The sequence below is a fragment of the Stigmatopora argus genome, chromosome 16 (assembly GCF_051989625.1).
Source record: "Stigmatopora argus isolate UIUO_Sarg chromosome 16, RoL_Sarg_1.0, whole genome shotgun sequence".
Taxonomy (NCBI): Eukaryota; Metazoa; Chordata; class Actinopteri; order Syngnathiformes; family Syngnathidae; genus Stigmatopora; species Stigmatopora argus.
In genome coordinates this window covers 7,196,297-7,308,874 of record NC_135402.1, presented here as the reverse complement: position 1 = coordinate 7,308,874, position 112,578 = coordinate 7,196,297, and the positions used below count along the sequence as shown (strand labels likewise).

The following is a 112,578-nucleotide window of genomic DNA, read 5'->3' as shown; positions in this document are numbered from 1 at the left end:
CCCCAGTATCAGCTGCTTTTAGCAGTCCTGGAATGACATCTCAAATCAAGATATTGTAGGAAATAGGTTGTTGAATTCTAAAAGTAAATATTTTCAACAGCGTCGCATGAATCTAGACGTTTCTGAGATTAGTACATTTTATTTGACCATATTCTACTTTGAGATGCACCTTTAGATTTCCTCAGATAATGGCCTTATTCACACTTTTGGTATTTGTCATTTATTCCAACTATCACGCAAATTGTCGCGGCTCTAATACTACCTCTGAAGGCAAAACAATGTCAGGTTGACGTCTGCGTTTGTTCCGTTCATCCAGGCGATTATCGGGTGCCGTTACGATACTGACGCTACCTCCCAAGGTGGAATATTCTCGGACTGACTGTCTTGTCCTCGTCCACCAAAACCAGAAAAAAACATTCAAATCCTGGCTTTTGTAGGCGGTATGGAAGGGGTTGTAAATACAGGCCACTAAAGGCTGTACTACCTCCAAAGGAAGAAAATTGCCAGATTAATTTGGCTCCCTCACCCCCCGTTTCCGTGTCTGTTCCCCTGCATGGTCAACAAGAAAACCATCTTTTATAGGCAGTATAAATACAGCTTTACACATAGGTGGCAAGCTGCCTGTGTTACTACCTCTCAAGGCGGAAAATTGCCAGGTAACCTTTAGCGCCCTTACTTAATGTCACTTCTAATTTCCTGAACATTTTCTTTTAAACACAACTTTTAAAGGTTCAGTCACACATCTGTTGTGCTCTGATACTACCTCCGCAGGACAAAAATTGCCAGGTCGCTTCAGTTTATAATAAATTAATTTAATGAAAAAAGTGCTGGGAGAGAAGGTTAGCCGTTTGAGGGATTGTAAGGTGCTTTTTTTGCGTTACCGCACTGCTACTACCTCGGAATGCAGAATATTGCTGGGTCGCTCGTCTTTACGGATTATAACTTTGTTGTAACGCTCTTGGAACTTTTTTTTTGCTGTTTTGTTGCGTCTTGGATGAAATTTGCTCCGTCGACGTCATGTCCAACTCGTTTAACGTGATTTATTAGATTTCTCTTTGAGTAATTGAACACTTTTGGCCACTATTTGAGGAAATCCTGTCATTCACTGGGAATTATTGTGATTTTTAAATTTTGGGGGCACCTTAAGTTCAAAATTAAGCCAATTGAGGCATTTTGCACACCATACATTATGAGGGGACGATTAAAAGATGACTAAATGGGAAAAAAATGTGGAAATGCTACACTGTGGTAAAGGAGTGTGAAGCTGTGCCTTAGACTGTGATTGCGTGGGTGTCAATGATGCACACTAAGACTATGAGTGAATTAAATATGTTATTTTCTTTTTTTTGTTTTTAAACAAGGAATGACTCATATTGAACCTGGCTGTCCTTTCAAATATGATTTACTGTTTATTTGGACGTACCCAAAGAATCTATATAATGTTGGTTGTGTTAGTTAGTTAGTGGTTAGATACCTAACTCGTTAGCTGCTATTGATGGTGTAAACAGTTTGGGACTCAATCCAGTTTTGGAAGTTCTGAGATGCAAATGTTTTGGCAAAAGCGTAGATTTAATGTCTCAGTGGCCGTGAATGAGTTAACGACTAAGCATTATGAATGCATTGGTTCCTTTGGAATGGTTGATGGAAAAGTGACAAATGACTCAATGTTGTGTTAAGGTAGAAAGGATTCCTATAATTAATCCAAATTTTAACTCCCCCAAAACCATTTGTGTATATTGTCAATTCATATCCAGGCAAGAATGGCCTTTAAACAAAAAAAAAACTTTATATTTCCCTTTTTTTCTGTCATGATAACCTGAAGATGTCGCGGCAAACTTTGTACTGATTGAAAAAAATACTGAGTTTCCTCTTCTAGTGCTTATTATTCATCACTTGCCAATTTGGTCTTCACTCTCACATGGACGTACGGAAAACAAAAGGGCGGAATAAAAAGGCTTGGGGGGGAAGAAAAAAAACATTGATATGCAAAAAAAGGAAGCGCTTGAAACCATCCAAATGCATGACATTCAAAGCTAACCCGATAAAACCTCTCTGACCTTTTATGCACCGTGTATTTACGCTACTTTAAACACAAGACTGTGAAGTGTCGCAGCAGGCTGGCTTTGTTTATTTTCTCGTCACAACACTTTGTTGGGCCTTTTTAGTGAATGTTGTTGGGGTTTTTTTTTGTCGGAGGCGAAATGAGAGCGCGGAGGATATAAAACTTTACGTCGAATAACTCCCCGGCGGTGCATTTGGAACTCAAGCAGACTTTTGAGAGAGAAAAAAAACAGGAAATGCACTAAAATGTTTGAATGTGTTTGTATTTGTCCTTGAACCAGCACTTTAGAGTGATTTCAGGCAGGATTTCCCAAACGTTGGGCTCGAGACGCAAATGCAATTGACGTGCAGTTGATGCGAAATAAATCGTTAAAAGCGCCGGGTTTACGACGAAGGTATCGTTTGACAGATTCCAAGTTTGTCCAAATTGGATTTGATGTGAAGGGATTGGAATGAAGTTATTCTTGACCTTTTTTTCTACTAGTAATTTAATGACTAAGTGAACACAAAGCTACTTCCAGTTAAAGGTTGGGAAATTCAAGGAATCTTTTTCAAGTGTCATTTTGGTGACTGATTGATGGTCGTTTTATGTTCAAGCAAGTTTTTTTTGTGATAGAAATATTAAGAAATTCAGAACCATGTTTGGTCACAAACCCAGGTTGAAAATCTTTTAACCCCTAGATGCCTGAATTTACATTCAATGGCAGCCAATGAGTTTACAATATATACATCAATTAGGAATGCATAAGTAGATCAAAAAATATGGGCCTAATTGGAAATATATAACTAAAAGGAGGATATTTCAAAATGAAAAACATGTTAAAAAAAATGAGAAATTTGGAAAGTTGACATTTAAAATAAAGAAAATCTTTATTTAATAATATGGAAAGAATAAAAGGACATTTTTAGATGTCTTTTTCCCTTTTAAAGTAGAAATTATATTTTATTAAATTTATAAACCCAGCTAAACATATTTTAATTATCAATTTACTATTATGAATCTAGAAAAAAATATTTTCACATTTTTGGCTGTTTTTTTTCAATTTAGTGTGATATTATTTTTTCATTGATACTACTTTATATGTGCGTTTACGTTCCATGCTTGATGTATAATTGTTATATATAAATTCAGGCATTTAGGTTAAGGTTCCCTTTTGAAAAACAAAGTTATTTTTCCTAGTACTGGAGAGATTTCTTTTTTATTTTAAATGATTTTAAAATTCTGCATTCACATGTCCATATTTATGTGATGAGAAATATTCCCTTTTATGAGAAAAATAGAGTAGATACATCCTTATTCTGGCCTCCCGAAAATATCATACCAGATGTCTGTCAAATGTCGCGACATTCTTTAGAATAAACAATTATTTTTTACAACATGTCCCCCGTGGTAGATCAATTTGCATGCAAATAATTTGTGTGCATGGTGTACAAATCACAAAATCCATTTACGATGCAATTTCCTTGACTTTTAACTATTTAAAAACAATTCTTATTCTGATATTGGCTTTAAAACAGATCCCAACTTGAATTCTCCATTTCAAACAACAAATCTGATTCCAAATATGCAATGCCCCCTAAATGGAAATGACCCAACCACAGTCCACGAGCCTTAGTTTGGGGAATCCTGTTTAGATTTAGATTTTTAAAAAAATCAACAAAACAAAGAGTGTCATGGAAAAACAAGAAAATCGCACCTTTTTTAAAGCCATGTGTTCTGAGCGCTGACAATCAGGATGCGTGGATGCACTCTGGGAGGACGCGACGTGACATGAACTGCCGTGCTCTCGCTTTTTTTTGCCGAGTCCTGCTCCTCTTTTACCGATCTTATACTTGAGAGGGATGCAATGATCATAAAGAAAGACTCGATTCCTCGGTGCTTTGGACCAGGCCTCTTAAAAGCTCCATTCGGCTGACCTCAACATGGAGAAGAAAACATTTTAAATCATGGACGTTCATTAGCCAGCTTGGAACTATTTTGAATGGGATGATTTCAAGAATTGCTTTTACATTTTCAAAATGATTCAAAAATGTTTATGCGCCTTCTGACTCCAGCATCGATAATAATATATACGAGATACAAATGCAAGTTGCCATTTTTGATGTTGCATTTAAAAAAAATTAACAGTTCATTCCCATCATGGTGTGTCCCATCACCAATTGTGTAGTCCAAGGTTCCTGATTTCTTCCAATGCAATACAGAAAAAAACTGCTTTATAATAAAAAGGTCCTTACTTCACCACAAATGTGTTATTTTTGTGTCACTTTTTTGTCACTGCTCATTGGCTGCTGTTGACGGTGGTAGATGTCCAATCCATTTTGACTGGGAGGGGTGATGATCAAATTGGAGGGACGTCATTGGCAGGGGAACGTGATTACTCAATGCCAGCCTTCCCACGCCTAATTTATCACATTGGATTAAAATAAATCTATGTAAAAATACTGAAATGCTTCAATTTCTCACAGGTTTTAACCCATGATGATGGGGCACTTTTAGGCGACTAGCTCCGTCTAGTGTTGAAACTGAGTAGTGCATTAGAATTTAGGTTGTATTTAAGCTTCTTGTTCGGGCCATATTCAATTATATTTTCATAATTTGCTGGCCACTGGAGTTTGAATACACTCTTTTGTACTGTGGATAACATAACTAGTCTTCTTTCAAAATAAAAAATCATGATATGTCAAAATATAAATCATTTTCCACGCATCTGATCCTCACAAGGTTCATGGGGAAATCTAAATAAGTTTTGATATTGAATTGCAACATAGAACAGTATAATTTAACATTAATATGCAAGCATGTTTTATTTCTGACATTAAAATAGATATAACTGTATTCTCAACAATCAAAACAAATGTGCAAGCATGCGTGACCAATGAAGCGTGAAGTCGTTACAAGCTGAATAAAAAATAAAGTAAAATGAAAATTTACACTGTGAATATGGAATTTTATGATTCTGGCATCGATTGGCCGTCCTGATGTCTCTGTGACGTAAACGTCGCTCCTGTAAAATCGCGCGGAAGTCAGACTGAGTGTTGAGTTTTTTCTTGTCACGCGACAAAATAAATGCTGCACGCCGTTGTATTTCGTCTTAATAAAAGAGATCGGGGACCGAAAAAGCAAGTTATTCCAGCAGACGCGTCGGATCTGCGTGTTTGAAAATGAGCGACGACAACGACTCCCCTCCCGAGAGGGAGATGAAGGTAAACACTTATCTGTTGTGCCCTCTTGACTCGTTAGCATGAGCTAGCTAATAGTGTGTTTTAGCATTGAAAGGCTCGATTGCACTAAGTCAAATGCTGAAATAACTTAGTTTTGATGTAATGCAATTTGGCAACTCTTGCTTTGGCGTGATTTTTTTTTAAACGATCCCACCATTCAGCTTGTGATGCTAACGCTAAAGGACTTTTGATGCGATCTCCCTACTATTGGTTTGAAAACAAATTAAAAGAACGTTCTAAATTGATTTCTTAAGTATTATTTTTTTATAGTACATGCCGTATTTACGGGTTTGGTTCTTAATAGTTTCGCGCACGAAGTGAGATTTTTTTTTGTTGAAATGTTTTTATTACTTTAATTTAGGACTCATTGGCAACCAATGCAGGTGTTCCCCGCTTACTGACTATAGTTGTTGGCTGGGATAGGCTCGTGCACCCCCGCGATCCTTGTGAGGATAAGCGGAACGGAAAATGATATAGGATAAGGGGTCTCAAAAACGCGGCCAATCGGCCAGCTGGGGACCACCTGACAATATTTTTTCCAATTTGTGGAATAAAAATGAATTTAAAACACGTAAAAAGCCTTGTAGTCATTTTTTTAAATACATAATTAAATATCATCATTGTAAAGAAGGAATGAAGACATTAATTCAAATAATGTTGTTCTGAGTTTAATTTGCTCTGGGAAATAAATTGTTTTTGTTTTGTGACTTCATTGATTTATTGACTCTTAACAATTATCAAGATCAAATCCATCCCAACTGGGAAGGCTGATATTGAGTCACCATTTGTACCTGCCATTGGCTGCAATAGACGTCCAATCTTTTGTAACTGGGATGGGCCAGAGGTGATTGAATGCTAGTAGTGATTACTTGGAATGTTAAATGCTAAGTCAATGTTTACGTAACAAAAAGCCCACTTCTATGTATATTTCTCCCATTATATGCCCCAACTACTGTAATTTAACAATTCACAATGACATTAAACTTAATGGGATAGCAAATAAATTACCATTAGGAGAATACATGCAAAAGTTATCATCTTGTCAAATATCAAAAAGTGTGGAATGCACCAACTCTTTATCTGATATTACATTTTTGTGGCAATTTTTCCCCACCATTGCTCAACATGTGTCCTATCCTTTTGAAATGAAATCGCAAATGATGCTGAAAAAAATTTGCTTTCTAGGACTTTCAGTTCCGTCAGATGAAGAAAGCCAAAGTTTTCCAACCTTCGGGCGAGATGGCACGAGAGCGTACCAGCTTGCTCGCCATCTCCAACAAGTTCGGCCTGACCTTTGCTGGCTTTGGTGAGGCGTTCAAGGTCTACCGCACGCAAGACATCTTTGCCGCTGACAAACAGGATGGCACATCCAACACGATAGGTATGATTTGACACGGGTGCGGTAACACCAGCTGCGTTTACAGCAGCTAATTTTCAGGTTCAGGTCCATTTTTAGATATTTGGAATAACCTGTCAACATGCGTCAGCCGTACTAGGTTGCAAATCATATGACATGTTCTTTTCACATTGGGATGTCTTCCTGCACAATTGATATTGTTGTTGGAAGAAGCGATTAATAAGGATTTCACAAGATAATATGGATAATTTTAGTTGTTTAAGTTGTTTAACCCCTTGATCACATTCCAAATCAAAGCAGTTTTAATGCTTTAGTTTACCCTAAGATACCCGTTATTGCTAATTTGCCTCATACATATGATTATTTCTTTTTAATTTTGTATTATATTTTGTAAATATTGTTTTAATTACACTTCTCAACATGATTTAGCATTTAATTGAAACAAAAAATTGAGTAAAAGATCTTTTTAATTATAAGAAACATTTGCACTGGACAGAAGCAATTACATAGAAGTAAAACTGCCATATTTTCTGGATACAGTCAATGCGCATTGTCAGTTACCACCAGAGGGCAGTAATATTAGAACTCTAGGAGAACTCAACCACAAAGTAGACTGCCAAATTGGGAGTGCCAATATATAATTAGTGTGTAATATTTAGCTATATGTGTTGCTGTACCGTTTGTATTCACATACCAGCTAACAGGTTTATAACTTCATTATGTTTGCTTGTAGTTGATGGAATCGCATCACTGGTGGAAGTAAAGGTGCATTCGACGCTGCACAACTTGGCTCTCAGCAGCGACGAGCTTACTTTGTCGGTATGCGCCGCATCTGAGGAAGCCGCACTTTCCGTCAGGTTCTACGACGTCCGTACCTTTGTCAACGAGGTAATCACCTGCATCGCAAGACTGGATAAAAAATTTTGGAGGCATCTGGGCTTAGTAGTAAAATTTAGAGACAATTTAAGCCAAAAGTGTTCACCTGGTGGCCTGATCTGGCCCAATGCATAATTTTGTGTTGCCCTTTTAAAGTAAATTCACATTAAATGACTTTGACTCTTTTTTGCAAAAATACAATTTGTAGAATTTATGTTCTCCAAAAATTAGAGACTGCTATTTTTTAAAGTATTGGATTTTCTGCACTATAAGGTGCATCTTCAATGAATGGCCTATCTTAAAATTTGTTTCATATATAAAGTGTACCCAATTATAAAACACAGTAGTAGTGGTGGTAGTAGTAGTAGTAGTAGGGGATTGTGTTATACATCAAGTAAAGATAATTTCATACAATGATTGAGCAATATTGTTCCATAAATAATGCGTATCAGATTATTTGAAGCACTGATGGCTTTTGAGAGAAGTATTTTAGTTCTTAGTGTGGAAAATATTGTACTCATTTTTTTCCTGTTTTTAGAATTACATAAAAAAACATTGTGATCTTTTCAGGCGAGACCGCATAAGTTACCTTTTGCCTCATGGCACCCCGGCGTGTCGCCAGAGACTCTCGTTCTGGACCTCAAGTGGAATCCCGTCCAGGTGTCTATGTTGGCTGTGTGCCTGTCCGATGGCCGAATGTCGATCTTGGACGTGGCCGCTGACGCAAAAGTGCAGGCCGAACTTCCCCCGACCAGCGGCGTCACGTGCGGTAAGCCAGGCGTCTCTCAATTTGCCACCATTTATTAATCACTGGTCCTATTTTGTCATTCCCCAGTTTGCTGGAGCCCTAAAGGGAAACAGGTCGCCGTGGGGAAAATGAATGGCACCGTCAGCCAGTATACCCCAGTAAGTCTTTATAGTGATTTGAGGATTGGATTGAATTGGATAACTTTTTTCATCCCGTATTCGGGAAATTTCATTGTGACAGTGAGTAGCAAGAGGGTGAGAATGCAGATACAGGAAAGGCATAGTTATAAGTTAGACAGTACAGTCGCAAAGGCCGCAGAACAACAAAGCAAAAGCACAAAGTACAAAGCAAATCAAAGTAAATGGGATCATTAAGAATCACCAAATCAAATCATTAAGACAGAAAAGCAGCAGAAAAACAAAACGAGCACCACCGGCTGCCACTTGAATGGCACCATCTTGGTTGCGGTAGCAAAAACGGATACAGACTCAAGACGTTGTAAAGTTGGACAAAAACTGGAACCACACACGGGAATTCTTCCACAAGATGGGGAACTTCTGCAGACTGACCGAGGTAGAGAATAGGCAGAGTCACTCTTCCAAGCTTATCTGCACAGTTCCTCAGTAGTCTGGAGCCGAAGACAACAGTAGCAGAGCAGAACCCCTCGACGCCGTTTCCGGCCTGGTAAGCGCTGACAGCTCTTCCATCTTATCCCATGATGGAATGGTTGGTCAGAAGCGTTGCTTCTTCTCCCGGCAGTTTTGTCCAGCTCCGAATTTCCAGCAGTAATTTAGGTGTTGCTCCTTCTGCTGCGTATTGTAACAGTGTAGGCATGGCTGAATGGTTTCAAAAAAGAAGTAGCAGAAAGAAGGCAGGCTAACAGAACAAGGAAAGTTGTAAAAACATTAAAGTAAAAAGTATAAAGTACAAAGTAAAGTAAAAGGGAATGTATTAAGAAATATTAAAATGTAATTTAAAAAAAAGATAGAAGGGCATAAGAGTGTACAGAGCTACCGCCGAGTGAACGGCTTGCTTATTGATGTTCTGGTTGGTTGATTATAGGCACTAGAGGAGAAGAAAGTGATCCCCTGTCCCCACTTTTACACCTCAGATGACCCCGTCAAAGGTAACGTTTTACATAGACACCGGCTTTCATGTATGTCATTTCAAAGGATCACATCATCTTTGTGTTTGCCATAGTTCTGGATGTGTTGTGGTTGAAGACGTTTTCTTTTGCCGTGGTCTACGCCGCGGCTGACGGCTCCCCGGAGACCCCACCTGAGCTTGTCTTGATCACCATACCTGTGAGTTTTGTCTTTTCGGGAGATAGTCTAATCTATTTGAACTAGAAAGGGCTGAAAGGAAGGAAGCTTTTCTTTTGTATTCTCTATGATATATATATGCCCTTTAATAAAAAAATATATAGAGATGTATGCCATGTAAAAAAGATTCTAAATTGTAATCCATTGCTATTTTTTTTATATATGTTTTTTAAAAAATGTTTTTTTTTTCTTTTTAACTATTAAACAATCTTATTGTCAGAAGATAAAATGACCCAGCCCTTTTTTCTGTAACTTTCTTTTCAAATGTGGCCAGGGATATTTATTTTATATTATTTGCAAGTCTTAACTAAATGAAAGTGTTAACAATATTCATCCCTGTGTATATTGGATTTAGTCATTCAGTAAATTCGATTTCAATTAAAATATAGATTGGAGACAAATAGTATTAGGAGATTAAATTCTGATTATTCAAGATGAAATTTCATTTTAAAGTCGCTTATTATATCAAATATTTTAATCAATCTACATTTAGTAAAAAATAACTTGACATGTATTTACCTCTAGGAAAGCTGACCTGATTTTTTTTAAATGGGTCTTAAGCCGCCTTTAAATCGTAAAAAAAATCCTGGCTGTCTGAATGTGTAGCAAAATGGAATGCATTTTATTTTTCAAACAGAAAAAGGATGAAAAGTCAGAAACCAAGTACCTGAACTTCAGTGACACTGTGTACGGCTGCTGTACGGAGCGACAGCACCACTACTTCCTCAGCCACATAGAAGACTGGTGAGACTGATCTGAGCATATCAAAGTACTAAACTGCTTTAATTCTGCTATTTGACAGTGTTGTTGATTTCACACAGGAACCTTGTTCTAGCTGCTTCCGCAGCCTCCATTGAAGTCAGTGTCATCTCCAGACAAGATGAAAAGGTGCTTTGTAATGTTACCAATAGTATTAGGGAATATGGTCTACACATGAGCAGCCATGACAGGTTTCCATTTTTTTTTCTTTTTTTAAGATCTGGGAATTGTGGATGCTGGAGGACGCCAGCAGGGCTGAGCTTCCCGTTTCTGAGACTAATGAAGACACGCTGCCTCTCGGCTTAGCTATCGACTACACCAACCAGCAGGAGATCCGCATCAGTAAGTGCTTTCTGCTACCTGAATGGCTTAGTTAAGATTTTTATGTCCTCTACTGCGTTTTCCATTCACAGTCACATTCACAAACGTGACATGAAATTCTGTCATTACATTATAAGAACAGAACAGAAAGTTCTGACTAACACAAGGACACTCATTTAAAAAAAAAAAAAAAAGCTTCCCAAAGCAATCGACACTTGCCGGCGTTCATATCTTAATTTGTTAAGTATAACTCCTCGCCTGGTATTGACGATGATAGACGTCCTATTCATTGGCTGCTAGGCACCCCAGTTCAAATAAATCAGACATCCACGAGTGGAAAACTAATTTAAATTGTAATTGCTTTTAACTACCGTACACCCAATCATGTAAAGGCCTTGCAAGTGCATCTTATTTTCATGCTGAACACACTCTCGGTAATGAGAACAAGGCAAAATCTATTAAGATTTCTTTGTCGCTGCAGTGCTGGACGGATACCTCGAGAATAATAATCAGCATCTGACTCAATAGACATTCACGTCCAGCACATCTCCCCCTCCCTTTATGAAGAAAACCTGCAATCGGTTGCAGCACTTTTAATACAATAAAAATCCAATGTGCGGCAGGAGAGAGGCATCACATTGAGAGGTTGGTTATATCGTTAAAACTGTCTGTCGAGCTTCAAGAACCAAAACAAAGCGGCCCAAGTGCTTGCAGAATGTTGATGAGGAACCCTTTGACTTGTGCTCACCATTGTGGTTCATTGTAAAGCAGTTTTCTAAGTTAATGTTGCACCGGTGGAATTTTTTAACTGCCGTTATCGATTTTATACAGACATTGCACCGATATTGCACCAAACAATCAACTTTCACTTTTTAGTTGGGATTAGAGTATCACTACAATATTTATCATGGCTTACCCGTAGACTCCTTAAAGGCATTTGTGCCTACTTGGTTTGGGTCACAACTTTGCCAGAAGCACAAGCATCATTTATGTTGCGTTTCTCATTGTTTTAAATTGTTTCCCTCTTCTTTAGGCGACGAAAAGATATTGCCCCCGGCTCCCATTATGCTCATGCTATCCACTGAGGGATTGCTTTGCCCATTTGTGCTGCTAAACTTCAATGCTGGCGTCAAGCAGCTAATTTCACCCTGCGCGACCCTCACAGTGGCAGGCGAGAGACCCCCAAAGCCAGGTAGGAAAGTTAGTGGCTGCTCCTTTTTGTTAAAAAGAACTGAGTTGTATGGCTTGTTATGAATTGAAAAGCATATCATTGTTTGTCGTCTTTAGAATCTTTGGTAACGCCGTCCCCCAAACCCACCGTGGCACTCCCGTCTACCTTCCCAAACGTTGCTGTGACTTCACTGGCCACGTCATCTGCGCCGCCCCCTTTTGGTCTTGGTGCCACTGCCCCCTTGTTGTCATCGTCGGGGTTCAATTTTTCAGTCCCACCCATCGGCAGCAATTCTGCCGCTCCCGCCTTCTCTTTGGGAGGATCAGCACCTTTCGGCTCTGGGGCCTCGGGCTTCTCATTCGCCCCCTCCAAACCTCCCTCCGAAACCCCCTCGGCCACCTCTGCGTTTTCTTTCAGCACCCCCTCGAATAAAGTCCCCGCCCTGACTCCCCAGAACATTGCCACTCCCTCTGCGCCGGCAGTCAAACTCAATTTGAATGACAGGTAAGACCATATTTTTCTGATTGTCGGTCAATCCGTGACTACTCAGAATTTTAGGCAGTGTAAGAAGGGCTGTTTTAACCCTGAAATTCACCCATACTACTCATTGGCTGCCATTGACGGTGCTAGACATCCAATCCAGTTTGACATTTGTTCATTCGCCCCTCCCATGAAAATGGATTATTCGTCTATCGCCTTCAATGGCATTGAAATATAAGCATTCACTGCAAATTCTCCCAGGTTAAATGAATTGGACAACTGTTGTTGTCAATAGCAGGCAAAGGCTTAAGTACTATGAGAAAAAACAAGTTGAGTTTTAGAAGGATTTTTTTCATTATTTTCATGTTATTAATGTAGTTTTCTTCACATTTTATTTATAATATATAATTGTATGTATCCATAAAATATATTCATAATTAAAACTTCCCACACGCTGCAGTATAAAGCACATTTTGGGTGTAATTTTATTTGATTAGAGACCAAGAACAAACATACATGCCAGATGTGACAATAAAATGGAGGGCAATAGGCTAAGTTGATGTCTTAGGTTACAAGCCCAGCCAAACTATGAAAATCTGTGTGACTTTCTAACCTGCAAAATGTGCTTTAGAAATATATTAATTTATTAACAATTGTCAATCCTTTTGTCTTTTCAAGGTTTTCTGCTGTAGAAGCACCAACAGCAACTCCGCCATCTTTCTCCTTTGCCTCATCTATGCCTAAAAGTGTCTCGAACGGTGGCGTATCTGCTGTTGCTGCTGCAGTAGCGACCACCAAGCCAGTCACAGTGTCAAGTAGGAACAAATCTTAACTTTAATTCTGATTTATTCATTTTTTACCTCATTTTTACTTTCATTCCAGCCCCAATACGTTCAATTCAAACCAGCGCACCACAAGCAGTGCTCCAAAAACCATCACCATCACCAGTGCCCCACGGTGTTCAACACCCTCAGGTATTGATAATAGTATGTTAATTTTTTCCCTGTCATTGACGATGACAGACGTCCAATCCATCTTTCCGCTGTGAATTTAAATTAGTTTGGCAATAGTGGACGTCTGTCTCAGTGTATTAATTTACAGTAAAAAGTGTATTGTGCTCACACATCAATATATATAGATATTTATATGGGATTTCCTTGCATCTTATTGCAGGCAGCTGTAGCCGACGTTAAGCCGGTGGAGAAGAAGCCTCAGCCAAAGAAAGAATGTGATCCCATCATGATTGGAATACAGGAGGAGGTAAGCTTAATGAGACATGTGGAACCGAATACATGAGCTCCGCCTAACGTAGGCTTTACATTTTGCCATAGTTAAACATGTGCATTTGTGTTTTGTTGCTCTTGTCAGATTTCGCACTTCCAAAAGGAACTGGATGATTTCAAGGCAAGGAGCGCAATGGCCGACTTTAAGGTTGGAACCAATGAAGACATGAAGGAGCTCAGGAAGGAGTCAGAGGATCTGAATATTTTCACTCTGGAGATTAAGGAAACCACAGAGGTAAGGTTTTTTAGAAATGTGATTTGATTGTTAACAATTGAATATGTAAAAATATGCTCTCGCCAGTCTCTGCACAGCGACATCGGCACACTGAAGACCACCTTATTGGAAGGTTTTGCCGGTGCAGAAGAAGCCAAGTCCCAGAACGAGCTCAGCAGGGATCGAAATTATCGACAATTGCTGTACAAAAGACCTCTTGACCCGCGGAGTGAGGATCAGCTCAAGGTGAAATCATGTCACCATATTTGGACTCATTCATTGGTTAGGGCAACCAACATAGCAGTATATAACAATGGGGAAACCTCAGCACCTTCTAGAGAAAGACAAAAGTTCCAGACCAATTAAAAAAAAGTACTCCACGTAATGCGAATAATACATTTGAAATATTATGACTCAAACGCCATTAACACTTATTTTTATCTGTGAGCAAGTCATACCTATTTTCAAGGACCGATCATAAATAAAGGCCTAAAAGTATATTAATTGATCAGAATTGTACATCTCAAAGGAGACCCGGTTTGCTAACCTGCTTACAGCTTTACTTTAGTCACAGAAAATGTTTCTTTCCCTTTTAGGAGATTCGCCGTCTCTACCAGTACGTCATGGTCGCCGTGGAGGACGTCAATGGTGTTCTGGATGTGGAATGGGAGAAACACTTGGAGAAGAAGAAAAAGAAAAAGTATACCCTGACCCCCTAAGTTCTTTTAACAACTCAGAATTAGCATTAACTGGTGTTGCTCACATGGTGTGGTGACAGGCACATGGTGGTGCCCGGGCGCGAGGGTCTGTACACTACGCTGGCCAATAACCTGTACATCATCAACCAGCAGAAGAATAGGCTGGATCAAATTGTCAGTGATCTCACCTCGCTACACCTTTACAACAAAAAAGACGCTCTCCCAGTCAGCCACAACACAGCGACATCTAAAAGGTATGTCAGGCACAGAAAGAAAGAAAAATCCTCTCCTTTCAAATCAGTTTTTTTTTTTGCATTCTCCCACCTGACACTTTTTCATTGCTATTTTTTTGCTGTGAATTGATATTAATTCATTACAAGTAGACGTCCAATCTATTTGAACTGGCGAATGAAGGAATGCCAATGCTCCCACTTCAAATAGACTGGACATCTATCACCATAATTAGTAGCCAATGAGTAAATACATTTATTTATACAATGTAGCAAAAAGTGTACTGATTGGCCGATCCTGTCATCGCATGTCTTTTTTTTTTAGTATGGAAAACGAGCTTGACAGTTTAAGGGATGCTCTCCTGAAGGCCCGGCTTGACACCGCTTCCCCTAAACCCAAAAGCCCATCACCTGGTACTTGATTACATAACTTTGTGTATATTGCTGAAAATAGAAGAGCATTACCATGATGAACTCCCTTATTTCATTTTCAGTCAAGATATCACCAGTGAAGCAGTCCCAGCTCCGTAACTTCCTCTCTAAAGGTCTCATGCCTCCCGTTCGCTCTACTGCGCCTGGTACTTACTCGCTCTAAAAAAACATGGATAAAACGACCTTATTGGAACGTGTTGGTCTGAATTTTCTTTTCTCTCGCCAAGCCAACCTGTCGCGCTCGGCTTTCCTGTCCCCCAAGTATTACGAAGATCTGGACGACGCCAGCTCCAATTCGTCTCTGTCACAATACATGGAGCCTCACCTGGAAGTGGAGGAGGAGGAAGAGGAGGAGGAACTGCAGCCCGAGCGCTTGCCCATGGTCGCACCTGTCCCGGCCCCTCCTTCGTACCCCAGGCACCCCACCGTGGTGAGGACTCCCTCCATCCAGCCGGGATTTGGAGCCATCCAGAGCACGCCGTTAGGCAAAATGCAGTCGGTGCCAGGCGTGGGCTTTGGTCTGAGTCCAATCGCCAGCCCTGGTAAGTCTCATATCATTGTTCTGAGGCTTAGAAAGAAAATAATCTCGATTGACATTTTAAACCTTTTTAGGGCAAGTGGCTATTTTCGAAAATTAAAAAAGGGTAACCGCATTAACACCTGGCATACACCGTTTGGGTGATGTCGGCCACATTTGAATATCTCATACTACAACTTTATCGATGCATATTACACCTTTCTTATTGTAAAATTCCTACCCTTTTTGTTAAGAATTTTTGTAAATGATCAAACCATAACTATTTTCTTGCTTTTTAAACCTCATTTAATCCTACAATTTTCATTCCGATGCCTCTTTTATGTATTACAATAGTGTTTTATTTCCTTCAAACGTTTATTTTCATTTAATTTCAGTCCCCACCAATAAGATCAACCTAAGTGGCGCTGAAAGCACCGCCCTTGCTACAAAAACGGTCAAGCATGGCGCTCCGCCTACCGAAAGGACTGTACCTGTTCCCATCCCGGCTCAGCAGGCCGCCGCTACCGCGGCCCTCCGCAGGCTTATGGCCAATCAGAAATCAGGTACCATCTATTCAATGAACATTACTCTGACTTACTTTCAAGATGGTACTACGCCCACCCGCTTGAGATCAATTGTTTGTTCTAAATTCTGCTGTAGTCATCCAGATGGCGACAGAGATCAGTCATCCGTTGATTTTGTAATAAAATATATATTTGTGATTGTTATAGCCATCGTCAACACGTCCTTAGGAGACTCCACCTTAAAAAGTGGGCCGCAGGTGGTCAATGTCCAGGACCTAAAGGAGAAAGGGGCTCCTGTGTCAACCCCTGCAATTATAAGGTATTTTTTCTTGTATACAACACAATCAATGTTTGTATTTAAAGTACTGCCCCCCTAACCATATAAACAAGGATGTCCTCATCTCCTATTTTTGCCCTATTCCGCGGCCAAGTCAACTGATTTTTTATAGAGTCCCACTCTGATACCTTGGCAGTGTATTAACTCATGCCTTACCAACCATTGATGACGATAAATGTCATGGAACAGGGAGGGTTGGCAGTGAGTGAACAAGTGTATTGGACATCGACGAGTGACAAACTCATTTAAATGCACTGCAGAAGCAGAAAAAAGCCACATGATTAACATCGTCGGTGGCACTCAATTTTTTTTTGAAATGCAGTCATTTCAGTTGCTTGCACTGCATCAAATAAAAGACCAGATTCTTACATTTTCGTGGTCTTTTGCAGCTCATCAGCAACAGACACATCCACCATGCAGCTTCCGGTTCCTGGTTCTATCACATCCAGTCAACCCAAACAAGTGAGAAAATAGATTAGTATTGTCACCAGTGTGGTTTTCTCAACTGCAGAAGGGAGGCCTTATAAATGTGTGTAGCATAATATTGGCATACAGATTTCTTCTACTAATGTGAAGTTTGGGATTTTTGGAACTTGTTGTATGCAAGTAAAAAAAAAAAAAGATGATGACGATGTTAAGATTTCCAATCCTGGACTTTGATCAGTTTTGTGAAATCGGGTTAGGAATAAGCGAAATTGACAAAATATTAATTTTAAAGGTCAAATCTACATGATTCCTTGATTACGTTTTTATCTGTGTACTTTGGTATTCTACAAAAGATCCCACATATATTTCTTCATTGTCATTGTTAAAACTTTTCATTGCAGAATCAAGGCATTGGTATACAAAAAACATCTTTTGACTCGAGCACTCCACAAGGGACCTTTATGTTTGGTGAGTTCATACTTTGAATTGTCACATTGTTCAAACCTTTTACTTTGTATTTTTTTAGTGCGAGCACGATTAAAATACTCCTATTTTCATTTTTTCCTTGCTCCCGATAGGTCAATCTGCCAAAACTGACAACTCTGGCACACCTTGTAGCGCAGCTGAGTCAAGTATTAGCAAAGGTTTCTCCTTTACATCAACGTAAGTCCACTATGAAATGAAAGTATTATAATTTCCGATTTTATTTGAGATATATACCATAATTAAAAAAAAATCAAATCCCCAACTCTTTTCGGGAACACCTGACTTTTTGGTAATTTAACAAAGGCTTCACATTTTAGGTCATAATATTTGTTATACGTAGAATGATTTTGTAGTACAAATTGCCCTATAAAGGATTAAATAGCTTGAAACATTTTCCATATATATTCCAGGTATTGGAATAAAAAATAAAAAAATCAATTTCTCTAGAATTATTTTCTTCCTAACATTTGCTGCTTCTTTTTGCAGCCCGTCAAACTTCAGTTTTGTATCCGGCACTTCAGCAGCAGGAGTACCACCAGGTAAAGAGCCTCAAAAGTTCATGAGGATACATTATACATTTTTCCCTTTGCAATTTATATAATTCATAATATTTCTCAGCAACATGAAATTGAGCTGTGAACCTTCAAACTGTTGTCAAGTAAAATGTCAATTCTCCATAACGTGACCTCTTAAATATTCTCTGTCTCCAGTAAAAAATGTGAATGAGTTGCCCTTTGGTGGAAATGGTAAGATGATATTTGGTCAGAACGCAGAGGAGCTGCCAAAATCCACCTCGCCAGCCATAACTGCTACTCCAACAGTGGAGGCGTCCATCCCAGTTTCAACTATGGCTTCTGTAAGGCTAGAAGCTCAACCCATTAAACCTACTGGAGGAGAAACTCTTGGCAGTTTCTCCGGCCTTCGTGTGGGTCAAGGAGAAGAAGCCAAAGATTCACCAGCCAAACCTCCCCCTGCCAACAACGCTTTCGGCTTTGGTGGTGCCGGGATGGGCAAAGGAGCGGCACAGTTCAACTTCAGCGGCGATCGAAATTCAGCCGGAGACTCTATCGGAACCGACTTGTCCAAGTCCGGTAGTTTGTTCAAACCTCCCGAAACCACACCCAAGCTGACCTTCTGCATGTCCGTGTCAAACACGCCCGTCTCGGGACTGCCCACCTCTTTTAGCAGTCTACTAGCTGCCCCCGTAGAACCAACGGAAGACCCCAAACCAGTCCCACTACCATCAGAGCCTTCACCTGAAAAGGTTCCTTCTCCAGAACCTCCCGTTGAGGCCATCGCAGCTACAGAGACCCCTAAGCCTTCGCCGGATGCAGCTGCCGTCAAAGACCCAGGTCCTGTTCCAGATGAGTCTGCTTTAGTCCCAACAACAGAGACAATCTCGACAGACACGCCTGCGGATGTCACGTCAGCCGCCCCTATTGTTTCCGTTTCCCAAGTAGCTCCACCCGTGTTCCAAGTGTCCCCTTCGGGGAAGCCCGGGTCCATTTTTGCTCAACCCCTGACCACTGAAAGCAGCGCCCCCGCCGTGACCCCCGTCGTCGATTCGACGGATGCCCCCACAATCACTGCCCCCGAGGCTCCCGCCACAGCAGCTAGCACACCAGCTTTTTCAGTCGCCGCTGGTACCACCACTGTTTTCGGGCAACCCGCTGCGACTCCTCAAGCCTCCGCAGCCTCGTCTACGTTTGGCTCGTCCACCTTCGGCGCTGCAACTGGAGGCGGGTTCGGCAAGTCCGTTTTTGGCCAACCGAGTGCCTTTGGTAGCGCACCAACGGCCAGCAGCTTCTCCTTCGGACAGTCCGCATTCGGAGGAAATGCTAACGCCGCCGCCGCCACCACCGGAGGAGGAGGCGGTCTTTTCGGAGCATCGACACAAAGCGCCAGTTCTTTTTCTTTTGGCGCTAGCACAAATGCCAACACGTCCAGCGGCGCAAGCACTGGACTCTTTGGACAGAGCACTACCTCTGTTTTCGGACAGAGCTCTACATTTGGACAACCTTCCCTGTTTGGAAGTAATACAACTACGTCACCATCGACAGGATTCAGTTTTGGTCAACCATCAGGTAAATTTAGTACCTCGATTCGGGATGTACTAGATCGCAAATCGGGTTAAAAACATTGAATTTTAAAAGCTAATCCATTTTTAACTTCTAAAGGCTAAAATGCTAAATTGTCTGGAGGTAAACATTAAGCCTATTTCCAAAATAAACATTATTTACAGTTTTTTTAAATGGTATTGCCATATTGATTTGTGAATCTCCTTTCTCAAGTAGTGTGAGGCTTATTCATTTTTCGTTTCCCACAGCCTTTGGATCGTCTCCTTCTGGGTTTGGTCAGCAAGCCAACACAGGCAGCGTATTTGGACGGGTATCATCATATTCATTCTCTATGAACAATCACATTTTTTTGAAGCTGCACGGTCAGTTCAATTTTGTTTCAACCACAGCAGCCGTCGGGTGGAGGACTGTTCGGTTCCAGCACCGCCAACGCAGCAAGCTCCGCGGCCGGAAGCCTCTTCAGTGGCCTCGGAGGCAAACCCAGCGACGATGCCGCTAACAAGAATCCATTTGGTCCCACTGCTTCTACTGGAGGATTTGGGCAGCCTGCTCAAACTGGTATGAGGCACTGGCCCTGTCAGATTGTCTTGTGTCACCTTGAAACTTGTATTCATTTGACCTTGTGTTTTCATAGGAACTCCCAGTCTTTTTGGAAATACCGCAGCTAAACCCGTTGGATTTGGACAGAACTCCTTTGGAGAGCAGAAAGCCAGTGGCACTTTCAGTTCTGGTGCCGGATCTGTTGCTGCCCAAGGTTTCGGATCCTTCACAAGTCCAACAAAAACAGGTATTGCAACAAAACTGAGTGTTCTTGTTTGATTCCTGTGTCTTTACACCTTTAGAATACAGTGCCACAACCTAAGGCAAACACATTGCCTTTTGTGACTCTTGGATGGCCTCCCAAGTTTTTTCTAAGCAGTCAAGAAAAAAAATCTCATCACATTTTGTAGCATGATACGCCACGATTGAGTCTCTTTATCATTATTTGATGAAACGTAGTTATTTTTAAAAGATTATTTGCAAATTTACACGACTAATTGTGGCTACATATGTTCATTACCCCCTAGTTCAAATGGATTGGACGCCTATAACAATTTAATGGTAATTTATGGTCATTTTGGCAATAAGTAGTTATGTTGCTTTTCTCACACAGCATAATTAAATGGAAAAATACAGCTAATCTTTGATTGATATTATAATTATTACCATTATGCATTGTAGGTGATTAGCTGAATTCGCAACCTTGATCGAGTACCTCTAGTGAAACTGGAAGTGGAAAGCTCATTGTCTTCCATTCGTTTTATTCATTTCAAGGAGGAAAAACTATTCTGAAAAATTCTGTCTAGTTTTGGCCTGGGATTTATCATCAAAAGTCAACAAGGGCCCTTATCTACTCATCCCACCCATGCATAAGGAGGCTAAGTCTGATGCTGTCGTTGGGCTGCTATTTGATATGACATTGAAGCTGCTCTTGACATGGGCGTATTTGGGTCAGAATGAGTTGTGATATTTTCCAGGCAATCGCTAGTTTGGCAGAAAAAGAAGTACCCGCCAAATTGAACAAGCTAGCTACACTTCTCCTGAAAATGTACAATTTACAGTATTAGGGCATACTTTCTTTCCATGGTTCTACTTAACTAATGAACGAATGTAAAAAGCGTGTTTTCGAGCAGCACCTATGCATTAAATATCTTAGCGCCCTAATAATTCAATTTAAAAAAAATGTTACTTGAGTTCCTATCGTTTAATGTTATATTTTCAAGCACCGTTGTTTGTCTCCTCTGTTCAGGCCAATCCTCTCCCACTACCTCAATTTTCAGCTGGATATTAGCAACCCCTCCCATCCGTTACTCCTAATGCCTGATCACTCTGCCTCGTTCAGCCAATGTAATCCTGTTACATTAGCACAATCAATTATTTACTAGGGCGTGCTGGTATGTGTGCTGTAATTTCAGCACACCCTGTTTGCCCACTGCTATACTCGCACATTGAGGGCTTTGAGATGTCGTCTGCCTAGCCCAAAACTAAATATTCGTATCAACGATTTACTGAGAGCATTACAACAAATAGTCCTTAATTCCCGATAGGCCAAGTGAATATTATAGTAATATAAAAAAAAGAATTTGGGTCATGTTGGTCAATGGAAAGTCCACATGTGGATGCCAAGAGAGGTCACATGAACTTGATTGCTTTTTTCCTGTTTTTCTTGTGGAGGACACTAACTAAAATTGATACTCCTTTGTTATTTGTGAGCGGATCATAGTGCAATTTTTGTAGGTATATTCTTGAGATGTATACGTATTAATCTTCACAGCATGATTTTATGTTTTTTTCTTCTCGAAGCTGATTAATTCTATTAATTGTAGAGTTATTGTTGGCTGTAAGTCTGAGTTGGTCAGTACATAATGAGATGTTTTGGTGGCGAGCCGATGGGTCTTAAATCATTTTGAACTTAGTTTAGTTACTCATCATGATTGTATTTTTTAAATATTTCTTATGTAGCCTTCTTTACTTGATTCTTTACTTTAATTAAAATACCGTGTAATTTAATAAAAACATGTATTAAGATTAAATGAATTATTAAATAATAAATAAAATATAGGGTAATCTTGGGTTTACGTTTCACTCCCTTTTCGATATAAATTGTTTTTTTAGACAAGTATTTTCTTATAATGACTTATTTCAATCATTTCAAAATACAGGTGTATTTGGAAGCGCACCAGTTTTTGGAAGTCCCCCTGCTTTCGGTGCGTCGCCGTCATTCGGGAACAATACGTCTTTTGGCGCCAGTCCTTCCTTCAATAGCGCCATGAATTCCTCCGCCGCAAAGGTCTTTGGCGAGGGAACTGCCGCTTCCAACATGGGTGGATTCGGGTAAGAATGAGTGGTAATGTTTTTAGTTGTTTGGCGTCCTTATTTCTCATCTGAGTTTTATTTATTTATTAATACGGCGCTAAAGGTGAAAATTAAATACACAAACAATTCACAGCTATTTGATGAGAGAAAGTGTAACAAGAAAACCACCAAGCATGACAGGTGCGAGTGCGGTCACATTCTCCGTATATCTTGATCAACTGCGTGCCTGACAGTGTAGCACTATCTCACTTTTCATGGCTACCAGCCCCATTTCTTGATGGAGTAGATTATTCCCCTCCTGATAATCTCACTTTGGGATCACGCTGCCTCCGGATTAAATCATCTCACTTTCTGTCCTACTCTCTGTGGTTTGCATAGTCGCGGATCCGCTTGTTGATGATTTTCTCGACGCGAATCCTGCGGAAGGATTATCTTTTTAAACCGTCATTTCCCAACCCCCATCATACCATCACACGCACCATCTGACGCATTCTGCCGTTGTAAAAAAGATCTAAATGTGTGTCATATATGTGAGTCCACCAAACGGCGGGTTTAATCTGAATTGGGAAGACTTGTCTCTATTTTTTTCCAAACGCCCGATATATATATACGATCGACGGCTAAATATTTACTGCAAGTAGAGTGAGGAATTAATGAGTAGTCTTGTATTTAAGTACTACAGCATTAGACGTTAAATTTGTGTAAACAACAAAATCAGATGAATACAAATGTCTGTCACTCATCCAAATGAATATATATCCCTTGTATAATGAATTCTTTCCTCTCTCTCTCCCTCCCTACTGGCTCAGTTTCGCCTCACCGTCTGCCGGCTCGTCCTTCGGAGCGCTAGCCAATCAGAACGCGGCACCCTCATTCGGGGGTCTTGCCCAACAAAATCCTGGTTTTGGGGCACAGCCCGGTGGATTTGCGGGTTTTGGACAGCAACCACAACCCGGAGGTACCAACATCTCTTGCTTTTGAATCATCATCTTATGAACCAGAATTCTATAGATACTATTAGTCCAATATGGAATCCATGATCGTAGAATACCCCCGATTTTAATGCCAATTTGTTCCTGGTTTATATGTTGATGTGTGTTCTATAATAATGCATTTGTTTTTCTAGGCTTCTCTGGAAACACATTTGGCTCCACAAACCAGTAAGTTTATATGTACGCTCACGTCAGGTTATTGTGAGCTTCAATTGAATGTCCATTAATATTACAATTAACATTAAAATCACACACGAGATTTTGTCCCGGATTCGAACCATGTTGCTGACGTGCTAGCCACTTGTTTTTCCGATGCATCCATACTCTGTATCTGAACCAGGGTCGAACCCTTTGTGTTGTATTGATTTTTAAGGAGTCACGTCCTTCATACTGTACCATGTAGCCAAACCCATTGAGTCATCATAACTATTCCACATTCAATTCATACATTGACCAGCTTGTCTTTCTTCTTCCAGATCGAATTCCCAAACATTTGCCGGATGGAGAAGCTAGTTTGACTGATTCTTCGCATGCCTACGATGCCACTTGTGTTACTGCTTTCAAGCATTTTTGGGGCCGGCAAAGAAACTTGTTAATTTTAACATACATTTCATTGATTAAAAAGTCCCATTTTACCGTTTATTTGGATCTTATTTATGTTTTTTTATGGAATGGAAGGTCGGTTTATTTGCTGCCGTCCTCCCAGTTCAGATAAATTGGATACTACTAGCAACAAAGTAATTTGAATACACAGAATGATAAAAAAAGAGCCACATGATTGGACCAACTTGACACTTTGAATCCAATGAATATTACTGTACAAGATTTTATGGTCCCAGTATATTTTCATTTTTTACATCCGCAGCCTTGTATGATTTTTAATATAAATATTAGGTTTGAAGCCTGACTTGCTTTTTTTCAATACAGAAGTGACTCAAAAATATTTAGAAATGGTTTTGCAGATAGCAGAAGACGACATAATACTCTTCCCACACCATCCAAATGTATAACGGGAGTTCACGAGGGGCGTTGTGGTGAATGTCTGGGTCATTATGTGACCTGGTTTAGCCACCTGCCAAAAAGTCTGCATTCCTTGTCACTTAAAGACCGATGTAAATAGACTGAAGGAATACTGCGTTTGGTAAGTTTTATCTCAAAAGGAGCATAGTCGTATTATCATGTATTCACGTATATTTATGCAATATGACCGAATAGGGGGCAATCTACCTGATCACTGTTTTTTGTTTATTGAAGTTGTTTTCCTTTTTCAGGATGCCTCTAAAGTCTTCATTAATTCATAATCTCCCTTGTCAGCGTGATGGAAAATTCAGGAAAGTCTCACCGACACTTCCGAGGATGACAGCTGTCATTATGGAATTTTGGTAAAAATAGCTTCTGTTCATGGAGCAGCCAAAAGCACCCACTGCTAACCCTATGTGGACCCTCCCAGCGAACCCTCTCCCCAACCTATTCTAGTGAGTTTGTGTTTTTTCTCTCTCCACAAAACAAAAATGTAATCCTGCTCTTTTTCTCTGATACTACCGTCTAAAATGAAAACAATGAATACATATATACACACACATACATACATATACATATATATACACACACATACACACATATTCACACATACATATATACACACATTCACACATACACACACATGCATATATATACGTATATATATACATATATATACACACATATATACACACATATACACACATTCACACATACACATATACACACATATTCACACATACATGTATACACCCGTATTCACACACACGTATACACACACACACGTATACACATACACGTATACACATACATGTATACACACGTATTCACACATACACGTATACACACGTATACACACATACACGTATACACACACATGCATATATACACACACGTACACACACATTCACACACATACATACACACATACACACACATACATACACACATACACATATATATATAAATATAAATATACTATATACTATCTAACAAACAAAATAGAATAGCTCGTCGAGATCAGTCCTGCAGTGACAAATGGGTCCCATTAGAGAGCCACGGTGACATTGGCACCGTTGTGGTATTAATAGTAGTGTCTGGTGCCAAAGATAGTGGAGTGGTGATTATTTAGCATTAATATCAGTGACAGGTGGCCAAGTTGTGAGCTGGGCTAATAAAAGTTAGAATGTGACACTCGGGAACGCCATCAAGATAGCATTGAGTTGGCTGTCCGTGTTCTGTACAGCAAAGCAGGCAGCTATAAACACTGCAAAGTGCGCGTTTTGGCATCTTCAGCATGCAAATCTTGGGGAAACGAATGCCACATGTATGTTTCTGTACTAGAGAAACTAGTTCCTAAACAGAAATCCAGAATGTTGGATTTGTTGTGTTTAGGTACAGTTTTTTTTCTAGTTTGCAAAGCAGCCTATGCTGTTTTTTAAGTAGGGTTACCAATGCTTTTCATGCTAATTAATTCGCATTGGCTTTTTTTGCTGTTTGCTGGGGATTGGAAATTGTTGTTAGGACCGTAGATTGATTTTGGCAATACTTTTGGGGATTTTTTTTTAATTAAGAACTATTAGTGCAGATCTAAAAACACAAACTATTCAATGAATAACTAGTGAAAAATGTCTTATTGGCGAGCTTCAACTAGTAGGTCAGGAAGTAAAAGAGTTGAGAATTTAAAAACAATGATTTATTAATTTGTAATTTTATCTTCAGGTTCCACATGAATAATTTTAGTGAAGCAAGAGGCAGTTTTAGGCATTTGTGTTTCAGTCATGAGTTTACTCCGTCAACAAACCCTCTGCCGCTGGCTAGTACATTTTTGATTTTTTTTTTTTTTAACTCTTAGGGCTGCCATTGACAGTGATAGTCTTTTAGTTCATTTAAACCGAGACTGTTGCTATTTTCCTTTCTTTGTTAGCATTGAGATCCACCATCCTATATCATGCTAGAATATGCTACGTAACCTACATTTGATATGGAAAAAAAAATCCCTCTGCTGTCGAGTTTTTTTTAAATATATATTTCCCTCTTGTCCTCCATGAATGCCCTTTTTCTTTGGCTGCACAAAAAGAATTATAAATAGACCGTCCGACATCTTATCTGGTGCAGTAAGAAGTGTCCTGCATCACGAGTACCACACGTGGCCTCGGGTGGGTGCACCTTATGTTTAAAAAAAATAATAATAATCTGTTAGCATTAAACCATCGTAAAAACGTTAGATTTTAATTAGTTGTGAGATGACTGTGTTTAGGTGTGGAAACATGCTCAATGGGGTTTTTCTAGAGACTGCGTGGTCCTGCCTGATAAACCAAGCCTCTGATAGAAGATAGAATCACCAGAGTGTGTTTTATGACAAGGACATAACCTTCTAGTGAGAGCGCGAGCGATGTCTTGACAGGACCAGATGAACTTATTCTGGCCTAAATACCTCCAGCAGAGGTATTAAGTCACACGCACACGTTCAGGTTTAAGTTACATATAGTCCGCTGGACTACTACGCTAAGAAAGTCATAACCTGGAGCAGCCTAGTGAGGAACTGCACTCGCAACCTAGGCTGCCCCCTCACAACCAACCCAATGTGGATTGCTAGAAATTCTGAAGAAGCTTTTGAGGTGATGAGTTCCTTCACCCAAAGGTTTCATCCGAGATCCAAGATGGCGGCGCGCACGGATGCAGCGGCTCTATGCGCCCCAGTTTGGTGTCGTTCGTTTACCAATTTCGTCATACGCATTGCTGGGTATTATGACAATTAGGCTTTTGTCGAGTCAATGATGATGACAAAGCCTATGTCCGATTATTATTTCATCCCAAGTGAGGTTCAAAATTCTGGAGTCCCCCGCCGGACCTATTTTCTCAACCTCCTTTCAATGGGATGGCCTTTGAGTCGGTGTGAATCTTACCCAGCCAAGCGTGAGCTTGTTACGTAACCATGCTAATATGGCCGCCGGCCTCGCAGGATAAATGGAACGAGCTTGTTAGTTGATTCATAATGGGATCACAAAAGGTGAAAATTGAGTACAAAATTCTTCCAGAAGAAAAATTTAAAAGTTATGGCAGCACTCAGAGTAGACCTCTGCTTGACATGGCAAATTCATGGATATCTGTGACCTTTGACCTCATTACCCTAATGTTTTTAATCTTCTGTTTATTTTTACAAACAACCTCGAAGATTAATCATCTTTGGCTTGTTCTTGTTACCTAGAACATATTTCTAACCTGTTATTATAAATATGATTGTACTTTTACTAGTCATATTTTCATCAGTTGATTTCCAGACATTCTAATAAGTCACATTTTTTATAAAAATTAATAACCTTAGTAGATAATCTATTTGAACTAAGAGGGCAGCTGGGAATGAACTTTCATTTGGGCGCCGTTATAACAATTAAAAAACATTTAGTAAAATGGAAAAATAGTTATATACTTACACAAGATTTCCTTTTTTGTTTTAAAAGAAAAAGCTACATTTTATTCTGTTTAAGTATTATTAGACTTCAAACTGGTACGCATATTTTCACATAGCATCTTTGCATCCAAGAAATAACACAATTAGCACACGGTAAAAAGATACCGAGTCATTTATTTAAAACAGATGTTACAAAAAAACATTTGAAATGTTCTCATACAAACCAACAGGTAAATGTGTATTTTGCTACAATAACATTTTTATACTGGAAGGTTGGACTTAAACTTTAAAAAGGAAAAAAATGGGCTAACAGGGGAAAAAAATGCTGCTTTGTTTTAAGGCTAAAATGGTTCGGACGGAGCGTTGAGCGGCGCCCACGTAAGGCCATGTGGATCGCAACAACTGCAAAACGTGCTTTTAGTCTATGAACAATATACACACACGCGTGCACAAAGTCAAAAATAAATACTCCATATTCCTGAATGACTTCCAGTGAGCCAACTTGAAGGTAGAACGGTTGTGGTTTGTTCACTGGCTCGGCTTCACAGCTGCTTGGGATATTCCAATACTTCCAAAGGTGAGAAATGCTTCCTTTTCATTTCAAACTTGGTCCCGATTATATGTAACAGTCACACGGGCAAAATGGCATCTTTTACAGGTGATGGCCTTCCTTGGTTATTGCTCCAATACTTTTGTTCCAGTGTGGTCGACTACCAATCTGTGATGGAGCTGTCCAAATAAAAGCCACAGGGGAAACAGGTACACTTAAATGCCAAATTAGTCAAGCGGTGTATATAGAATTTATATATAGACACAAACAGCAAAGCGACTCGTACCGATACATAAAAGTCTCTTGTATTAAATCGAAACAAGGCAGGTTTTGTAATATTGGCAAATATTCGATCATTGTCCAAAGAATTGTATCATCTTGAAATTGGTCATTTGTACCCATACAATTAAAATAAATAAATGTTGACTCATTGGCTGCCATTAAAGGTCCAATTCATTTAAAGTGGGAGGTTTGAATTGGACGCCAACTAGTGATAAGTTCATTTGAATTCACAAGTGATTGGTCGCCACATGATTGGACATTTCTACTTTGGACGGGCAATAAAAGCGCTCCTTTTTTCATGGCAGTGTGTGTCACTGGCGGACATTTTAGAAGGGTTGACCAGCAGTTAGAAACTTAAAATCTCAAGGGATGCATAACCCGCAACCTTTGGTCATTTGCTGCCAAATATCCCACTTCAAATGGATTGGACATCTACCAAGGGATAAACTCATAGAAATTCACAGAAGCAAACAGTTAAATGTCATCTTTGTAATGATGACAAGCACTTTTTTTTTATGTAGCGGTGTGCGTACAGGCTGTGATCTTGGATAAGTTGACCAGCGGTTGTAAACTTAAATCTCAAAAACACTGCGCTATATTTGTTCATTAGCTGCCAGACCTCCCACTTCAAATGGATCGGACGTCGATTAGCGAGAAACTCATTGCAGTCCACAGGAGAATGGTTTGCCGCCAACTATCATTTTGGGGTGGACTACTCCATTTTTTTTAAAATATTGCACAGCACAAGCACTTCATTTCTTAGTTGACAACAATGATGTTTTAGTGCCGTATTCATACCGATTTTGTTGTCGAAATTGGCGCAACATTAGTAATAATGGAAGGATTGTATATAGTATGCTTTTGTCATGATTTTGGTGAATTGCACCCTTATATCTGTCAAAATCTGGGCGGAATCACCACCACGGGGTCTCCTTGGCGCGGGCGCCACATGAGCATTTGGGCGTCATTGGCGTTAGGCTTGAGCATGGCGTTGGGTGGGATGCTCTCGTTCTCGCTCTGAATCTGCGGCTGCTCCTGAGCAAAAGGTTCCAGCAGGACGGCCCGCTGACCCAGGGGCTTCTCGGGGTCCACGCGGATGCCCAGGCGCATCCTCCAGCGGACCGTCCGTAAGATCAGGGTCTCGCCCGCGTTCTGGTTGATGGCCACCAACCAGGTGGTGAAGCTCTGGTCGCGGCGGACGGCGGTGAGCTCGGACGCGTTGCCGTCGCCGACCGGCACGCCCCACGTGATGCTGGGTTTGAAGTTGTCGTTCATGCTGACGGTGAACTTGGTGTCTTTACGGGTGGGGCCCACTAGGGTGTATGTCTCGGTGGTGTTTCCGTACCAGGGGTAGTTGACGCCGTCTGAGTCGCTGATGGCACGGATGTTGCCGTTGCGGAGATCGGGGAGCTCCCAACTCGACCTGAGGATGGATAGAACCCATGTTAGATAGATTCTTAATCAGCTGACGTTAAATTGCGAGTTCTAAATTGATTCTATAAATTGGAGTTTTTTTTTAATTCCTATGAATGAATTAATGAATGCCAGATATGTCTATTTTTGGCCAAAAGGACATCTAGCAACCATTTATTTGTTAAATTCTTCAAGAAAGAGTGAGTTTTTCTGAAGTTATGACTGTTTTGGGGGGCTGGCAGCACAAATAGGGAGAGAGAAAAATACTTAAAACAAGTTTTGCACATTATATAATGTACGTCAATATTTCAATTTTTTCACCTTTCATTTGGCAAGTAACTAAATGTTATATTTAAATATGGGCCATGTAGACCACAATACTAACATTTGCCGTCCAAGTGAGATAAGTCCACATATTTTAATATTCCGTATTATTCAATAGAAAAAAAAACTTGATTTTATTTTTGCCCTAGTTTTCACCATGAAAAATTTGAGTGCATTTATATCATTTCTGAAATTATAACAGTGACATGTTTTAATATTATCTCCCCTCCCCCAATACCACATGACTTCCTTCCTGCCTACCATCACATAGACTTATTGCGCCGTGGGGCCTCGATTATCACGTGAGGCGTGATAATTGTTTGTATGTGTGTACAGTGGAGTGTCAGTGCGCATATAAAAAAGATGTCTTGTCAACACCATAGAGAACAATATTGTTAACAATTAATTAATGTAAATAACAAAAATATCACCAAGCATGTAAATACAACTAGAAAATACAGCCTGCACCAAAGCGTACACAAGACATAAACAACTGCTTTTGTTTATTTGTTATTATGAATGAGGAAGTTGCAATTCCGCCAAATACGTCCTGAGGGCATTTAGTCCCAATTCGGTGAAATGAGTGGGGCCAGAACCACAGGATTTTGCCGCTGTCTGCAAATCCCCCATTTACACCTGCCCCAGTAATCCTGCCAAGTGTGGAGGTGGGAATTCAAATGAGTTTGTCACTAGTAGACATCCATTCCATTTGAACTGGCGGGGCTGACTAGAATGAGCATTTGTTCAATGGCAGCCAATGAATTCATGTAAATCTTTACTGCCAGAAAAATTTAAGAGAAAAGAAATGTCTCAACGTGTGCCTCTGGGATAAGATGTTTAAATGGGACAATGTTAAGCAAATTTGCAAATGAAAAACCCTCCTGGGCTTGAACAAAAACAAATGAGATTCCTTAGCAAACACTGCGTTGAGTAGAATGGGAACAGAAAATATACTAGGCCTGGGCGAGTAGATGAATTGCTGAATTGTCTTTGTGTGTGTGGAGATGATTACCTAAATAATTAAAGCTTAAATTTGTTTGCTATAAAGAACATCTTACAACTGGATAATGCAATTTTGGGAGAGATCACATGCAACTACTTTGCTCAATCTTTCATGGTTCAAAGTTGTAGATTTTGGGTCACTTCCTATTAGTGTGGGGACTTTTTGGGGTCTTTCTTATTAACTCTTTGGCTGCCAGTGGGGGTGCTAGATGTCCAATCCCAGTGAATGTCAGTAGCAGTGTTGTAATTGGGGATGACAGCACAAATAGGGGGTCAAAGGTTTTGCGCTTTCCTTGTTTTTCAAATTTAAAAAAAAATGTTTTGCACTTTTTCCCCTCTTGATTTCATTGATTCCTTAATAAACACAATTGAAAAAATATTTACTCTAGCTGTAATTACAAAAAGTCAGCCTGAATTAACTTGAAAAGTCGCATAATGCTAGAATACATTAGCTTTTTTTTTTTTTCCCCCTTGGCGAGAAAAACACGCGTCTCTAATCTTAATGCAAGGCATGAAGATAAGGACAATACTGAGCCCACTTGTCGTCGCCCCACACAGGATGTCACCGCTCGGATAAAATGGTCTCCTAAAGAGAGGTTTCTTCATCTTTTCACTTCCCTTTCTGTAAATTGCGAGTATCATAAATGTAACGTCAACCAATTATTCATTAGCCGTGAACAGTTTTGTCGAGGTGGTCATCACAAAACTAAAGTATTGGTTTTCATTTTCAGATGCTACAATGTTCTAACAAATGGGAGTAGGTCCGTTTTTGTTTGTTTTAACTTGTGCAACTTCACTTATGAGGATGTGAAATTGCACAAGTCAGCTCAAGCCCTTGTTTTTGAGATAAGATCTTCAAAGTAGATTTTGATTGAAACCAATTTTTTTAATTAAAACATTTTTACTGTATTTTTTACAAATCAAAATTGGCATTTCTAATCGCATTTATTTTAATTAAAATTGGTTATTTAGAGATTAAAAGTAGAAATTTAATGTTTACTGCAAAACAAACCCTAACAACTTCGTTATGATTATTGAGGGCCATAAGCAGTGTATTTCTGGTTTCATGACTAATAGAATTTATTATTGATAATATTTAGTCCTATTCATTCATATACCGTATTTTCTCGCATATAAGACGTATTTGTAACTCATTAAATGATGACTGATTAAAGGATATGGCTTATATGCAAGAAAATACTTACAAGACTTGCTATACTCTTTCACCAGTAGATGTTGACAAAGTAACATTTACTATTTGTTGGTTATTTTCAGTTTTGTAGTAAAGAAATCAACCATTTCTGGATGAATTTCTTATGATATTGACCCTAACAATGTGCTTTTGATTCATACAGTATCTCAGAAATACCAAGTGTGATGATTTTTCTTAAGATTTTCCCTTCAAAGTAACACATTTGTACTCCCTATTAAAACCATGTAAATATGGAGGTGAAAATTGTGAATCAAGGGCGGCTTATACGTGAGAAATTGTAAAATTCAACAATTTTAAGGCAATTTTAAGGGGGCTGCTTAGGGTAAATACTTATAATTGAGACCTGGCACCCACCCACATATAAAAAGAACACGTATTTTGGTATAGTGGGTCACACGGGTTGGTTTTTTTTGGGGCAGGTGCAACCCTCCACTAAAATGGTTGAAATGTGTCATGACTGGTGCTCCAACTTACATCCCTTTACTTCCGTAGGTGTTGTAAAACTCCATGTGGTTACAGGCTTGGATCCAGCCCACGGTCCACGTCTCGTTGGCGGCCACCGGAGGCACCAGAACCAGCGCCTGGGCTCGGAAGTGCGGCGTGCGGTAGCGCAGAATGACGTCGGACGACTCGTCGATGCTGGTCGGGCTGCCGTCGATGGACGCGTTCACCTGCAGCACCGACACGCCGTCCCGGAAGCTCTTGGGCTTGCACGCGATGCTCTGCAGGCAGCCCATGGCGCTCGCATCCGGGAGCCACTCGACCACGGTCCACAGCAACACGATCCAAGGGAGCGTCCGCCTCGGGGGGAGACGCATCGGGACGGCGGCCGGATCAAGTCACCGGCAGATGGCTCGGAAAAAGCCTCCACAGTGGAAAGGAACCGGAGACGCTCCTCTTCTTCTTGCTGGTAATTTAAAACAAATGCAAACAAAAAAATGTCCACTGTTTTGGGGCGTTTGCGTGCCTGGGAAAAAAATACAGGTTGGAATTTAAATTCGCTCAATTGAATAGACGATGGGAGGGAATAGAAGGGGGGAAAAAATCTTCAATCCCTTTTAATCCTCTGGTTTGGCTCACTTCATCAAAACGTGAAATGAGAGGGGGGAGGAAAAGTAGAAATCTAAAAAGAAAATAGGAAGCGCGCCTCTCTCGTGTATAATGGTAATATCGGGGAAATAGTTTCTTCTATGTCACATGAAAGAAGCGGCGGCGCGTCCATTAGAGGCATCTCTACTTCTTTTTTAAACAAATGCTGAGAACGTTTCGTCATTTTAAATAGAAAAGTCATTTTAAAAAGTGGCAGTCGAGGTTGAGCAGGAAAGAAAGCCGGGATGAAATGTCCGAGTTTGACAGGTGGACCTGTCTGGTGCTCGCCAACTATAATGCTGGGGCAGTGGTTGGAAGTGGCTTTATATTAAGGCTTGTGACGTCACGTCCGAATGGGTGCGTCGATGCGGGGATGGATGCTGGGAAATGAAGGCGGAAACAAGCTTTCATTCTTAACCCTTTATAGGGAAGTTAATTTCTTTGTATACAGGCCTCAGAAATGTCTCAAATAATAATACAATTGGATAACATTTTTATTATTATAATCAACTGTTAATAAAAACAAAATAGGAATGAATACAGAAATACTTTACACTCTGGTTATGCACCGCAATATAACTAATATTAGTGAATGAAATTGTATTAATAAAAAATTAAAAACAAACATTTTCAAAAATCGCCTTTTTGATTTCAACTTTAAATAAAAATATTATGAGGCTATTTGACTATTATATTAATATTTGCAATTTTACATATTTTTATAAAAAATATAATAGATTATTAAATGTATATTTATTTTTATATTTAAAACATATTTAATTATTCGTTTTCAGTAAAACTCTAATTTGAAAAGCCATGTTTGCTAATAAAAGTAATTTTGAATATCTTTAAGAAAAATAAAACTCCAAAATAAATTAAAAACACCACTTTGTTCTTTTGAAAGAACCTTGAGTGCAAACGAGAAAGTTAAGCACCTTGGAGAACTCCTCTTCTTTGTACCTTTCTTGAGCGTCAAACCGATCTGGAGTCAGTTTGGATCTGCTCTTTGTGCGTTCATTGTTTTGGTCGGGCTCGACTTTTTCCTGCGCCTTTTATGTGCCCATACCCGGAAGTAAACATCGTTACCATGCGGACGCGGTCATTTGCGCTTTTGTCCAAGTGGAAAGTATCGCTCTCGGGTCGGATGACCCCCGCGACTGGCCAACATGGCCACTGCACATTCCGGCAACTCTAAATATATCTGTTAAGGGCACGGGGAGGTAGGGAAACAGTGGAGGATGTGTTATTTTTAGCCATTTTCACAGTTGCGCGTCTGTCGGACAAGAGGTCCAAAACATGCCCGGACCCAGCGTGAGACCCAGGGCTCGGGAGCGGAACAATGTCCTCAACAGACCCGAATTCATGTCGCTCAGTCAGCCTCTGAGAGGCGGCGGACCCCCGGAGAGCCGTGGAGGCGGGGCGGCAGCGGGACCGAGGCGCTCCAGCTCCGTCCGCGGCCAGGCGAGCGAAGAAGCCGGCGATGGCGCGCCCAAGGCGGACGCCGCCAAGCGAGCCGAGCCGGCCCAAGTGCGGCTGCCCGAGGAGGACTGCATCCAGCTCAACCCGTCGTTCAAGGGCATCGCCAAGAGCTCCCTGCTCGCCATCGACATCTGCCTGTCCAAGCGCATGAGCGTGTGCGCACACACCTGGTCGGCGTGGGGGGGCTGGCGCTCCATGGTCAACCTGCTGGCGCTCACCGGCCACGGACTCACCTGGATCGTCGGTACCGTCATCTGCCTCACGCGGAGCCACACGCTGGCCGGACAGGAGGTGCTGGTCAACCTGCTGCTGGGTGAGTGACGTTTTACATTCCTGGTTCTCTTTGGGGTTTAAGTTGAGCCATTTTCAAGGTTGGACGCCAAATAAACGCTACTTTACCCATTTGCTAAGGCCTCCCAGCTCAAATGGATTGGACGTCTACTAGCCCTAAACTTGTTTCAATTCATAGCAAAAGAATTGCTTGTCTAATTACACAGTTTCGAGGGAATGGCAGTTATTTGCTGCCATTCACAGCGATTGACGTCCAATCCGCTTCAACAGGTGTTCGTTCGCTACTAGCTTTTCCACTTAAAATGGATAGTACATACCTGTCAACCTCTGCCGATAACTGCCCTTATAGCCCTTAGGTTTTTTGGGGGTTTGTAAGGGGAATCATAATCATTTATAAGGGCAGTTATCGGCAGAGGTTGACAGGTATCATAGTACATCTATTAGTGATGAACACAGTGAATGCAAGGTTGGCTGCCTAATTACACCACAAAGATTCATAATTTGCTGTCATTGAAAGTTATAGCCGTCCAATAAATTGGAATATTCGTTCGCTGAAAGGTCTCCCACTTCAAATTAACTCTATTAACGTCAAGTGTAGCCAACTAATTAAAGTAGTGGGTGTCTGGCCAAGGTATTATAGCAATTACTTGACATTCAAGTGAGTATGCATTACCACAAAGCCCCAACAATTATATCGTTTGGAGTAACACTAGTAATGCAACATAATTATCATGAAATGAATCCCATTTTTTTTCTCCTGATAGCTGCACATTCACATAGTATCTTTGTGAATTATATGTAAGCCCATTTTTCATTGTTTTTGAACTCAATAGAATCCAGTTTGACTTTTTTTCCCGTGCCAAATGTCCCCATTTCACTCCTACTATAATTATTCACTCAATGGGGACCTGTGTAATTCTCTTTTGTACTTTGTCGGCAAAAACAGATTACTGGGCCAAAAGATTAACAAATCTGCTCAATGGAACAACGGGGCGTTCTGAAATGAAAGCTGGTCAATCTGTGCCTGTATATTGTTTATATTTACTTATTACGAAAGATGCTTCCAATTTAAATTCTAACTACTAATTCCGTTTGGGGAATTGTTTTGTAATTTTGGGGTAGTTGGTATGCACAGTACTTAAAAGAGTAGTTAACAAGGCAGGAAATGTAACTCTTACCGTGTTAAAAGCCAGAGTGGGCACTGTTAATGACACGTTACTCTGTGGTGTGACATATTTAGAAAAGATTTATTTCGGCTCTAATGAGCTCAGGATAAAAATATAATCAGTAATTTAACCCTTGAGAGGGCAAGTGACTTTTTCTGGTCATTAATAAGAATGAAAACTTAACCCCGTGTAGCCCATGTAGACAGACAGCACAGAATGCATTTAAAATGGATTGGCCATCATTTACGCCACTTTTGTAAATGTATTCTATAATAACCTATGCAATAGTCTAAAAATAACAACTAAATAAAACATATTTACATTTATTCCACTTTTCATCATTTAGAATTTTTTTTAAATAAATAAGACCAGCACAGGTCTACAGTCTGTGTACTATTCACACAGTATGTATTTTGCTAATGAGTAAAAGAATATTTAGTTGTGTATTACAATCAAAATGACAGACATCCAATCACAAGGCTTCTTTTCATCCTTCTGCAGTGAATTGAAATAACTCGTCACCCGTAGATGTCCATTCCTTCACATGGCAACCAAGAATTTAAGCAAATAATACATAAAAAATCATACGCCATTGACAAAATATGACTAAACTCTGGTGTGTACTTGTTACAACTACACAGCACACGTAGCTTAGCAGCGTTATCTTGGCGCGCGCACAGCAGATGTTTCTTTTTTTAGGCACGCCCAAAAATATCTCCGTTAGTAACTCTAATGACCTCCACCCCCCGCCCTTATTTTGAAAGTAGCCGGTCAGCTGTCTGTTTGCTAACACACATTTCACACCAAGATTTTGAATTGCCTTCAAATTTAAAGAATGTACATTCACGTGGCATATTCTCATCCGTTCCCCTTGTAGCGCTTATTCTGGACGTGCTCACGGTGGCGGGCGTGCAGCGCCTGGTCAAGCGCAAAGGCCCCTGGGAGATCTCGCCGGGCTTCCTGGACCGCGTGGCCATGGACGCCTACGCCTTCCCGGCAGCGCACGCCAGCCGCGCCGCCATGGTGTCCAAGTTCTTGCTCTCCCACCTGGTTCTGGCCGTGCCCCTTCGCATCCTATTGGTGCTGTGGGCTGTCCTGGTGGGGGTTTCGCGGGTGCTGCTGGGCCGGCACCACCTGACGGACGTGCTGTGCGGATTCGCCCTAGGCCTCTTCCACTTCGGCCTGATGGAGACAGTGTGGCTGTCGTCCAACGCGTGCCAGACTCTCATTTCCATCGGGACCCTCAGTTGGAGCCCCTTCCCCTGACTGTTTCTGCGTTAGGACTTCCAAGTGAGTTCTCCACACAGTTTGAGACAAAAGGCCTTAAATCAACTCGCAATCTTGCTTTCATTTCTACTTGTTTTCAGTCATGTTGCATCGTTTTTAGGTCCTGGTGCCGATACTGTATCAATACCAAGTTTTTTTTAATCATTTAATTACTGCTTTGTCACTTGAATGTAAAATAATTGTCTTTGACAAGTGAATGCAGTCCTTTAAAACTTGAGACATAATTTTCTTAAAGGGCAACATTTGATTTTTTTTTTTTCAATTTGGTATCAAGCATGATATTTGTATTAAGTCAATGCTATCATATCACATTAGCTTAGCTCTTTTACTAGCCTATTTTTTCCCTTTTCCCCTCCTCCTCACAAGGATAACATCTTTATAGATGCTGATGATGGTGCTCATAGAAAAACATTTCAACTATAAGGCAATACCTCAAAAATATGATGAGCACATTTTAACAAAACTTACCAGGAAAAAAAATCATGTAATAATTTTCCTTTTCTTCTTCAGGGGCGACTGTTGAAAACTAAATCTTGAAGAGTCTAGACTACACAGTATTGATGCCTTATTTCATTGTAATGGCCATTACCTGCATTTTAAGGGCTTTCCGATTCCATTGCGTCTGAATCTGTATCTTCAAAAATTGTATCAGTGCAACACTAGTATTCGTCATCAAACATTTTCAGCAATTTGGATTTCTTCCAATCATGATTGTTATTCAGTATATATTTTATGTCCTGTCCCTCAACTTAAGTATTTCTTAGGCAACTTTTGAATTCATGGACTAAAGGCTATAAACTGTTAGTGTCCCAAAATGCATGTTAGCACCAAATGTTCTTTGAAAACAATATTTCTTTTGTCTTTTAGAGCTGTTTTTACCACTTTTGGTAGGGAAAAAAAAATTGTGATGAGAGAGATTGTTTGTTTTTTCCAGAAGAGCTTGATGTGTCTCCGAAATAAACAGTCGGCGAAACGTGTCTACTTTGCACATTTCTATGCAGAATGAGTTTCCTGTGTGGTGACATTTAGATACACTGACAGGAAACCAGCATGATGCAACAATGCCTTCAAGTCAAAAGACACTCACCACTCATCTGTTCAAAAAACACAATCAGGTGCTGTTTTTTTCCCACCCCTAATCAAGGTCTAGTGTAAAGCATGTTTCCCAAATATTTTTGTATGTGTTTTGGATCTTCCAAGACAATACACTCTTGTACTGTTGTGTCTCCAGCGGTGTCCAAGCATGAAGGGGCTCCCAACACTTTCCCTCAGGATGCATTTGGTGATTTTTGGAGCCTAATGTGAGCCAATCACATGGTGGGTTTGAATGAGTATTTTTTTTTGCACAGTGAATTGGTAATGTTTTTTTTCCAAATGAGGTTTTATGGGGATATTTTTTAGAATAAAGTTGCAGTGTTCTATAAAAAAGGTTTCACACAAATAAAGTCATTTTGGATTGTTGAAGATCTTTATTTTCTGGTTAGTTCATATTCTAAAATACTTACTTGATATAGTAAGAATAGGAAGATATGGAACTGTGTCTCCCTCTAGCGGATATGATATGTATACACAGTTCATTCATTCAAAAGATCCCTTCAACATACAAAATACTATATTTTTTGTCAACATTTTTGTGTCAATAATAATAATAATAACAATGATAATAGCTAATACTTGAAAATTCAATTTCTGGGAAAAATTTTAATAGGGATAATTGCTCCCTCTCCCATGAGTCACTTTTTATACATTTTGTAGCATTTTTGGGATACTTGTTAACTCATTGACTACCATTGACGACGCTTGCCGTCCAATTCGTTTTGATTGGAAAGAGCTAATTCTGCGACTTCCTCTTAATTTGGAGGCTTTACTTGTCACTTCCTGTTGGTATTGTGTCATTTTTTCCACACAAAATGATAAGTGGGAATGTTTTTAATATATTTTGCTGGAACCGCATTGTTTTGCGGGGGGCTTTAGTGTGCCTTGATTTCTTGATTGAATTATTCAGTGTTTTCTTCTTTTTTTGCAGGCAGTCGTCACGAGTGCAGCGTGACATAGGCCGCTGACGTCAGGCGAAGAGCCCGACTGGCTAACTCACTCCCTCCCTCCCCTCTCGGCCCTTCATTCGCAGGCGGGGTACGATCCCAGGCTCCCAGCAACAACGTCTCGGCAGTGAATCCACGGAAACCTCGGGCTTCCCGATCGCCATCCATCCTTCCAATCGACGACATTTCTCGGACATTTACGCATTGCCGCTAGACTCACGCACGACCAAACAGTAGGTTTACGCTTGACGGGCCCTGGGCGGCGTACGAACGACGATTTGGACGGCCTGTCTTCCGCTCTGCTTGGGTTTTATTGTCGCTTTGTTCTTTTTGGGCAGCAGCCATTTTTAGTCGTCTCGCACTTAACTTTGGTTTCGGTGCCCACCCCCCCCACGCGGAAATTTCTCCTTAGAAAATGGCACGCAGCGGGGGTCCGACGCGCATCTCCCATGTGAAATCGCCGTGTTTTTGCGGATACAGTAGCAAATGCCCCCGGCCTGTGTGTCCAGGCTAGTGTTGTGAAGCACTCAAAATCCAACAGGATAGTCGTTTCATAAGGGTAATTTCATTCCAAAAATCCCCTTGAATAAACACTAACTCTTGAGTCGAGCGCGTTATTTCATATTTGAACGCGCTTTTATTCTGATAGTTCAAATATGGTCGTTGAAACCTTCCAAGTGCTTGAATGTTTACATTTTCAATTAGCCGCCGAGTTAGCCTAGCCTGTTAGCTTCTTCGCTCGGCGTTCGCTAATCGCCTCTTTTGACTGAGCAAAAACATTAAACGTGAACATTTTGTGGTGTTTGGTGTGAAATTGTGTCACCTTGTTACCTTGCAAATGTGTTATATGACAGTTTATGATGCGCGGCCTGGGCGTCACGCTTGGTTTCCTTTGCAGTTTGACGAAGAACCTTTTTGTGGGGCCTGCTATTTTAGCTGCTTTTAAACACAAGGGCCTCCATTTTACGTTACAGGGCTCCTCCTTTTAAATTTTCCACACTTAATGGCCGATCTAAGGTTAAAAGTTTAAGATGTAAACGTCAATGTGTTGACAGGAGCAGGCTGGCGTCACGTTTGTGTTTATTTGTGACGTCATAATGTTATCACGTCTGCCGCTGCAATTGTATCAAAACCCGCTCCTGGGTTACATTGAAAATTCAAAACTGAGTGTTTTTCTGAGTATAGTCCGTTCTGGCTGAAAAATATCTAGGGAGGCAATATTTTTAGATATTTTCATTTCCTTTGAATAAACTCATTGCTTGCCTTTGACAACGACAAACGTCCAATTCATTAAAACTAGCAAGGTGGGCTCTGAATGCTCATGTTGGCCAATGGATTTTGACGTCCACCGCTGTCAAAATTGTCCCTTTAGTTTCGATCACACTGCAGTCTTAACAGAAATAATGCACAAAGCCACCAAAGCAATGTTTTAAGAAGGGGATCATGTAAGATTAAATGCGTGTTTGTCTTATTATTTGGGTTATTTTGTTTTTGATGTCAGAAATATATCACACCACATAAAACTCATCTCCAGAGAACCTCTGAATTTATCTAGGAGTTGCATACCTTGCTTCATAGCAATAGTTACAACACCTAATTTAAACGACCTTGAAATGTGAAAGACTGTTGCACAATGCCATTTTATGACAAACGTGACATCAGTTGCGCCTCATTTTCAGGAATTGGGTGAAAAATATTTTAATATTAAACCGCTACCAAGCAACAAAATAAATCAATAATATTGTCAAGAGAATAAAAAAAAACCTTTGTTGAGTACTACCAAACATTACAACAAAGCTGGAATTGGAAGTAAACACTAGTCGTGTTTTTCTATGGTTGGAAGCTAACAGGATTCGCGTAAAATATGGAAATATCAGACTAGATGTGTGTTTCTGTTTCCTCCTTAAAACATCAGAATGGAATATGCTTTAAATCAGCTGATTGGACTTGGAGTTTCATGCTCATTTTTTATTCGGGATAAGCCTTATTACAGTATTTATTAAATCAAAGTCGAAAAATGAACAAACCTGATTGGTTCACATTACAAAGAAGAATGTTTCCTTAATAATTAGATAAATTATTAACCACCCCCACTCCCCAAATTCAAATGGGTTTGACACACATTGCTGTCAAGGTGTAGCGGATATTAAGGTTTTATGTCGTCAAAATCTATTTCCGATGTGGGTAAACATTTTGAATTATTCAGATAGAGTGGAATTTCCCCCTACAATTTAGCATTAATATCTGCAAAGCTATGATATATATTTAGTCAAATGTATGTCCCTTAATTTGCATGCATGTACTACATTACAGTAGTTTGCAAAATCTTAACATTTGGAGTATGCCGAATTTGTTCTGGGTGTTTTTGTTCAATACATTTACGTATTTTCTTCTTCTCTGATATAGAACAAGAAAAGCACTGGGAAGAGGCGCAAAGAAAAATTTCCATACTCGATGACATTACATCGCAATGTCCGATCGTTTGGGGCAAATAACCAAGTCCAAGGATGGGAAAAGCAAGTACTCCTCACTCAGCCTGTTTGACAAGTACAAGGGAAAACCAATAGAATCTCACAAAAACTCAGGTATACCTTTTTAAAAAATGGATCTGTTGAATATTCACACTTTAACTCTTGTTTCCAAGCCTCAATAAACCGTTTTACTCCAACGATTCATTTGAAAATGTGCACTATTTTAACACTTATCATGTCACTTGTTTTGAAGTTTGAACGGCGATGCATCTTTTAACCGACTTCCTCTCTCCAACAGTTCCGCGACATGGCTTGCAGAGTCTTGGCAAAGTGGCCGCAGCCCGGCGTATGCCCCCACCCGCTCACCTACCGAGCTTGAAGTCTGAAAACAAAGGAAACGATCCCAACGTGATTATTGTCCCGAAAGACGGAACAGGATGGGCGAACAAGCCGGAACAACCCGATCAAAAGAGGTAAGGGAGACCGACGGTCTTTCTCGGCGTCGTCTGACATAGCTGGTTATTTATTTTTTCTCGTCGTTATAGTTCTGGTGCATCAATACCTCAGCTGCCGGAGTCGCAGCTGCAGCTGGCTTCACAGAAGTCTGTCTCCAATCTTCAGAAGCCTCCACCAGTAGCCAACCAAGAGGTGTGTATGGTTAATCGAGCATCATTCCGTACAACACCTAATACCTTAGATCGTGTCGTAAAATACTTTATTTGTTATGGAAGTCAAACAGACTGTTTGCCTCAAGTATTTAAGCGAATAGAGAAAAAGCTCTGTGTTAAAAAGCAGAGTACAATGAGTTGTTTCCCTTTTAACAATGGAAACTATGTCCTCATTTTTATTTTTTCCTTTGAATTGAATGTGTTCATGCACAGAAATATCTATGAGAGCTGTTGCAAAGCAATATACTTAGTCACAAGTGAGTTAAACGTACTCTACTAAGCAGCCAAATTCAAAGCACCCTCATATTTGGTATAGTGGGCAGTCCCTTCCCTTGTAACCCAAAATGTCATCGCTCTTTCTCTTGTCTTTTCTGCAAATTTGAATTAAATCAGCTAAACCATTATCATGAAATTCCTTTTGTCTTTATCTACTTTGATCTCATGTCAACATTTTATTGCCTTTCATTTTATTATACAAAAATATGCAAGTTTGATAATCCCCGTATTTATTCTGAACCCAAAATCAAACTCATTGACGGCAATATACGTCCAGTCATTTATGACTGGGAGGGTTGACTGCGAATTAAGATTCATTCATTTTCTGCCTAAAGCCTAAGAGAGGGTCATACTGTATATTTCAAAGATCACTGCTTTGGATGACGTTATTTTTCCACTCCGCAGAACATAAACACAGGTGGACCAAAGCAATGGGCCCAGCTAAATGGAAGGGCAGTAGAGCAAGATGGTGAGTCAGCTCAGACTTTGGCGAGAAAAAATGTCTGGTTTATTGATGTGCTTCTTTTTTGTGGCTCCCTTCTAGGTTCAAGGGTCTTAAACCGACTTCAGCCCTTCTCTCACGAGGAATTTCCCACACTGAAGGCCGCTGGAGAACAGGACAAAGTTGGCAAGGAAAGAAGCGGCTACGATCCGTCGTATGGGCCCGGACCAAGCCTCCGCCCACAGAGTATGTCTCGCCATTGTGACAAAAATGGCAAATGACTAGACGATTTATTTCTACGTGTGGTTGAGCGCCGTCCACAAATCTCAAAATTACATTACACAGCATAACAAGAAGTGGGGTGATACCTGCTAAAGCCGTAACCATACGCGGGATCACGATCCTGTCAGGGATTGCTCATGTGCGTTTGTGTTCATGTCAAGATGTGACCAGCTGGAGGGAAGGCGGCGGCAGGAACCTCCAGCCCGCATCCCTGACTCTCGGTCCACCAGTGGAACTCGAGGGCAAACTCGGCGCCGCCCCGGGGGAGACGGGCACCCCTCCCGCCACGTCCCACCCTTCCTCCGTCACCAGCACTGCCTCACCTAGCGCCATCGTGGCGGTCGCCCAGCTGCCGAGCGCCGACCTCAAGGAGCCCTCCCTGCGTCCCGCTCAGCCTCTCCGCAGAACGCCGGTGCCAACGGCCCTGCAGCATCAGCTCCACTACACCTCCAATGCCGTCTACCATGACATGTTGCCAGCTTTTGTACGTGAACGGCAGCAATTGCGATGTTTTTGTTGCTGTTGTTGTTGTTATTTTTTGCATTGAGCGCACCTCGTCCCTGTGTCCACAGATGTGCTCCAAAGAGACTCGTGAATCTTCCGGTACAGACCACGTTCTCGCTACTGTAGCAGCACCACCTCGATTTGACAGCAAACCCATGTTTAGGCAGCTTTGCGCTAAACCCGAACTGGTCAAGTAAGTTCATCTGCTCTGGGAGGTTTTGCTCGCCTTTTTAATCTCAGGCTAATGTGCGTTTTACCCATCAGTGGCGACATTCGAAGAGAGAACCGTTTTGTCCGCACGGCGTCCCGGCTCTCGTCTCAGCCCATTCGTCGGCCCACCGAGAGACCGCAGCGACCCGCCATCATCAACCCCGAGGATCTGAAAGATCTGGATGACCTTGACAAAGACTGTGAGGACGGATGGGCTGGTAAGAATTGCATTAGTTTTTTGGGGATTTATTTTTAAATTATTGGTTGCCATTGATTGCGATAGACATCCAATCCATTCCGGGAAGCCTGAACATGGTCATTAAATCCCAAACACATTTCTTAACATTTTTCCCTCGACTCGTGTCTTATTTCAGGTCTTCACGAAGAAGTTGATTACAGTGAGAAGCTCAAGTTCAGTGATGATGAGGATGAGCACTCAGCCAGTGATAAAAACAAGATGTGGTGAGAAGCCACTCTGCATTGTCTTCCCACTAAACCGAAAATAATACTGCTATTACTATTTTTCCACCCTTTCCGCAATTTCATGCTTGTTTTCAATTTTCCAGGGCTGAGTGGGAAAGGGAGAATCGACGCGACTGCCCATCCTCCCTCAGCTCGGGTGAGGGACATGACGAGAGTTATTCTTATCAACAGCAGGAGCCTTTGAGGAAAGCCAACAGCAGATATCTTTCTGCAGAAAACCAAGTAACTATACACTAAACAAATTTATTACAGTCCTGCCCTTTTCTAGGGATTACTTTTCATAAAACTTGTTGTCGTAGCGGTTTTAGCCTTTTAGCCCTGGATTACGACAATTTGGGTGATTAGGTTCTTACACCTTTTTTGGATTGGATAACTTTATTCATCCCCTATTCGGGAAATTTTATTGTGGCAGTAGCAAGAGGGTGCTTAGACAGAACAACAAAGCAAAAGCACCAAGTACAAAGCAAATCAAAGTAAATGGGATCATTAAGAATCACCAAATCAAGCAATGAATTATATTTTTGGATGCAGTGCGACTAGTTTAGCTAAATTAGCTGCTAACGTACTTTATGGAGCACTGAATCGCTTACAATTTTTACGAGATGTAAACGTCGTCTGATCCATTTAGACTATGAGGGCTGGCAGTGATTATTCTCTGCCAATTCTGCTAGTTAAATTTAAGTAGTTCCCAAAATTAGCAATTAGTTTTAGTTACCCGTTTTCCACTTTGTCTCCCACCCAACAGAAGAATCACATTGAGATTGTAACTGACCCTGAAGACCACCAACGGCAGTCTCAACCTCCAGCCAGGGCAAAGTTTGCGTCGCCCGAACTCTCAGAAGCTGTCGAGAGGGCGCGCAGACGCCGCGAGGAGGAAGAGCGCCGCGCTCGTGAGGAACGGCTGGCGGCCTGCGCAGAGAAGCTCAAAAAGCTGGATGAGAAATTTGGGAAGACGGAAAGGCAAACTTCCAGGACAGAGGTGGGCCACAAAGATGGAGAGGGGAAAGAAGCCCCCTTGTCTCCAAACAGGGATCATAATAAAGAACCCCACGACAACTGCCAGTACAATACAAAAGGTAGCAAACTAGTGACACGTCATTTTAAAGACATGTTGCAAAATCGCTCTTTTCTTGTTCTCCAGACGAGTACTCCTCAGATAACTCGCCTACCCCTGGTTTCCGCGAGGAGCTCAGTTTCCCCGCATATCGCAGCAGCGAGGAAGACAGCCAGGAGCCTTCCTCCCCGTCTGGGGACTACAGCGGACACCCGAGCTCAAAGCCTGTGCCACCTCGTTTTCAGAAACAACACCAGCAATCGGTAAGGTGTCTTTCATGAGCGAATGAACCAAGGTTCTATTGTCTTTTTTTGAGAAGTGGTGGTGGTGGCAGTAGTAGTAGTATTAATTCATTCAACGTGTATTATCGTCAATGGTGCTGAATCTGTGAAAGATAAATGCTGACACATTTGAATTCCGAAAAGACCTGTCATGTTACTGTGTCATATAATTGTATTTTTTTCTCTCACATTGACCACTTGATTTGTTGTGTCCGTTTTACAGGAACAGGCATACAAGATACAGCATTGGCAGCAGCCTGGCCATCAAGGCTCATCTAGCTCAAGCCACACACAACGAGGCTACTATCCACCCCACGTCCTTGGGTTTGATCCCCTCTGGATGATGATGCCCACTTTCATGGATCCCCGCGTCAGCCAAGGAAGATCTCCTGTTGACTACTACCCTGGTCATGTCCACTCTTCTGGTGAGCTCTTGACTCCTGAAAATGGTCTCAATTCTGGTTTTCTTTGTGGATCTTAAAGAGTCCATGTGTTGTTGTTTTTTAAGCAGGAATGATGAAACCTCTGATGCACCAAGATCGTGTGAACAGTCCCAGTTCTGATGAAGGCCACCCCAACCTGCACCAGGATAGAAGGACCCCTTCTGCTGAGCCGTATGGTGTCTGGAGCCAGGATGGCTACCCCTTGCGCAGCTTTACTCCACCCTACCAGCGGCAACATGAAAAGCAGGACAACAGTCAGCTTGATGACAGGTCAGTTATTCCTTCTTCTTACATTCATTTTTCTGTTGTATCGTGATAGAAAGATCTCACAACAGTTCTTTTTGACCTGTGGGAAAATATCACAGTGATGTCCCTGTTGCCTGTTTGTTTTCTGCAGAAGCGATTTAGTTTCTTCCCGGCAGGACGCTTACGAAGACCAGGGCAGCGAGGGTGTGACCCACCCCCAAAATTTCGCCTTCCAGAGTCGGCCCTCGGACCGAGACCACAAAGACCAAAACCTGCTGACGGGCGCTCAAATTCACAACCAGCAACATGCAGATAACAAATACCCTACAAAAGACTCGAGAGACCCCCACGGAAAGGTTAGTGCTGATTCTCAAGATGAGAGCTTTGACGGTTCCAAAAATAATTGGAAACGGGACGGAGGTGTCGCTGCTCAAAGCCAGTGGTCCAATTCCGGTACTCCTGGCAGCCAGCCAATAGAGAGCACCGGGCGCATTTTGACGCGCAGAACTGGACCGATTAAGAAACCGGTTCTCAAGGCTCTGAAAGTGGAAGACAAGGAGAATGAGAAGCCCAAACTAGAGCCTGAAGAAAAGCCGGTCCCATATCGGCTGGAGAAGGAAGTCCTGACCAACGTCTACGACCTAAAGAAGGATAACCAGCCTGTCGGCAATAGGCGTTCCGGGTCGCCCGTGGTGGTGAAACAGCTCGAAGAGAAGCAGCGTCAGTCCCCGGCTCCAACTAATGCGGAGCGGCCACAAGCGCTCGCCCAGAGTGAGAATTCTCCGAGGGAGAGCGTCTGGGACACCAGTAAATTTCAGCTGCCGAGAGATGTTCAGGACAACACGGAGGCTCAGGCCCCACGACGCAACAACTGGATCTTCATTGACGAAGAACAGGCTTTCGGTCCAATCTCGGGATCGGGAAGAGGCCGCGGCAGAGGTTTTAGGGACTTTAATTCTCGAGGGGGAGGCCGCGGAGTTCGAGGCGGAGACAACATCAGAGGGGGTTACAACAACGGCGCCGCTCAGGCTCAGCGTACGGGCAGAGGCCGAGCCCAGCTGAGAGAGCCGAAAGCGGATGAGTTCCAGAGAGGCAAGCCACGAAGACGCAATGTCAGCGAGACGCTCAGCGAAACCTCCGAGTACGAGGAGCTCCCCAAGAGACGGCGACAGAAAGGCTTGGAAAACGGAGAAGGTTACACCGAGGGCGCAGAATCTCGCAAAGTTGACCGGGAGTCTTGGAGATCCAACAAGGTGTACACGGAAGACCAGGCTGCGGCGGATTCCAGAGAAAAAGCCAGAACGAGCAGAAGCTTTGGAGGGCGCGTGCTGCCTCCCAGACTCAACACCGGAAACTATACCAGAGGCTACGGGGGCCCTCGGGAGATGTCCACCTGGCGGGGTCGCGGTCCTCAGTTCGGTAGCAGCGCGGCTTCCATGCAAGAAAACGGTTACGGTCCCAGACCAACGGACACTTCTTTTACACGTAAACCTGCTGAACGCGAAGCTCTTAAGTACCCCGCCAAATTTACCGGCTCCTTCGCGGAAAATGGCTCTGAGGATCGGGAGGGTGAGTACTACTTTGACCCGGACAACCCGGACAGGCAGGCTCTGAGAAGGCGCCGCCCGCCACGTCAAGACAAACCGCCGCGCTTCCGCCGCCTGCAGCAAGAACGCGAGCCGGGTTCCAACCAGTGGACCGGCGACGAACACTTAAACGGGGACTTCGCCAACCCCTGGCCAGGCCGCCCGAAAGGAAGCGGGGAAGACAACTGGCCCGGCGGCCTCTATCCCGGAGGGCGCGGCGGCCAACCTTCCCAGACAGAGGAATGGGAGACGGGATCGGAAAACAGCGACTTTGGTGACTGGAGGGAGAAGCACAGGGAGAGCGGCGGCACACACGCACAGGGACACGTCGACGCTCTTTCGGACTCCTGCGAGGCGGCGTCTGTCGAGAAAAGGGAGCTTTCCAAGCGAAGCTTCTCCAGCCAGAGGCCGCTCATTGAACGCCAGAACAGGAAAGGTGAACCCTCATTGCTGGAGACAAGTAAGATGGCGCGGGCACCTGAAATCCCGCAATCGGCTTCCTTAAGCAGGAGCGACGCTTGGCAGAACGGAGGGGCTTCTTGTAAGAGGTGAGGAACACAATGCCGATATTGTCCTATTCTTTGGATCCCCCATACATTTCTCACCACATTTTACTTTTCCAGCAGGAACCCAGATAAGTCGGGCCCTCTGTACGTTATTGATCCGTCGGAGGAGCGGGAACTTAGTGAGTCTGGAAAAAACACCTTTGACAAAACAGGATCCATTAAACCTGACTTGGTGGATCCTCTTCCTCAATATGAGCTCACTGCCTACCCAAGTGAGTATTTTACACTGAAATGCATGAAAATATGACACCTTCCATTTGGAGTTAATATGTTGCTGTGTTTTAGTTGAGGACGATGCCGTGGGACCCATTCCGACCGCAGATCCTTACCAGGACGCGTTGTCCAAAAAACAAAGACGTCCACAGGATGACGATAGGCGGAGGAAGGATCAAGGAGTTGGCGTAAGTTCAAAATGTCTCATTGCGAAAAAAGGCTGCCGCCCGGGTTTTGAGGAAGCATTTCTTTGCGTAATTCCTGTTTTAGCTTCCGGTGAAGAACAGGTCCATTGCGTCCAAGATACCACCACGCTTTGCCAAGAAGCAGGGGGGCATGAGCCTCGAACAAGCCGATGACACTCTTTCCTCAAGTAATTTGGGAACGGAAATCTGGGAGACAAACAGCTCCGGTAATTTAGTAAATGGATGCAGCAGCATTCTGGATTAACATATTTATTATTTTATCTAATGTGGCTGTTTATTCCCCAGCTCTTTCAGTGAAGTCAGGGGTAGACTCGTGGACTAAACAGGTATCTTATACCGGGAGCGAGCCCAACTCTGAGGTACCGCAAAAAGGCCAGGTTTTTATTCTATGAGCAGTCATTTTAAAAATGCTTACCCTCTCGTCTTGTTCCAGGACTCGGACGCAGGCCTGGAGCAGAGCAAAGAGCAACATAAACCAGGGCCCATCGGAAACGAGCGCTCTCTGAAGCATCGCAAGGGGTCCGAGGCAGTCGACCGCCTGGAAGGCGGCCCCATCACACCAGTCAATGGCGTGGACCTCCACGTGGACGCCGTGCTTCCCGTGCCCCCGATAGAGTTTGGCGTCAGTGCCAAGGATTCGGACTTTAGCCTGCCGCCAGGTTCCGCTCCGATGCCCGTTCCCAACCCTGTCAACAAGCTTCAGGATGCTCTAACTGTTAACGTAAGTGATGGACTCGCATTGTTGGCAATGGAATTCTTCAAGAGGGACTTTGCGGCTGATTCTCCATATCTTCTGGTTTTAGACCATCCCCATGCTCCGCTCCAATCACCTGCAGCCTGGCATTAACCTCAATCCCCTCTCCTATCCAAGCGCTGACCTCACACTTAAGGTTTGGATTCTTTTTTTTGTTTTTTGTTTTGTTTTTTTATTTCCACCAGTAAGTAACACCTATGGAAAGCAGTTATGTACAGTAATACCTTGTTAATCACGGTTAATAGGTTCCAAGACCTGCCGCAATAGGTGAATGACCGCAATGTAGAGACAGTGTTATAATGTTATTCTGGACTAATATTTAACAGACACTGCCTTCTAAAAGATGATTGGATTGGATTGGATAACTTTATTCATCCCGTATTCGGGAAATTTCATTGTGACAGTAGCAAGGGGGTGATCAGACAGAACAACAAAGCAAAAGCACAAAGTACAAAGGCAGATAAAAATTAAAATGCAACATATAGCACTTAAAATTCCACAACTTACCTTACCGGCCACATTAGTACACGTCTAACAAAATGTAAAGAAATGAAATACAAACAGTTACTTCTAGAACATTCATGACAAACAAGTCTGCTGGTATTGAATGTTAACTAATACTAATATCCTAAAGTACTTTTTTCAGCACATTTTTAGCAATGTTTGCAAGCCGGGAAAAACATGACACGCATATGAACTGTTATTTCAATTCCTAACAAATGTAACGTCAATGACAGAAAATTAGTTATGCTAATTCTCACTTTGATTTTGTGGTCTTTGAGTTTACTCGTTCCATGTTGCAGCCGTCCGTCTCATTGTTCTATAGTCTTAAGAATGTTTGCCACGCTTTAGATGGAGTCAGCGCGTAAGGCTTGGGAGAACTCGCAGTCGCTTCCGGAGCAGGGCTCTCCTGGCACGGGAGCCTCGGGGGTGCCCCCTCCGTGCAGCGTGGGCTCATCCAGCGGCGTCAGCTACAGCTCTTTCGGCGGGGTCTCCATGCCCCCCATGCCCGTGGCCTCCGTAGCACCTTCCATTTCCATGCAAGGTGCAGCTTAAAGTCCCTCCAATCTTACCACCGAGCGCACATCTGACGCTAATGCTAAACCTTATTTCATGTTTCTTAAGGTAATCACATTCCTCCGTTGTATTTGGACGGCCATGTCTTTTCCAGCCAGCCTCGCTTGGTTCCCCCCACCATGACTCAGCAGCAGACCTACCAACAAGTATGTGGGTTCGAGCGTCGCCGACTCGTTTTTCATTGTCTCCTAACATCGCATTCACGCGTCCGTTCAGGCGGCGCAGCAGATTCCCATCTCGCTGCACACGTCTCTCCAGGCTCAGTTGGGTCTTCGAGGAGGTCTGCCTGTGTCTCAGTCCCAGGAAATGTTCAACTCAATTCCCCCTTTTAGGTATGAAATGTTGCCTTCTCTAGCCGCCACCTGTTAATGGCGTTGTCCTCATTTGTTGAACTTGGGTTCAGGTCGCAGATGTATATGCACCCCAGCCTGTCGCAGCCTAGCCCCATGGTCCTGTCCGGCGGAACGCCGCTGAAAGGGCCTTACTCGCCTTTCCCCGCCATGCAGCCCTCGGACATGGTCAAGTCCTCATCGGGGTCTCACTATCAGCCCATGAATGGAAGCCAGCAGCTCGTATACGACAGCCAGTTGAACCAGGGACCTAGCATGGGGTCATCGCAGCTGATGGACTCTCAACTCATTCAGGTTTTTTTTTTTTTAAACAATTTTTTTTTGTTGATGCAACTTTCAGTCACAGTTTACGGCAACAATTCCTCGTCGACAGGTGACCATGCCCTTGCCCACTTCTCAGCTGCGCTACGGCTCTGCCCAGCAACACCTCATCCTCCCGCAGTCCATTCAGCTCCAGCAAGGGCAAAATCTGTCGGTGGGAGGGCCCCGTCGGATGATGCCACCTGGTTCGCAACCGCCCGTCATGCCCGGCGGCAGAGAGGTGCGCTCGCTCGTCTCCTAGCGCAGATGGATTGAACTTCTGACGCCGTGTAATTGCGATGCGTGACTGCTAACTTTTGCTTGTTTTCATGCCATCGTCAATCTTTAGGGCTCGCAGTTAGAAATGAAGGGTTTCCAGTTTACTGACAAGCCCAATCATTCAGGGATGCTTGGGGCCTCCTATAGGTGAGTGAGAGTAACTGATCCCGTGAATAATAATAATAATAAAAATGTGGAAGGTAGAAAAAAGGATATTCTTAACTTGGTGTCCTTCAGCAGGCCTGGATCTGCGAGCCCGAGCGGAAAGCCGTCCGGTCCCGGAGGGCCGGTTGGACCCTTGCCCACCCATCATCATTTTACACAACAGGTTTATAACCCTTTTACCGTCAAATTAGCAGTGATTTCAAATTATATTTGGCTGCCACTTTGAATCGACATAGGATCCTAAAAATTGTCCAAATGAGCTTTTTTCCTCCCCTACACATTTAGTTTTTTTAAGAGGAAATGTAAATATTGTGAATATTTATTATCAATAGTAAATATTTTTAAATAGTTATTTAATTGTATGTTTTGAATTATATACACATGGGAAAAAATAAATTTGAGGATTTAATCTTTTTAAAAATAAAAAATAAAATATATATGTTGTTTTAATTATAACAAAATATTATTTTCAACAGTAAATTAAACCACTACTAAAACAATCATTTGTGGCAGTCCTAATGAATTTTTCATGTTTTTTTTTTATATGAGGCTAAATAATGTCTCTTCTTTGGACACATCAGGTCTCACCTGCTCAGGGCTTGGTGATGCACATGCGTCCCCCCACCAGTGGCCCCTACCCCAGCCCCATCCAGAGACCGGTCATGCAGGTCAACAAACCTGTTATCATCCGCTCCCCCCTTTTTCCCAACCCCGGCCGAGACATCTCTCACGCCGGCCCTCCCTTGGCCCCCGAGCCCCCTTTCAAGGGGCCCGAGGATGGCATGAAGGTGAGCCACCCACTGTAAATATAGGTAATTTTTTTCATCTTCTCTTTTTTAATATATATATGTTAGTGGTCGACCAACATACATGAGTTTTAAAGGCCAATGGAATATTTAAAAAAAAAAATATATATATATATAGATATATATATAGATATATATATAGATATATATATATATATATGTAGATATATATGATTATTAAAAAGCCAATATATATATATTTATATATATATTTTGGCTTTTTAATAATCAGCCGGGCTGCTGTTAGTAATCCTTAAATTGAATGTTAAACTCTTGCTGCCATTGATGACGATAGAATTCTAGTCCCAAATTGAAAATGAAAGATTGTAAAAAAAATAATATCAAGAAATACAAAATAATAATAATAATTGAAGATAAAAAAAGTTTATCAATAAATGTCTACATTTTGTATATTTTTCATTAATTCATGAAAAAATCTATTTTAATGTTATGATTCTGTTTTGATGTTATTTTAGGATTTCCTGAGTTTCATTTTTTTTTTTTAAATTATTATTATTTTTTTATATATTATATATTTTGTATTTATTTAGCCCATCAATGGCAATAGACACCCGATACATGGATTCCTTAAGTTGAAAGAGCCTCATGATTGGACGCCCAGCGTCGTCAATGGCATCAATTTCCCTTCCCGCTCTGAAATGTAACTAAATGTAAAATTCACCTTAACAACACGTGTTTTGCATCTGCGACCCGGTTTTTGACTTTTCAGGTGGAAACCCCCCGCATGGTGACTCACTCCGCCTTCTCGTCGGCACAGTGCAAAAGCCTGCGCAAAGCGGTGAACGAGGCACACGCGGGAGGCATAACCGGCAAGCTCCAGGACCCCCTGGCCTCCGCCGGCCACGCCAAAGCGCCGCCGTTGCCACGCACGGGCGCCATCAAACCTCAGTCGGCGAAAGCGGAGGAGGGCAAGGCGTAGCGTAGCCAGTCGCCAATGTTGAGAATCATCCACCCGGCCTGCAAACACGCCAATCTCCTCCCCACACAACCTCTGAGCCTTCCGTCAAAGCACCGTCAGTGTCTCCTGTCGACTCCCCCCCCCCATACCCCACCCTACCACCCACCCCCCTCCGGACACTTCTGACTTCACAACACAATGTAAAACTTCTAGAGAAAGAAAGAGATACTGTATATATAAATATATACATAGATTACAGCCTTTTGAAAAGCAGATCTTCACACAGTCCTCTTTAATTTATTACTTTTTTTTCCCCCTGTAAATGACTGCTCAATGGTTCATTTGTGCGCACCGTTTTTGACAAACTGTTTAACTGCCTGATAATGGACAGTCGTTTGGTGGGCTTTTTTTTTAACTAGTTCAATACAGTTGGGGTGCTTTTTTTCATTTCATTTGATGAGGTTCACACATTAAATATATATTTTTTATCAGGAACAAAACAGCAAACATTTGCATGTCAACGTCGGGTTTAAAACGGTAAAAAGTTTGCTTCACTTTGTCCTTCGCTGGACAAAAAAAAATTCTCCCCTCCCTCAATCAAGTTGCTTCCAAATGAATGTCCTCACAAATCCAACTGACTGCAAATGTTGCAACACTTTTAACCCTTTATTGCCTGAAGTTATTTTAACAAATACACCAAATAAAAATATAGGAAATTTAAGTGAAATATGGAATATACAAAATTTTGGCATAACATTTAAAAAATATATAGAGAAAATAATGCTAAGGAAACATCAATTGTTTCACCCCTTACTCACCCCAAAAATTCAGTTTATTTTGAAGTTTATTTTATTTTTTAAATGTTATTTTAAGATCTTTTTGGCTGTATTTCATCCAGTATAATTTTCTATCATGTGTTTATTCATCATTGTTAATGTCAATGTTAATGTTAACTATAAATTCAGGCATCAAGTGGTTAAAACAGGTGGGCAAAGTGATGTCAGCCACAATAATAAATTAAAACCGCTAAAATAAACAAAACAAAAAAACTCAAGGCCATTTGGTTTCCTCCCAAGTTTCTCGGGTGGTCAATTTAAGTTACCCCATTTTTTTTTTAGCTTCTATGTGGCAAAAGCAATACATGCTGCAATCAGGGTCCAATTATGATCTAATATTTTCTTCACATCTGTTAGAAAAGGGGAGCATTGATTTTTTTTCTGAGCACCATGGACTGGATTTATCATGTTAAAAATAATGTGAATTTTTTTTTACTTTGGCAAAGTCACCCATTCAACATGTCTGCTTTAATTGTACCGTTTTGTGCAATGACACTACAGATTTATCTTGGACTGGTATAAATATATATTTGTGAGTGTGAGTGTGTGTGTGTAAAGGAAATGGTTTCAACCTACAATTCATTTGTGATATCAAGCATTCAAAAGCAAGGGTGGGGAACTGGTGGTCAGGCATGAAATTTGAAATTAATTCCATGTAATAAGAGAAAAACCTGACATTTTATCAAGACAATTTATTAGGAACTGTTTCCCTACCCCTGCTTTAAAGGCGCAGAAGGGACGTTTATGTTCAACTGTCCACTTTATGGAAGCATTATTGCTTGTTTTTTTTTCTGAAAGAAGTACTCAAATGTTGCCCTAACTTTTTTTTGTACTTAAAAACATTTTTTTTCTTCTTAAGACCAGCGCTTTCTACAGAGCTGATCCCAGCGTTCTATTTATCCAACCTGATGTTACCTTTTATCCTTTTCAGATATTTGGTTGTTATTCACCCATGTTTAAGGGGGAAAAAGTTTATTGAAAGAACAGCAAATAAAGCAGTTTTGATTTTTTTGTAGGTTCTGTTAATTGTTTTAAATGTACTATCTTATTAATTACATATTAATTTCTTCATTCTCATACCCTGATGGAAAAAAAGTTTGGGGTTTCAATTTTTTTGAACAAAAAATAACATTTAAATTGTTTAAACAATTATTGTATGAAGCTGCTTTATTATGAGTTACATTTTACTGTAAAAAAAATTGTATCTAAACGTTTCAAGTACTAACCCCGCCTCCTTTTCTGTTACCGTAATACCAGAAAACGCACCATAAATCTGCGTGGGACGCCAGGTGTCAAATTCCCAACATTTTTGCTGGAAAAAAAAGTTTGCGCAGACGGAGACCTTGCTTTGCGACTTAAACGAGACTTCGCAGAGTCGTGGCTTTATTGCAACACAAATAATATTCGGTAAGTGCTCGTTTTTGTATTTATAAACCGAACGAGGTTTGTATTAAAGCTAGCAGCGAGCCAATGAAATGTCGGGAATTAGCATTGCTTTGCAGCACATATTGTTAACTTCTTAACTGTAAAGCGCAAACTACTTTACTCACAAAGTTGTTTTTTGTTTTGTACTGTTGTTGTTCACCAGACATTGATGTCTCGCTTATAACTAATAAACGTAGTTTTTTAACAGCTTTTGGAAGCATAACAGTATATAAGAAGATAATGGTCCCTGCGTAGAGTAGTCTGATTTACTAAGTGCCTATGAATGCCACATGGGAACACCAGCAATTTAGCTAATTTATACGATAATCCTATAAATTAATTTTAAACTGCACTCCTCTCACGAGTAATCACGAATTGGAAATGTTACTTGCACATGTCTAAAACAATTATGTCCAAATGGCCTTAAAAACATATTACATTCGTAATGAGACAGGTTTTATTCTATTTAACATAACTGAATTATATTTTCTTGTTTCTTTTTTTATTAGAATTTTTAATGATTTTTAAAAATTTCATCACAACTTAATGTTTTTTCCTTCCTAAAATAGATCTTTATTTTATTGAGTTATTTTATTTAAAATCATTTATGTAATTTTTATAGCCTGTTACCAAATAGCCAAAACTACACTTGGTAACTGGGGTTATTAATGTAATAAACATTTTTTCCATTTTCTTTATCGGAATCTTGGCAACAATAACAATGATACAATTTATTTCTTTTGATTCCTAACCATGTTTTTTTCTTTTTTAGAACACCAGACCCAAAAATAATACATAATAAATTAAATCCAAAGAGAAAACAATGAAAGCTATGCTTGCAAGTAAATCATATATGGGAGGAAAAATTGCAAAAAAATAATCGCCATTTACACAAAACAATCATTTGTGGCTGTCTTAGTGCAAAAGGCAGCATGGCTAAGATGTCAACCAGAGCCAATGAAGGCCTGATGATGATGCAAGAACTGGACGACCGCCTAAAAGAGCAAATCGACAAACTGGAGCACATCCGCCTGGCCGCCGTTGAGCTTAAAGACGACTTCTCTGCGGTGAGCGAAGCTGACGTTTGACAGCGTAAAAGCACTGTGTAATAAAGTCATATCATTCATTCGCGTGCAGGGTGACGGGGACCTGTCCCGATCGCTCGGCGATCACGTTCAGTGGTTAAACCACTTGTCCGAGCGTGTTGAGAATCTCCAACTGAACACCCGCATTTTTGTCCAGGTGAGATTTCCACCGTTTTAACTCGAGCCACCATTCACGGTTCGTTCATCCATCAGATGAATCCTACGCCTCGGGCGTGGTCCGGTAGGCAGGCCTCCAAACGTTGGGGGCATCTTCACTCGGCTGACGACGCGCAGTCCGAGATTTGCCAGTTACCCGCACGAGCGCGAAGAAACAGCGATGCCGCCTCGGAGATGTCTTGTAACTGGTGACCTCCGAAAGGGAAGCACAGGATATTGACGTATGGATTGATCTTATTGTTTCTCATTTCACATTTCATCCATGATTTTACATTTCTTTCAGCATTGTCGTTGACTCACTTGGAAACACACAGTAACAAGAAATGTAAATCTAAATACACTTTGAATTAAGATATGAATCTGAGATATTTGTTTCCCAAATGTGACCAACTCTTACCACTGCACATTAAAGGGGTTTGACAATATAGCGATATGGTGACATATTATTGTAATATATTTTATTCTAACAGGTTAACATCAATAAATCCTTAAAACCACCAAAATTTTCCACTAGAATGGTAAACTCAGTGGCAAGGTAAAATATTTCAAGCAAGTTAAACATGCAAGATGATGTAAAATAATCCTAAATACTTTTTTTCTGTTAGTAAGCGGGTTTTTTTGTTTGTTTGCTTGTTTATAACCGGTTCACTTCCGAATAATTGATCAAATACTTCTTAACGCATAGTAGATGTTCCACATTCAATATGGCGGACGAGTTGACGGGTCCCTGCCTCTGTCTGTCTGCCTGACGTCCATATCTGTTCTGTCAATAAAGCTTTACGAAGAACGCGTGGTGCTTGATAGTTGGATAAGGTGCGGACGTGGACGCATAACACCCTCAAGAAAGTCAGTCAGTCGACATTTTCCCCGTTCTTTTTAATTTTTATTTTTTACATTTCTTAATATTTACACACAGCGAGGAAAATGGCCGAAAGCGACTGGGACACCGTGACTGTTTTGAGGAAGAAGGGGCCGACGGGTGCTCAGTCCAAGTCCAAGCAGGTATTGCCGTATTTGTACAAGATTAAATGTCATTTTATTTCAAGATAAGTTTCGCCTAGACTTATTAAAATAACGAGAGAACGTCATAACACGAACATGCGTCATGGCGAATTCGTCTGTCGCCTTCTGAGCTATCACGATGCGTGGGACGTGAACTATCAAAACAAAATAATCGTCCAATTCATTGATTAGGAATTATACAAGATGATGAATGTGATTTATTAATAGTTCCCGTCAAACATGAGTAAGTCCGACTTGTTTCTCCGCTTTTGAAGCCAAGAAAAGCACAAGCCCAACATCAACAACTAATATGGCACCAAACGAAGCCTCTATCATTTTCACCCCCTTTATCGTTATTATTTTTAGTTAGTTTGACGTACATTTAATGACTGGATACAAGCTTAACGTTGGACCCAGGTATCGTTTGTGATCTCCCCACCCAAACTAGTAGTTAGCATTAGCCTCATTAGCTTCTGAAGTGCAGCACAGTTCCATTTTGTTCCCAATGGGGCTCAGTACTAACATGATTTTTTTCTTCAAAATTCATCTCATTAACTCAATGGCTGCAATTGACAATGATAAGCGACCTGTCCCTTTTGACTGGGCGTTAGCCATTTCTACAACACAAAATATTGAAAGTAATCTTTTTTGTTGTTGTAGTATTTGCATTTTACAATGCTCACCATAGCATTGATGGATCTTTATTTCTTTCATTCCAAAAAAATTCAATAGAAGTAAAGTGATGGGGGACACTGGCCTGTTGACAGCACCAATAAAGCTCATTGTTATTGTGATCAAAATTACTCATTATTTACAGTTTAGCAGCGCCGTCAATTGCATATGTTACGATATTCTACCACCATACTCGGTGTTGATTTGAGGAAAAATGAAAAACTTCAACCCCTCCAACCAGGCGATCACCACAGCCCAGCGACGCGGCGAGGACGTGGAGACCACCAAGAAATGTAAGTAAAGCCACCCCTCGGCACGTAGCGTGGCGTGGCGCTAACCCGTGGCTGTCGTCTTCGCTCCCAAGGGGCCGCGGGGCAGAACAAGCAACACCTGGTAAGCAAGAACACGGCCAAACTGGACCGCGAGACGGAGGAGCTCCACCACGATAGGGTTTCTTTGGAAGTGGGCAAGGTCATCCAGAAGGGACGGCAGGATAAAGGACTCACGCAGAAAGACCTCGCCACGGTAGGTCCAGACGCCCGTTGACCGCGTCGGACGGAATGATTATCACTCGGGTGTTTGTGTCTTGTCAGAAAATTAACGAGAAGCCGCAAGTGATCGGCGACTACGAGTGCGGGAAGGCCATCCCCAGCAACCAAGTCATGGGCAAGATCGAGAGAGCTATCGGTAACCCGAAAACGGTCGATTGTTGTTTTTCGAGATGAGTCGGCTAATCGGCTACATTGCGGCTTTAAATTGCAGGCATCAGCTCGAGCTAAAAAAATAATGTGCCAACGCCACGTATTGTGTACCTTAGTAGATTTAGTTTAGCCAGATACAAAGGGCGTTTTAAAAGCGAGAACGCTCGTCGCCCTTCCCAAGATGGCTGCCGATTACGATCACCGATGAAGCAGCAGCAAAATAATAAAAAGATGAGAAAAAAATGTTTTTTTTAGCCTTGGAGACTTTTTACTCTGGTGTTATTTAATGTGCTCATTTAGCAATCATATTTTCAATATTTTGTATTTACTTCAAATATGTTAGACAATAATACCAGCCAGATTTGAAAGTTGTACGAAAAATCACATAAGCAGCAGGATGGAGGGCAAACTGGAATTAGCAGGCTAGTAAATTTGTAATAGTTTTCTCTTTAATAGTCGTATCATAGATTAATTTCCTGACCCATGTAGTGATAATTGTTCTATGGCCATATTGCGAAAGAACTATTATCGTTAACCTCGTATCGTAAGGTTCTTATTTTTGACAACAAAACGATGTAACTGAAAATGGACAGTAAGCACTTTTTTTTCCAGGCTTGAAATTGCGCGGTAAGGATATTGGACTGCCCCTCGAGTCCAAATCTAAGACGAAATGAAGACAAAGCCTCGAAGTCGGCCCGCCTGGTTCCCCGCCGGGAGCCCTCGCCCCCTCATCCCTCGCCCCGGGCCGACCAGTCCGGCGTTCCTGCCAAAGGACGCGACCGGACGCGCTGCTTCGCAATCTGCACACGGACAAAACCAGATGTCAATTAACGCGGGAGCTTTCCCATTTGGCCTTTTTTTTGCTTTCGCTCTTGCATGACGATGAGGGCAATGCAAATCTGACGAAAATTTGTCACCATTTTCAGGCAAAAGCTTCACTCGCTTAGCAGGTTTTCTCGGATGTCTTACAATTGTGAAGCTGTTCTCATCTGCTTTGTTTTCATTGGAAATAAACTTGACTATGCACACATGAAGCTCTCTTCTTTGAAATACTGGCTTTTTGGTGATAAATGTTTCTGCTAGTCGTTTTTAAAAAGGTATTACTTTTTTTGCATTCTATATTTAAAAAAACATTGACATCTGTAACGTGAACACTTGTTTCACGTGAGAAGGAAAACGTCATTTTTATTGGGTTTTCAAAATTGAAGACTATTTAAAACATCAAAGCATTAAAATGCTTTTTTTGTTGTTTTATACAAAGTGTAAATCAAAAGTACAATATTATGTTTGAATATTTGCGGGTCCCGTTCTTTTAGTCTGAAAATATCAATGGAATTTCAAACAGGAAGTGAGATGATTATTTTAATTACTTATTATACCATCACCTGCGACACGTTTTGTGTTGGAAATTGCCACCGGAAGTGATGTAAAAAATGCAGTTGTAGAATATTGGATGTTTTTTTCCAAGCAGTTCAATCGTTATTTTTTAATCGGAGAAAGTAGTTAATACGTGAACAAATCAATGATTTTTACGTGTTATGTAGGATAATGCACCAGCACGAACATTACTAATAATTTAAATGTATGATTTATTCACTTAATAGCATTGCAAGACATAAAATACAAAGATTCACAAGGATAAAAAAATAAGAATAATAAATAAAATAAATAAAATAAAATAAAATAAATAAAATAAAATAATAATAATAAAAAAAATTTAAAAATTTAAGTGGAACATGACACATAACACATAACTTCACACCTTCCTCACACAGTCGAGGACACTGTATGCGTTGCCGCGGCACACTGCAAGAGAAATGCGCTGTAACAGCCATTGACACTCGCGTGGCTCGTTTGAAACAGCCACGAGCCGGGAACCTACTTCTAACAGAAACTTCAAAGTGGAGTCCCCACATACACCTGAGGTTTCGAAGGCTATGGGCTGGAACAAGTATCTATCGACAAGCGGTGCATACTTGACGGCCTTCATTGACTCTGCCTTGTTCGCAGCTGAGCACGCTTTTATTGCAGATGAAGCAATTGATGATTGAGAAAAGGTATCAACAACGGTCACATCCCACGTCAAACACTTTCCCATCTTCCATGGAAAGATCGACAAGCCGTCAGGCCTTCGCTCGTCTGCACGCACCAGGCCACTTGGCTCGAGGATTGAAGGAACGCCAGCTTGACATAGTGCGCGTTTAACGATGTCGTTGATGTTGGAGTGACGCGGGAAGCGACCAGCTTGGACACGGCAGGACAAGGGGTGGAGAGCTCGGCTATCTATTGAATGACCACACTTACACGGAATCGGGTCGCAAACTTTGACACCAAGACGATGAGCAATCGAGATGCGAAGCTCATCGGGGGAGAGCTTATTGCCCAAAGTCACACTTGGCAAGGCATTCAGCCAAGTCCCGGAGGGAAACGTCGACGCTGATAATATTCGACTGCGGTCCCACTGATTCGAGGAATCGATCAAATTGCCTTTCATCCTCAGGCAATTGATTTCGTCCCACTCTTTCTGAACTCCGAGATGTATTGGAGTTGAAGAATGACATTCATTCCAGGCATTTAGTGCGCCATCAATGTCAATTGATTTGTGAGGATCAATTTGAGATGAAGACAAAACAGGTCGCACTAACTCAACTGTAGAATAGAATGATGACAGAAAAGAGGGGAGGGACAAGTCAACAAGGGAACGGATACCAATGCCACCGTGACGAATTGGGAGTTTCGACTGATTCCATGCAGACTGTGAAAAGTCAACATTCAGCAACGAGGATAAACAATCTTTTATGACATGGTCGAAACTCTGTAAATAATTCATGTTGCGAAATGTCGGGGAGCTTCTCATCAAGTATTGAAGTTTGGGAATGAAGAGACAATTGCGTAGGATGAACATGGCCTGATGATTGTCAATTTGGCAAAGATTTGAGGTTAAACGCTTCAAGTCATTGAGTCGTGCATCAAGGAACTCTTGCATTGAATCTTTGTGGAGAGGTGCACCTAACAATGACCATTTATTAGTAGGTGCAACAACAATTGAGGGGAAGAGTTCCTGAAAATGACAAATCGTACTCTGACTTTTGTGGGGGGCAAGGTTTGAAAGGTAAACTTCACATTTGGCGTCGTTGATATCAAGGCCAATGCTTCTGAAATTTTCTTTGACCATCGCAGCGTCCGACCAAACCACATCAGGGTCACCACCCAACGTTGCATCATCCAAGTACCACAAGTTGAGCTTGGATGACACTGCTTTTGAGATATGGTCTACAGCTAAGGCAAAGAGAGCCGGTCCAAGGGGATCACCTTGCTGTATACCGGAGCTTGAGGGGATTATGTGGTCATCACAATAGAGGTTGGATGAATATCCGTAGGATTGACTGATGTATGGCAGGAGTGAGGGATCGAAACTCTTGATGGCTTGAAATATTGAGTTGCGATCAAGGCTGTTGAATGCGTTTCGGACATCGATCTTCATGATGATTGTGGGTGAGATCGAATGCTGGATGAATTCACGAACCGCATGTGAGATAATTTCACAACCCCGAGCTACACCCACGCCATACTGCTGGGGTAGGAGTTTGTTTTTCAACGATGACAGACGTGGAAAAATCAGACATTTAGCAATCAAGCGACGTAAAGTGTTTCCAACTGCTATTGGACGGATATCTCCATTGACTTTGGATAGAGGGAATAATTGAGCTCCGAAAAAGAAGTCACGAATGAAGCTTGGAAACTTCCCATTTGCTCCTAACTCGCAAAACTTCACCAAAGATGAAATGAGAGCGATTGCGGAGTCTCCCTGGCGTTTCCCGATGCAATCTTTCAAGTGTTGTGGTCTCAACATATCTGGACCGGCACCGGATCCACTAGGGAAAGACAAAATGGCTTTCGATAGACACTCAGGGGTGAAAGTTAGCTGAGGTGGGTCAACATTGTCTGGGAGAATGATCGGGGAAGGAGCAGGAGGATGTTTTACTTTCAATTTGGTAATGACACTGTCGTCAATCGGAACAAACGTGTTCGATGAACTGAGGGCCCGAACAGCGCCTTTGATGTCGAAATCATTCAATTTGCTGTTGACCACTTTTTGAAGATTAGGACGACGGAAACTCGAAATGATGGATCTGCATTCCAACCTTTTTGTGATACTTGGGAGATCAGATGAAGCAAGAAATTCTGATATGTTTGACTTGATTTTTGAGGCTAAAGAGCTGCCCTTGGCTGTGTCTGAGTCATTTTTGGCGAAATGAAGAACAAATCCGGGGAACACTAGTAGCCGGTACCATGCTGAGCGGCTTTGACTTGAGCAAACTTCTGTTAGCAATGAAGCTAGAGTTGTAGAGAAGAGATGACGAGCTGCGGCTGGAATTCGTTTCACCACAACGGATGACTTACGAAGATTTACCATGTATCTTGAGAATTCATCAGTGGACAGGGAAGATGAGACTACGTTCTTCCCTCCAAATTGGACGTCAACGGTATTACCAGTTATTCCCGTACAAGCTGCACATTCCCAGAAAGGAGTGAGTGAGTCTGCTTGTTTCCTGGTAAGTCCAACACAGCTCAAGTGGTAATCTTTTTTACATAAATTGCAGTTTATAGATCTGAGGCGTTTGCTGTTGCGGGAGCAAAGACCACATGGAGGAATGTATGGTTGACAAGATGAGTGAGATGGATCACAGACATCGCACTGAAAGGCAGTATCATCATCAATGTTCACAATATCCACATCGGAAAAACCGGCACATCTGAAGTGGAGCCACCCGACGCATGAATCGCAAGCAATACCATCATGCACAAGTTCTCCACAAGCCAAGCATGTGTCCGCATCAACTGAGGAGGTCATTTGGCAGTGAGAGTCATTCATATTCTAATTGTCAAAATACAACGGGGTTAGCGAACTGCACCAACTTGGGATGTAGAGCTAGCGGCTAGCTTCGGCGGCTAACCCTTCGTTCGGATGTTCGTAGCGCTTGCTGGAAATGGCGACTCGGTCAACTGTTGATGAAGCTCTTGGCCAGTTGCGCGGAGGGCAGGTACTGTCCGTCGAGGAGGCAAAGCGTCCGGGCCGAGCTGTTTCCGCCACGGTACGAGAGCAGGCTGGAGCCGCTGTGCACGTCGAACACTGACACGTTCCACAGCTGGGAGCCGGCGTCGTACTCGGTGCCCCGAGCGGTGACTTTGTAAACAGTGTAGCCTTTCAGGTTCGACGGCGTCGTGGTGATTTGATCGTCGGGTTGGATAGTAGACGTAGACCTCTTCATCCGACGGACTCGCTGTTGTTGCTAGGTCAGCTGACTGTCACTAGACGACGACTAGCTTTAGCTTTGTAGCCTTGAACTGCTTGCGCCTCTGCTAGCTTAATGACCACTTTGATCTATTCCCGCCATTCGATGCTCAAACTCTCGCCGCCGGCTGTCTGAATGACTTGCGAACATTACCAATATGAATCTCTATTTTTCTACGTCCGATCAAGTGGTGAGAGCCGATTGAATTGGGCAAATCAACGAAGTGGAGTGCGCTGGTGAGTAATCTAAATCAAACATTTTACCGATAAGTGCATTGACCAAGTGGCAAATCAAATGTTTAAAATGCAAATTGTTGACATTGATTTTGGAACCGAAACAACGGTTTAGTTAGTCTACGTTGTTCGCTTGTGCACGTGTAAAAGTAATTATTTAATTAATTAATATTTCCAGATGATAAATTATTCGTTTCATGATCTGTATGAAAGGAGATTTCCATTTTATGCAAATGTTCTTAAACAATACAGAAATCTAAAACTGTTAGAATGTTCTTATATTATATTTTTAAACTGGGTTAACTACAATGAGGAAAAATGGTGCGATTGAAATATGAGCCACAAGGTGGCACTACACTACTCTAAAGTATACCTACAATATTAGTGATGTTAAGCATTTAAAGCCAAACAGTTTGGTTTGCTATGACCCCATTTTTTTTAGTTCTTTAAAAAAAATCATTCTTTATTTCATATTTTTATAGTTATTATTCTAACAAAATTTTTTGTATTATTTAATAGATGTCCAATCCATTTTAGTTGATTATATTTTAGGGTAACGAGGATAGGGGTCACAGAGTTCAGAAGTATATTTGTGTTTATGATAACTCAAAAGGCAAAAAAGGGGTTATTAACAAACTTGCAGGATACATTTATATAATATTATATTTTTGACAATCACAGAGGTCAGAAAAAGGATTTTTGCGATAAGTTGATAACAAATTTCACTCCAAATTTAGGGGTAGGTAAAATGATGACATTTTGGGACCATGATGGCAAAAACATTATACAAAAAATAAGAAAGGAAGATTATTCTATTATTTGTTTTTTTTGTATAATGTGTTTTTGCCACTACCTAAATTCTAAAGAAGGTTTCAAGTGAGAAAATAAATGCAGTTTATTGGTAGACACGACACACACAACTACTTGCTACTTTCTCCAAACCATTTTGTCCTCAGAAACAAAAAAGCAAGGCTGCCATGAACACAAAAACTTCCAGTGATGATAACAAACCACTTCATAAATATTATTTTGAACTCCTGCTCATTTTTTTCTTTCAAAGACTTTCACAATCACCTGTACAAAAACCAAACGGGAGTGTAGTTGTGAAAATCGAGTTGCACAAAACATATTTACAAGCTGTCTTGACACACAAACACAAGAGAAACAAAAGGCACGGCATCATCACGATAAGGAAGAACAAGTCGTTGCATATCATGTCGTCGGGACGGCACAGAACAACACATGATAACGATGCTTTCTTTTTTCCATTTAAAAGACTTGAGCTTGCGTTTTCTAGACAACGGCAGTTCCTCGCGACCTGAGCTCGTCCCCCAAAAACGGCGATAGATTTGCGCTTTAGGAATAGGCAGTGGCTCCTTAGCTGGTAACCGGCCAAATAGCCTATATGGCCCCTTATGGCTATTTAGCCGGTGTGACAGTATATCTTATTTATTTATATAGTTAACCCTTACCCTCCTTTCATATTTTCACAACTTTTATCAAATAACAGAACACTATCTCAGCATCATATTAATATTGCTCTGATTTGTCTTTGAGTCATCAAAACACAGGGATACTACTTTAATGTAGACTATAGGCAAAGTCAATCCATTGAATTCCAATTGAAATTTGGCAATATTTCTCCCATTTCTAAAGCAATACTGACAATAATTGGCAGTTATTGTTTATTTTATAAGTGGCAATAACACATCAAATTTCAATAAGATTGGTTGAATGGTTTAGAACAGGGGTCGGGAACCTTTTTGATGGAAAGAGCCTTAAACAATTCATATTTTTTTTAAATGTTAATCCTTGAGAGCCATGCTCCGAATTTAAAAGTCAAGATACATGAAAATGTGTGCCTTTTTTAGTCACTTCACCACTTTTAAAGTACAAAAAGTCTCTGAATTATTTTGACAACATTGTTACGTTGTTGCTAATCAATGAGTATCAATGAGAAAATGCATGCAAAAGATTGTAACGAAAAAAAAAGATTATAAGGCGCTGGGGTAGTGTCAATGCCATAATACCAACGTAACGCTCCTATTCCTGCACTTTCTCACCAGCAGTTTCCATAGTTTACCTCACAGGTTAGTGGAGAGCCATATGCACCCATCAAAAGAGCCATATGTGGCTCCCGAGCCATAGGTTCCCTAGCCCTGGTTTAGAAAATTCCCTATTCACTCAATGTTAAATAATAATCATTAAATCCATATTCACCTAATGTTAAAATCTATCAATTGCATGCTAATTGGGTGAACAGGAAAAAAATTTAACTGTCCATCTAATCTTTATCAAATTTGGTGGGAAGTTTACCACTTGTAAAATAAATAATAACTGCCAAATATTGTGAGTATTTTTAAGAATTATTGAAATTATTGCCAAATTTCAATTCCCAAAATGGATTGACTTTGCCTATAGCTGTTTCTACTCACACTGTATTAACACTTATAGGTGTTACTTTCATGTAGATTTTATATGTGCTTTTGATAATAAATGTATGCCATAAAAGTTGAGTAGGCCTAGTTATCTTTATATAAAGGTCCTTATCAATTATCACATTAAGGAAATTAACCTTATAAAATGTAGTCTCTTACTATTTACCCCACACAGAATTATTACCGGCTAAATAGCCATATGGGGCCATATAGGCTATTTAACCGGTTACCGGCTAAATAGCCCCTGGGACTATTTGACCAGTCACCGGCTAAGGAGCCACTGCCTTTGGAATATTAGCCAACGTCGGGTTGCGATGTCCTCGCCCTATGATGGCATATTTGCCGTTTTTGCCCTTCATTGTTCAAATGATGGCCCCAAAGCTTCGCCAAGACCAAAACCGTCGCGGAAAAATGCCCGCAAGTTGCCAAATGCCGTTTTGTGGTGACGCCAACCTTACGTCGTCCACAGTCAAAGTCAAACAGCTCCCGGTTCATGTAACCTAAAAATAAGGTAAGTAACGTAATGGATCGGGTTGCATTTATCCTCAATGTTTGATTCCCTGGAGTGCTGTGTTTTATGGGCTGTCCCTAAACGCACCACGCGCCTACTGGGCTGTATTGGTATCGTTTTCAATAGTTCTGTGATTTCGGTTGCAAATCAACTGTGGAAATCTCAAACTCTCCATCTACATTTCAACATCAGTAGCACGTAACAAATCTCATTCTTATTTTAATGTATTTTACTGTTTTAGTACTTTGACGTAAAGTTCAACTCAGACTGTGAAATCCGACTTCGGTTGGCAGTGTAGGAAAGGAACGTTGTCATAACTCGCGTACTCCCTGTATCTCATATCAGCCAATTATGAAGTATAAGTATGACATATTAAATACTGTGGCAGGATAAAAGTTCCAAAATGGACGGTCCAGTAGATCAAACAAGTGTCTTCGTTGCAAGAAGTGGGAAAGCACCATGGAATCCACTCAAAAACCCCTGCGGACGTCCGGACCCCGCTCAGTTGAGCGAGTAGAGCAACTCGGCGGTGTGACACAACGCCAGCGGGTGGGCCGAGGAGAAGTAACGGCAGCACAACCAGTCCTCCAGCTCGGCGTCGCGCTCGGGTTCCAGCGAGCGCTCGGCGAACTTCATCATGAGCAGGGCTCGTTTCACGTCCAGCCAGTTGAGCAGACCCTCGCGCCGGGCGCCGTCTGCTCCCGGGTGCTCGCCGGGCCCGCTGCGCTCCCACCGCTGATCCATCAGGTCCTTGCGGGGTCCCCACAGAAGGCTCTGAAGGATGCGCTTGGCGTCCTGGATGTGGATGCGCTTGATGGGGTCCGGTTGGAGCAGGAGGCGGGCCAGCCTCTGCAGGCCGGCGGAGTACAGCGACACGGCCGGGATGGCCGGCAAGTCCTCGCAACGGTAGTCTTGCTCCTTCAGGGCCGGACTCACCTACAAAAGAGGGGACGACAAATGCCCTTTTAGCCTCCAAGTGCACGGCATGATGGATCTGCATTGATATCCAAGTTGACTCATTCGCTTGAGTTGACTTTTGAATAGTTGACGACCAAAAGGGTTTAACCAATCCCAGTGGAGGACCAAATATCAGCCAATAGACGAATCTAAAGCACAGATTGTGTCGAATTATGCTCATTCGGGGCTCACCTCAAACGGGTTTGGCTGGTGGAGGAGCTCGTAGATAAGGATCCCCGTCTGGAACTCGTCGAATTTGCGGTACTGGGCGGCGGACACAATCTCGGGCGCCAAGCGAGCGTGGTCCCGCTTGACGCGAGGGTCGGCGCCGGCCGAGGCGGCGTCCTCGGCGCAGCGTCGCTTTGCCTTGGCGAAGTTGCTGACGAGGAGTCGAGGGAGTTGGCGCTGGCTAAAAGCCTTGCTCGTCTCGCTTTGTTGCGGCGGAGGCGGGGCCGGCGGGTGGGGGACCAGCAGGAGGTTCTCCAAGCACAAGTGTCGGTGCGTCACCCCGTGCTCCTTCAAGTGCTCCAGGCCGTGGCACAGCTGCAGCAACAGGAAGCAGACACGGCGCTCGTAGACCTCCGGTTGGCTTTTGTGGAAGGCCTCGAACTCGCGCACAAAGTCGGCCGCCGTCTGCCGAGGGATCTCGGGCGCGATGACCACCACGCGCTCGCGTTCCGCCTGCCGGCGACGGCTCCGTGGCGAGGACGCGGGCGACGCGGCCCGGTCCGAGGGCAGCATGCTCTGGGGGACGCATGCGAGAAAGTGGCCGCAGTCTTGTTGGAGGTTAAAGTGCGGGGGGACGCTCTGCTGCACCGACAGGCCGTACAGGTGGCCTTGCTTGGCCTCCGGAGATGGGGTCTTGCATATCTAAGAAGTACAACGAGAAGTTAAATCCCTCTAGATGTCCAATCCGTTTGAACTGGGAAGGTGGTCAACCCCCCCCACTAAAAAAAATAATGACCTAAAATAGATTCAATTGTGGCTTAGGAAATTTGTGATGGATTTTTTTTTAGGGCACCACATTGGCAAGATGATTTTAAAACCAAAACTTCATAGACTGCTAACCACCTTAGTCACTTTTGTACTTATGTGAAAACTTATTCGTGTTGACTAGTACTTATCTATGTTGACTACTTATTTATTTATTACTTATTTATTGATCATGTATTGTTTTTTTATGATTATTTATTGATTATTCATCTGTTTGTGTTTGTGGTTTTTGTTATTTATGCACTTCCCTACTTATTTGTTGTTGATTACTTATGTTTTTATTTATTGTTATTTATTGATTTATTTGTGTTTGTTCCTTGTTGTTATTTGTGCACTTGGTGGTGAAGCTTTAAATCTCTTTATAGACTATTTATTGAACATTTATTTATCTTTTTTATGATTATTTATTGATTATTCATCTGTTCTTGTTTGTGGTTGTTGTTATTTATGCACTTCCCTGCTTATTTGTTGTTGATTTCTTATGTTTTTATTTATTGATTTATTTGTCTGTTTGTTTCTTAATGTTATTTGTGCACTTGGTGGTGAAGCTTTAAATCTCTTTATACTCGTATAATGACAATAAAAGCATTCAATTCAATTTAATTTAAGGATTTCTTTCAGCTAAGCAGGCCTACGACAATCAACTTCTCCGGTTTTGACAGTTGCGGTCGACATTTTGTTCAATTGAGATGCAGACCCTGGATGGAAGTGACCATGGGAAGATTGGGTTTACTCAACAGGGTGATTAACATCGTGGGCTTGGATTGTGGTTTTGAGGTTTTTCAAGATTAACCGGATGGTAAATTCCACCGGGAGACGAACGAGTGAGCCTGGGGGCATCCGGACCGAGCTGTACACGCCCATCCTACAGCTGCGTTTACATTGGCGCCACGGTATGCGTGCTGCTGAGTCCAACCCAATCTGGAGTCTAACCAGCGCTCAATTATCATCTCTACAACAACAGTGTTAGCAGATTACCTTGACAGCATAGGAGTTGCTGGGGTCAGAGGCACAAGCGGCCGAATAGTAGATGGCATCTCCCGCTTCGCAGCTGGGCTTGTTGGACGTAAGTCTGAAGAGTGACCAGTTGCTTTCTTCAAACCTTAGACGATTCCTCTGTGAGCTCGTGAAGTGTTCCTCGCATTTAAGAGCCAAGCGGCGCAGCGACTCGGCGTACAGGCCGCCCAGTTTGGAGTACACGCCTTCCCGACTGTCGATATTGCTCAGGAGGGTCTGCAGCTGCAACCCGGAGCCCAGGTTGGGGGCCGGCCCGGCTTCGGAGGCCAAGAAGGGTGGGCTGAGCTGAGGGGAGGAGGAGCAGGTGACGCTGCTTCGGCTGTGGACCCCCAAACGGCCGAGGTTCTTAAAAGGCTCGTCCAAAGTCCGAGTTCTGGAGGCTCGGCCGACAGGCGCGTGGCAATTTTCCAGCGACTCGTTGGAGGAGAAAACGGGTCTCGAGTCTAACGGGCTGGACGGTAAACTGGCCCGGCAGCTGGAGTCGTTGGGTCTGCACACGTTTGTTTCCGATCCGGCGAACGGGAGGCGAGGGTAGGCCCGGACGAAGGTCTTGGTGGTGCCGCTGTCGGGGGCTGACACGGTGCGATTGACCATCTTCTTCTCTGGAAGTGGAGGCGGCTGATTGGCCGTGATGCCAAAAGATGGAGGGCGTGGAGAACATGGCGTGGATGAGGCCGTACTTTTCTGGACCGGAGAAGAGCAGGACAACCACAATCCATTCCGAGAACCTGAGGAGAGATGACAATAATACATAAATAACAAAGTCCTACTTGTTTTTGCAAAGTGATCAGCTACACAAAGAAATCAGGATGAACCGAAAATCCGAAGATTGGCAATGCCACTTTCAGCAGACGTTTGTTTTCTTCCAACTGATCTCCGAGAAAATCACTTACCTTTTGCCTGTAAAAGAGCAGGAAACTTCCAAAGTCCGGGACTCCTGCTGACTTTCCAAACCTCGTCTTCCCTCCGCGCTTGAGACATTTGCGGCTCGAGACTAAGCGGCGACTTTTAGCGGCGAAGGAGTCAGATAACGAGGTAATTGGGTGGTACGGCTTCAAATAACTGAGGAGGATGTAGCCAATCCCCTTTCCCCCTTCATTATCGGACGCCATAATTATCTCTTCAAACGACGCTGGAAACCAGGAAGTCTCTCTCAGCAATTGCAAGTCGTTTTTACCCAACAGAATGAGTGACAGTTGCTGCTTATTCCAAGTTTCAGGACATGACAAGGTTATAAAAACTATTTTAAGTGGGTTTCGGTCACAAGTCACAACACGGTATGAACGTGGAAGAGATAACATGACAATTCAGTTTGAGTCTGCTTGTTTGTGCACAGTTTGACGCTGGACTAAGTGCACCACACAATAAACAAATGGCACCAACACTTCCCCATTTGCAAATAAAGAGCCCATTAACTTGTTTATGTAATGTATAAAAGAATAGAGCTAATCTAAGTAATGATTTCCTCCAATTTGAAAGGTTTAGTTCAGGTGTCTCAATGTTTTATCACGTTTTACTTATACGTAGATGTTTTTTTACTGCTTCTTTTTGTATGTTTTCACTCCTGCAACTATTTCTCATGCAAATGTGGTGATTTTAAAAGGTTGGTCATGAAATGCTGCTCCTGCTGGGTAAACATTTTTGAAAGATTTGTATGATTTAATTTCTCAAAATTACACAAGGCCTCACCTGAACGTATGTTCCAGATCCAATTATTTGATCAAAAATTGTGTTTGATCACATTATTACTAGAGGAGTTTTTTTCTAAACAATAAAAAAGGCATCTAAAGGAATAAAAGTATTGCCATGTCAAGAATTTGTATTTTTTAAGCAGGTTTAATATGGCTATCACGTTATGATAGTTTTCTTAAAATCCATCTGCCGAGGTAATGGATGGATATTGTTGGTGACTCAGATTTGGGTGCATAAATATGTGATCGGGACACCACAACATGTTTGACCTCCTTATTCCACATTATAACTCAAGGCAGTCCACTTCGTCTGGCGTTCTTTTGACCAGAAAACCAAAAATAACCACCAGCTTCAGTTTAATGACCACTTTATTTCCTCCTGCGTTACCTCTCCGCCTCTCGGATTGGGTTTTTAAGCTTAGTCTAGCGGGAAAACTTCTAAAACCGTTGAACGCATCGGTTGTAATGAGACACCGTCATCTGTATTTACTTTTTCATGACTTTGAACTAAGAGACAACAAGAAAAGTACATCAGGAAAACTGGGCTGTGCTGCAAAGTGGAGTAAATGGAACATTTTGTTAGCATCAGGAACTGAAAAGGTACACAAATGCACATCTATTTTTCAGGTATCCTGGAATTATCATGTTTTACCGAGTATCACTCATGGGGTAGTTTGTTACCAAGTACTAAAAAAAAGGAGTATCTGGTTTTAGCAGTGGCGGTTCGTGAATTTACTAGTGACGCCTTCAGCTGTCGGAATCAATCCAACCCTCAAAAACTATTTTATGGCTATAAAACCTCTACTGCAGCTACAGCTCAATTGAAATATTATTTAGGAATATAGCCATATTTTACTCACCAAAAATCCTTTTTAACTGTACACAATATCCATCCTCCTTTCTTTCCTCCTTTTCTATCGCCATCGAAGCTAATGCTGAAAGTCGAACTTGTCCTGTCGTATTTCTGACATGCGTTTTTATTCGATTTAGTGCTGAAAATGTCCGTTCCCGGTTGTGACGGGCTTGCTTGCTTTGGAGTTGTCTGACCTTTCTTAATGATGTCCAGCTTTATTTTCTTGAAAAGTCCGTCTTGAAAATGGCTTTAACAGTAAATCTGCAAACAAATCCATTTCTTCTCCTCCTTCAGCCATTGCGGGTTGACAAAACCGCTATTAAATCAACTCAACAATATATTTGCTTGTGCAGCTTGCTCCAGATACAGTTTTGTAGCTCTGACTAGTCCACTCTATCACTAGCCAATCATAGTTGGTGAAAGCGATGACATATCCCTACGCCTACGAGAAGGCAATGATGTATGTCTACGCCTGCGAGAAGGCCTTGGTGTCACCAAAGTGAATTCTGATTGGTTAAAGCAACAGTCTTATCGACGCTTGTTTAATGCAGCAGAGCCTGCAGAACTGATTGTGAAGGCTTTGAGGCAGATTTCTAACCCTGGCAACAAATAATGGCTCAAATGTGACTGGTTAAATGCTTCAATATGAAAACACACATCTGGAAGCAGTGCAACCAGGGGGGAAAGCAATGAGAGGAAGCTAACAGACAATTTGGAATTCTTTAATAAGTATTCAGGGAAAAAATATAATATATGATTTAGCAATAGTAATCGATAGTGTGGTGTGGAAATGGGCGCTTAAAGTGACTCACCTACATCAGCGATCAGACTTTCCGTTGAGGCAGTTGGCCGGCTGGCGCTGCCTCGGTCTCGAAGGGATGTGACGGGACTCTCGAGTGAGCATAACTGGACGCAGCGGTTCAGCTCCATGTTGCTGCTGCTCAAATGGCCGGCGGACGCTCTGCAATGAAAATACAGATGGGGTGGGGAATGGCGATTTTGAAACACAGTCTAATCACATTTTATTTTTTTGCAGATTGACTTCCTGATTTGAGACGACGTAACCGCATCCTCTGCTTCCCCTTCTTAACATGACGCATGTACCAACTTTCCAATCAGGACTACCAATTAGGGTGAGTGACAGCCACTCGCTGGTCTAATTAGTGGCGCTAATGGCTCGGGAAAACATCGTCCCATCTCGCCCCTCCCGCCACACCCTCGCCTCATCGCAAAACGACTCCTGTATTTATTAATCTCGCAGTCTTGTCTTTTAGTCCTACCATAAATGTATCTATCACACCACCATCAAAGTTGTATAATACTGAGGCATGTCTGTGCACGTCTCTGGACGATGTGTTTGTAACCTAACACTTTCTATGCGGAAAAAAATTCTATTGGCATCCTTTAGCCTTGCAGGTCTTCCTGCAAGGTTTTTAACACTATAAATTGAAATGGTTTTAGGATAAAATGTAAAAAAAAAACACAAAAAATGAAAAGGTGAGTTTTGGATGTTTTGTCTTGGTGCAATAGCTAAGAATTAAAACATGAATTTGCATTATTTGTGTAAATATACCGAGTACCAATCTGATATTGGGTAGGACTAAACATGAATGTTTTTTTTTAACAGTAACTTCGTACATCTTGAATATTTAGTTTCTTTGTACAACCAAAATCTCCAAAATCTTGTCTTTTATACCCTATTCTGAGCTTCAAAAAATACATTTTTTTAGGTCCGATTTTTGGGAAAACGAAAAAAAAATCATCCTATTTCAATGTTTCTGCCTGTTGTGTGAAGTGTAATTTACATGCTGTCCCTAAATGCACCCCTTGACAGTTGTTTTTGTTGTGTTGGCGCCTGCTATCGCTTGATTATTTACTGGTATGCCGCATACGTTAAAAATACTAAAGCTCCCGTACAAAATACGGGAAAACCGTACGAGTTGACAGATATCAATGTCAGATAAAAATCTCTAAAAGATTGTTATCACAACAAAAAAACGCACAACCAAGCAGGATGTTTGTCCCATTTACTCTGGGAATGCCCGCTTTTAACCCAAACAGCACTTAATCAAAAAACCTAATTGCACAGTTCCTCCCAACAGATACCAACACTTCCTTTGCTATAAAAAGACGACACATAAGCTTTTCATTTACAATCCTTTGACCGCGTTGACCCTGTTTTTCCGTGTATATGAGCGCCTAGCAGTAAATTACACATTCCTTAAGGTCGTACCATGGAACGGCGACAAGATATGAAATAAACGCAGAGTGTGACGTCAAACGGACAAACAGTCTGAACTGTAAAGAAGGGGTGTGTGCATGTGTATAGGAAAGGTTATCTGAGCTGACACATTGAATAATGACACGCTTTTTTTATGGGATTTGAGCAAGGTGGAGCTTGGAAAGAATTCTGGCTGACTCAGAATTTCGGAGGAAGGACACAATATGATGCAACACCTTGATAAAAGCGTGCAAGTTTCACAATAGTGAGCTGCTGAGCTTCCTCGAGTGATTACATTTCTTGTGGTTGTAACTGCAAATTTATACCAAGAGCTCCCGGTTGGAATGGACTGGATGTCTACTAGGGACCAACTGTCTTAATCATATGATGTTGGAAGAGTTTATTTATTTTTGCAATTTCTTTTTCCATTCTGCTTTTTTTGTCCCTTTTTGATTTTTCACGCTTGTCTCGTTTTCAATGTTTTTTTTCTTCTCATTTTTGGGTGTATTTTTCTTCCATATCTGGATTGAAAAAGTGTTTAAAAAAATGGAAACCGTGTAAAACAAAAACTGGAAAAGAAACTTAAACTAAAACTATCTACTATCGTCAGTGATACTAAATGAATTAAGCAAGGCAGGGTTTTTACCGTTGTCACGGTTGCTCTTTTTTTTCAGTTTTTGTGGTTTCCCATTTTTTTTCATGTCATTGCTTTTCCCCGTCTTATTGATTTCTGCTGATTTGTTTTTTTTCATTGTTTTGTCCCTTATTTCCATCTTCTTTTCTGACTTTTTTCTATTTTATGGAAGTTTTTGATATTTTCCGACCACTAAATGTGGATTTAAAAAAACAACAACATTAAAACTAAATTAAATACAATATATTTGCGTGCATTAGCTGTCAGCCCTCACCCTTCAAATGTATTTAAACATCCTCAAGTGACAAATCAATTTAAATTCCCAGCAGAATATGAAAAAAAGCTAAATGATTGGAAATCAATCATCGTCAATTCACTTAAAGACTTTGTGTCACACACAAAACAATGATTAAAGCTTTGACTCACTCAGCGGCAGAATAGGTGTCCCAAAAGAGCCAACTAAAAAGCCACACATGTTTAATGATGATGTCTTTCAACTCAATTAGGGCATCTTCACAAAACCAACAGAGAAAGCTGCCTACCTCATCATGAAAAATTTGACTGGCGGGCTCCACCCCAACCACGTAAACAAAACAACAAACTTTGGGATCAGCCTAGTTACTCTTTTAGGCCCCTGCAAAAGATGTAACATAACCCTGGCGAACCCGGGTCATAGCCGTATTTAAAGCTTCCAAATCAAGCGCTCCTGTATGGTGAGCGCTCACATGGCAAGTGATGAATGCCTGATCTATTAATTCTACCACACTGACAGTGGGACAGTTTGGTGGTTGCCGCGGGCAACAATCTGCTCTGCTGAGCCCCCCCCTCCCTTTGGCTATCTTCAGATGATGTGCCCTTGAAACCATTTACGAGCTTTTCTACCCTCAAACATATATACTACACAACAGGTACGTGCAGATGTAGGCAACCTGTAGTGTAACTCAATGGCTAATGCCAAGGAGAAATGTCATGTATAAATAGTTTGTTTTTTTAATGATTTTAAACCAAGTGTCATTACATGACCATCTGTAGCTTTTAAATGATTCAACACATTATCATGCGTGACGGGGCACAATGAAGCATAGGGCTGCAAAGTAATATATTTGACTAGGAGCACAATAAAAAATACATCTATAACAACCACACGCTCTATGATAAACAGATCAACCGTGAATGTGTTTTCCTATGGATACTTGACTTAGATGATGTCCACATTGTCTTCTTGATTAACTTGTTAGCTGCTATTGATAGCGATAGACATCCAATCCATTTGAATTGGTATGGTTAACAGTGAATGAATTCTTTTTCTAACTAGAATTGGTCAACTCACATTGATAACTGTCAACAATTTAGTCGTGAAGGAATCTAAAAATGTTATGGTTTGTGTTGTTACTTTTAAACTTTATTTTTGAACCTTTTGTCAACAACAACAAAGAATGAAAAAAATACTTGTGAATCATTTTTCATGCATCAAAATGTGCAGATAAACTAACAATTTCTCTACCGTTAAAATCAATCGTAAATACTCTTGTTCAAAAATGGTACATCATCTTAGGAATCTTGAATAAAGTCATAGCAGTTAAAAATGATGTAAACAAAATCAGTTTGAATCAAATTAAATATTTCACCAGCATAATTTTACGGCAAGTACTGAATTGCAAGACTTTTCTAGCATTTTTAAAAGGAGGTTGAATAGTATTTCATTCCAAAAGTGATAATTGTTTAGCTTTCACTCATCGTTTTGATGGCTTGGTCCACCAAGCATGCTCAAAACAAAGCCCACCATTTATTAGATTGTATTCATCAGTTTTTTTTTAATTCCCATTACAAACATGAATAGAACAAGGGATGCATTGAGGGTGAAGGCGCAAACTGTTTGAATAGAGAGGAAATAAAGTATCACAGTGAGTGTCACACAGTCGACAGCATTCAAGTAGCGTATATACGTGAAACCGAGCCTATAGTTCATCTGTGCCGCTCAGAATTAACTCCCTGTCGTGAGTTTTAAATGATGCAGTATGCGCAAAGCTAAGCAGCGTCCAAATGAATGATTGCACCGTGCTATTAATGCTAATGCTTTGCCGCAGGTAGGAACAGTAAAGGACAGAGGATGTCGATTTGCATTATTAATGGGACCTTTCAGGATAGATTCGATTCATCTTAGAGCAAGTATACAGTTGAGTAGGATGTCATTCAACCACTCTAGAAGAAGAAGAATCACATTTTTGACTGTGACAAGACTATCCCAAACTCAGCAGTGTTAGTCTTTGTTAATAGCAGGATGGGAGACCACTTCAACGTAGCAGGTGCTGAAGGGAGGGTGACGTAAAAGCTAGAAGATCCGTTCCCAAACAATACTGAACTCTTGAACAACTGCTTTGCAATTGTGTAAACAATGTCCCTAACCCTACACAAGCGGATCCAGAAACCAAAAAAAATGTCAAGGAGGCAGTCAAGATATTGGTGATGACATATCACATCTAATTCCTGACATTTGCTGAAAATTTTGTCCTAAAATCTTTGTGCAGTGCTGCGGTACTATTACGAGACTAATTCTATGTCGGCATCCAGGTTGTCAGTCTCATTAATCTGTAGGATACATAAACTGGGGCTCCTAAAACATACATACTTAGCAAATGGCTTCCTGTCGGGAAAAATGTGATCAGGGCCTGGCCTGTTATTTTTACCACTTAAAGGCTATATTATAGATTTCGGTGTTTGTTTAAGACTCTCTCCTTGCCCAACCACGCCCCCTTTACACCCGCAAACCGAGCCCCACAGTGGACTGGGGGCAGACGCACCCGCACATTCCCCTAAGCTCTGGCCCTGGTGGGTCCAATGATAAAGATTGAGGTTATGCTACCTGTTTCGGTCATTGAAACAAAAGTGGATTGGGAAATAAAATCATATTTTGTGGTTGCTGTTAATTGACTAAGAAATAAGATATTTCTTTGTCAGTGAGCTTAGATGTTATGAAGGTACTTGCAAAAGTACAGTTTAATTTTTGTTATTTGGTAGACATGGGTTGTAGACACGTGCTATATGTTCACATGATGATTGTTAATGTTTGAGTGTAGTTTGTTAGCCTCTCTCTTTTCTGATTGAGATATAACAAAGGACCCGTCACTCGCTACTGGGTGTTCTTTAGTCGCAGCTTGACTCTGCATTGCGAAGTGCTTATTTGGCAACTCATGATGAGCTCTTCTATATTTCGATCCCTGGTCGCAGTACCATTTTTTGTTGCCATTCAACTTACATAGGCTGCCTTTAAATTGTACTTTAACTGCTTTGGAGAAATTTCCAAGACACTATAAGTTTGGCTAGGAGCCTTAAAGTATGTATGCAGGGTATTTTACCAAGAGAATGCAATATGAAGGGTTTATTCTTACCTATGCTGTTTCTTAGGTGGGGGTGGCGGAGGTGGTGGATTGGGCTCCAAGCTAGCGGATCCCTGCCTCCCCACTGCCAGAGGCTCCGTTGAGCTCTCGTGTTGCTTGGCCGGCATGCTCCTGCTCTGCTTGGCGTCTTCCACTGCAACGGCGGCCTCGCCGTACGCCTGACAGGCCCCATTGTCGGACACGGGCGGGGGGGTCGTGCCTGGCTCTGTCGTCGGAGGGGGGCTGCTCAGAGCCTTGTTGCAGACTCTGGACTCTTTCCAAACACCAGCTCTATTGACCGGGCCCGTCACACGACATGTTGTCTGGGGATTATTAGTCAGTGTCTTCTTTTCAGACTCTTTCCGCTCTCTCTCCTCCTCCTCCTCTTCCTCGTCGATGCGGCAGTTCCAGGCAGGGCTGTGGTTCTTGCTCCAGCGCTCGGACGCTGCCTGGTTGGGGTTTTCCGGTTGGATCCTGAAGTGTCCCTCTTTGGCGGAGACGAGAAAGAGCATGGAGAGTTCAGGGAGAGGAACAGGTGAAGATAAGGCTGGCGAGAGGCTAGAGGTACCCATTCGGGGGAGGTCTGGAAGTGGAACCGGTGAGGAGATGGACGGTGAAAGACTGGAGGTGCCGAGTTTAGGGGATCGGGTGGTTCTTTTTGGCGGAATGGGCGGGCTAGATTGAGGTCTGGGATGTAGAATGGGAGAAAGACTGGATTCAGCAACCAAGGAGGGGGCACTGTGACTGGGGCTGGGCCAGCGAAACGCGGTGGCTCTGGTGTCCTTGTGCGCCGCGGGGCTGATGTGGCAATGGGTGCTGAGGGCCGAATCGGGGCTGCTCAAGTACAACGTCCTGTTGTTCCCCTCCCTGTGTGCAGCCATCACAGTGATAGTGGTTCGCTGTGCTTCTGCCTGTTCAGAGTTGTAAGCCTGATCCAGGACACCAACATGGCGTTGGGCTCCATTATCCAACGGCCTGCGTTTTTTCTTGGTGCTCTCCGCGTATATTGGCTCCGATTCTGGAGCGCCGGGAGAACCGGGGGCCGAGCTACCCATCGCGAATGGACTTTGGGGGCTGCCAACGGAGCCCTCGGTCACGGGGAGGGAATCTGTGCTGCTGCCGAAGGAGGAGTTGTCATCTATTGGGCTGTTTTGTTTAGACAAGACAGGTGGAGAGTAGATGGATTGCTGACTGTAATTTAGAGCGTCCACAGATAGAGATGAGGTTGAGGTTAAAGAACTGGCGGAAGTGCTGGATGTCTTGGATATTTTTGGGGTTAGCACAGCGGTGCTCTCACAGCTGATGCCATTGCTGTACACTTTAGCAGGACTGGCCGGAGCAACGTTCTCTGGGAAAGAAAAATTAGCCATCTTCCCAGCAGCCCTGGGGTTATAAGTGCTCTTGGTTCTGGGGGAAGTGGTACTATTCTGCTGCCTACAGGTGTCCCCATTGGCGTTATGAGGACCTGTACCTTCATCTTGCGTGACCAGCATGTTGCTAATGATCATGGAGTCTTTGGACACGGAGGAAAAATAAAAGTCAGTCTTGGTGTCCAGACTTTGAAGAGTTGAGTCCCTAAGGCTCTTATTGCAGTTATCACTATCAATGTAAAGGGAGGAGAGATCCAAGAGCTTCTTTAGGCCCAAGCGTTCCACCGGGGTTTTCGCATTCTTCCATCACACAAAAACAAACGGTAAAGAAAGGCAAACATGCAGTACGACAGACAATTGTAAGCAGCTGAAGAAAATCACCTTCTCAATGTTCATGTTGACGTCAGCCGTCGCGTTGCCCGTGTCCAGGCTCATCATGGTGGGCTTGACGGCGATGGTGGGCTTGCTGTAGGGCGAGGGCGCAGTCACAGCGTCGTCGTCATCGCCTCCTCCGCTCCTCGGACAAGCGGCGGCGGGCGTAGCTCCGCCCGGGCGGCTGGCGGTCGCGTGGGCGCTGAGCTGGTGGAAGCAGTTTTTGCAGGAGCCGGGTTTCCACACGTGTTCTGCAAAGTCGCTGCACGCTGACATCTTCGCTCGATCGGCGGAAGGTCACAAGTGGCGATGGAGCGTTGCGGCGCAGGCGGTACGCGCCCTCATGGCTGCCAAGGTTGTGGTGGATTAGGGAGAACGAGAGGGGGAAAAACAGTTTAAAATAAGTCTCTATCTTTTGCTCAACCCACAAGTCGAATCCTGTGCCCTACCTTCTACCAAGCAACACAGCTATTTCTTGAGCGAAGGACCAATGTGCTAATTTTGCTTTACCATCGTTCACGTATGACATGTCACATCAAAGTCGGTCTTTTAGTCTAAGAAAATACAGTCCTCACTTATATTTTAGTCGTATGACAGACATTTGATAGCAATAGCTTAGTACGCTTTCACATGAAAATGGATTTACTGTTATCATTCTGAAATCCAACTATTTACATTTATTGCTAAGTTTAAGAAATATATTTGAATAACAATAGATATAATACAATAAAGCATTTTAAATGAAACGTAATATTAAAAAAGAACATCTGTTCTCCCAACTCTGAAAAATCTATTTGAAATAACATTGAGTTAAACACATGCATACAAATTCGTTACAATATAAACTAAAATATTAACTTGTTGGCTACAATTGACAGCAATAGATGTTCCATCCATTTGAATTACGAGTTCTGAAAGCAAATTAACAAAATCCAGTAGTGACAAGCTCATTTAAATAGTCACAGCAGGAGGAAGGATGAAACACCCCACAATGATTGGATGTCTATCATTGCCAATGGCAGGGAAAGAGTTAAATGAAACAAGTATGCACTGAAGTATTCATTCTTCTGATGTTTACTATGCCTGGTTTTGTTGTTTGTGCACATAAATTATGCAAAAATGGCTCAACTTTGCGGAATGCCATATCCTCCCATGGCTAATCTAACTGTCAGTGCAAATACTGCAACATCGCAGACATCCATTAGGATAAAAATGTCATCTGCGAATGTAACATAAGAAGCGTTGACTTCTCTTCTTCCCATGGTCTCTTAAATTAGATGCTACGCAAGAAAAAAAAAAGAACTGCAAGCGAGGGAAGCTGCTTGTTGTGAGCCTCAGTGACATAAAAGCCCTCCCGGATCCTAAGCAGCCCCCGACATGCAGCAGGAAGACAGAGAAGCCTTAAGCATCCCGGAGGTTGGAATGTCAGGAATGTCTAAAAGGCGCACGTCTCACCAGGGTGAATCTCACACCCTGGAAAAAGAAACCCTCCACCCTTCGAAACAAACTCAGTCCGAGCACATTTGTGTGCGTTCTCGCGCAAACAAAGGCTTTGCTACTTCTTTCCTCCTGTTGAACAGGACTGAGAGCGACAAGATCAACACCACTTCAAGAGGATCATTTGCTTACCGGCATCCCTCTTTATGTTCCTACTCTAATTACTTCTCAAGAAGCGTTGCAAAGGCACCATCTTGATTAAAGTTCTACAAAACAACCCCATACATGTTCTGTGATAGATGAGGTAGATGAGTGTGATTTCAAATGTACCATTAATAATACAAAAAAAATTTTTTTTTATCCAGAATTCACATTTAACAAATATAAATCTCAAAAAGCTTTGAGGGAAGAAAGAAGTATACATGAAAGTCATGATAATAAGATGTAAAATAACTAAATAGAAAAATTCAACAAAAATGGAGCAGAATAAATGGAAAGAAAATATAGAACAATAATTAAAAATAAAAGATTTAAAAAGATATGTTAAAAATATTAAGAGTTTATTCATGAATTGCACCACTTTTTTGAATGTATCGCTAATATTTTAAAAAGTACTTTTTATTTATTTTTAAAACATGTTTTATTTGTAAACATTTTAGCATTTTCTTGATTTACTATTTTTATTAAAATTATGTTGATATACTAACGTATTCCTCCAATGCTTCATATATGTATATTTGTTGAATTAATGCAAATCAAGGCGTTAACTAATGTTTACATTTGACGTTTTTTTACCCCCCATCTGACTCACTTTAATTTCTGTTTGTTTAGTTGTGTTTGTGGCGACAAGAGGCCTCACCTACCAACCTCACGTCACCAAATCCAAACCCAACAATGACTGATCTTCAGGACCTCACATTTAAGGTTTGGTATATCTTCAGTTGTGGTTTTTAAAGTAGTTACGCTGTGACTTCAGGCTGTAAAATATGACCTGAATTACTCTTCATTTACCTGACAGCAACATCAAAAGAATACATTTTTTTCCCCTCACGTTTTTGTAAAGCTTTCCTATCACCTGAAGCTATCCTTTTCTCAAAAGACATCTACGCTATCGTCACGGAAAAACCGACATGCAAAACAATCGTTTTATTGATTAAATTTGGTGTGTGGGAGCGCTCTGGAGTCAATGGTTCTATATATAAAAGTGGATTTTTGTCTATAGTAATGTTGTCCTATTCAAACTGCTGAGTGTCGGTGACCGATATGTTTATTTTTAGTGCATCGAACAATATCAGTTTTGGCAACAAGACAGATTCGTGTGTTTTTAGGACCGTCATGCTTTTTGACATACCCACTGTGTAATATATCTATCTATCAATATCTGTCTATCCATATCTGTCTATCCATATCTGTCTATCGATATCTGTCTATCGATATGTCTATCGATATCTGTCTATCTATCTATCTCTCTCTATCTCTATCTATCTGTCTCTATCAATCTATCTATCTCTATCTCTCTATCTCTATCTCTCTCTATCTCTCTCTATCTATCTATCTATCTATATCTATCTCTCTATCTATCTCTATCTCTCTCTATCTCTCTCTATCTCTCTCTATCTCTCTCTATCTCTCTATCTCTCTCTATCTCTATCTATCTCTATCTATCTCTATCTATGTGTCTATATCTATCTATCTCTATCTATCTATATGTGTCTATATCTATATATATATATATTTTAACTGGTTGGCAGTGAAAGTTTGTTGCAAAGCACTTAGTTTTGTAAACAAACATCAAAAGGGTATACATGATATAATGATAATGGTTGCTTTCTTTTTTGTTTTGTTTTGCATTTCTTTGAATATTCCAGAAGAATGGGTAAAATAATCGGATCAGTATTGGTGAAAAGCATCATGAAAAAATCTGATAGCAAATTAAATATCTGTACATCCCTAATTTCAGTCAGGCCTTGAACTCCATTTACATTGCACAGTAAATGTATATAACAGGGCTAACTTAAATAGTGTGTGCAATTCAAGAAAATACCCTTAATCCAAAGAAGAAATCACATGCATAATAGTCAGCATTATATTTTTCATGTCGTCTAAAATATCCTCACCGCAGATTTACTTGAAATATCGCGATATAATTTTGAGGCTATATTGCCAAGCCCTCGTCTACACTGTACTGAATAAATGCCACTCTACATAAGTCTTGCAGCTTTCTTGTGGTGCGTTAGATCATTGAAATTTTTAGGTCTGTCTGCCCTTTTCTCACTACGTCTCAATTTGGCTCATTCCAACATCCGCCAACATGTTCAGGGATGTTTGTTTTAAGACGGCTCGATCCCACTGTCGACATTCCGCACGGCGCCTTAAGGTCAAGGTCCAATATTTCTCACTTCCTCTTAGCTCAATCACGACAACTTCAAAAATAACAGAAACACAAATGTGTTAAAATGTCACCGCCAGGCAAGTCTGCCAACCAGAAAGTCGCGTCAGTGCTGAGCATCGCTATGTCTAAGCCAAAAATGTCTAATAAAAGAACAAACGTATGACCGCATTGCTAGTTATACATAACAGCATACTGTATCCAAGCAATACCCACAGAGGATGACACAAATACACTTAAATTTAGCTTTGAACTCATTGGTTGCTTTTCCCCAACTTATGGGACACCAAGAAGGATGGAAAAGTTGTCCTAGAATTGCACTTTCAGGAAGTCTTATTGCGCTCCTGAGCCAACAATTAATTACTACAAGCACGGTGGCTGGTGGGGAGCAATAAAAATGTAGAAGGAGCTCCAAGGGCTTATCATCACACAACAGCTGCTCAAACTGCAGTGAAGTCACCTTGTATTCTACGTTTAGTCCAATTTAAGTCAATATTATCCCTTTTTAAAGGGATCTCCATTGGCTACATTTGTTCAGTCGTCCCTCCCTGTCAAATTGGATTGGACATCTAGCAGCGTATACATGTCACTAATTGATGAGTATTAGGAGACAGTAATCCCAGCTGATGAATTGGAAGTCTGTCGTTGTCAATGGCAGGACATTAGTTATACAGTCATATTTAGTAATAATAAATAATAATGATCAACAGTGTTAATAGGGGCCATAACCAGAGTAAATGGCTGCTTTTATTCATGCTTTATTATTTATCATTTTATTTATTTGCAAAAAAGTTGTATATAAAGTACAATCATTTATGTTTAGAAAAGGAATATATTTCAAATTGACCCCTGCATTCCACATTTATGGACTTCATATTTGGGTTCATGTTGGCCACACTTTAATGCGAAATGTTAATATTCTGGCCTATAAGACCCAAAATAAGATGTCACCAGGTCTTTATGATTTTATTTTTTTTAATGATCAAAATTGGTCACTTGTCCAAAATTTGCCCACTGCTGCTTTAAAAAAAACACTCGCCAATTGACTTTCTTTTTGAATCTGACGTGCGTTAAAAGTTTTGTTTTTGAAGTTATTTTTTAAATGGGCGTAAAGCCAAAGTGACATCACCTATAAAGGACGCAAAATTGACTTGTAACTGAAGTTTATGCTACATCAATACACTTCAATATTTTTATTGACAGCCCATATGAAAATAATTAAATAAAAAAATAAAATACCGCGTTGGTTTTGAAAAAAAATTCAAATCGATAAGGACACTTAAGCAGAGTTAAATAAAAAAAATATTTGCTCCATTAGCTGAAAAAATGACCGGAAGCTTACCTGCTTGGACTTTGTTTTTTTGCCTGGCAACAAGAAATCAACCCCGCCAAAAGCCTTTAACAAGAATGCCGGGGTGAGAGAAAAAAGTCTAGTGTTCGAATCCCTTCCGGTAGCTGAGAACAGATTATCCGTCTTCTGTCTTGCGGTCGGACCCGACGACGACAGGTTCTTCAGGCGCTGGTGGGTCGCTCGTGCTTGTTCTCGCCGACGTGCACGTTTGCTGCTCTTTGGCCGAATGACTGAATGAATGTGCAGACAGTGCGCTGGCTCAGGCTGTGCAGAGGTGCAGCACCAACGCGAAGCCTCTGCAGCAGTTTGGAAGGGGCAGACGGCAGGGAGGGGAGAAGAGAGGAGAGGAGAGAGGAGAGAGGAGAGAGGTGGGAGGAGCCCACAGCAGCCATGCGGTCCGACCACCAGTGGGTTTTATTACCTCCACCAAGGAGGAACTTATGTTTCTTGATCGGGCCTTTGATTGCTAACAACACGTGCACACACAAGTCAGGAAACAGAATGTAAAATATAGCAGATTTTATTCTACGTGTGTGCAGTAGGTTTTACTTTTTGACTGCCTTTGACGGCACTCGGACGTTTCGTCGAAGGACGTTTGGTCCCCGGATGTTTGGTCCCCGGATGTTTGGTCCCCGGACGTTTGGTCCCCGGACGTTTGGTCCCCGGACGTTTGGTCCCCGGACGTTTGGTCCCCGGACGTTTGGTCCCCGGACGTTTGGTCCCCGGACGTTTGGTCCCCGGACGTTTGGTTCCCGGACGTTTGGTTCCCGGACGTTTGGTCCCCGGACGTTTGGTCGACCGGACGTTTGGTAGAACGGACGGGGCGTCGACCGGAAGCGTGGCGGGGGGTGCTGGGCACAAGGCAAAGGACACCCTGAATCGGTGGCCAGCCAATCGCAGGGCACGAGACAAAGAACAACCCTTCAAGCTCACGCTCATATCTAGGGGCAATTTAGAGTGTTCAACCAACCTACTCTGCATGTTTTGGGGAAGTGGGAGGAAACCTGAGTACCTGGAGAAAACCCACACAAGCCCGGAGAGAACATGCAACACATTGAGGACCAACCGGGGATCAAACCCACGACCCCAGAACTGTTCGGCTGATGCGCCACCATTTTGAAAGAAAGAACGATCAGATTCTTCCCCAAAAAGGTATCATCAAACTATTTGAATTCAAGCTAGCCTTTTGCCAATGAAAACATCCATAGAAATGAATAGAATCTTCACGTAAAGCAACCTACCAAATTTGGTTTAGAGTATGTTGGTTAAATCTTATGGATTTACTGTTGGTTGTTGACAACAAACAATGGTAAAAAAAAATCCCCAACAGTCCTCGCTAAAGTCTGTGGAGGATTTTGATATTTTAGGGATTGCATTATTAATACCACACATGATGAACAACAAAAAAGGCTTTTGATGGGAGAGTCAGCTGGAGGTCTCTAACTGTTTTTGAAGCTGCTTTCCGGCCCCCTTTAGACTGTTAGGCTTTGAATGCCCTGTGCCTGGTTGGACTGCTGAATAGTCTACAAAAATACCCGCACTTTAAAATACTACAGTGCACTTGGCTTCCCTGCTGTCACATTGCATGGAGCGCATCAATAAATCACATATAGCCGCTCATCTTTTACAACACTTTACTTGAATGAAGTGAACACGTTGGCTGGAGGCAAGCCAGGCTCATAAAATATCTCCCTGATGTGCGGGTTGTTTCCCATCGCCTTTTCCTGCCTGCGGATCTGCATTACAATCGGACAAACACCCTGCAATAAGTCAGTTTGGAATGGTTTTCTGTTGCGTGGAAAGACAGAGTTTTACGAGCGATTTCTAAGGTGTTTTCGTTAGCCTCGCCTCTCTTCCATAGAATTAATTATTTATATAGGACAGTCATTTCAAATTCAATCCAGTGAGGAATCAGTAGAGGGTTTTAATGCAAAGCGCCATCTAATTGACTTGTAATAACGGCAGCCGTTATGGAGATCGGAGAACCTTTGCCTCCTTCAGAGGACAAACCCGGAGAATTCCCATCGGAGCAGCTTAATCAAGGCAATTCTAATTAGTCTTGTGCCGATGATGATGTTGAGTCCGAGACCTGGCTGTGTTGTATTGGCCAATGCTGATACTGCATCGATAAAGTCTCATTTTTTGTGAAAAACCATGGACTAGACTTTTTCACCTGATTGCGATCCTCTGAAAATGACGTGATCTCGAAAAGTACACTTTTTACAACATCGGCATGTTATTTTTAGTACGTCCCGATACCGATTATGGGCTGTATAGGTACCGATACTAGAAACGGTATCTGTGCAACTAATGATTTCTAATTAGCTTGGTTCAGGCAGATTAACTCAGTCGAAGAGCTCTTCCAAGACTGTTTGTTTATCTCCGAATTTGAGAGTGCTGCGTCATCTGTCAGTTAATCCTTTTGTCCGAGCTATTGCAACCTTGAACGTCTTAATTCCCCCAAGAAGCCGTCGAGTTAGTTCCGCCCGGTTGCTCCGCTATCTATTCAATATTATTCAGTTTTATGGTCAACGTTGTTCATATGACACGCTCCGTGTACATTTTGAAGTACTGTTTCGCTCCGTTGAGCCCAGTCACGAGGGGTGGTGACCTCTCACCCAACAGCTAAATGAGAAAGGCCCCAATGTTGTTTCAGCGTTAATTAACAAAGCAGGTATTATGTTCCTTTTTCAGTCCGCTTCACTGTGTCACTTGCCATCAAGCGCAGGAGCAGTAAAAAAAACAAAAACAAACTTAAACAAAAAAAGAAGCATCCTGACCCAACGCCAAAAGGTTTTTGTTTGTGTGACCACACAGTAGTCGGTTGAACTCTGACTTCTGCCATTTTAGATGGCAACATACCACTTAAAAATCCACTTTTGGGGGCAGGGTTTGAAGCTCTAAAATGCTATTGTGGGTTTTATCGATTGATCGTGGATTTAATCATCACTCCTCTTAACTAAAACACACGAGTGCAATTTTGGAATCCGTTTGTCAATTTTAGTTTAATCCGCATAAAAATCGTGCTTCCAGCATTATTTTTTCACCGACATCTTCACATTTCCATGTTTCAAAAGGAAAAAGAGGAACAACTTGTGTTTTCTCTATTTACTGCAACAAAGAGCGCACGCCTGGCCTCCCGTGGGAGTTCGCTCTCCGCAGGTTGCCTCTCCCAAGCATGTGAAGGTGACCCTCCACTGCACCCTTAAAGCAACCCCCCTTCATGTAACCTTAGCCTTCTGATAGTCAGACAGCAGCTCAACCCACCTTTAAACCACCTTCACCATCCCTCCCTGTCATCCTGGGGTTGCCATAGCGTCACCACGAAAACGCAAACAAAACACATTTAAGCCCACCCAATTATTTTTCTCTACTGCCCACCTGGTGTCAGATGACATGAAGATATTTTCCTCAGCCTCCATTGTCACATTCCCGTAGCTGCCCAGACAAGCTCAGAATTTAAAAAAACATACTAAAGAATGCATTCCGAAATGGGGACACTTAGTTTATAGTTTTGGTTATAATTTTTGTAATAATCATCTTAATTCATTTCTAGTTTCATAATACATAGAAAAAATGATAATGATTAATAATAATAACTAAAGAAGATGGAACATATGTGGATATCACTCTTTGGGTGATGGTCACACATGACTACATAAACCAAAATGTGATGATGGGGTTAATACTTTGTTTAGTTACCCAAAAATAATCACTTGCCCTGTTAAGTGTTCAAAGTTAAATATTAAAAATCGGATTTTTCTCTCCCCCTATTTGTGCTGTGAGCCCCCAAATACAAAGTAAGATATTCACAAAGGAACAAACTTCCCCATGGAAAACGCTATTGTATAACTAGTTGCTAGATTTCCTTTTTGCCCCCCCAAATAAAAGTAAGCTTTACTGGTATAATAACCGCAACGTTTAAAATAGGTGCAATTGCAGTACATACATTCATTTATCGCATAATAAATGGTGTAACACACTTGAAGAAATCTATTTATTTTACTGCATTGTATTAGATGATGCAAAAATTTGAATATTTTTTTTTTATTTCAGTAAATATAAATATTGACAAAGTGTCTGTGGGTTGTCATGTAACACACCAGTTGTCCAGTTTGTGACCAGGTGCATATTTTTGGCAGCAGCCAACCAACCGCTTTGCCTAAATACTTGACACACACATAAACACTTGGACAGGCTTACACACAAGGGTAGGCACACTGGCATAAACACACATACACACACACACACACACACACACACACGGACCCTTGGGGCCATCTGCCAAAAGCATTAGCAGTCTACTGATGTCTGGGTCAGAACAGGTCTCAGCTATCATAGCAACGGGGAGTGTGTAAGTGTGTGTCTCATTTACATTTACCACATTATCTAAGCAACCAAAACACATGCCGCTAATAAATAGTGATTGATTGCTTCAGATTTAAACATAAAAAAATTACCCTGCAAATGACACGACCAAAAAATATAAAATAACTGAATGCATAAAAAATAGTCCATTTAAACAATGTTAACTGTTGAAAAAAAGTTATGTAGATAAAGAGCAAAACATCTGCCCATTTTTTATTTTATTTTTTTTATCCCCCATTTGTGATATCAGTCCCCAAATACAAAGCAATACCTTCAAAAACAGACAAGCCCTTTCTCTTGGAGCAATTAATTAATTTAACTGGTTGCCAGATTACCGTTGGGCAAATAAGTAACCCAAAAAACCCCAAACAAACTTCAATTGTTTTTTTTCTTTCATTCACAATGAAAATTAAAATAAAGAAATTCAAAAATAATTGTTAAATCGATTTACTGGGTAGGCCTGGATTGACGTTTCAAAGCATAATGAAGAATTAGACCTTTATAAGTCATAAATTGTTAAATTACAAAAGAATGCGGTCTCATAGGATACCAGAGAAAGCCCCCTTAGATGTGCTGCCTCAGGCTGTTTAGATAGAACATACGAGGATGAGAAGCGTGTGAATCCTGCTTGTTTCCCAAATGCTGTTTCCCCTCTTGTCAGCCGACTTGTTTTTACCTCCTCCAAAGCCTTCAGATGACCTCACGCAGGTCAAGTCACGCTAAAGTGAACTTCATAAACACTTCACGTTGACTGTTTAGAATGGTAACCGAGCGTGAAGAAACGTTAGCTCGCCTGGTGACGCCGGCTCATTCAGCAATTGCTTGTCCAGACGTCTTTCTTGTTATTCATTTGCAAGATATAAGAAGGGGAAAATGCAAACATTTATAAATGTGTTGTTTTGCGTCTCAGTCGTAATGAAAGGATTTGGTGAGCTATCATCACAAACATGGAAAATTAAGTGTGCAATGCTAATTGTGCACCATTGTTTTGAATTCAATTCGCATTAAAATTGCTTCTTTTTTGACATTGGTTTTAATCAGAGTCATGTTTTGGCAACTTAACATGAGACTATTTCAAAACAGGTCTTGGGGGATGTTTTTCCGAGACCATTGTTGAAGGCAATCCAACTGGTTTTCATAACGATTAGATTTTGGAGTCTGAAAATGCAAACATTGGCAGACAGAGCCGGGGGGCTGCTCAAACAACAATTTAAACCATTTAAACCAGTTTTGCTTCAGGTATTTGTTTAACTGATTCGAGCACCCCAAAGCTGGAAACACAAATATTAAGGGTTAAGAACGCTGTCTTTAACTGAAATTGTACAATATAAAAAAAATGTTTTTGCTGCATGTTAACATGACTAATAAATGATTGAAAATAGAAATATTTGAACACTTAAAATCACTTTCAGGGGAAAATTGATATTGCCAGTTATTGTTTTTTTAATATATAAAACCAACATCCTGAAGCCTTAAATTGTGAATGTTTTTTAAACAAATACCAATTAACTTGTATGTTGCCCTTGACAGCACACTGAGTCAATAAGGGTCAGTTTCTTGATATTTTAAGGCTAATCATTTCCATTTGATTTTGAGGGACTTCCTTCATATTTTGGGCCTTTTTCGGGGCACTGGATAAAATGGATTAGGCAGCTAGCAGCAACAAACTCATTTAAATTCACAGCACATGTATGAAAAGAGCCACATGATTGGAGAATGTGCATACAAGTATTTGATGTCCATAGCATAATTTCAGAAAGTAGCAAGTACTCACTCCATGTATTTGTATAACAGTATTAGAAGACAAAGAATTACAACACAACTTGACATTTTGTCACAACTCATATTCATATTTATGTATTTCAGTGGGCTAAATTGAACCGAAATATATATTTTTTTCTCGATAAAACGCAAAAAAAGAGCAGAAGAAACTAGTCTTCTCATTTTTGCTGTCAAGTTCTAGCTTCTAAGTCAAGCCTTTGTCATGTGTATATGTCTGCAAGCTGACTGCTAAACCTTGAAATTCCACACAAGCTTGTCAAAGCCGCGTGCTGGCGAGTCAGTCAACAAAAGTCTCGCGAAGACCAGGTAGGAAATAGTCTGCAATCGAAAATGATGACAAGTGTGAGGGGGGAAAAGTGGGCTGACGACATGTTCTCTTGCCTTTGGATCTCTGAGACGGCATGAAAGCCAACGCAAAACATGTTGCCACCGTAAACTGGAGCAGACTCCTAATGAGGCTTTATTGTCTTTCCCATTTTGTAATCCCAGCCTGTGTTGTGTTTGGACCCTCTCTGCGTGTGCCTCATCTGAATTCTAATCAGCCTCATCGCACATTGCCACTCATTCATTGGCTCCCTCCAAGCCAAAATGGATTGGATGTCTAGTGCCATCAATGGAAAGCCAGTGAGTTCAATGGCGCCCTTGAAAAGGAGAAACTTTTTTGTAAAGCTTTCTCTGTCTCCTGTTTCCATTCTTTCCAAAAAATGGCATCCATTGAGTTTACAGGAAATGCCGCAATATCAATAGGAAGTGACCCACAGGATTTTACGCACCAGCAATGCACATACTCATGAAACTTCTTCCGAAATGACATTTTCCAATTTTTCATGTGTTTTCTCTTACATGGAAACATTGGACACAGGACATTGGAACTCCATCATTGCATCTTTTCTGAGTTTGTGCATTACTCAAACCACTAATGTTGCTTTTTTTTGCTCACTTTAGGACTGCTGGGAGTTTGTGCACTTTATCACCAGAACCTACATGACTGCGACTCTCTTGTTGGTAAGTAAAATGTGCTTTGTCAATGAGTTCCAAGCCACTAAAACATCAAAATACAAGTCATTTATAATGTAACAGTGACTGACACATCTGCCACTTAAAGCCATTACGATGTTAGCGGTCTGGAACACACACACACACAGACACACACTTTTCACTTTAATCAGTCAGTAGAGAGAGATTTTGCCCCGTGGGATTGTGGGGGAAATCTTGACTCGCTTCACTTGCACGTCTCCCAGAGATTATATTACCGGACAACGAAGTGATTACGAGGCACAAAATGGAGGCCAAATGTCTCTCATCTCATCTCGTTTACTGAACCGCTTTATCCTCATTAGGGTGGCAGGGGGTGCTGGAGCCTATCCCAGCTGACTAGAATTGCGTGTTCAAGTATTCAATGTATTGAGGGAGGCGATGAGGGGTGAATTTAAACTTAATTCATTTTTTTAATATGATGTTCATAATCATTAACCACTAATGGCGGCAATTAATCAACAGTGTTTGTATGGCGTGATTACATTTCTGTAATTAAAACGGCTTTCGCATCTGTATGATAACAACAGTTTATTTTATATTTGGCATAGTCTGATGTCATTTCATAAATTCTGCTAATTGAATTAGCCACTTTTCGCATTAGAGTGCGGTATAATCATCTGTTTTGTAATGCTATAGTTTGCATAGTGCTTAAATTAGAATGGAGTACGTCATGTAAATTTGATGGCGCTTTTGAGTTAGATGCTTGTTAGCATGGCTCTGAAAATACTTTTCATTACTAATTCATACATTTCCACCCTTTTTTGTCATTCAACTTTCATAATGCATTGCGTAAACTTTCTAAGGTCGGTTCTTTCGTGCTTTTAGCCCTGAAATTCTTTGGCGGAGAATTGACGCTTGGTTTTTTCTTCTTCTTTGCGGCAACTACAGTTGCTTGTTTACCCTAAAACTAAAATTGTTACAAATATGAGCGACGTCAGGCTTGCTGCGTTGGTAGGATTGAGATTTAGTTGCCATTGACATAAACGACAGCCTTTCCCGTATATTGTATTTTCTTTTTCTTGAATTTTCTTAGCTATGCATCTGTTTGGTTAGGGTGGGGGTTGAAGTAGTGTTTTCACGAAGAAATTCCAGTCTGGTTTTTAGAGCGACTTGTCATGTGTTGACAGAAAAGCCACAGGTGCCACTTTTTGGGGGGGTGTTTGACACTGGCAGAAAATGGTGGTTTCATTCATTCAAATGTTTGCTCACACTGGAAGCTTTGTCCTCAAGCTTATAAAGAGGAGTGGGCAAGGTTGGTGGGCACTTTTCAAGAATTAGCAGCCACATTCAACCATGACTGTATCCATTCTTAACTCTTTCAGCACCAGCGACAATGTTAGACGTCCAATCATATGCCTCCTTTCATCCCTTTGCTGTGAATTTAAATGAGTTTGTCATTCGTGGACATCCAGTCCATTTGATCGCTTCCAGCTCCTTCCAGTTAAAATGGACTGAAGGTCTATCGTTGTCAAGTATGTTAGGCCACGAGCGATTTCAGACATTTTAATTGATGTTTTGGTGTTCTTTGTGTATTTATTTAATTTTTTTGTATTGTACAGTGCGGCAAGACAAATACTAATACTAGATGTCAAATCAGGGCGGCAAAATATTGTGCCATGGGCTGCAATTGGCCTTCGGGCCACAAGTTCAAGAAAACTGACTAAAATGACATGAATAAAAACATTTAAGAAAAAAAAATCATAGTCCATGCTGGAAAGTGTTAATAATATATTTATGTATGTGATATATTAAATTATTAACAAAAATATGTGTAAATAATATTGGTCAAGAGGATTTATTGTCCTCACTAAGTTAAGAATACTTAACTAAAATGACGAAATTTCGACAAATAAGTGTTGTTTTAATCATTTGGAATCATTTATGAACAATGATTTAACAACTACTATTTCTTTGTTTTTTTCCCTTAAATTAATCCTTCTTGACATTTCATTTTTTGTTCTTTTACTCTAATTATCAGCCTCTCTATGGGAAAAAAACACACACACACCAATGAGTCCATCCTAAAGAGATGTAGAAGGAGTTTCCCTTCCTCAATCAGGTGCAATCGCACTTGAGAGCAGGCAAATTTTGCCATCATGCTGGAGACAGACGGCGCAGTTAATCAAGGCTGACTTGAGCACTTGTCATGCTGAGGAGGAATGCTGCTCTTGACTCTCATCGCCTTTGAGGATAATTGCTACTGATTAGTGCCCCTCACTGTGCGTACTCACTGATGAGGAAAGACACACACACACTCGGTTGTCTCCCAATGGAAGACAAGGCCCCGTGCATTCAAAACACTCATTATCTGCTCCAGTACCTGTGGAGGAGGAGGCTTGTTTATTTGGACTGTCTCTTTAAGGAGACATTCCAGTGTTTTTTTCCCCCCCTCTTGTTCTCATTTTTCCCACACTGATGCGGTAGTCCAATGACCTTTTAGAGTTTTGGCAGATAAGTTGGTGCGTTGAGAAAAAAAATAAAGCAACAATGCATTACAGGCATTCCTATGAGACATGCCGAGGCATGTTTGAGGAGACTAAGTCCCCCGTCCCACACAAACCTCGACATCTAATTTGGTAATGTGGGTGTACGTGACGTTGTTTTCAGTTAAAATAGTGTTTCGATTACGCCACTTTCAGTTGAAAGCTGTTCAGTGATGTGCTCTTGGTTGTTTGTTATGTTACTGCATATTGTAAATAATCTCGATAGATCACCATAGATATTAGCTCCTTTTTAATTGAAATGGCTGGATGGAATAATTATATTTTAGTACCATTGACGGTGATAGACGTCCATACACTTAAATTTAATTCCAGTTCACTTAAAATATGTGTTCTGCTTACTTCAAATTTTAAGTGTTTGACAGTAGTATTTTCGTTCTTCATCAAAACTTGCTAATATCAAGCGAAGTAGGTTAATATTTTTCTGAAATGTTTCTGCTAACATTTAAGAGGCTCAAGGCTTTACATGCTAATTAATTGCAGACTTATTTTTGCCTGTAGATTAGGTTATCTCAGCTTGTCATCACACCCTTTTACCTGGTAGTTGCACACAAATGCTTGTATTTTTATTGTACATTTATCACTAAGCTATTTATGAACATACCATACTTTTTACTGACCAAAAAAAGAGCTCATACTTTTAGTTTTGCATTTTTCTTTCATTTTAACAAAACCTTGGAGGAACCTGCCCTTGAACCATAAAAAAATGTTTTTCATTTTCTAAATGGAGCATCCTTAATCTGACCAAACTTTAGAAATATTTCCATTTCCATCAAAACTAGGAGAAAGTTTTGACATGCTATGAAAAGATCAAATACTCCGTCACGAAAGACAGGAAGAAAATGCAGTGATAAGAGCGCTAGGGAGTGCATTTGCAGTAAGACAAGCGAGGGAGGCAAGGGAAGAGGGAGCGAGAGAGGGAGAGGCCAGTCTAGAATGCTGAATCAGCTCCCACCACCCCACCATCCATCCCAGAGTGTCCCAGCGGGTATGGTTTCTGGTTCCATGTAACACAAAGGGGGTTGGGGTGGTGGTCTCAAGGCAACAGAGTGGGCGTCAAGTTACTAGGGTGGGGCTGTATGACTCTTGAAACCATGAAGAATAACACTCACCTAAGGTTAAAGCATTTCTACCTATGAAAATACCAACACCATTATTATTGGGTGTATCTAAATGGCTAAGTAGCTCCTTTTCCTAATTCTATGAATTTAAATGCGTTCGTCAATTGGAGACGTCCAATTCATAGTCTGAATTGTCTGCCAAGAATTAAATATAATGAGGGACGTCCCTGTTGGTCCGTTATACAGAATATGCATATTTCCAATCAGGGAAATTGATTAAACTTATTAAACTCTGGCGTTTTCATCCCGCCCGTCTTTGTCGAAACAATGGGGGGCGCCGCATGGAAGGTTGAGGGTTTCACATATGACAGACTGAAACTGGTGTGACTCAGAGGAGCAGTTCTTATTCACCTGCAGGAAGGAAGTGGATGAATGCCAGGAAATGAGGCTCACTCAAAGAAACCAACGGCTGTTGGGACCTTGAAAATCTATTTGAGGCAGATAGTTTTCCTTTCAATGGGTATTTTAATGATACTATACATTTTCTTATTTTACATAAGCCATAACACTATAGATTTACATGAGGTTTCAGGGAATGAGTTTATTAGTGTTATTATTATTTTTAAAACAAAACATAGTTCAGAACACATGCCTGGAAACCCATATAAGACAGACATTTCAGTTTGATTTGTGTAAATTTGACAGCACTCGATGACCAAATTCTTTTGAGACCTCCCCGTATAAATTAATTGGATGTCTATTGTTGTTGTTGGACGCTTGATTTAAGAGGTTGCCACTTGAAAATAAGCCCTGCGAGTTGAATTCTATCTATTTTGTTGTCTTTTTGTGTGCTGATAAAAGGCTTCAAGGTCCAACATAAGAAAAACATTGGAATTCCACTCTGAGGAAATACGGCATTCTTTTTTTTTCCCATGCATGTGCGAAAGATAAGCCTCCAAAATGAGTAGTCCGTCTTCCCTCCGGCATGCATTCATCTACAACACAATCACACAATCATTTCTAAACCCTCCCAGTCTCACTCTATCTGCATTTCTATCTACTTTGTCCTTCATTGCTCCTCTGTGCGCTTCCACTTACAATTTCTCACCTCCTCTTCCACTTCTGCACAGGAAAAAAACTGAAAATTCAAGGTTTTTTGCTCCTTTGTTGTCAACATGTCACTATAAAATCTTTTTTAAAGTAATATGTATATGAATTAAATCGATGCTTGCACAGTAATCACGTTGTATGACATTGAGATTCTTCCTGTTATTTATGTTCAGGCACTTGTTAAACAAAGAAGAACATGCCTCAATAGAAAGCTATTAGGGAATTTAGGGACACTTTTACTCAGTAAGTAGCTAAAGGCTTTTCTTATGAACTCAGCTTTTTCTTAGCTTTAACCTATCTGTGTTGGTTGCATTGAAGGTTACAAAGATAGTTTTGGTTTTAGAACTGGTACATGTTCCTATAAGCAATAATGTTATTTTGACTTGCATCTGTTTTTTAGTATTATTGATGGTATTGTTAGTATTTAAATATTTGCTGCTGATTAAAAATATGTCTATCTTTTAATGTGCTCATTTAAAAGTGCATGTATACATTTTGGGAGCATCAACAAGATCTTTTTTTTAAATATACCAAGCAGGCATTTTAAAATAAGCGCATTTCATGTGACATTATGTTGTGATACATTTGCAATGCATTTATAGTCAGGCACGCTTACACAAGCGCTAACAGATTGTCATGGATGGAATTGGGCCCAAACTAATGTCATGGACAGGTAACAATATCATTGATCGAGATGATGTAAACCGTCAGGTGGGAAGATGCCAAAGCCAGCTGGCTTCAAGCCCCCTTTGACGCGTTACCTGCCCAGGTGTTACCTCTCTCGGGGAGGCAGAGCGGGTGTTGCATTCTTATCGTATTTGTGTGTGCGCCAGAAGCACAAGGCAACACTTTCAAGTCTGTTTTCGGTGCCAGTGTGTGCGTGTGGAGTCATATCCACGTCGAGGTGTCCCCGTTGTGGCAGGCCTTGGGTGGGTTTAACTTTGAAAAACAATAGTTTCGCACATGACTTTCCCTATTCCTTTTCATTTCAATAATCTGCCTCATCAAAAGAAATATACCTTGTGCTTTTTCTGCTTTTAATAGATGGATACAAGGATAGTTTACGTACATGGCTTACATCATGCTTTTAAAAAACTGTATGTTAAAATGCTAATAAGGTGAGGCTTCGCCTGATCATAATCATAAAATTCCCATGTCGACATCAATATGTCTATAAACTCAGTTTTTAATTTCATGTCTCCTTTTTAATCTCGCTAATCTCTGTGTTTTAGCACTAGGCTGATAACAAGAGGACGTATGGTTGTCTAGTGTCAAAAAGAAGACTTTTGATTTACTTGGCAAACTATGCTGATTCGTATTGCGGCGTTGGTTTCTGTGGGTGTGATCCAATCAAATTCTTGAACACAGTCATCTGCACCTGTTGTTATCTGACAGACAGGAAGCAGGGCACTTGTGGCTCTCCTTTCGCTTCCTCTACCAGCTCAAAAGCAGGAAGAGTACGTTGATAAGACTTCCCTCAGACAGTGCGTGCCTAAAATACACCCACAGAAAATATCAAGAGTGACTTACTAGCAAAAGGTTAGCAAAATGACAGAACCGCATTTCGAACAGGACTTCAGTTGTCATCATTTCTTCATTTATTGGGCAAAACCGATCATGTGAATTGCATGTAGAATGATTCAGGATATGCTTGTTGACAGCCACACTTCCTCAAAGGAAATCAGATGAAAGGTTACCATATGTCGGTATTTTTAGCATCACAGACGGGATGTTAGAATAATGTTTTTCGGTTGGGATTCAGCAATTTGAGAATGTAGCCATTTTTTCCCCAAAAAAATGCTCTTTTGCTGATGTCCATTATAGCAACTTGAATAACTTTTTTAAAAAAGATCATGAACTGTTCGCATTAAATTCACCCAATTCCAATCCCTAAAAATGACATAATTTCTTGAATATTCATTCTAAACCCATAGAAATGACCTCATTTTGACACCTTGAGTTAAATTGTTATAATTTTACAGATATTTATCATTTAATCATAATCAAAAATGAAAATAGTTTATTACTTTATATTCATACTCGATAATATTTCCACTGATTATGCTCAAAAGCCATTATTTGCATTAAACCTCATGTCAAACATTTCATCCCTTTTTAAAGTATTTTGATTGACAATCACTTGCACATTATTCTATCTACAATTTCAGATTTACTCTTATCCTATTGGCATTATTGCAAATGAAACATTGTAAAAATTCTTTCATTTATTCTCTAGTATGTCCCATAAAAGTGACTAGATTGCAAACACAGTGCAGACGTGTACTTGCAAGCATGCAAACACAAACAGATGCTGACTTGCATGGCAGACACTGATCATGCTCCCTCCCATCTTCAGCCTGAAATTGCATAATTTAAAAGGAGAAACACAAAAGCCGGCACATTCTCCAGCCCTTTACCGTAAACGCTAAATCACATATTGAAAGGCAATTAACACTGCAGGACGTGCGAGATTACACAAGGCGTATATGGCCGAGAAGGCAACATCGCTTCGCATACTGCTGACACGCAACCAATAAAACGACACGTCACGGGTCATGACAACACACAACACAGCAAGTCACGTTCATTTCCCCTCATCTTTGATTTATCAGTGATTTACGTTAGATAAAGGTGGACCGTTACTGACATTTACTTATTTTCCGGTCCGAGGAAGGAAAAGGGTTGTAACCTGGAAGATGGGATGTTTCGTCACATTTTCCCTTTCATGGTGCATTCCATCACCATGCAGTTAAGCGCTGGTGTGTGTGAATCTTCTAGCGATTTGCAATTTTCCAACTGTGACGCTCTAACATCCTTGAGAAAGGACCTTGGGCAAGGTCCTGGAAAAAGACCTATGACAGTGAAAAAAGCCACTTAAACCAAGCCCATTAGAAATAGCCATGACTATTGCCCATGAAAAATCCACATTCAGCATAATCCATCTCTCATAGTTGAGAAAGTAAATTTATGGTAGCCTCCCCCAAACTGTTCCATTTCCTCAATGCAGTATGTTAGCACACAGCAATTTAAAATACACATTTTATAATCCAAACACTTTCACATGGAATAATTTATTCAATAATTGTTGGCTGTATTTCCTTTCTGGCCTATTTTTTAATCATGTGTTGTTAAAAAAAATACCTATCTATTGTATTGAATCTTATCAGATAACGCAAAAATGAGTCGTTTTAATGTTGTCTGAGTGAAGATAAACTCACTCCTTTGCAGCCATTTCAAATGGATTGAATGTCTACTAGTGACAAACTCATTTAAAATTCACCAAGAGGATGATTGGACGTCTATCATCATTAATGGCATTGATTTCAAAGAATATATGCATACTATTTTCCCTTATTATTTATGTAATGTATAACATTTCAACCTATGAAATAAAATAAAATCAAAAAACGTTTAAACACTCCGTGAACATATTATTTTAAAATTCAAGCACAATTTATTGAATTTGTCACACTACAATCCACACAAGGTGACTCACTGCATTGACCTTCTGTGTGCATTTGTTGTGGTGAGCTGGACCAAAGCGTGCGCACTAAAATACGAGCATTGTGCAAAAATCAATGGAGCGCAGATAAAATGAAAGGGAGGATACTTTCCGCAGCCCCTGTGAACAGTATGGCTTGATTTGATAGAATCTTGTAGTATGCTTATTGTTTTGTAATGTCAGTTTAAGCCTTATAGGGGTGACTGGCCTAGAAGAATCTGGATTTGTGGTATGATAAGTGCGGCTATATGGAAATTGGGATTTTTGCCATGTTTGCAGTTTTCATGTGTCATTTTGTATTCTCAGATTTTGTAGTTGTTTATTTTAGGTTTAGTTGGTCTGTTTATCATACTTTATAGCAAAGTTATTTCATATTTGATATATTATTCAGCATTTTATATTTACCGAATATGTAGTGTTTTGTACATCACATGTTGTATTTAGTTGGCGTTTCAAATTTTGTTTTTATCTCTTTTTTAGTTATTTAGTACGTTAAAGTAACCTACTGAAGATCAAATATTTTAGATTTTTTTTTCATTTGATATATATGATTGATTGATTAATTTAGTTTTATTTAATTTGTTTTATATTTTGTACTTTATTCTTTATTTATAAAATATATTGTTTTCAACTTTCTATTCATCTACGCAAACTCGCATATTTTATCTAATATTCATCTTTTAGACAAAAAAGTAAACTGTAATATTGATAGCTAAACATGTCCCTGTTGAAAACAGATGTCTTGGTGGGTGGGTGCTCTTTATATGACATATTTAAACAGCCACAAAAATGCTTGTTTGCTTTTTGGGGACATGTTGAGGTTGCTGAAGAAACTGACAAGCATGGTTGGAAGACATCAATTTTAGCCAAAAACCTTAAACAGCAGTTTTGGTCAACACATTTAACCAACATTTTTTTAGTTTTCAGTTTCCTCAGCAGTTTTAGCCCGAAGCTTCGGACAGCAGTTTTAGACAACAACTTGACTATTAGTCAACCAGCAACATTTACCATATCAGAACATGTTTTTGTTTTGATATAGTCAGCAGTTTTTTTTTCTTTTTTTTCTTTTTTTGCCTAAAGGCTTCAGAAATATTTAGTTTTGTGATTCAGCACTTTCAGACAGCTGCAGATGTTAGACAAGATAAAGGACACAAGTAGTGTAGATGGATGTTTTCTGCTCTCTAGTGGCAAAGTGGCCCCTTAGTTATACTCTCATGTTCACTATTCACATGTCAGCCATTACTTTTGCTCTTCTGTCATCTAGTGGTGTAGTAGTGAATAACTAAAACCTCCTAAATGAAATCCTATTTTGTACCAGTAATATTATACACTCACATGCAATATAACTAGCTTTTGGGACAAGTTAATGCTGAGTTTGGTCAAATATAATGAATACATGCGTCTGCTATCATGACATTGTAAGGACCTGTATGATATTGATAAATTTAAATAATTATTGGTCCAATATTTTGCGAGTATATTGTCCATTAACGGTCTATTCGGAAAACATGCCTGTGGGGTTGATTGAAAAGGCATTCAAGAATTGTCTTATGGTGTCCACCCGCTAAAAAGTATCTTATTTTTGTCTTTTCTTTAATGCATATCATTTTTTGGTTTGGCATTTAAAAAATATTTATGATATATACCTCATCTCATCTCATTTTCTGAACCTCTTATCCTCACTAGGGTCGCGGGGGGTGCTGGAGCCTATCCCAGCTGACTTCGGGGCAGAGGTGGGGGACACCCTGAATTGGTGGCCAGCCAATCACAGGGCACAAGGGGACAAACAACCATTCACGCTCCCACTCATACCTAGGGGCAATTTAGTGTCCAATCAGCCTACCAAGCATTTCTTTAGAATGTGGGAGGAAACCAGAGTACCTGGAGAAAACCCACGCAGTCCGGGGGAGAACATGCAAACTCCACACATATACTATAGATATATACGTATTAATATTTTTTTAATTACATTGACAATGATATACATACAAGTGTGTATTTGAATTAGTCAAATTGGTAGACACTAGTTTGTTAATTAGCTGCCAACCCTGCAACTGCAGATGGATTGGACGTTTATTGATGTCAATGGCAGAAAATGTATTCATTTTTTGAAAGTTATTCATTATACTATTTATTAAAATCATGTTTTTTTTCTTTACTCATTGCAATATACGCACGAAACGCGACACGAATACTGTTTTAAAATTCAAAATATTCTCCCGTGGGCTGCAAACATGTTTAGGTACAGAAATACCATCGTGTCAAGTGTGGAAATTGTTGTATCTAGAGAAATGTTGCGTTGTAGTTGTTGACTGTAATTGTATTTTTTACATACGTAGGCATACTACTGTATAATACGAGATGTACACGTACGTACTGGATGTAAACACAGCACTGAAGTGCGCTGCGTGGCGTGGGGCGGGTTATTTCCCCAACACGGATAGCTGATTGGATGAACCCTCCCCTTTCGACCAATCACGACTAGGCTTTAGCCCCTCCTGCTCCATCGCTACCATGGCGGAACACGAAGCAGGAATTCCGCCTATGTGACGATGACAGTGTTGTCAAACGGCCGGCTCCTGTCGACGATCGCCGAGGTGTAAAGGCGACCTGTTGCCCGGTGGTGAACGGTATCCTGGGTGCTTCAAACTTAACTTAATTGGCTCTTTTATTTTCATTCCCGCCATGGCGGAAGTTCATCAGTGGTCAAGCTAAGGCATTCGCTCGGATGCTTCGAGTTGAACCGGTTCCTTTTCGATAAAAGTCATCGAACTTAAAGGGTCGATAATGGATTCTTTGGACGAGTTGTCTCACGCACTGGCCGGCTTGTCCATGTTTCCCTTCTTTGACATGGCTCACTACCTTGTGTCAATCATGGCTCTGAGGGGGCAACCAGGTAAGCTCAGGTGTGTTCCTCAAAGGGACCCCAATCAGACAAATATTTGCTACTTGGACCAGCTCGTTTATTGGCTAACTCTTTTTTTAAAGGGATGCTGTCTTAACAAGAGTATTGGCTTTATTCCTATATTTCCTAAGATAAACTAAGAAGTGGTTTACATAAGTTTCAGTACTATTACTACTACTTATCTTGAAGTGTCATTAAAAGACCTTTGATTTACTTATTTAATTTAAAATGAATGCAGTATTATTGAAATTGTCAGAATAAGAGATAATGATTATTTATTTATGAATTTGGCTTTGAAATTGGCCCCAGAATTTTGTTCAAATTAGTGGTTCAAAGGTCCTGAAAGATAAAAGTCTAACATTTCCCTTTATAAATTCATAAAGGAATCTGCTAACATTTTTTGTCTCCAGATATTTACTAGAATCCTGCCTCTACTTCTTAAAGGAGACTAGAAGAATAATAGAGAAATCTCAAAACAAGTCCAACTCTTTATAAGGCACTCATTTAAGTCACTAGTTGCCGATGACGGTGCTAAACCTCTAAACCTTTTTGTCTGGAGGGAAGGGCCATCGTCAACATTAATTGGATGTCGACTGGCGTCAAAAAATAAAATATATTTTAATTTCCTTATTTTTTAAACTACTAACAGTTGTATGAATTTCTAATTAATAATAAAAAAAGAACTTTAATTTACATCACTTTCCTAGAAAATCCAAATATCTAAAATCTAAACAACATTTTGGATTAAAATGGATGCCTAATTGAAAAACAAAACAAACGCTGACCTGGTTGAGCGTGCCAAATGGGTTGTCCTCACATTGTTCTATGATTACAGTGGTTGCAAACACAGTTCCCATTTGAGAACAAAATGCGACTCAACTAAATCTAAAGCTTAGTTGAATAAGCATTGACATATTAGAATATTGTCTGGAAATAAACATGCATCTCCAAATGAGTTTTATCCTCCATAAACTAAAAACATTAGCTGATGATGCATGCTTTTTTGTTTCACAAGGGCCTCAAGAAGCGCTGAGCTGTATCAGGAGTGTCTGACTGTCAAAATGCAAGCATGCGCCGCCCCGTTGACATAAAATCTTAGTGATAATGGCAGAAAGAACAGGTGGACTTGAATCGCGCAGTCTATTGTGGTAAAGCTTGCAGCTCTCTATTTTGGAACTTGGCTCACCAAGCATCCAAACGCACGTAACCTTTCACCCTTTGTTCTTGACGCTTCCCAACGCGGTTGTGATGATGCACTAGCCAACATGACACACAAACACACAAAGTGCGAGTTGACACAGCAACATATTTGTGCTTCAATAAAATTTGGCATCAATGGTGAAGCAGACATTTTTGGGGCGGCCTGAAAAGGAAAGGAATGTCATCAGCCATTCCGTGCTTCCTCTTTTTCATCTGTTTAACCTACGCTCTTTTACATCGCTCGTTCAAATACTTCGGGGGTTTCTCGAGGGACCAACTAAACCTTTCCTCAAATAGGGGCTGGGCCCTAATAGGATGTTTGCTATTTTTATTAAGCCAAGACACATATTTACTTTAAGGGGGAAAAATGATATGGCATAGTACCAAACAAAACTGTCAAAAGAAGTAAATAAAGTTTTTAACTTGGGTTAGGAAACTCTGGAAATGTTTACCTCTAAAAATACTGTATAATATTGACTTAAAATTGATGATTCGTTAACTAATGGACGACAAATTCATTTGGCCCTCCAGTCAAAATGATTGCACATCTAGGGCTGTTAATGGCAGCCAAATCTATTAACATAGAAACGTAGTGGAAGATTTCAGTAGCAACCTGTTGGTTTATTGATTTGGCCATTATTAAGCGACTTAACTTATTTCCTGCTATAGCTCTGTGGCTAGGGCTTACTTTCCGAGGATGTGAATATTCTAAATATTTTACAACTAGACTTGCTGTGGAGTAGAATAAGTTTTGATCTGTCCGGCTAGAAATTTGCAGAGATAAAGCTGTTCCTTGGAATGGGACGGAAGGGTGTGGTTAAAACATTGCTATATTCAGATATCATGTTTGTACAGAGCCCATGTCATGTTAGGTGGCTGGAGAATATATATAGAGTACAAATACATGTCAGCAGCTTCATCTAATGTTTGAAAAAAAGGACATTGTGGTAGTTTTTGGAAAGACTTGCGGTTCCTCACTGTGTCTACTAAGTGTGGACTCCTCTGGTTTTAATATGGTACAGTTTGTCACATTTTTCCCTCTTTCTTTTACGAAAACGACCATGACCGACAATATTTCTTGGTGGATGCTGGATCAGTTTTAACTTGAAGGAACTGTAAAGTTCCAAGTTGACCACCAGTCTTTTGAGAGTCTTTAATCTCTGGTTAATCCTCCATTTTTTCTGAGGTCAAGACAAGTACACCAGTCAGTTAGAGTTGTAATTGAAGCCAAAGAAAGGTTGTGGGAAAGTTCAACAAACCCGTTGTGACCCTGGTCTGCATTTTTCAAAGGTGGCCATTCAAACATAAACATTTATTTGAGTTAACTCTGGTTTCGTGACTTAATAAATAAATCCATAGCATTTACCATTGTAAAAATCAAACTGAAACATTGTCAAATTTATTGTATTGTACATGGAAAATTATGCTAAACAAATGAAGTGTATACAAGAACAGTCTAATGTTAAAATCTTGTATCAAGAAACTGAGACGAATTTTGCAGCCTATTTCAGTAATGAATGAATTCATCTTTGGACAGTCACAAGATATCTGTTTCAACCGCGTGTAAAATGTTTTAAATCAGATTGAAAAGAAGTTCAGTGTTTGAAACAGGACCCAGCTTTGACTAGTGTTAAACCAGAGCCAATCAGTTGTGCACTTTGACCCTTAAATCCTCTTTTCCACACTGTACATAGAGGATGCGGTATTTTTTTTAAAGCGCGTCGAGTTAATGTGTACTAATGTGTATTGCTTTTGTCTTTTAGGAGCGGTGGAGGTGTCCCGTGAGAGCCCGTTGGCTTGTTGGTTCAGTTCCATGCTCCAATGCTTCGGTGGTGCCGTGCTGTCAGGCATCATGCTGGCCGAACCGCCCGTGGAGCCGCTGTCCAATGGCACCAATGTTCTTCTTGCATCGGTGCTTTGGTAAGAAAAATAACAATAATAAAAAGAATACAGAACATGCATAAATATGAAAAAGATCCCATGACAGTTTAGAGTTGTTCAATCTCCTGTGGAGGAGTTAGAAAAGTCCCTTTTCTCTTCTAATTTTATTGACTATGTCTCCCACTGCTGGATTATGACGGAACTTCAAGCTAAATAATCTTGGAAGATCTCACTTTTAGAATTTTTTTTTGTCATTGTGTAGTGTATAATGAAATTAGAGTCAAAATTAGGGTTCAAATATAGAAAAAATGAATCATTTAAAAAAATTATACTAATTTTGTAATTTCAACTTTTTTTTCTTCATACTATTAAACTACATTAAGATGCTGGTTAGACTTTATTTAAATACTGCTTGTGGCATAAGACCCATCATAATCATGACACAGTCATGAATATAAATGAATGCTTATACCAGATCTCATTAAATTATTGATGGAACATTCATTTGGCCCTTCTAGGTAAAACGAGTCGGACGTCTAGCAATTTTGATGGCATTGAAACATAAATTTTGACAGCCGTTCCTCCCAGTTTGAATGAATTGGATCTGTCTCATCCACAAAAATACTTGTCATTTGTTGCCTACTGAAAATTGGGATTATAACAACACTGTCCTCAACTGGAAAAATCGAGTACGACTGTACTATTGTTGCATTTGTTTCTTTTTGCGGTTGGACAGGTATCTAGTGTTCTACTGTCCTTGGAACCTGGCGTACAAATGGGCGACCTTTCCCCCTCTGCACATGGTTCTGTCGGGAATGAAGGAAGTGACGCGCACCTGGAAGGTTCTTGGCGGCATCACGCAGGCACGAGGCAAATACCAGGACGGACTGTTGGTCATGATCGCCATTGGCTGGGCTAGAGGTACTCCAGAAAGTTACACTTTTAAACTTAGAGCTGAGGAATTGATTTCAAGCGTAGCTTCCAATGCAATGCGGTGCTTGACTTTTGTGTCCGTCAGGAGCCGGAAGCGGTCTGATCGGTAACTTTGAGCAGCTCGTCCGCGGCGTGTGGAGACCGGAAACCAATGAGCTCCTCAAGATGTCTTAGTGAGTCTTTGTAGTTTTCTGTCTGCCTCAGTTTTGGAAAGCCTCAAATCTTTTCACTTTTTTGGGTACCACAAAGCAACTGGGTTTGGTTTATAGTGGGAAGGTCCGCAATAATTAACATATTTATTTTTTTAGTGATTTAAAAAAAAAATCAGTTAACATTTTTTAATTGTTTATTTTTTTATTTTATTTTTTATTATTATGACTATTTATTTTCTTAAAATTATATTTTTTACATCATAATTGACCACATTATTTTCTTCATTTTAATGAATTACCACTGTAGGTGTAGCTTGTAACAGACAAACATGTCTAAAGACACTGTTTTTGGCAAAACAATGATATTAATGTGTAACCTAATCTGATTTGGGTATGATGAAACCCTTTTTTTAAAATTAGCTTTTTAAATAAGAAACTAAGCAATTCTTTTAGTCTGAAAAAAGTGATTATATTTTAATTTCCTTTAGATTTTCATCAATTTCTTCCCCCAAAATTTTTAGGTAGTTGTCTAGTTCTAGTAATTGTCTGCCGTTGACGGCTCTATATGTCAGATATCCAGCGCCGTTATTAGGATGGAAAGATGTGAATTCACAGCCTTTCCTCTCAGTTTAAATTAATTGGATGCTTGTTGCTGTCAATGGCAGCAATGAGTTATTCATTCATTTATTTTCTGTGTTGCTCACCAGGGTCATTCAATACTTGGAAATTTACAAAATCCTTGAAAAACCCTTTCTTTTAGTGTTACTTGTTATTTTATTCCTGATACAAAATAATGGATTCTTAAGAAAAGACATATCAAAATGTGGCGGCGTCTTTATAATGAATTCACGGATTATTATTGTGTGTTGTGTGGTTTAAAGCCCCACTAAGGTGACCCTGATTGGAGCGGTGCTGTTCGCTTTGCAGCAGACTCAATACCTGCCTCTACAAACGCACCACCTGATGCTCATCTACACAACCTTCACTGTGCTCAACAAGGTTAGTCAAAACCATTGGGGAACTGGTTATTTCCATCACTGGTTCTAAACCAGTCTCGTTCTAAGTTGGGTAAATAAGTCCATCGGAGTTAAAGCCTTGTTCACACATAGCAGGGCTTTTTAAAAACGAGTATTTTGCCCTCTCCGTCAAGAAAAAAAAAACTAAGTCCACACCCCCTCGCTTTTGGGGAAAAATATCATCCATGCGCAATTACATTGCAATTTTATGATTTACAAGCACTGAAAAATCTTGAAAGATCATCATTCAAACCATGAGCAAAGAATTTATCCTATTATATTGGCCAATGTCAGATCGTTAAAAAAAACTCAATTCATTGCCCAACCGGTATCTTGTCCAAACTTTTGTTTCCAAGTGGACTCCATTTGGCCCACGAGCCTTAGGTTTTCAACCATGCTGCAAGCATTATGGAACCAAACTACGAATGCGCTCGTCCTCAGAACGCTTTCTGCCAGGATTTGCAACTTTAGCTTCGTGTTGCCCTTTTAGCGGCCGTTCTTGCATCATTTTCATAGCGTTGCCTCTTTCGAAACTTCTTTTCGAAAGGCAACTGCGCTTTTCACCTCCAAACTGTCAGAATTCCATCATGAGACATTTCGGCGTGTTAGAACACCCTGTCTGATCCGCTGTTAGATTGAAATGGCCCAATCCATTTTGACTACAGTGTGTAGCATTTTGGTTTATCGTCTTATTTACCTTCCAGACGCGGATAATGCTCTCGGGTTCGGCGACGTCGTCCTTCGGTCCCATCGAATCGGCGCTTCAACGGACGTTGTTCACCGGTTTTTCTCCGTACCCCGCCCTGGCCGGGACAAATAACGGTTCTGCCGGCGCGCCCACCGAAGAGCCTCCCGCCAACCGAGCGAGCGGGTCGCCTCAAACCAAAGACAAGTCGGCAAAGAAGAGCCAATGAAGGGTTGTCAATAGATTGTCACGAACTCTTTGGCTGCCATTGACGGTCCAGGACATCCAATCCATTTGGATTGGAAAGGGGCGCGTGAACAAAAGAACGTTCATGCGAACCTTTCCAGTTCAAATGGATTGGACGTCTTGTACCGTCAATGGCATTGAAAGAGGACTATAATCAAGCCTGGCCTTATTTTGGAGCTCTTGGCCCGTTCTTAAGTGATGTTATCAAACTTTTCAACACTGGCTGCAAATCTGTCTTAATTCACTATTTATATACATATATACATATATATATATATATATATATATATATATATATATATATATATATATATATATATATATGTATGTGTGTATATACATATACGTACATATACATATATACATATATATATATATATATATATATATATACACACACACACACATATATATATATATATATATATATATATATATATATATATATATATATATATATATATATATATATATATATATTCCTATTCAGAAATTGTTTTTCGGCCTTGGTTATGGGATCAATTCTGAGCAATTGAATGGGTATTTCTGCATGTACTTATTGTGGCACTTGTTGCAAATGCTATTTTTCCTACGCTTTTTATGACTATTATTTTT

General features: G+C 41.0%; 8 protein-coding genes across 13 annotated transcripts; 6 read left to right on the top strand and 2 right to left on the bottom strand.

Moving 5' to 3' along the window:
* The first annotated feature begins 5,059 nt into the window (after positions 1-5,059).
* nup214 (nucleoporin 214) lies at positions 5,060-24,030 on the top strand. 2 transcript variants are annotated; one of them, XM_077623124.1, is made up of 36 exons: positions 5,060-5,265; positions 6,469-6,664; positions 7,374-7,528; positions 8,087-8,285; positions 8,352-8,422; positions 9,327-9,390; positions 9,465-9,568; positions 10,224-10,330; positions 10,408-10,474; positions 10,564-10,687; positions 11,700-11,858; positions 11,954-12,341; positions 12,996-13,132; positions 13,200-13,291; positions 13,491-13,577; positions 13,686-13,835; positions 13,902-14,060; positions 14,411-14,514; positions 14,593-14,766; positions 15,068-15,156; positions 15,237-15,320; positions 15,402-15,716; positions 16,087-16,254; positions 16,423-16,534; positions 16,942-17,014; positions 17,380-17,446; positions 17,557-17,641; positions 17,951-18,003; positions 18,175-19,548; positions 19,791-19,852; positions 19,935-20,100; positions 20,177-20,329; positions 22,245-22,416; positions 23,208-23,356; positions 23,525-23,558; positions 23,867-24,030. In XM_077623124.1, the coding sequence occupies exons 1-36, from the start codon at positions 5,224-5,226 to the stop codon at positions 23,901-23,903; spliced, it is 5,772 nt and encodes a 1,923-aa protein (XP_077479250.1). In that variant the 5' UTR covers positions 5,060-5,223; the 3' UTR covers positions 23,904-24,030. The 2 variants fall into 2 exon arrangements, with proteins under 2 accessions (XP_077479250.1, XP_077479249.1); XM_077623123.1 differs by having other exon boundaries at positions 19,932-20,100.
* A 3,952-nt stretch (positions 24,031-27,982) lies between these two features.
* Positions 27,983-34,018, bottom strand: fam78ab (family with sequence similarity 78 member Ab). Its single transcript, XM_077622685.1, has 2 exons — positions 33,084-34,018; positions 27,983-30,080 (listed from the first exon to the last, which is right to left on the bottom strand). The coding sequence occupies exons 1-2, from the start codon at positions 33,425-33,427 to the stop codon at positions 29,555-29,557; spliced, it is 870 nt and encodes a 289-aa protein (XP_077478811.1). The 5' UTR covers positions 33,428-34,018; the 3' UTR covers positions 27,983-29,554.
* A 511-nt stretch (positions 34,019-34,529) lies between these two features.
* LOC144091390 (inactive phospholipid phosphatase 7-like) lies at positions 34,530-38,878 on the top strand. 2 transcript variants are annotated; one of them, XM_077623690.1, is made up of 3 exons: positions 34,530-35,490; positions 37,512-37,924; positions 38,432-38,878. In XM_077623690.1, the coding sequence occupies exons 1-2, from the start codon at positions 34,995-34,997 to the stop codon at positions 37,898-37,900; spliced, it is 885 nt and encodes a 294-aa protein (XP_077479816.1). In that variant the 5' UTR covers positions 34,530-34,994; the 3' UTR covers positions 37,901-37,924; positions 38,432-38,878. The 2 variants fall into 2 exon arrangements, with proteins under 2 accessions (XP_077479816.1, XP_077479815.1); XM_077623689.1 differs by having other exon boundaries at positions 37,512-38,878.
* A 999-nt stretch (positions 38,879-39,877) lies between these two features.
* prrc2b (proline-rich coiled-coil 2B) lies at positions 39,878-56,395 on the top strand. The gene is made up of 31 exons (XM_077622445.1): positions 39,878-40,196; positions 42,370-42,548; positions 42,733-42,907; positions 42,980-43,082; positions 43,784-43,847; positions 43,923-44,066; positions 44,264-44,586; positions 44,675-44,799; positions 44,871-45,034; positions 45,191-45,278; positions 45,383-45,521; positions 46,045-46,375; positions 46,441-46,616; positions 46,858-47,059; positions 47,146-47,347; positions 47,475-49,457; positions 49,533-49,687; positions 49,761-49,876; positions 49,959-50,100; positions 50,180-50,253; positions 50,328-50,615; positions 50,698-50,784; positions 51,501-51,693; positions 51,774-51,871; positions 51,942-52,057; positions 52,129-52,369; positions 52,449-52,616; positions 52,725-52,801; positions 52,895-52,982; positions 53,401-53,607; positions 54,356-56,395. Exons 2-31 carry the CDS (start codon positions 42,434-42,436, stop codon positions 54,563-54,565), a joined length of 6,594 nt encoding a protein of 2,197 aa, XP_077478571.1. The 5' UTR covers positions 39,878-40,196; positions 42,370-42,433; the 3' UTR covers positions 54,566-56,395.
* A 155-nt stretch (positions 56,396-56,550) lies between these two features.
* Positions 56,551-58,494, top strand: LOC144090712 (uncharacterized). The gene is made up of 4 exons (XM_077622444.1): positions 56,551-56,787; positions 57,725-57,872; positions 57,943-58,047; positions 58,104-58,494. The coding sequence occupies exons 2-4, from the start codon at positions 57,738-57,740 to the stop codon at positions 58,257-58,259; spliced, it is 396 nt and encodes a 131-aa protein (XP_077478570.1). The 5' UTR covers positions 56,551-56,787; positions 57,725-57,737; the 3' UTR covers positions 58,260-58,494.
* A 279-nt stretch (positions 58,495-58,773) lies between these two features.
* edf1 (endothelial differentiation-related factor 1) lies at positions 58,774-61,470 on the top strand. Of its 2 annotated transcripts, none has more exons than XM_077623348.1 (6): positions 58,774-58,913; positions 58,984-59,069; positions 59,983-60,034; positions 60,106-60,266; positions 60,335-60,428; positions 61,055-61,470. In XM_077623348.1, the coding sequence occupies exons 2-6, from the start codon at positions 58,992-58,994 to the stop codon at positions 61,114-61,116; spliced, it is 447 nt and encodes a 148-aa protein (XP_077479474.1). In that variant the 5' UTR covers positions 58,774-58,913; positions 58,984-58,991; the 3' UTR covers positions 61,117-61,470. The 2 variants fall into 2 exon arrangements, with proteins under 2 accessions (XP_077479474.1, XP_077479475.1); XM_077623349.1 differs by having other exon boundaries at positions 58,862-58,880.
* A 4,424-nt stretch (positions 61,471-65,894) lies between these two features.
* On the top strand, positions 65,895-112,224 carry tmem38b (transmembrane protein 38B). Of its 3 annotated transcripts, XM_077622515.1 has the most exons (9): positions 65,895-65,975; positions 75,469-75,565; positions 84,675-84,767; positions 94,679-94,738; positions 108,814-108,970; positions 109,668-109,852; positions 109,950-110,037; positions 110,898-111,015; positions 111,737-112,224. In XM_077622515.1, exons 5-9 carry the CDS (start codon positions 108,864-108,866, stop codon positions 111,944-111,946), a joined length of 708 nt encoding a protein of 235 aa, XP_077478641.1. In that variant the 5' UTR covers positions 65,895-65,975; positions 75,469-75,565; positions 84,675-84,767; positions 94,679-94,738; positions 108,814-108,863; the 3' UTR covers positions 111,947-112,224. The 3 variants fall into 3 exon arrangements, with proteins under 3 accessions (XP_077478641.1, XP_077478640.1, XP_077478639.1); XM_077622514.1 differs by lacking the exons at positions 65,895-65,975; positions 75,469-75,565; positions 84,675-84,767; positions 94,679-94,738 and adding an exon at positions 105,458-105,841 and having other exon boundaries at positions 111,737-111,974; positions 112,094-112,224; XM_077622513.1 differs by lacking the exons at positions 65,895-65,975; positions 75,469-75,565; positions 84,675-84,767; positions 94,679-94,738 and adding an exon at positions 105,458-105,841.
* prag1 (PEAK1 related, kinase-activating pseudokinase 1) lies at positions 66,853-87,898 on the bottom strand. Its single transcript, XM_077622512.1, has 7 exons — positions 87,575-87,898; positions 82,416-82,753; positions 80,677-82,334; positions 75,245-75,393; positions 71,850-72,616; positions 70,071-70,748; positions 66,853-69,857 (listed from the first exon to the last, which is right to left on the bottom strand). The coding sequence occupies exons 2-7, from the start codon at positions 82,680-82,682 to the stop codon at positions 69,423-69,425; spliced, it is 3,954 nt and encodes a 1,317-aa protein (XP_077478638.1). The 5' UTR covers positions 82,683-82,753; positions 87,575-87,898; the 3' UTR covers positions 66,853-69,422.
* Positions 112,225-112,578: the final 354 nt, after the last annotated feature.

Excerpts from the sequence above, each read along its gene's own strand:
- nup214 (XM_077623123.1), top strand. The coding sequence starts at position 5,224 with ATGAGCGACGACAACGACTCCCCTCCCGAGAGGGAGATGAAG. Across the intron at positions 10,688-11,699 it reads CCAGCAGGAGATCCGCATCA|GCGACGAAAAGATATTGCCC; the intron begins GTAAGTGCTTTC and ends CCTCTTCTTTAG. Across the intron at positions 15,157-15,236 it reads ACCCAAAAGCCCATCACCTG|TCAAGATATCACCAGTGAAG; the intron begins GTACTTGATTAC and ends TTTCATTTTCAG.
- fam78ab (XM_077622685.1), bottom strand. The coding sequence starts at position 33,427 with ATGCGTCTCCCCCCGAGGCGGACGCTCCCTTGGATCGTGTTGCTGTGG. Across the intron at positions 30,081-33,083 it reads ACCTACGGAAGTAAAGGGAT|GTCGAGTTGGGAGCTCCCCG; the intron begins GTAAGTTGGAGC and ends ATCCATCCTCAG.
- LOC144091390 (XM_077623690.1), top strand. The coding sequence starts at position 34,995 with ATGCCCGGACCCAGCGTGAGACCCAGGGCTCGGGAGCGGAACAATGTC. Across the intron at positions 35,491-37,511 it reads GCTGGTCAACCTGCTGCTGG|CGCTTATTCTGGACGTGCTC; the intron begins GTGAGTGACGTT and ends TTCCCCTTGTAG.
- prrc2b (XM_077622445.1), top strand. The coding sequence starts at position 42,434 with ATGTCCGATCGTTTGGGGCAAATAACCAAGTCCAAGGATGGGAAAAGC. Across the intron at positions 50,101-50,179 it reads CTGGGAGACAAACAGCTCCG|CTCTTTCAGTGAAGTCAGGG; the intron begins GTAATTTAGTAA and ends TTTATTCCCCAG. Across the intron at positions 50,616-50,697 it reads AGGATGCTCTAACTGTTAAC|ACCATCCCCATGCTCCGCTC; the intron begins GTAAGTGATGGA and ends TTCTGGTTTTAG.
- LOC144090712 (XM_077622444.1), top strand. The coding sequence starts at position 57,738 with ATGGCTAAGATGTCAACCAGAGCCAATGAAGGCCTGATGATGATGCAA. Across the intron at positions 57,873-57,942 it reads TTAAAGACGACTTCTCTGCG|GGTGACGGGGACCTGTCCCG; the intron begins GTGAGCGAAGCT and ends ATTCGCGTGCAG. Across the intron at positions 58,048-58,103 it reads ACACCCGCATTTTTGTCCAG|ATGAATCCTACGCCTCGGGC; the intron begins GTGAGATTTCCA and ends TTCATCCATCAG.
- edf1 (XM_077623348.1), top strand. The coding sequence starts at position 58,992 with ATGGCCGAAAGCGACTGGGACACCGTGACTGTTTTGAGGAAGAAGGGG. Across the intron at positions 60,267-60,334 it reads CGCAGAAAGACCTCGCCACG|AAAATTAACGAGAAGCCGCA; the intron begins GTAGGTCCAGAC and ends GTGTCTTGTCAG. Across the intron at positions 60,429-61,054 it reads CAAGATCGAGAGAGCTATCG|GCTTGAAATTGCGCGGTAAG; the intron begins GTAACCCGAAAA and ends TTTTTTTTCCAG.
- prag1 (XM_077622512.1), bottom strand. The coding sequence starts at position 82,682 with ATGTCAGCGTGCAGCGACTTTGCAGAACACGTGTGGAAACCCGGCTCC. Across the intron at positions 82,335-82,415 it reads TCAACATGAACATTGAGAAG|AATGCGAAAACCCCGGTGGA; the intron begins GTGATTTTCTTC and ends GTGTGATGGAAG. Across the intron at positions 70,749-71,849 it reads GCAACTCCTATGCTGTCAAG|ATATGCAAGACCCCATCTCC; the intron begins GTAATCTGCTAA and ends TGTACTTCTTAG.
- tmem38b (XM_077622514.1), top strand. The coding sequence starts at position 105,733 with ATGGATTCTTTGGACGAGTTGTCTCACGCACTGGCCGGCTTGTCCATG. Across the intron at positions 105,842-108,813 it reads GGCTCTGAGGGGGCAACCAG|GAGCGGTGGAGGTGTCCCGT; the intron begins GTAAGCTCAGGT and ends TTTGTCTTTTAG. Across the intron at positions 110,038-110,897 it reads GAGCTCCTCAAGATGTCTTA|CCCCACTAAGGTGACCCTGA; the intron begins GTGAGTCTTTGT and ends TGTGGTTTAAAG.